Source organism: Miniopterus natalensis, chromosome 6 (genome assembly GCF_054644295.1).
Source record: "Miniopterus natalensis isolate mMinNat1 chromosome 6, mMinNat1.hap1, whole genome shotgun sequence".
Taxonomy (NCBI): Eukaryota; Metazoa; Chordata; class Mammalia; order Chiroptera; family Miniopteridae; genus Miniopterus; species Miniopterus natalensis.
This window is the reverse complement of record NC_142086.1, coordinates 28,493,351-28,637,529: the sequence shown is the minus strand read 5'-3', so window position 1 is coordinate 28,637,529 and position 144,179 is coordinate 28,493,351. Positions and strand designations below refer to the sequence as shown.

At 37.3% G+C, this 144,179-nt stretch overlaps 1 pseudogene; it reads right to left on the bottom strand.

Annotated features, from left to right (window-relative positions):
* Positions 1-57,515: 57,515 nt before the first annotated feature.
* On the bottom strand, positions 57,516-57,971 carry LOC107527102 (small ribosomal subunit protein eS24 pseudogene; annotated as a pseudogene).
* Positions 57,972-144,179: the final 86,208 nt, after the last annotated feature.

Sequence of the window (144,179 nt, the reverse complement as noted above, 5' to 3'; positions counted from 1 at the left end):
CAAACAGATATTGAATGACTATTCTGTGTCATCAATATACTAGGGCCTGAGTACAAAAATAAATAAATAAATAAAACATGTTGGCTGCCTTAAAATTGCTTACAATTAGAGACTGGAACACATGTTTATTACTCAACTAGGAACAAGTATCACAGGATAATAAGTGCTAGAATAGAGAGCTGGCATTACTTATGGCTTTTCTGCTAAATGTCAGGATTGGTCTCCTGGACTGAGGGTAGGAGGTGGAATCTGCAGGTGGGGATCAGGTAATTCTATCTATGAGGAAAACAAGGCTCTATAAGTCAGGAAAAGTCAGAGCCTGGCTTTCCTGAAACAGTGTATACAGGAGCCTATAGACAGCTCCTTTTTTTTTTTTTTAGACGGCTCTTTAATGTCTTAGCACGTATTTCCTTGCTCTAGATCCTGTCATAGCTTCAAAAAAGCAGATGAAGAATTGTGCACAGAGTTGGAATTCTCCTTTACTCTCAGCAAACAGTGGGCATCACACATTTTAGTTAATCTGAATATCAAAGAATTTCATGACAGAAAATACATAAGAAGTAAAATAATTCATCTGAGGTAGAGGGGAAACCATCCAAGGAAAGATAGACAGGTAAGCCATGTTTTTCCTGTTTGCTCATTTCTCTAGAAAGGGAAATCTTGACAATTTACTTTCTCATCTAAAGTGATCTTTTAATTAATATCCACATGTGATTCCTTTGTGTATTTCTTCATGATACCTGTTGACATCTATTGTTTATACTAAACCCAAGGATGCCACCAAAACAAATTTGTCATTTTGCATGCCACAGGACTATATAACAAAACAACATAACAAATATAAGAAAATCTTTCTATTCTAGTCTGCCAAATATTGAACTAGTTCACTGGAAAGAAATCTGTTAGGTTACGAGGGATGGTAGGAATCAATCCTGGCCTAGGAATCAGGAAACTCAGTGCCAACCCTGCCTTCCCTTTTCTTGCAGGATAAATCTGGCCAAGTCCCTTAACAGTTATCTACTTTGCTTTCCTCATCTCTAAAATGCTTAGGTTGTATGTTATGTGTTTTAAATGAAATGATGATGGCATAAATACAAATATTTCAGCTTGGAATCTACAGTCTTTGCCAAGCCTCATTCCTATATCATCCCTCTATGTACTCTCACCTTCAACAAAATCAAATAACATTTAATCTGGAATTTATCTTTTCTATTTTACAAAATACCCCTTCTATTTTTATTCAGAAACACTTAGGTTATCTCCTACCATCTAAAAAACAATGATTGAGGATATAAGGAAATTCTTCTTACTTGTTTCCTTAATAAGGGTGGTGCAAGCTGGTTGAACTGATTGCCTATTTCTGGCTTTAGCCAAAATTCAACTGTGTGTGAGATTTTTTCCCCCCTAGAAGTTTGGATTGATCAGAGGGAGGTGGTTCTGGTGGGATACCTTATTTTAGAGTTAGTAACCTATTTTGGGAGCTTGTATGCTAAAATTAGTGCTTCTGTCAGAAATAGATAAAACAAAATGTAAAGATCTGGAATGATTTCAGTTTATTACAAGTATCTGAGGGACTAATGGGCTATTTTTCATCAAAGTTCCTCAGAGGTATACTGCTCTGATCAGATAAGCTAATTATTCTATTTTCTATGTGCTCTTAAAGTAGTAATAATTTTTTTCAGAATATTGTTTTGTTATTATGCTAAATTTTTAATTAATATATGTTACTAACAAGAAAGGCAAATAATATTTATTGAGAATCACAATGATCTTCTAGGGATTTTAAATGTTATTAATCTTATTATCCTTGTTATAGATAAGTAATCAGAACTCAAAAAGGTTATATGAATTAACCAGATCAAACCATTAATATATATTTTTGATATATATATGATTCAAGGCTAGGTCCTTTTTAGTCTAAAATGCAACCTCTTTACATAATCCCTTGAAGCAAACATGAAGTTATAACTTCAAGATACTACTTGTCAGATTGAAATTTTAAACTTTTTCATTTTAAATGAAGAGATAATTTTAATCTCCTGGCTTTGGCACTTGCTTGGTGTTTGATAAATACAAAACAAGTGAGGAACTGGGTCATAGTGACACTAGGCAGGAGCTTTGTGCATACATTTCAGAAAGACACTGGAGAACTCTTTCGGAGCATGTGTGTGGTTGTGGCAGCTCCAGAGCTCACTGCTTATGACTCCTCTGTGGAAGAAGGAGGTGGTTTCCTACAGGAAGGTGGCTGCACAATAAAGCCACAGAGGTTTGCTAATATGTTTGCTAGACACAACTTCTAGTCATTGAGGAAGCCATTTTGTGGCTCCTTTAATAAGTGTTTCCCAGCATGTCACTGTTGCCTACTGTTATCTCTTCTACAGGAGTCGATGGCTCCTGGTCTGCAGCAAGGGCAATTATTCTCTACCTACCAACCCTGATCTCCACATCATTGACTCTAGTAATCAGCAGAGGAAATAAATAATACCTAGGAATTAATTTCTGCAAGACTTGGGTTATCATCAATCTTTTGATCCTGAAATGTTGTCAGTATGTAAGATTATTTGAGCATTCTCAGGAGTAATTGCAATACTGTTCGAAGAATTAACAGATGGAAGCTAAAGTACTCTCTTTGCATGGGAGTCATATGTTCTTTTTTATAAATAGTGTGTTATTTTCAGAAGGGGGTCAAGATGGCGAAGTAGAAAGATCCTGGGTTTACCTCCTCCAACAGAAACACAAAAACCAACTACATATAGAGCAACAATCTTTGAGAATGACTTGAAGACTAGCAGAGCAGATTCAATACAATGGAGGGTATGAAGAGAAAGCCACATTGACGCGGGTAAGAGTGGCAGTGGTGCACGAGGGTTATCACAACTGTGGAGCCCCCACATGAAGAGCAAGGGGCTGAGACCCACATTGGGTTCCCCGGCCTAGGGGACCTGCACCTGGAAGGAAAGCCCCCATAACATCTGGTACTGAAAACTAGTGAGGCTTACACCTTGGCGAGCTAAAGACTTGAGAGTATGCAACTGAGACTCCTCCCTTAAAGGGCCTCACAAACTCACTCACTCTGCCTCCCAGCATAGAGAAAGCACCTTGAAAAGTACCTGGGTCAAAGGGTATACTGACTAATTTTAGAGCATGGAAGCACTGGAAGACATCATTTTTTTTTCTTTGTTTGTTTTACTCTCCTTATACCCAGCTGACTAACTGGGGAGGGGTGAGGTTCTAAGTTTGACACTCTCCATTACCTGTTAACTGTTTGCCCCACCTGACATTCCCCTGATGACCCAGTCAGCCCAATCTCCCCACCCTGGCCAGCAAGAGCCCTCTAAAGTAGCACCCCACTCTGGGGGTTTATCTTATTTATTTCCTGGCAGGCTGACCAGAGCTTCACAAAATAGGGTCAAAAGGCCAGCCTCCTCACACATCAATGTACCCTCAATAGTAGAGGGCAGCCTTGCAGTCACCCACACTGACGGTCTATCCCACACAGCAGTGCACCAGCAATAGTTGAAGCTAAACCCTGAGACAGCTAGGCCAGGGGTCTGCCACATACAACAGTGTGCTCACAGCAGGAGTGGGCAGGTGTCACTGCTAGCCAGTCTGTAGGCCAGCCCAGCCCCACCAATGCACTTGTAGCAATAGAAGCCAGGCTAGGGGGAAGCTTCACACATCAATGTGCCCACAACAGTAATGACTCAACCACAACAGGACGGTGCCTACAGCCCACACAGGGTCACCTCTAGAGCACCTGGCACTTGTGGCCAGGGGGGTTGCATTACTGTACCCCACGAGACACCTTCTATATATATGGCCACTCTTTCAACATCATGAGAAGTAGCCGACCCATCTAATACATAGAAACAAGAAAAGGACTTAGGCAAACTGAGAGACAGAAAATACGTTCCAAATGAAAAAAACAAAATAAAAACCCTGAAAAAGAACTAAATGAAATGGAGATAAGCAGTTGACCAGATAAAGTGTTCAAAGTAATTGTCATAAGGTACTCAATGAACTCAAGAGAAGTATAGATAAACACAGTGAGAACTTCAACAAGGAGATAGAAAATATGGCCTGGGGGGGGGGTGCATGGTAGAGAGAGTCAATGGGTAAAAAAGGGGGACATCTGTAACACTTCCAACAATAAAGATTTTTTAAAAAAGAACCAATCATAACTAGAGAATGCAATAAATTAAATGAAAAATACACTAGAGAGAATTAACAGCAGATTAGATGACATAGAAGAATGTGTCAGCAATATGGAAGACAAGGTGGTGAAAATTGCCTAAATGGAATTTCAAAAAGAAAAAAGAATTAAAATGAGGAGAGTTTTAGTGGCCTCTGGGACAACATGAAGCATACTAATATTCACAGGATAGGGGTCGCAGCAGAGGAGAGAGATAAAGGGACAGAAAACCTGTTTGAAGAAATACTGGCTGAAAACTTTCCTAACTCAGGGAAGGAAACAGACATTAAAGTCCAGAATTCATAGAGAGTTCAAAACAACATGAACACAAAGATACCCACCAAGACATGTTGATTGAAATGTCAGAACTTAAAGACAGAGTCTTAAAAGTAACTACTTATGGACAAAGGAAACCTCACAACACCATGAGCTGATTTTTCAGCAGAAAGATTGTAGGCCAGAAGGGAGTGGTATGACATATTCAAAATAATGAAAGGAAAACCTACTACCAAGAATATTCTACCCAGAAGATTATCATTCAGAATTAAAGAAAAGAAGATAGAGTTTTCCAGATAAGCAAAGCTAAAATGTTCATTGCCACTAAACCAGCCTTACAAGAAATGTTGAAGGGAAATGTTAAAGCAGAAAAGGCCTGAAATATAAATAAGAGAATATATGAAAGAGAAAATCTCACTGGTACAGGCAAACATATAGTAAATGTAATGAATCAACCATTTATAAAGCTAGTATGAAGGTTAAAAGACAAAAGTAATAAAATTATTAATATCTACAATAATAAGGTAATGTATACACACACAAAATATGTAAAATATGACATCGAAAACATCAAAAATGAGGAGTGTAAAATGTAATGCTTTAAGAATGCATTTGAACTTAATAGTCAGCAACTTAACATTAACTGTTATATACAAAAGATGTTGCATATAAATCTCAGACTACCCAAAAACCAAGAACCTATAACAAATATACAAAAAATAGAAAGAAGCCCCAAAATAGCACCACTTCTACTGGAGAAACTATTGGAAGTCCTGGCCACAGCAGAGAAAGGAAAGAAGTAAAAATCATCCAAATTGAAAAGGAAGAAGTAAAACTGTCACTATAAGCAGATGACATAATACTACATATAAAAAAATTAGAAACTACACCAAAAAACTATTAGAACTGATAAATAAATTTAGTAAAGTTGTAGGAAACAAAATTAATATACAGAAATTGGTTGCATTTCTATACATTATTTAAAAAATGATCGAAGAAGAGAAATCCAGGAAATCCTTCCATTTAAATTGCATCAAAAAGAATAAAATTACATGGGAGTAAATTTAACAAAGGAGATGAAAGACTTGTCTCTGAAAACTTTAAAGCATTAAAGAAAGAAATGGACTAGGACATAAATAAATGGGAAGATATATTGTGCTCATGGATTGGAAGGATTAATAGTATTAAACTGCCCATTCTACCCAAAACAATTTACAGATTTAATGTAATCCCTATCAAAATACCAATAGCATTTTTCACATAACTAGAACAAATAATCCTAAAATTTGTATAGAACCACAAAAACCTCAAATAGCCAAAGCAATCTTGAGAAAGAAGAACAAAGCTGGAGGTATCATGATCCTTGATTCCAAAGTATACTGCATATCTACAGTAATCAAAACAGTAAGGTACTGGCACAATACCAGACACATGTATGAATGAAACAGAATAGAAAGCCCAGAAATTAACCCATATTTTACATGGCCAACTACTCTACGACAAAGGAGGAAAGAATATACAGTGGTACCTTGGTTTTCTAATGTAATCCATTCTGGAAAACCGTTCAAGTTCAGAAACGTTCAAAAACCGAGGGATCAGTAGCTGACAGCCAGGCCTCAGGATCTTGCCCTCAGCGGAAGCCATGTGGCATGTTCGACTTCCGAGGCGTGTTTGAAAACCGAAGCATTTACTTCTGGGTTTACGGCATTCGTAAACCAAAATGCTCATCAATGAAGACATTCGAAAACTGAGGTACCACTGTACAATTGGAAAGACAGTCTTTTCAATAAGTAGTGTTGACAACAGGGCGGCTGCGTGCAAAAATATTAAATTGGACTACTTTCTTACATCATATAAAAATAAATTAAAAATAAATTAAAAACTGAAATGTAAAATCGGAAATCATAAACTCCTAAAAGAAAACATAGGCAGTAAACTTTCTGATATTGCTCTTAGAAATATATTTTTAGATATGTCTCCCAGGCAAGGGAAACAAAAGCAAAAATAAACAAATGGAACTACATCAAGCTGAAGAGCAATAGCACAGTAAATGAAAACATCAGGGAAATGAAAAGGCAATTCACTGAATGGGAGAAGATATTTACAAATGATATATCTTATAAGGGATTAATAGCAAAAAGATATAAAGAACTTGTATGTCCACATTAAAAAAGCAAACAATTTGATTAAAAAATGGGTAAAGGTTTTAAATAGCTAATTCTCCAGAGAAGATATACAGATGGCAAATGGACACATGAAAATATACTCAGCATCACTAATCATCAGGGGAATGCAAATCAAAACCATAATGAAATACCACCCATACCTGCCAGATTGGCTATTTTAAAAAAGTCAGTGAATAACAAGTGTTAGTGAAAATGTGTAAAAAAGGGAAAACTTGTGTACTGTTGATGGGACTGTAAATTGGTGCAGCCACTATGGAAAACAGTGTGGAGACTCCTCAAAAAATTTAAAATAGAACTACCGTATGACTAAGCAATTCCACTTTTGGGTATCTATCGGAAGAAAACAAAAACACCCATTGGAAGAGATTTATGCATTGCTAATTTCACTGTGGCATTATTTATAGTAGCCAAAGTATGGAAGAAATCTAGGTGTCCAATGATTGATGAATAGGTAAAAAAGGTGGTATATATATATATATATATACAGACAATGAAATATTACTCAGCCATTAAAAGAATGAAATTTTGCCATTTGTGACAACATGAATGGACCTATGTTGAATCTAAAACACAAAGAAGACTTGCTGGTGTGGCTCAGTGGTTGAGCATCGACCTATGAACGAGGAGGTCACGGTTTGATTCCCAGTCAGGGCACAAGCCTGGGTTGCAGGCTCGATCCCCAGTAGGGGCCGTGCAGGAGGCAGCCGATGAATGACTCTCTCTCACCATTGATGTTTCTCTCTCTCTCTTTCCCTCTCCCTTCCTCTTTCTGAAATCAAGAAAAACATATTTTAAATAAATAAATAAATAAATATATAAATAAAACACAAAGCAAATAAATAAACAAACCCAAACCCAAACAGGTACAGATATAGAGAACAAACTGATGGTTGCTAGACCAGTGGGGGTGGGGGTGGGGGTGGGGGTTAGAGTGTAAAAGGTGAAGGGGAATGAGAGGGACACATTTCCAGTTATAAAATAAATAAGTCATGGGGATATAATAGACAGCAAGGGGAATATAGTCAATAATAAATTGTAATAAATTTGTACAGTGACAAGTGATCATTAGACTATTGTAGTGATCACTACAATATTAGGTATATAAATGGCATAACAATGTTGTACTTGAAAATAATATAATATTGTATATTAACTATATTTTAATAGAAATTGTTTGTTATTTTCTATTTATAAGATAATGTATGGGTATTAGAGAATATTATAATGGGGAGAAAAGGGAAGAGAAAACATCATTTACAATTCCATTGCAATAAATAAAACAATTACTGCTAATATTTTGGTGAATTTTCTTCTAGTGTTGGCATTTTTAGTTTTGGAAGATGAGATCATACTAAACATATCATTCATATCCCTTCTTTACCTCTTCACTTAGTATTCTGTGAATACTTTCTTAAGTTATTAACAATGCAAAAAATGTGTTCAAGGATTCTTAACTTACTGTTGTAATTATTCTCGATGTTTTTACAAAGCCTACTAAATATATATACATGAAGATTATATAATTTTTTTCCTATAAGTCAGCATAATTGTCCAAGTTCACATAGCTGGTTATTCACAGAACTTGGACTAAAAACAATTTTCTCTTATTCAGCTAAGAGCATAATCCAAATAAGTTTTTTCCACATTTTCGGATGAAGGGTAATATTAAAGGTATAATTTGGGTTTGGATTAAAACTAAACTTACTCGCTCTTAAAGAAGAGCTTCACATCCTGTGTATGCAGTCACTTTTTTCATGCTTCCCATAAGATCGTTCTGTTTCGAAGGAGTTAACAGAATGCAGGGAAAGAACAGTGTCAGCGGCGCACTCTAGTTGGATTTATTTTGCCGGCGAAAGAACAGACCACCTTTTTGTCTGAACCAGATGGAATATAAGCAGATAATTAGTGACAAATGATATAATATTATGGCATCTACTGTGGGTTTGTGGGACTGGATAATGTTGTGGTTTTAATTATAATATTTGATCTGTAGTTTGAATATGAACATTGAGATCCGCCCCCCGCCCACCAAACTTCTCTTGTCATATTTTATAGATGAAGAAATAGGAATGTGGAAGTGCAATCAATTGTCTGAGGTCACAGAGGGAGATGATTGCACAGCTGGAATGTAAGCCTCGTACTTGACTGAAACCTTGGCTTTGTCCACCGCCCAGCTAGGCGCATAAAGCTTTTCTCTTCCCCAGCAGTGACTTTGAGTAGCAGCTTTCAGAGATTCATTTGACATTGAATCTAAGCTTTGTGATCAGCGTTTATCTGGAGAAGAAGGGGAGGAATTACTTATCCTTTGGCATACATTAGCATGCAAATAAATCCTTTCTCTGCATTGTGGAAGGGCCTGAAATGATCACGTCTACAATATATCTTTTATAAATAGGCCTGAATACAAATGCTGCTTCGAAGAATTCACATTTAGAGGCCTTCTCCAAACATTTACAGTGCTTCTTTTTCTTAGGATTAGGACTTCTATCTACTGTCAGTTTTAACAAAAGGAGACTTACTAATTAGTTAATTTATTCATTATGTACACCCTTCCAGTCTCCCCCATGTTTTAATATGGCCTGCATTGATATATATGTGTATGATAAAGCTTTAGACTTAAGTAGAAAATTAAAATTACAAAAAGAGAGTATCTGCAACTATCTGACAGACCTGGAACAGTTACTGTCTGCTGCCAAAGTTTCTACTACAGATGCAAGAACAAAGTGTCCTTGCACTTTCTGTCTGACTATGGCAGCCAAGATTGTTGAATGGTGGAAAAGAAGGGGACAGGGCAAAACATGGAAAGAATTTATGCAACTCAGAAACAACCTCATATACAGTCACGAGCCTGTTTTACTTGAGTCTAAAATTTGAGTTTAAAAAACAAGCCAACAAACCAAAAAGATATCATTATAACTCTCACATTCTCTTCACATGGGTATAAGTTTTTTAGTTCTGTTTTTTTTGCAGTCCAAGCTAAATCAGGAAGTCATTCAAATCTTATTTGATGAATGGAAACATAAGATTATTTCTAGTGTAATACAAAAGAAATTCATTCCAAGTGATTTTACCTAAGGGTCCTTAGCATTGTTTAATGACTGTGGCTACTATTGTTCAAATGCTGGGAAAGATGTGATGCTACCAGATGTTTACTGGCTGAGAAATGATCAGCTGCTATTGATATTCTGTATACTTTAGGGAATGATATCTGAGAACTTTTGCCTAACACACTAAACAGTGAAGGGGACCAAGTGTGGAAGAAATCTAAATTTTAAAACTCTTTACCGGTGGTAAATTGGGAATTTTAAAAATTATTATTGATCTTATGTTTCTCTCCTTAGCTGTACATTTTTACTGATTTGCAAAAAGTTCTTTGTATATAAAGGATATTGAGCAAATATTTCTAAATTCACTGTTTGCTTCTTTATAATTTCTGAATTTGTACCACATATGACAGAATCTAAAGCAATGGTTCTTAATCAGGGGTGATTTTGTACCCCAAGGGACATGTGGCAATCTCTGGAGACATTTTTGGTTGTTACAGCTGGGGAAAAGGTATTAGTGGTTAGAGGACAGGATGCGGATAAACATTTTATAATGCACAGATTACGTTCACAAGAAAAAATTATCCAGCCTTAAATGCCATTAATGCTAAAGTTGAGAAACTCTGCTCTACACAGCCATCCTGGGGTATTGTTTTTACCCTTTGTATAAAAGAGAATGTGAAGATTTCCCTAGAATTTTCCATGATTGTGGTATCTGTTTATTTCCCGATCCTTTAAGACTTACTTGCTAAGTAGCCATAAATGAGATGAAGTCATCCATATTTACTTTTCTCTGATGAAATGAAATCACAGTTATGATTTTAAAGACTTTTGCAGAGAAAATTGGTCAAAGGGTAAGACCTCATATTAAATTCCCCAAGCTAGTAATCCTTTCCTAGAAGACTTACCTATTGAAACTATTGAAATATTGACCTCGAAAAACCAAATTCCTCATCTACAGGCAGCCCTCCCCATCAAGGGTCCCATTTTAACTGCGAAGCCTATCACTGGGCAGAGTTATCTTTTTTGCCCTTTGTTGGCTTTAGTGTCAGAGACCTGATTGCCGGTCCTAGTTCTTCCATGACCTAGGCCTTTTGTTTTCCATGCCTGCTTTCATTAATAAATTTAGCACCTTTATTGAGATATAATTGACATACAATAAACTGCAAGTCCTTAAAGTGTGTGATTTGGTAATTTCTGACATATGTATACCCTTACAAGTCTACACCACAATCAAGATAATGACCATATCCTTCACCAGGGAGTTTCCTTTGCCCCTTTATAGTCTCCCCCTCTTGTCCCTCCCCGCCTCCTCCCCTCATCCTCAGGCAGCCACTGAAACGCTTCCTGTCAGTACACATTAGTTTGCATTTTCGAAGAATTTTATATAACAGGAAGAGTCATACAGAATGCATTCTCTTTTGGGTCTGGTTTCTTTCACTCAGCTTAATTATTTTGAAATATATTCATGTTGTTGAGTGTATCAATAGCTTAGTCCTTTGTATGCAGAGTAGTATTCCATTGCATGGCTAAACCACAATTTATTTACCCATTCATCCCATCAGGTTATAAACCCAATAAACTCTAAAGAGGGAGGTGGGTGGAAAGACATTAAGGTATAATAATACCTTTAGACTTCTTTTTCTGAAATAAAGTTTTATGCTATCTCTTTATGCTTACTTCTGTAATTATTCAAAAATGGATTTATAATATGTAAAGTAAAAGGGTCCGTTGGACCCAGATGATAAATTGTAGTGACTATTTCTTTCTGGTGTACTGAGGGAAAATCAAGGAAAACTCTAAAATTCTAATCTCTACTTAAGAAAACTAATGTTGAATATAAGTGCTGTTTTGAAATTTGACTGCTCACTTTGAATAGGATTTTATCAAATAGAAACATATTGGACAAATATTAAAATCACCACCCCCAGCACCACAAAACCAGTAAAATGGAAGGAAAAATTACAATGCTAACCTCCTAACTCGGCTGCTTTTCGCTCATCTTTTAAAGCAATTGGTCTTCTCAGGTTGTCAGTTTGAGGGAATGAGATACATTCCACTTGGACAGTGGGAAGCAGTTGGTAAGATAAAAATCATTCAGGAAATATAAAGGACTTGGCCCGTTAATTTGGGCAACTGCCCAGCTTAAAATTACAGTAATGAACTGCCTTTTTTTACCTGGGAGGAATCTCTCTCATGTTTCAGATTTCAGCATCCTTTTGGATGGCTTCCATCTCTCCAATTAGTTGCAAGTGAAACACAGAAAATCCGCTTCTCACAGGCTGTATGATTTAGGAGATATTGATTAACGATTATCAGCCAGGAGACGGAAACAATCTTTTTTAAACTAGTTCACCCTTCTTTTAAGCTGACTTTAAGAGCTTCCAATCATGGTGCCCATGAGTGCCACATCAAGGAGAAAATGTCAAAAATCCTAAAGTATTAAGCAATTTCTGGTTATTAAGGAGTTCTTGAACAAAACAAAAAACAAAACCTGTAACATTGGAAGCTACTCTGTCTCTGAGTTGTTCAGTGGAAGTAAGCAGAACAGGGGAAGAATACTCAATAGACAACTTCCCCCACTGACCTCCCTCCCACTTCTGGGCTCATGTGAGTGCCCAGGCTCTTGTGGAAATTCACAATCACTGAAACAGTTAAAAAATTTAGCTGAAGAGTATGTCATAATTTTTTTTTTTAAACTAGGCAATTAATCTATTCGTAATTGATTTGATTAGGTCTAAGATATTCTCTCGAAAGCTGATTACAATGAAAATTTAAATTCTACCATGCCTTTATGGAAAATTTGTAAAAGCATCATTTTGTAAAAGGCTCATTTCTTATCTTTTATTACTGGAAAATGAAAAATATATTTTTCTAGTATTACCAAGAAACGCCAAAGGACCCACCCAATTCCCAGGCTACTCATTGTTCTTTCTCTTAATGGCTTTTACATCATGTCCAAGTCTGAGCGTTCGCACTCAACACATGCTTGATAAACTCTGCCAGGCTGAAGGGTGCTTGTCTGTTTTACATTCCTCAGCCCGTGAAGCATTTTTTTTCTGCTTCAAATGCCTGAAGGGGCAAAGGTCAAACCTCCTCAGCTGCAGATGAGGTCATCCTTGCTGATAGTCTGCAGCTGATCACAATAAAACCAGGGTCTCCCAAGTGACTGGTCCTCTCCATTTAGGAGCAGTGATGTCATCTCTGGTGAGACTGGATGAGACATGCAACTTGTTTTAAATTGGACTACATAAATTTTTCTTCTGACTTCACTGCAACTTTTTATTTATTTTAGCAGAAAGACTAGTTTGGTTACCATTCGAAAAAAAACCCCACAAAAAACTGAAATAAAAGGAGCCAGATGAAAAAGCCATTTTTCTATGTCAAAATGACTGAATATTGGCAATGTCATATGGCTCATCCTAACACTTCCAGATCACCTGTCTTCAAGTAGAGTAAGTCTTCTTTCATGAGTCCCAAAGTCAGGCAGACCTTAGTTTGAATTCCAGCTCTGTCATTTGCTAGCTTGGAGATCTTAAGAACTTTAAGATAACTTTCTGAACTTTACTATATGCAAATTTCTAAAATGTAGAAAATACCTCATGGGGTTATATTTAACATGTATAAAGTGCTTAGAAACTCACTTGCCTACAGAGGGCACTCAATCCGTGGTGTTAGTGTGAATAGCAGTAATACTGGTAGTGTGGCATTGGTCCCTTAACCAAAGACCTTAGGGTCAGATGTTTTAAAATTCGTAAATTTTCAGATTTTAGGAAGATACTATAGTGCTTATATTTAGGACTAGCTATATATGCAGGGACCTGTGCATAGTGAAAAATGCAAAACCTAGTTCAAAAATTATTAAAGATTTGACAGCAGAGCTTCAATCCAAGTGCAGTATCTTTCTAAGAGTGGGCCCTTGTGTGACTGCCCTGCTTACACAGTGTCTCAGCATATGCCCATGGCAAAGGGCAGGGACAGTGATGAAACACATGAACATTTCTCTAGGGAAATGTATGAATATTCACATAAAGTGGGATAAATTAAGATCATAGATACTCTTTTATCAGTTCAGGTCAGACCTACCACCAATTGAATTTACCAAACACTATGAAAAACTTTCTTTGGTTTTTAAAGCTTTTTGGATTTTGGAACTCCAGATAAGGGATTGAGGTGGTACTTGCCTTGTATTTTCCAGGCCAGACACACATTGGGCATTTATGTGATAGACCTAATGGCCAGTCACAGAACACTGAGGCCAAGGAGGACTGGGTTCAGATCTTGTTTTGACACATACTAGATGTGAGACGTTAAGCAAGACAAATTGGAGGCAATGGTACAGCGTGGCTCTCACTTTGGGGCAAGGAATCTAGGTTGTGGGAGAGGAGGGATGGGAAGGAAAACAAAACCTTTATTGATTGGTAGTTGGATGGGCAGCAAGCTTCTAAAATTGACAACAAGAAAACAACAACAAAAAAGACACTCTACAATTTGACTTCCTCTCCTACTTATTTGGAGTCCCGCTTCCACACGCTTTTCTCTGATGCCCTTTCATTACGGTGCTAACAACTCTCATGCTAACATATTTTCTTTACAAATGTACTCAAAATGCAGAATGTGCTCAGGGAGTTATTGTGCCTCCTGTGGGAGCACCCACCCTACCCCTGCCTTTGGCTAGAGTTTGAGTCTATGGAATAACAATAGGTACCATTTATTAAAATTTACCATTTTGGTGAACAAAGGGCAGCTGAATCCATGAATAATAGGGCCTTGGATTTGGATTTCTTATTAGTATCTGTGACTTATTTATCAGGGGCTATGTATACATGTAATATCCTTTAATGACCCAATAGAATTACCCCTGAGGTAAGCTGTTTTAATAAACAAAATTAAATATAATTGTACATTTATATTTCCTTCACAATGCAGAAAGATGATTATTTTAATATGTATAATGTGCATTGCTAATATATAATCTTCTTAGGATATAAAATAAGTGGGCAGAATTTTAAAAAGTTTAAAAGAATGGAATTTTAGTGGAAAAATTGAAAAATAGAAATGAACAAAAATAGAGGCACAGACATGCACCAGAAGGAAAAGAATCGTTTTTAATATCTTTATAGAATAAAGAGTAAAATGTTTGATGGAATTGTCCTAGTAGAACGCAAGGCTATACAATCATTTCAAGCATGCTGGATTGAGAAAATTAAGGGCAGGACCTATATTCCACTCATTTGCTTCCTAGAAAATGAGACTGCCTAAGAAAGAAAGCATGACTAACCCCAATTACTTTTCACAAGCAGTGTGTGCAATTGTGTTATTCAATAGAAGTTCCAAGTAGGAAAATATCTTATTATAGTTGGGGACACACCATGAAATTTCCAACTGAAACAGCTGAATTATTGGAGTGAATGGAAATATTCGGAAATGAGTATGTTTGCCTTCAAATATCTAAATGCTAGATGCAAAATGTTGGAACATAAGTAATTCATTTAATAAGCAGAAATGAACACAAATGATATGCTCATTGAGGTCAAGAAAGGAGAAGATGTATTTAGTAAGAACTGCAGATGACTACTTTTCCTGTGTGAGAGAAGTTCAGGTGAATCACAAATTCTAAACCAACAATATGAACCCCAGCAAGAAACCTTGGATATAGTATTAACAATTAAATATGGGCTTTAAAAAATACCTAATAGGCCTTAGAATAGAAGAGTTTTGTGTTGTTTTTTTACAAATGCCCATGATGAGGGTAGCAGGAGACTCTGACCCTACTATGTCCATTCCATTTCTCTCTTCACTCATATTCGAGGCTACTTTGCCATTTCCTGAGATTGCCTGCCCACCTCGGGCTGCACCTGTTCACCTATTCTGATATTTATGTCCAGTAATGTTAGAGGCTTTCAAAAGCCATCAGGAGCCAATATAGTAAAACCAACCAACCAATCGCGTCAGAAAGCCCATAAATGCAAATAATCTGTGTGGTAAAGTTCCTCCTTCAAACTCGACTACATCCCATTCCACGTGGCCCTGCCCTTGCCCAGGCACCACTGACGCCTCCTCTCCCAGCTTCCCGAGAGCATGGAGCCTTACGCCTGCCGAAGCGCTTTCCTATTTTGTGGGAATGTGGGATGCTGTGCCTTCCTCAAAATTCTGTGCTCATCTGTATGGGAGGAGACTCATGCTTCGCACTGTCCTGAGGTGTGGAATTCGAAACATTTTCATTTTTGTCACAGTTTCCCTCTTTCCAATTTCTAAAGAGGATCTTAATTTCACCCCTCAAAACCCTTCTCTCACTTTTGCTGGCCTCTTCTGCTGTACAAAGTAGATCATAGGAGTTGCCGCACTTCTATAGCACTGGCTCTGTGCCAGGCACTGTTCTCAGTATTTCATATTCATTTGCTCATTTATTTTCCCAACATCTCTCTAAAGAGGCATCATGATGATCACCTCCATCCTACCGGTGAGATAACTGAGTTTGAGACAAGTTAGGTTACTGTGCTCAAGCCTGTGTCATTGAGAAGTGGCAGAACCTTGATTTCAACCTCAGCAGTCTGCTTCCAAACCCGCGCTCGCCCTTTCCTATAGCGACAGTGCTCTCACCTGACCAAACTTCCCTCTGTTGGTTACGGTGTTTTCCTCTGTGCCTTTAATCTGGGTCATTCTATCCTCTCCTGTTTATTTATTTTTATTTTTTAAAATATATCTTTATTGATTTCAGAGAGAGGAAGGGAGAGGGAGAGAGAGAGAAACATCAATGATGAGAGAGACATCGATCGGCTGCCTCCTGCAGGCCTCTGACTGAGGATCGAGCCCACAACCTGGGCATGTGCCCTGACTGGGAATCGAACCCCGATCACCTGGATCCTAGGCGATGCTCAATCGCTGAGCCACGCCTGGCCAGGTTGTCCTCTCCTGTTTAGAAGCTCTTCAGTTAGTCTAACAAACTGGAAATTAATGCTAAAAGTATTTCAAAGCCCTTTTAACTTGTTCTCAATGAGACGTTTCTAGCCCTATCATCATAGAATTTACTCTCCCTGAGCCCCAGTCGCCTCCCTTGTGTGCAATATAGGGATTTTAATAACTGATCAGGGGGTTATTATGACATTGGATATTATAAAATCACAATGGAGCTCACTCACGTGGATAGCTGTGATGGGATTTCTTACTTGGCACGCTAGACTTCAGAATCTTAGTTTTAATGGTCACTTAGGGTCCATCCAGTCCAAGAATCTATTTAACAATACCTGGAGGGGTCCTTGCTTTCAGAACTTTAGGAATTAAAAAATTGTATTTGTATTTAGGAATAGAAAAATATTTTTTGAGGGTGTGGACGAAAAGGGGCCACATACTAAATCTGAAAAGCTCAGGGCAGGCCGGCGTGGAGGACTTGCAAACTCAGAAACCTAAAGTAGCCACAAAAGATGGTCTGAAATGAAAACTTTTTAAACATAAGCAGTTTATGGTTGGTAGCCATGTCCTGGGGCAGTATTTTTCCCTAACAAAGGTCAATTTTTCACCTTAACTAAACCAGTCGGTTGTCTTTAGCTTCTGAGATAACATACCTGATTAAACACACGCCTTTGTAAAACAAAGTAATTTCCCCCTTTTCCGGGCCCTCACACACCAGGGCAGAGACCAGGAGTTCTCTCATTGTCATTGATATCTTGGTAATGGGTGACTGACTGTTAACTATCCTGTACCATCTATGTAAAAGAAATACAGTGTGTGTCTATCATTTTACTTTGTATCCAATCCCAGAGGTTTCCATGCTTTGCTTTCTCCCACCTCCCTAATCTATCACCAATGGTTTTCATGTAACCCACTTATGTTTCCCCCTTTGATTGTAATCTATAAAGCAAGGTGCAAAACTGCCAGTCTCCAGAGTAGTATCTCAGTCCTTTGAGGTTTTGACTTCCTCGCAATTGTTGACAGTTTGGCTCAAATAAGCTCACAAAAATTCTTCACAGGTTTGAATGATTTCTTCTGTTAACCAGGGTCATCACACTCACATTCTGCATTTAATTACATACAGCTTCTTCATATGTGCCACTTATCCATGTATTGCCCCTCAGCTCCAAACTTACCTTCCAATATCTGCTGTGCTATAAACAAAGGATGGAATTCTTGGAAACATCTCTTCTTCACAGTGAGCACAGTGTTGATGTTCAGCTCCCTCAGTAGAGGGCGGTGGAAGGATCTGGCAGGGGGAAGGGGACCTCCTGTTAGTGTTTGCAGTGAATCAGAGTGGAGGGCGTGAGAACACAGGACTGTCCTCTGCCCCAGACAAGAACCCAGATAGATGTGTGACTGTCCACACCTCTGCAGTTCCAGCCCAGCTTGGTGATCATTTCCTGCTTCCTTCTTGACATAGACCCGTGCAGTCCAGGCCTCCTGCCCTCATAGCCACCTCCATTCCTCAGCACGGTCACATCCAGGCCACTAGCTGTGGCTCACCTGCGTTCCGGCTGTGCCAGGAAGGCTGTCTCTGTGTGCCAGTGCGCGCTGGCCACGACTGCAGCAAGCCAGTGCCCCAGAAGGTTGCTTCCTTACTTGCCCAGCAACTGCAGAACAGATCTGGTCCACACAAACCAGCAAACTTCTCTGTCTCCAGGGGGCTGCAATCTAATCTCTGATGAGATCAGAACCCCGCCTTCGGGACTTCCAAATTTGGCCTTCCTTAGGTATTCTCTCAGCCCTAGGGTTCCACATATGGTTTAAAAAACATTTTACAGCTACTCTTTGGTTATAGTTTAATAATTCTTTATATTAATCTTTCTTTGTTTAAAACACTGTGTGGTTTCTGCCTCTTGATTGGGCCTGAATTGCTACATGATATTTACGTGCAACAAAATGTAAAGAATATACAATGGGTTCTGTTTTTCTAACCAGAAAGCTCTTTGTGGTTTTTTTCTTTTTCTTTTCTCTCCCTCCTTCCTTGCTCCTTCCTTCCTTCCCTCCTTACCTGCCTCCCTCCCTCCTTTCCTTCCTTCCTTCCTTCCTTCCTTCCTTCCTTCCTTCCTTCCTTCCTTCCTTCCTTCCTTCCTTCCTTCCTTCCTTCCTTCCTCCCTCCCTCCCTCCCTCCCTCCCTCCCTCCCTCTCTCCCTTCCTTCGACCCCCCCCCACCCCGTCTCTCAGCTCTGAAGGGGGCTGGCTGGGCCACGTGGCACTGGCCTGTCTGCAGCCTGAGGCGCTGTCCTATGCTCTGCGAGACACTGGCCTCCGTTCCTCACTAGCAGGGGCCCCTGCGCCCCCGTGACTGGGGGGGGCTCACAGCTGGCTGGGCCAGGCGCTTTCTGGGCCCCAGTGTCTCACAGAAAATGGATCCTCCCCTCACTCAGCACCTCGGGCAATCCTTGCAACCCCACTGGGGAACAGCTTCCCTCCTGAAATTTGTTTCTTTATCTCTTGCAATGTCAGAAATGCTGGAAAAGGAAGCCATTAGCTCATGGTGATATTAGGTGGAAAACAGCTAGACATTTTAAAATCCAAAGTTCTTGGAGGAAAAATTAGGAATTCCTGTGCATTAGAGGCCTCCGTTGACTGTGAAGAGCTAACAGACTCCCACAGGGAGGAGCTAAGTAGGAACTATGGAGGTTTTGGAATAAATTTGGGATTGGGGGTTGGAGGAAGGAGTGAGCGGTGAGTCTGTAAGGAAATCCCTCCCATGCTGACAGCTCCCGAGGACTCCCCTCTCCACAGCTTCCCGCATCTCCCTCCTGCTCCCGCAGAACAATTATGCTCTGGGCACCGAGCAGCAGATTTCCTGCTGTTAAAATTCTATAAATGAGAAAAGCAAGGAAGAAACATTTGTCTCCTACACCACAGGAAAATTCCAGGGAAAGAGATGGGCATGCAAGAGTGTGCCTTTTCCTAGGGTAGTATCCCCTCTGCTGGTGAAAGCCTGTAACGGTTTCCCCACTAACGCAGCCTTAGAAAGAAATAATCAACCAGAGTGATTGCTTCTGCATTCTAGGGAAACAGCTGGTGTTTTCTTGCACATAATGTGTTGTTCTTAGAGCCTGACAAAACCTCCAAGGAAATCATGTGTTATCTCTTCTTTTATTTTCTGAATATTGAATTCTGAAATTTTCTTCCCCAAACAATGCTCTAGTGTCTGGGGAGAGACTGCATTTATTTACCAAATGAGCATTTCTTTTCCAGTGGGAATTTTATTTTCCACAGAGCCCAACTAATTATAATTTAGAGGAAGCTCTTGCAATGTTTATCCCTGGAGAATCTCTTCTTAGTCTCCCAGGAGAATTAACAGTGCAGTCCTTTGTATTCCAGAGTTGAGAAATGATAGATATTTTGTATCAAATTCTGTCGACTCAATAAGATCCTGGAGACCTAAACTTGAGGCTATCCTATTGATTTCTACCTTCTGAAGAAGATTAAGTCAGACAGTCCTGGAGGAAGTGGGCTGTTCTAATGACTCACCTGGGAAAGCCCAGAGGAGAAGACTTATTAGATTCAAATTGTATAACTGAGCCCTATTACATCTACACATTTTAACACTAGTGTGCTATTTGCACTGATATTTAACACACAAAGGATGTAGGAAATAAATGTAAATAGAGGGAGAAATATAAAATTGTCTTTTGAATTAGATACATCTCCACATTCATCTTGACATTTTGATGAAGGCAGTGGGGTACATAATTTTTAAAAAATGTATCGACAGGCAGTTTTCAGAGTATTACCTGAATATTGTTGCTGTCCCAGTGGGCTGGCATCATCTACGTGCATAAATGTTTAAATGCGTCCTTAGAGCACACTAATAATTATTCCAAATGCCACTCCCAAGTAACTGTGACAGTTTGGTATCCCCTTTCCACTCCCTGTTTTTTTTCTCTCCCCCTCCTCCTGTTTTGAATTGAACAATCACTTTCTCCTAAAACTATTTTGGAGAGTGTTAAAAGATAATTTTCAGAAAGAGGTTAAAATCATGACTCTCATAAGGATAAAAATGAACGGGTGTAAAACTTTTATTCTACTCATTAACCAACTAAAATATTGGGCAGATGTTAGAACTGGTTCAAAAGAGATTCTTGCCCTGGCCGGTGTCACTCAGTTGGTTGGGCATCACTCCATGCACCAAAAGGTCAAAGGTTCCATTCCCAGTAGGGGCACATGCCCGGGTTGTGGGCTCCATCCCCAGTAGGGGGCGGGCAGGAGGCAGCCAGTCAATGACTCTCATCATTGATGTTTCTATCTCTCTCTCCCTCTCCCTGCCTCTCTCTCTGAAAATCAATAAAAACATGTATTAAAAAAAGAGAATCTGAAAAAACACCCATTTATATATCAGGAATATTGAAATGAGTGCAAATGGAGGCAAAATTGGTTTTTCTCCAGGAGGGGAAGGGAAATCAGTTGAAACTCTACAGGGCAGAACACAACTTTCAAGTCAATAGACAAGAATTATTTTGCACTGTTACTTCTTAGCTCCAATTTACATAGCTCCAGGGCAAAAAAAGACTAGAATCAGATAATCCTAAAAGTGTTCTGGAGAGCCCAGATAACATATCATTTTCCAGAGAAGCACAATTTTTTTTTTCTATAAGAGAAAATAATTTTCTGTTTGAGACTCTTTTCTCCATCAGTTTTCTTAGAAAACAGGTAGATCTAAGGCTCACTCTGCCACCTGTTGGTTTCCATATCAGATTCTTCTTGATATTTATTTCTCTTGCTCAGGACACAGTGAATCTAGGTCAGAATTTGCGTAGTACACATGTGAGATCATTCATAGTTTGAGGTGTCCCTCAACTCAAAGTTGAAGTTTTATTTAACTATGTGAAATAACCAATTTTCTCTTCTTCCTTAGCATTCATTCTATTTACTTAGCAAATATATTCCAATCACCTATTAATCTATTGTCAAGTCTAAGAAAACAGAAGCAGATTAGACAAGGCCTGGGTCAAGTAACTTGAATACAACAGATGAATTTTTTTTTTTTTTAATATATCTTTATTGATTTTAGAGAGAGGAAAGGAGAGGGAGAGAGAGAGACAGAAACATCAATGATGAGAGAGTCATTGATCGAGCCCACAACCTGGGCATGTGCCCTGACCGGGAATCGAACCCTGATCGCCTGGATCCTAGCTTGACGCTCAACCGCTGAGCCACGCCCGGCTGGGCCAACAGATGAATTTTATTCCCGGAATTCAGAAATACAAGAAATACCAATATACTCTATTTTCTTTAAATCAAATTTATTCTGAATTTGAGACCAAAACACCTGCTTGGATAATTTAATCTCAGTCATTATACAGCTTCCTTAGGGTCATATGAATGTTCCAAGTGTTATAAAAAAGCAAAATATTTTGGGGTTTGTCTGTGCTCTTAGGTCTTGTAGGGGAAAAGTATGCAACATTTTGCAATTTACTAGGAATCCTGGTTAGCTCACCCATGTGGTTCTTTTACTTTTGGTTATCTTCAACTAGGTTATCTTACAATTCTGTAGAGAAAAAAGTTGACTTGTAGAACACTAATATTCATGCACATGTTTTCTGTGCATAATTAAGCAAATGATTCCTGTTCATGGCAATCAAATTAATTTTATCAGATAGAGAATATAAATCTCTGGAAGTAAAATTTCCATTTGAACTGGTTTTTATATATCTTACCAGTCTCCTCATTATTGGGTTAAATAAAATCCTTGATGTGTTCATTTTATATTTGTATGAGAATCATGATTTTTATCCCTTTTTAAAATGCATCCTGTCATATGAAGTGGTTCCTGCCTCATAGCAATGCTAGTCTTTGCCAGGTATCTGTAGTTTCAGGGCAGCTGTGTGTTTCTGCAGGTATTGAAACTCTCCACTGCAGGGGGTGCCACTCACATAGGCCAGGAGTAAAATTGTTCAGATAGTAAATATGTCATAGGCCACAGACTTCTGCCATAACTACTCCATTCAATGGTTGCAAATATATCTGCTGCCCTAGGCAATATATTAATGAGTAGACATGGCTGTGTCCCTCTAGATTTTATTTATTAAAATAAGCACCAGCCCATGGGCTGTAGTTTGCCAACTCCTGACATACACCATGGTAGCTTGTCAGTAATCCCCCCTGAAAACTGTAAGAGAATGAGAAGTAGGGCCTCCCCATGTACCTCCCTCTTTCTTCTGTTCTCCTCCTTGCTCCTCAGAAGACATTTGATTTATCTCATTACCCTCTAGTATAATTTTCTCAGAAGCTCAGTATTTTGAAAATAAAAGACAGGAGGGAAAATATTGGTCTCTCAATGTCTCTGAATCAAAGGACTGGAATACTGGCCACCTCAATGGAAAAGGAGAGAAAAAATACAAGGTCAAAAGGCAAATTGAGATCTCAGTGAGCAATCCTGTCACAGAGATGAAACCTATATTTTCTATAATAACCACTTCTTAAATTTTTCTTACTTTTGTGAAATACTTTACTGTTTTTAAAGGCACTTTTCAATAAATAGACAGAGAAAGCAAAGCATGAGGAGCTAAGTAAGTAGTGTTCTAGCCAATGTTTAACAACTGGTTAACGACTTAAGCTAGGTCAGAAAAGACCATTTGGCTTCTGTGTGGTGCTTCTGGTGTGTCTGCTCAGAAGGAAACCGGGTACAATATAGGAAATCTCACTACCCTGCGTCCACCTTGCTGGAGAGGACTCATGTAGATGTTTTGGTAGGTGGCCACTATCAAACGCCAGCTATGTGGGTGAGCTGTCTTGGACCTGAAAAGTCATTTTTCCAAAGATGGCCAACAGACATATGAAAAGACACTCAACATCACTAATCTCAGGCAAAGGCCAATCAAAACCATAATGGGATATCTCCTCACACCTGTCAGAATGACTATTATCAAAAAGACAACAAATAACAAATGTGGTGAGGGTGTGGAAAAAAGGAAATCCTCATGTACAGTGAGATTGCAAATTGGCACAACTACAATGATAAACAGTATGGAGGTTCCTCAAAAAATCTAAAACAATTATCATGCAACCCAACAATTTCCACTTCTGGGTATTCATTTCAAGGAAATGAAAACACTAATTTGAAAAACAAAATACTCCTATGTTCATTGTAATTTTCAATGGCCAAGATATGGAAGCAACCTAGGTGTCTATTAATAGATAAAATGGATTAATAAGAGAGAATGGAATCCTGCCACTTGTGACCATATGGATGGACTTAAAGGTTATTATCCCAAGTGAAATAAGTTAGACAGAAAAAGACCAGTACTGTATGATTTCACTTATATGTGGAATCTAACAAAACAAAACAAATGAATAAATAAAACGGAAATAGACTCATCTATAAAGAGAACAACCTGATGATAGCCAGAGTAGAAGGGGGTGGGGGAGATGGGTGGAAAAGTTGACTATGAGTAAGAGGTACAAACTTCCAGTTATAAAATAAATAAGGCACAGGGATATAATGTACAGCACAGAGAAAGTAGTCGATGATGTAATAACTTTGTATGGTGACAGATGGTGCTAAACTTATTGTGGTGATCACATCATAAGGTATATAAATGTCTAACCACTATGTGTACACCTCAAACTAATCTAATATTATATATCAACTATGCCATTTTAAATAATAAATTTAAAAAAGATATAAACAATGTGAAAACATTTTCTTTCTAAGTGATTGAGCAAAGAAGGTGTCTTTTGTTATTTAAAACAGTCCCCTTTCAACCACACCTCAGTTCACATCAAGGAAGTGACTTTTGGAAAGCCCCTAAGTTTGGGGGCTGGTTGCCAGGGGAACCAGTCAGGTAATCCATCAGAGGTTTGGAACTTTCAGCTCCACCCTCCAACCTCAAGGGAGGGGAGAGGAGCTAGAGTTTGGGATAATCCCCAAAGGCCAGTGGTTTCACCAATCATGCCTACCTAGTGAGGCCTCCACCAAAACGCCTAAAGTACAGGGTTCAGAGAAGCTCTGGATTGGTGCACACATGGAGGTGCTGGGAGGACGGTGTGCTCAGAGAGCAAAGGGAAGCTCTGCTCCTGTTCCCACATGCCTTCCCTATGCACTTCTTTCATTTGGCGGCTTCTGAGTTATACATTTTATAATAAACCAGTCATCTAATATGTTAAATGTCTTCCCGAGTTCTGTATGCCATTTAGCAAATTAATCAAATCCAAGGAGGGAGTTGTGTGAACCTCTGATTTCAGTCAGAAGCCTGGTAATAACCTATGTGTTGGTGTCTGAAGTAGGGGCAATTTTGTGGGAATGAGCCCTTAATCTGTTTGATCTGACACTATCTCCAGGCAGCATTAGAATTTAGTTAAGTTGTAGGACACCCAGTCGATGTCTGTTAGAGAAGTGAAGAACTGCTTGGCATGGGAAAACCCCCATACGTGGTCACAGAAGTGTTCAGTATGAGTAATAGAGAAGAAACGCGAGTGTTTTTCCCCTTTCAGGCACTGATCCCATTTATGAGGACCCTACCCTCATGACCTAAACACCTTTCAAAGACCCTCCCTCCTAATACATGGCTTTGGAGGGTAGGATTTCAATATACGAACCTTAGGGGGAGACATATACATTCAGTCCATAACAGGATGTGTAGAAAATATTGCACATGCTCACAAAAATATTTGTTCAAGAATATTCATAGCATTTTAATAAGGTTATTTCCAAACTGGAAGCAACCCAAATATCCATTAACAGGAACATGTCTAAATATCTATAATATTAAAGGAAATAATTTTCTTTAATATTAAAATGAACAATGTTGATGTAATATCCTCTCTTTATTAAATGTTATTTTTTTTAAAGAAAAGAGAGTACATGAATAAAAAATAGAACAATTTTGAATCAACAGGCTTTTAAAAAACATTAAAAGTCACTAACAATATATTTGTATTGAGCTGCTTTTCAAAGAGAAGAGATTGCCCCTGCAAGACACAAAGCTTGGCAGATGAGAAACTGACTTGCAAGAGAGACCTTTCAATTAATGAGTAACTCCCGAATGACACCCAGTGGACCAGGCTTCATTTGAAAACTTTTGATCATTTGAATGTAGATTTTGACCTATTGTTTTATTTGGGCTATGGGTGATCTAATCACATGTAACCATTATAAAATCACTAGTTTTCAGACATTTTATTTTTAGTATTAAAAAAACCCCTATTAATAAAAAAAGGTAACTTTCTTGTTTTGAACATATTTTCAAGGCTCTTTGTGTACCGGGGACTATTAATTATGATGCACTCAGTTATAAATTAGTATGTTGTCTAGCAAAGGAGTGTGGGCCAATGGAAGGCACATTCTTGCAATCTTAGCAGTTGGGGATGAGTGAATAGTGCACGGTGATAATTAAGTCAGAGCTCTCTTCCCAATAATTCTAAAATGGTCAGGATTTCCTGTTTGGGGGCTTTCAGTTCTAAAAGAAGCCTATATTGGACTATACTTATTATAAACACACTGTGCTGCATGAATAATAATGAAATGGCATATATTTTATTTAAAGGTCAATGTAACAAGGACACAGAGCATTCTTAGATTTACAAGACCTTAGATCTGGCCCTTAAAGTAGTGGGTGAGCGGGGTCTGTGCCATAAGACTCATCTTAGTCTTAAGTAATTGCTCCCATCACTCCATTTCTAAAATAAATGAGCAAAGATGCAATGTTTCAACATTTAGGTAATTTTGGAGCTTAACATGAAATGATGTATTTGTTTCTGATACAGCCTTTGTTCTATCAGAAAGAGCTATTTTTCGTAGGTTGAGATCAAAGTTTGCAGGTCTGCAGAGCATCCCAGAGACCCAAGATTTAATTTTCCCTTACTAGGGGTGTTAAAAGTGGGATTTAGTGTTCTTTGTTCAAATAAGGACAAAAGGCTGAGAAGCGGAGCTACCAGCAGCCCTTACAGAAGTCAGCAAGTATGCATGTGCTGCCCAAGGAACACAGGGAGGTTATAAACTGAATTCTCCTCTCGTCACGAGTGGCCAGTGCCCAGCAGCCTTGCAGCCCAGCAAGGAAAGAAACATTCTCTCTGTGACTGCAGCTGCCACTGTCATTTTGTACTGACCCCCAGGTGGCTGAGTTCCTGCACAGCTTCTGTGCTGTACCAGGCATGACCAGAGACCCTATGCTCTGCTCTCAGACTCCAGGTGCTACCTCGTATCTCCTTACTTCAGAGGCTTAGCAGAAGTCACAATTTAGAGGCCAGTTGCTAGATCGGTGCAGAGACTGAAAATGTTAGCCAGTAACCGAATCACAGGCCATTGGGTACCAGATGCTTATAATCCACTACTCAGCGGAGGCTTTATGCTTGACAGAGGCCTGGTAGTTTAAAAGATATGAGGTTTAGTCTCCAGATAAAATCTCCTACTAATATTCATGTTGCTATCTGCTTTTATCCAAATTCTGAGGAAGTATAAAAGTGTGGAGCCTATTTAAAATATAAAAATGATCAGCAAATAGATTGAATGAGATGATAGATCGGAGGTACTTAAGACAGGAAGGGGTGAGTGGTGCAAGGAGAAGAGTTATTCAATGCTATGTACTGGGTGTGGGGTGTCTGCTAACCCAGAAGGAGACAGCTGAGATTTTTGCTGCAGTTCTAAATATCCAAGTTGACATGATACATATGGTAGCACCTCTGGTTTACATCTGTAGCAGGAATGTCACAGAAGTGATGCAGTTTTCTCGCAAGCCCTGTTAGGTGGCATACAAGTTCAGCTCATTGCATTATTAATGAAGTTTACTTTGGTCATGTCATTAAAGTTGTATCTGCCATGCTTCTCCACTGGAACGTTATACTCGTCTCCTTTGTAATTTGAATGTATTCTGTGGGAAGATTTAAATCTATGTACTGTAAATATCTTCTTCCTCCTTATTTTCAATTTATTTATTTAGATTTAATTTTCCTACTTAGTTTAATGGGTAATAACTTGCTACTATCATTATGTATTTTGATACTCAAATTCTCCCAGAGTTGGTTAATAGGGGCCCTTTCATTTTTTATCCAAATGGCTATGGCATTTTATATATTCCTACCAGCTTCTTTGTCCTTTTGACATAGCCCATTGTTCGCTGATCACTTCCTGAGTTTCTACCACAAGATATTCTATGTTCACTTTGTGTTTTCTCTGCCTCACCCTGAAATTGGCCGCTTTGCCAAGGTGCCTTTTAATGAAGAATTATAGTTAAAGCACCACGATCCTGGTACTAGGTGTGCTTGTTGACTTTGTGGTGTTCACAGTTTTTTTCAGTAGTCACATATAAATAGATATATGTATATGTACCTTTACACATTTCCTTCTCTATATTTTAAAAATCTATGTTATTGAAGTATAATTTACATTCAATAAAACGCACTCATTTAAAATATACAGTTAAATGAGTTTTGACAAATGTACACAGCTTTGTAACTACCTCCCCAGTCAAGATATGGTACATTTACACCGTCCGGAAAATCTCCCCTGTGCTCTTTTGCATTCATTCCTCTTAACCCCACCGCAGGAAGACACTAATTCTATCACCATAGGCTTGTTTTATCTGTTCTGAAATTGTATAATAGAAGCACACAGCATGTGTTTCTTTTGTGTCTGGCTTTCTTCACTCAGCACGTCAATGAGACTCACTCACGTTGCTGTATCAGTAGTTTGTTTCTCCTTACTGCTGGATAGTATTTCATTGAATGAATAAACTATATGTTTAAGTCATCATCTTTTCATGAACATTTGGGTTGCGTTGTTTTTGCTATTGTAAATCAAATTTCTAGGAGTACACATATGAGTGTTTTTGTGGACATATGTTTTCATCCCTTTTTGAGTAAATTCCCCAAAATGGATGTGCTCGTAACATGAGAAGTGTATGGTTAACTTTATGAGAAAGTGCCAAACTCTTCTCCAAAACGGCTATGCCATTTTATACATCCCAACTAACAATGTGTGAGTTTCGGTTGCTGCATATCTCCACACTTGCTGATACCTGGAACTGTCAATCTTTTAAATTTTAGCTATTTTACTAAGTGTGTACTGGTATCTCATTATAGTTTTAATTTTCATCTTGTTGATGACTAATGCTGTTGAGAATTTTTATGTGTTTTTTGTCATTACCTTCTTTTTTCATGTTCAAAATTCTGGATATTTTTTGGAAGCTGTTTGCTTTTTCTTATTGAGTTATAGGAGTTCTTTTATATTCTGGATGCAAATCCTTTGTCAGAAGCATCTATTTTCTTCTAGTCTCAAGTGCTTTACCCTTCAGTTTTATTAATAATCCTTTCAAAGAGCAAAACTTAAAAAATGTTTTTGGAATTTAATTAATCATTTCTTTATTATACGTTTGGTGGTTTTGTGTCCTAAATAAGAACACAATTGAATAAGAACTTTGCCTAAGTGAGGGTCACAGGATTTTTCTCCTATGTATTTTTCTAGAAGTTTTATAGTTTAACTTTTTTTTTTTTTTTTTTAATATATCTTTATTGATTTCAGAGAGAGGAAGGTAGAAGGAGAGAGGGGAGAAACATCAATGATGAGAGAGTCATTAATAGGCTGCTCCTGCACGCCCCCCACTGGGGATCGAGCCCACAGCCCAGGCATGTGCCCTGACCAGGAATCGAACCCCGATCTCCTGGATCATAGGTTGATGCTCAACTGCCGAGCCATGCTGGCCGGGGTATTGTTTAACTTTTAGAGGTATCTTTACAATCCATTTTGAGTTTGCTTTCATGCCAACAAAGAGAACAATTATATTGTATCACACATTTGAACTTTCATGAAAGCTCTAATAAAAATATTGGATCAAGGAAGATGCCTTCCTCCTTAAGCCAAGGAAAGTAACTTTGGGACTAAGCCATGGCTGGGGTTCCTCAGTCGGCTGGGTGAAAATGCTTTCAGCAAATGCATGTAGAAATGAAATTCTTGGATGTTTCAAAATCGGTTTTATTAAAAAACACACACAGAGAAATAAAAACATACTTAGCCCCAAATCACACTGATTTAATTTTTTTAATTGCCTTTTCAGTGACTTTATAGTCCAGAAGAGAGAATGTTAACTGCACTGGCCCATCAGCACATAAAGTCAAGAGAATGATTTTCTCCACTGAGTAATTTTTAAAAAATTTTTATGGGGAGGCAAATCTATTTCCCCTCTTTCCTTCTGTTTGCCATTTTAATGGTGGCCATTAGCCAGGTTTTCTTTCATTCTCATAAATGCTTTTCTCAGGACTGTTTTTGTATATCATAAACCAGAGTTTTTCAACCTTGGCATTACTAACATTTGGGGCTGGATGACTGCATTAGTCTGCTAGGGCTGGCATGACAAAACACCACAGGCCGGGTGGCTTAAACAGCAGGAGTTTATTTTCTCGGAGTTCTGGAGTTTGGAAGTCTGAGGTCAGGTATGCGCAGGTGTGGCTTCCTCTAAGGCCTGTCCCCTTGGCTTGCGGATGGATGCATTCTTTCTGTGTCCTCACAGGGCCTTTCCTCTGCGCAAGCACAGCCCTGGTCTCCCTTTGTGTGTCCAGATTTCCTCTTTTCATAAGGACACTAGTCAACTCGAATTAGGACCTACGCCAAAAGCCTTATTTTAACTTAGCCACCTTGTGAAAGGCCCTCTCCCCAAATGCAGTCCTCTTCTGAGGTGCTGGGGTTTGGGCTTCAGGAGGTGGATTTTGGAGGGACACGACCCAATCCAGTCCAGGAACTTTCTGTTGCGTGGCTGGCTGTGCGCTGTCAGATGTTTAACAGCATCCCTCACCGTTCTCCACTTGACGCCGTTAACGCTCCGCAGTTGTGACAACCAAAACTGTCTCCAGACACTGCCAGATGCCTCTCGGGGGTGCAAATCACCCTTGGTTGAGAACTACTGTCTTAAAAAAACTTAAAGATATTTTTCAGTTTGTTTACTTCCTGTCCCAAAGGTGTTATCATGATTACATAAGATCACTCAATGACTGACATCATTTTGAATCCAGATAGTACTTGAACCTGAATTTAAAAACCATATCCTTTCTATTACATCATGTTCTTCCCACAACCTATACATTAAAAATGTTTAAGTAAATTTGGGAACTTAAATTACTGAGTACTTATTAAAAGCCATATCCTCAATACCCCTCCCCTTGCTCCACCATCTATCATAATTTTCAATTCTCATCAACCACACAGAATTTTATTCTAGTTTTTTCTTTCCATATTTGTATTGACCTCTTTTTTTGACAGTGAGAAGCCTCCATATGTAAAAATATATATACACTTTGAATAATTATTAATTCCAATGGGTTAAATCCGAAAAGAAAGAAACATCAGTTGAGCTATCAGCTCTTAAAGTGTATATACATTTTTTGGGGACACCCTATATACATGAATGTGTTTGTGTAAATACATATATACATGTAACCTCTCTATCTGTGTCTAATCTGTCATTGCCACTGTCACCTCTGATGCTCTATCCCAGATGTGCTGGGCTCTATACCTCTGGGCTGCTCCCTTGCATAGCCGCCTCTCACCGCCCTATGCCCTGTGCTGGGGGACCCCTGCGTAGGTGTCCCCCTCGCCCCGCTTGGTGATGACCTGGACTGGGCTGCCCTCCCGCCAGGATGACCCCCTCACTCTGCTTAAGCTCTGACACCTCAAGCTGGGCGCCCCCTCGCACAAACACCCTCTTCACGCTCAAGCTCTGACATTCTACCTTGAGCACCCTCCCCATCTGTACTTGGACTCTGGTCCCTATGCGGGCCCCACTCCCCACCTCGCCTGGATGCTCTCCTCACCTGCACGGGCTCTGTAGCTCCCGCTGGCCTGATGTCATGTGTGAACACCATTTCTGCCCTCTCAGACTGGGCCCCTTGGCTCCCCACCCTCTTACACAAACATCTACTTTGTTCAGCCCCATCTAATGGCTTTGGATTAATTTTTTTCTTCAGGAAGGGAAGACCATAGAGGCAAAAAGACTTTTAAAGAGGGCAAATGGAATGAAAAGAAGCTGATCAGGAGAGACCTTGTTCAAATCGAGAGTCATAATCTTTTCCCCACGCTAGCCTTTCCTCTTTTCTCTTATTTCTATATGTGGGGCATTCTCCTAACCATCCGTAAGCTCTTTTGTGAAAACAGAAAATTGTAGTCAGTGAGCATCTGCTAAACACTAGTTAGAAAAGATTTTTTTCCCAAGCCATGGGGGTTTCTTTATTATCTTAAGTACCTTGAAACCATTTTTTTTTTTTTTTTCTGGAACAGTAAAAGTATGGGATCATAATGAAAAAGAAAGACTGTCATAAGAAATTTCATAAGGATGCCAGTTCTTAAAATGTCACAAGAATGCCGTTCTCTAGTGTCTTTGGCCCCTGGGGCGGGAAGACTAGCTTCATGTTGGGCAGGAATTATATCCTGGCATTAAAAGTCCATTTAAACATTGGAAATCAAATGTACTGATTCCTCTTCAAATAACTGTCATTAATTCATTGTCTCATTAGACAAATCTTGGACTTTGGCTTCTCTTTTGGTAAAATGAGAATAGCATTTATATTGGCCAAGATAAGCAGAGATCAGTGCAATAAAGAATTTAAAGCCAAGGAATGCAGCACTTCTCAGGTGAAAACTTTTATGTAAGTACGAAGTATTGATTTATTTCTCAAATATTATTATCTTTATTAGAAACACTCCAGAGGGCAAAATACTTTCATTGCTTTGGAAATCCAATAGAAGTACCAGGAAACGTTGGCTTTAAAATGTAACTAACTGGGCCATTTCAAAGACTATCATTCATGTCACTGACATTTAAAATAAAATAATCATGCAAAAAAGTGAATATTTGGTTATTTGTGATGGGAAAGTACAGAGGCTGGCTTCTTGGTCATGGAGTTTAATATAGTCAATAGGAATTTCTGGATGCTTGGAGACAGATTGACCAAACTACTTCTGGAATACTTCTACTTGATAATTTTTTCCACAACTATTTTGTTCTCTCTTTCATCAAACAAAATATCAGGATATTTAAACTTTAAGTTTATGACCTGTGGCTTTAATTTTTAAAACATTAATTTTACTCCTAAGAAGTTGCTTGGCTGAGTTCTCTCTGTGTCATATTGGCTTAAATGACTTTAGCCGAATTACATTCAGATGAAGTTATCAATGTTTATAGTTGGCCTGGAAGGCCAGGTGATCAGGTGGGAAACATACCAGACAAGGAGTCCTGAGAACTGGGTTCATGCTCTAGGTCTGGGGAATCTTAGCTAAGTTATTTTCCTCTTTGGGCCTCAGTCTCATTGGTTAAATAGGAGATGGATATATTGCATCAACACACCTCAGGTAGCTTTGTGTGACACTAAATAAGGGTGAAAGCAATTTTGGAAATTCTACAGTGCTATACCCGAGAAGACTCTAATTTATATTTAATTGCCTCTATGGTGACCTACATTCATCAATTGAATGTAGATCACCATAGATCTACATTCAATCTACTCTACTCGTCAATTCTACTCTACTTTACTCATCTACTCTACTTTTCAATTACTCCTTTTCTGTCATCAGCGATACTGCTCTTTCTCTAATCATATAGGCTGCAGATTTCATAGACCCATTCTATTTTTCTGTTACTCTCTCTGCTTTCTCCAATTTTTCATCAAGACTCGTCATTTCATCCTTTGGTTTACATTTTGGTTTACTGTTTTGCTCTATCGTTGCTGCTATCAATTTATGGTGAAGGGTTTCTTCATGAGTGGTAAGTCAGGCGATAGTGTAGCAAGAACCATTTTTAGCTTCATTCTTACTTGGAAGTCTTACTTCACAAAAGAGCCCTTCACTGGCCACATTTTGACTAAATCTCCCCAATAGAAAGCAGATAATGGCTTTTACGCCTTTTACATGGAAGCCTGTTTTAATGCAGGCATTTTGGGGACACCTGAACTTGTGTAAAAGGAGAACATGATATCAGATGCTATGGCTACAGACTGTATGTGAAAAAGATACAGGGGAAAAGTTGGTACTTATGATTGAGGAAGAAGTTGTCCAAAGAATTGGTATGTCCCACTCATGAACAAGGTTAGAGACTCTAGAACTGGGTGCTAGTTGGAAATCTGGAGTGGGAAATAGTCAGCACCTAGGAAATCTGTTATCAGGGTACAGAGGCTCAGGCAGTGAGTGGGAGTCTAGACCCTGGGAGAGGGACTGTTAGGAACTGATCATGTCTCCAGCTGTGGATGAGGGATTGTGTGTATGAGAGTTTGCCAGCTATTAAGAAACAACCAGATTAGAGGTAGGGATCAAGCTGTTGGGTCAAAAAAGAAGCCAGGTTATCAGAATGAGGGAAATAATCTAGCACTTTCTTTAATTCAAAGTGAATGATGCTGAGTTCCCTGAGTTTGAGTTAAAGCTCATTAAATCCTTTTAACCTAAAGTCACATTGAGATGTTGCTGAGGCTAATGTATCTATGGAAAAGGGAGTTCTCCAGAAGCTGGGAATAGGTAAGGCTGGGTGACAGCTGCATTGTCAGGGAAAGAAAACTGGCTTTGAAATCAATATACCTACATTCTAGTCCAATCTTCTACAACCTTGTGACTGAGCAAATTACTGATTTTTCTGAGAGTCAGTTTTCTTATCTATAAAGTGGGGATAATATTGTTTTTGTGATAAGTTTATTGTAAGGCTTAAGTAGAATGATAGTTTTGGGACTATATATTTACTGATATTCTCATTGATTTTAATAATATTTCTACTCCTTTCATTGTGAGAAAAGCAAAGAGGCTTAGAGAAACTTTTAAACTCTGGGCAAAGCTGGCTTTGTTTCTTGGTTCAACTTACTCCCTTGGGAGTCAGTTTCTTAGACAAAATGTAGGTTATTTATTTATTTCTTTATTTAGCAAATGCTAACAAGTCATTTTTTTCATTCAACAAATATTTATTGAGCATCTATTATATGTAAGGTGATGTTCTAAGTGCTTGGCATATTTCATATGTGAATCAAACAAAAACCTCTGTTATAATGGAGTTTACATTTTGGTGGGAGGAGGTAGAGTATAAACACTGAGTACAATAGTATATTAGAATGTGTTATTAAGTGTGATGGAAAAGTAAAGCAGGAGAAATTGAGAGCAAGAATTTTAAAAGGAGTAGTTAGGGTAGGCCTCATTGAAAAGATGATGCTTGAGCGAGGACTTATGGAGATGAGTAAGCCCTGTGGGTACTGAAGGAAGGGTGCTCCCAGCGGAGGGAACAGCCAGCACAAAGGCCTTGAAGGGAGGCTTGCCTGCCATGTCCTAGGGCAGATATTGGAAAGCTATAGCCCACTGGCCAAATCTGACCCACCAACTGCTATTGTCAACAAGTTTCATTGTTGACAAAACACAGCGTGCTCATTGTTTGCATATAATGCATGGTTTCTTTTGTGCAAGGCAACAGCAACCAAGTTTAGTTGCAATAGAAACCTTATAACCTTCAAAGTTTTAACTATTTAATATTTGAAAAACTTGACAAAACGAGTTTGCCAAGTCCTCCTCTAAAGACTAGAGCTGGAGTGCAGTGAAAAAAGAATAAATTTCAATTTTTCTCTTTTTTGTAAGGGAAGGGATTTTAAAAAAATGTATTTATTCATTATGTTTCTTTATGAGTTTCTTTTCAGCTTACTTAGACTATATGTAGAGAAAACTAATTATTAATACATAGATGCATTTTTTTAAACAGAACAAATGAGGGACTCTACTGCCTTATTACCTTTTTTTCCCTAATAGTGGCAATCATGCTTTTAATTATTTTTAAATTTTGTTTATGAAAGAAAAACACTGAGCCTTTTTGCAAAGAACATTCAAAAACAAAGGGTGACCAGAAGTGCTATACCAGACAAAGTCCAACAGGTGGCTGTATTTCTCAAAGTTTCAAAACCAAGCAGCCTGTTGAATGCAAATTTTCATCTGAGTTTGCAGTTACTACACATTAGTTCTGTAATTCCAGGATCATTAATTTTATGACAAAGGGCTAAGCACTGGGAAAACAGGAGAAATTGTCACATAACCAGAGATTATTTAATTGACTTTATCCAGATTAGTGTTTCTATTGCTCATTCAACAGACTCATAACCAGTATTTGTCCATATCTTCAGTCTGGTTAAGCACTATGTGCTAACCTTCTTACATTAAATAGAAAATATGCAGAAGAGTTGAGAATCTGTAGCTAGATATGTTGAGTAGAGTCTGGATGCATCATAATGCTGCTTAGTGAAGTTTGGAAGTAATTTAGTCTCTTGGAATAATTTAATCAGTAAAAGACATTAATAGTAATTCCTATTTCATAGTATTTGAGAAGGTTTTTATACAGGATGTTGGTAAGAATCCTTAATTTTGATCAGGAGGTTTTATACTAAATATTACTATTCATTTATCTTCTCCAAACATTTTCCACATTCTATTTTATTCTATCAGAAATGTCTACAATCTTATCTTACCAGTTTTGAATGCTCTCTACATGATTGCACTGAGCTTGTTGTTTAAAAGATTTTGAATTCATTCCTATTCTCTTAGCACTGGCATATGGACATCTGGAGTCATGTCATTCCCCAACATTTCTCCCGGTATTTTCTCCTGAATGTTCCTGTACTAGTGTTTGTCTCCTACAATGCCATTGTCCAAAATGGAATCTAGTTTTACTTTAGATTCCTGACTTAAAATCTTTTGTTCAGGTTAGCATGTCCCCCCCTCCCCCCCTCCCGACATTGTCTTTTCAGTCCTTATAAGATAATGCTATCCCCAGGACAATATTTTGATATTATAAGCTAATGTGCAAAAAGGAAATTCAGCAATTTATATATTATATACAAGGCATTGTGCTAAAAGTTTTAGTATATAAAATTCTCACCCAGGAAGGTTATAACCAAATGTGAGATACAATAAGACAATTTCTATGCTACAGGTCAGAACAATCTTCTTTTCCCTACTTACTTCATTACCAGATATCCACTTCCATTTTGCTTCCTCTCTCACTCTCTACAGAAACAGTAAAGAGCCAATAGTGGGCATGAAAAATGTTTTGCAGGCTCTGTATCTACCTCAGATACACGTCTCTGCCTCCAGATTAGCCACGTCAAGTCACTGTAGAGTCCTCATGCTCTTCCATACCCCTGGGCCTGAAGGATTCATTCTGAAAGAGTTATCCATTCTATGGGGAAGAGATTTCTACATTTTTTTAGTCTTCAGAAAACTATAGTCCATTCTTACCATTTTGCCTAACACACAACTTGAAAAAGTACAAAGAGTAAAATAATTAAGAGCTTGTATTATTTAGAGAAGGTCAGTGGAAAAGATTACAATTTCTTCTCAGTATTAAAAGGCACTGGCTGAGTTGGAATAGAAGTTTCTATATTTATAGCAAATACAAAAAGCAAATGGGACCTCTATTATTTACTAAAGGTTTACTCATTAAAGCCTGGAAGAGTTATAGTCATGCAATAATTCAACAAACATTTACTTAATGCTTTTTATGTGTCAGGTGCTCTGGCAAATCATATAATGATAAACAGAGCAGATATAATCTCAGTCTTCATGGAGTGTATTCATTTTCTATAGCTGCTGTAACAAATTACCACAATCTTTGTGACTTAAAAACAACACATATTTATTGTTTTACAGTTCTATAGGTCAGAAGTCCAACTTGGATCTCATGGGCTAAAATCAAGATGTGAAAAGGCTGATTGTTTCTGGAATCTTAGGGCAGAATCTTTTTCCTTGGTCTTTTCAGTGTTCAAAGGCTGGGCTTGTGGCCCCTTTCTCTACCTTGAAAGCCATCAATGTCCTCACCCTTCCTATAACATAGCTGGAAAAGGTTCTCCACTATTAAGAACTCATATGATTATGTTGGGCCCACCTAAAATATCCAGGGTACTCTCCTCATCTTAAGCTCTGTACCCTTAATCACATTTGCAAAGTCCCTTTTGCTTTGTAAAGTAATATATTCACAGGTTCTGGGGATAAGGGCATGGACATCTTAGGCGCCATGATTCTTTCTGCCAGTTATGTGAAGTTTACAGTCTAGCACATAAATAGCAAACTCAAATGCCAACAGGGCAGGCAGGTGACTGAACTGAGTGAGATGGGAGGGTGAAGGCAGTGATGAACTGGAGCATTCACACTGATTATTAACACATGAGAATGCTGGCTCCATGTTGCCAGATCTTTCCATATTTCATGAAAAGGTAGAAATCTGAATTATGTGAAATACACCAACTTTTAAAGTGTGAGCCACAGTTTTAGGTTGGTTCCCCAGAAGCAGACCCTGAGTTGAAAATTGGTATATAAGCAGTTTATTTAGGAAGTCCTCCAGGGACACTGGGAAGGGAGTGAGAGAATCAGGACCAGGAAGGGGAAACATCCCAGCAAGGGTTCAATCGTAGGCAAAATCCTACAGCCTGATTCCGCAGTGGAATTCTGGAGCATAAGTCATATCTCATAGCGACCCTCATGCAGAGCAAGGGAGCTGGGGCTTTCATAATTGTGCACTGCTCAGCCATTGATTAAGAGAAATAGACACCGGAGGGGCATTTAAACTGCCTGGCATTACTTGGATGATCATGAATAACAGTGCCCATGTTATTTTCTTACTTGGCCTGATCTTTATATGTCCCTAGACATCAGAGTAACAACAGTTGTTAAAAGTATCTGTGTGGCTAGATGACAATCCTAATTCTAAATGCCCTTCTAAATCTAGAAAAGTATGTATAGGAGATCATAATAATGTCAGTAAAAAACTTGATAGTTTATAGCCAGTTGAGTTCATGTATTGCTGTAGAGAAGGCATCGGAAGTAGACCTGGCCAGTGTTGATGAGAAAAATTTGTTCCACTGTCTTTAGTTCTTTCTTGGAAACCACCATCCAGTGCCGGAGACTATGCTTGATACTTGATTTTACTACTCAAAACAATGTCATTAGCACCTTTGCTACAGTTTCATGAAGTAATCTGTTTTTCTCTGGAATGACAAGTTTTCTGTGTTTCCTGGGGGTCACAACAAAGATGCCCATTTTTATTTATATATATTCCAAAACACTAGAAGATGCCAGATGCATTAAAAAATTGTCAGATGTTAATTAAGACATCCAGGTAAATTGGTCACTTTTTCAGAACTCAAAATATTGAGGTGATATTTTAAAAGATGTTTAAGAATGTTCGTGACTCCTTTGTCACTCTTTTTTGTAGTAATTTTGATAGTAAATAAATTTGGTGAGCACACTTAGTTACAAGTAAACCTACTTGTAGGTCATTTTTGGATGTCCTGAAGAGATGGAAATGGTATTAGAAAGTAATAAATAAGGCAGCTGAAAATTTTGGAAGCCAATATTTTAATTATCATATTGTTTACAGAGCTGAATGAAACTGGAAAAAGAGATCAGTTGACTCTTTTTCATGCTCAAGAGAACATGTGGTGTTACTCTAGGGATAATCTCATGAGTCTTATTAAAGTAAGATTATGTGACTGTGCATTGAAGGCTTTGGCTCAGTTCTGATCGCCTACACTTAACCCGGTCATAGTTATAGCCTCACAATATTCTAGATGTTGCAACCACTATCAGTTGCCCAACTAAACAATAGATTCCATATGGACACATTTGCTTTTGGAGTTCACATCACGATTTTTCATTAAAAATTTTTCTTTTAATTGGTTTAAGGCACCAATACCATGTACTAAAAGCTACTAGTGCATTAATTGGAGGACCAGCTTATAGAAAAAGAGTCAGAAATATTTGTATGTTAAATTCCTAGCAGTTTTCCATGAGGCTAAGACCTCAGATTTGTTTTTACAGAGTGTTTTGTGAAAATTGCGTACATAATTTGCTAGTATCTCTTACCTTATGTCTCATCTTTACACTGTCACGTGTTAGGTCTCAAGTATTATCTACAAAACAACCATGGTAAAGACAAAGGTGGTTTAACTAAGCACACATGGAGTATAGGCCATTTATCCAAAAATGGTGTTGGGGTCGAAAGGACACGAGTTTGGAAGCGGGGAAGCTTGGTTTTGATTCTTACCAGTGTGTGACAATATGTGAGTGTCTTAGCCTCTGAATATCTATTTCCTCATCTCCAACATGAGGAGTGTAAATTTAGACAACTTTTGAAGTCTTTTCCAACTCTGACATTTTGCTCCATTTTCCGTTCATTCAAACAAGCTCGAGACAAGTCAGGATGACATCACTGTCTCCTCCCTTGCTCCACTGATTTATCCTACACTTTGGTTATTTTCCTTCTAATCTTGAAGTCCAAGCTTAGGAAATCCCAGCTGTTGGGAAGTGGCTGGACGCTGTAAGAGGAGGTACTGGACTTTCTCCTCACCACTCAAGCCATTTTTTCCCTCCATTAACACCATAGAATTCATCTCTGTGTTTCCATTCTTTTTCACTCCAGGGCAGTGAAGAAAATTGCTCCCAAGATACCGGCCAACTTTCTTTTCACTGGCCACTTTCAACTGGTGGTCCTGGTAGGATATGACAAGCTGGTCTCTGGAGGACATGGGCTACATGACTTCTTCTCCCTGCAGCATCCAGACTATAGTGGACAGACCCTGATGAAGGCTCTCCACTGGGATCAGGCATTAGGGCCACTCTTATGTTTGGAAGTAGGGATGTCTTATTTCTGAGTGAGCACTCTTTCTTTCCTGGACTTCCGGGCTTGTTTAAATAGTTCACAACTATTCACAGAAATTACATGTGCTATTTGTTTTTCCCCCTTATTTCTTTGGTGTTGTATTTTTGCTAGAACAATCTGTAAGCTCCTTTAGAGCCTGATATTTCTTCTTTCTATGAAAGAAATTCTGTAGTCTGTAGAGGAAGGGAGGAGGGAGGGAGAGGAAGGGAGGAGGGAGGGAGAAGAGGGGAGAGGAGAGGGGAGAAAATGAGCCACTTCAGTATCCTTCCTAGGTCTTCTTCTTACTTTGGAGATTTATATTATGAATGACATAGAGGGGAGGACATGAAAAAAGACACCTATTTTTCTCTCAAATCCTATAAAAACACATATTTTTGTCAAAAGAGCCATATGTAGTTAGAGGAAACTGAGTGTGTAACTCAGAGAATTTTGGAGTTCACAGCTTTGACTCTGTTTTTAGGCATGCTTCCCTTGGGGCCAGGTATCCAAAAGCTGTGTGAGACTCTTTCCCAAGAGGCCAACACAATTGCTCAGCACCTATTTCCTGTCCATTGACTCATTCCAAATACTTACTAGGCTCAGAAAACCCCAGTCAACTGAAATAAAAATCATTCTCAATTTTAAGGTTGTGTGATGGGGACACGTATCCCAAGGTGATGTAGAGAGATGTAGAAGAGATTTAGAGGGAGATGTCTTTTGTATCTCAGGTTTTCTCAAACCTTCCCACTATTGACTTTTGGTGCTGGATAATTCTTTTACTGGGGGGAGAAGCAGGAGTGCCCTGTGCATTGTAGGGTGTTTAGCAGTATCCTTAGCCTTTACCTGCTAGACACAATAACATTCCTCACCCCCAAAGTCAGGACAACAAACAACATCTTCAGAAATTACCTAATGTCCACTAGGAAACATAATCTTTCTTGGCTGAGACAACTGCCCTATATTAAAGAATTCTTTATTTTAACCTATTCTATCACATTTGACATAATGGTCTCTGCTATATGGAAGCAAGTTGTTTCATTCAAAACCAATTTGCAAATGCTGACAAAAGCCAATTTCACCAAATGTCATTTGCCAAAGGATCAAATGCCAAATGAATAATTCACCAAATTTATCATATTTACTCAATTAATAAAAAGTTGTTTTAAGGAATTTTCTTCCTGAACACCTCAAATTAATTTTTAAGAAAAAATATACTCCTAAGAAATTTATACTCGAATTCTTTGAATATATTTAAAAATATTATTCTTAAACATGTTTTTGGCAAATCAACAAAACAGGTCAACATAGCAAATTATTTTTCAGTGAATTGGTTTTCAGAGAAGTGATGTGAAGAAACTGACTTAGAGTTCTACCATATCTGTCTCCATGGTCGTCAGAGTGGCACCTGTCCTTGGAAACAACCCTAGTGACCATGAAGATAATTCAGTAGACGCATTAAGAAGGTGTATCTCTTGGGAAGAATGAAACAACAGGAATGTTGGTGTCATTTCTGTTTGTAGCAAAGAAAACCAAAGGTATCTCATTTTGGGTTCATGTTTTATAGATGGGTTCACAAAACAGGCATTTTTCAGTTCATATCATGATTCCTGTGCTTGGCCTTTAAGCTGAGGTAACATACATCACCTACCCAGATGGTACTCTCCTTTGTTTGACCTCCTTAATTGACATAGCCTTTATAATTTTCCCATATTAGTTATAAAGAGCAGCATGTGTTTACAGGTAGGCAATAGAAAAGATGCTATGGAACCCCTATTGTATGTATTCCAGTTAATGCAGGGAGGTTTTATTTGGGAAATTTATGGGAACAGGAGAAGTATAGTTGAAAAAGTGTAGGGGAGATAAAGAGAAATGTAAGATTCTTTTTGCCCTGAAATACCCCTATTAGATTTATTCCTTTGGGTTAAGTAGAAAGATTGAGAAGAGCAGAGGGGGAAAGCATGGTCTCTGAAAAGGTAGAGACATTACTTAGAAGGTGGAAGGATTCTGGGGATGCCACTAGATTTAAGTATTTCTTTAAAATTCAAGTAAGGCTGAATGCTATCAGTTTACCTAGCTGTCATCTTAACCCACTTTCAGAGGGGTTATAGAGCATATAAGATATTCCCACTTGAATGAGGACTGGTGGAGAAACCTAGTCCAAAAAATCTCTAGTTGGGTTGCTGGAAGTTAGAGATGTCAGCCAGCAGGCATGGGTGCTGGAGGCAGGAAGGGAGATAACATTTCAAGAGAAAGTATTATAAATAAGCTCAGATCAAATCCTTTCTTGTGATATTTATCTTTTATTTTTTAAACTAAGGTTAGCCTGGTTGGTTAAACGTAGAGAAGATGCTTTTTGATGTTTGAATGTTTATCGATTTTTTTTAACTCATTAGCATGTTACATGTTTAGAACTGCCATTGGAAATATGCTGTGGATTCCCTATCCCTATCAGACATGATTGATATGATACTTCTTTCTGATTAGCTTAGACAAAACTTCAGAATCCTTCTTGCCATAGTACTTTTAGCAGTCACTACCAAATAATTACAGTTGGCACGTTGAGTTAAAGCTCACTTGTTATCTCTGATGTTTGCAGGTCAAAATGTATACCTATTATTACTAAATTATCCTCTAAGAAATGTTCATATTACAGTACTCACAAAATTTTGGTCAGATCCAGGTCCTTATTTTGTTAGTACCACTTTTTGGAATATACTTTGGAGTACACTTGGCTGGAGATTAAACAGCCTGGAAGCTCTCATCTCATATAGTACATTGTATCATTCTTTCATAGTACTTTCAAAACATCACATCTTTTCTTTGAAGGCAGAGAACTTTAAGCACTCAATAAATACTTGTCCATTTGACTTCCTTCAAATTCTCACATCATCACCAATGATAAGTGATATTCTGAAAGTACATTTATGTACAACTCAATCCCCGTTTTATTTTATTTTATTTTTTGATTTTGAGAATTTATTAAAGCTGAGGACAGTGAAACAAAGTATTGCTTAGGGTAGAAGAAGCAATAGGGGAGAGTGTAGGTGGTGCTATTTTGGCTATCTGGAAACATTATAGGTGAGAAGTGAGCCATGGCAGAGCTGCTGATAGTTCACTGAAAAGCCAGAGAAAAGGGAGCCTTGGAGACAGGTCAGGGGGTTAGCGCAGAACAAGCTGCTGCTGCCTATTGCTCCCCTGGTTGCAAGTCTCTGTGGGGACCCTCAGTGTTTAGGAGGAAAAAAGTAAAGATGCATGCCTGAACGGGAAGAAAGGCGTGAGCGTGCTTCAGAGACAGCCCCCTCAATCCCCATTTTAATTAGAGCTTCTACTCTCTCATATTTTGCCCTTCAGGGGAGGTCAGGAAGCCCACCTCAGCGGACAGATGTAGAGTTGAATGCCACATGGCTGTTCCTACATGCCACATGGAGTTGTTCTACCTCGCTACATTGCCTCTTTATGTCTAGCTTTACAAAGGCCAAGTTTTTTCGGAACTTGGAAAAATAGCCTTTATCAGTTTCAATTACATTGATATCTCTCTTTGAAATAAAATTTGTAACTTTGGCCAAAATAGATATACTCATGCCTTGCTCATTCTTGCAGTCCATGTTTTCTCAACTGCCTTTGAAATTTTTTCTTAAACAAATCAACTGATTTGTAATCTTTTTGTAAGAAGGTTACAAAGATTAGAAAGATTCTGTAATCTTTTTGAAAGAAGGTTAAAGCTTTCTTTATTTTTTACACGTATTTGTTACATATACACATATTTGAAATATTTAAATATTTACAATTTCTGGGAGATACGTTACTTGTGTTCTTAGTAGGTTTAGCTACTGCCTCACCATCTGCCTATTTATGTATTTATTCAAGCAACAAGTATTGAACCTCTACAGAGAGCCAGGAACTATGATAGGAATAATAGGAAAGATGATACTGGGAGACTGCGGAATGCTGGCAGATGTAGAACCAACGTCAGTGCTCTTTTGTTAGAATAACAACAGGCTAGACTTCATCTCTTAACTTAGGAAACATCAAATTAGTTTTGTGTCTGTTATACAGAAAACAGTTAATGTTATATTAGGGTAGCTTTAGATTCCATTATCTAGGTCATGTTATTGGCCTATGTTAGTATTAGGCTCTTTGTTTACTAAAATCTTTTCTGTTCTCACAAACGTTGCTGTTAAGCCACATTACTTCCCGAACTTGTACAATTGCTTTTACTCTTATTCTCCGTACAGGTTACTTTACTCTCATAAAATTTCATGTCAATATTAGTCATAGTTTTAATCCCAGAGAATATGTTTTGAATTTATGTCCTGTTGATATAGATCTCCAAAATATTGGTTTCCTAAAGATTATATAAGCATGTGTTTGCTGTCATACGAATCACTGATAAACACATGGATTAGGCCAAGGCCAAACACAGGCCTTGAAGCACACTATCTCTTCAGTCAGGCACAAATCCCCCCACTCAGCCAAAACCCAGCTTACATTTCTTCAGCTTATCTATAAACTTATTTGGAGAGTTTGTCAAATGTTTTAAGACATTCTCCCTTATCTACAAATTTTGTTCCTCCAAATTGCAAATGAAATTACTCTGGAATACCTTCAGTTCAGACCTGGGGATAGGCCATTTTCAGTTCTTATGATGGGGCAAAATGTGGAAAAGCATCTCTCTAGGAAAGATAAATTAGTCAATGCTTCTGACACTGGATTGGAAATGGAAAGACAGGAAAAAGGAACACAGGAGAGGAAGCCTTAACACAATCAAAGCAAAAGGTGATGGAAGCCCCTGCGAAGATGTGCGAAGTCAACGTGGAAACGATGGGGAAATCCAACGCGTATTGGAAGGAAAGATTAATAGAGCTTCTTGACTTTGAGGGGCATTCAAGGATGACTCTGGGCAGCCCAAATGAGGAAGTTTGCAGGGGAATCTAATATTCTAACATGCAAAGGTTGTGTACAGAAACATCTGAGTGCTTTGATTCTGTCTTTTATAAGATTATATCTTATGTAGCATTTGGTATAGAACAGGGGACATTGATTATCAATGCCCATTTAATTAGAAATAACAAGTGTAAAGACAGAGTCTATTCCTTCTTTCATGTAACATAACTTCACACCACTCCTCTTAATTTCTGTCGGTCCCCCTAGCTGTAGCTCCTCAAGGTGTTTAAATCAAGTGAGTCCACAACTCAAAATGTATGGTGATTGAGAGCTGGGCGAGAGGTTAAGGTTAGAGATGGAGAGCATGTTGGAAATCTATGGGAAGGGGACCGCCGGTCAGGACACCATCCTTTCACGAGGGGAGCAAAGGAAGAAGGTGCTGAAACAGACGTCCGTTGATGGGGAGGTAGGAGAAACAGCAAAAGGCGAGAAAGCCAGCTTTCTGGTAGGAGGGACCCATCAAATACACAAATGCTACTCAAATGAGATGTCTGGACTTGCTTAGAATGATACTGGTGACTTGATAGATTACTTACCATAGATTGGAGAGAATAAAGAACAGATTCCAAAGAATGCTTGGTTAAAAAAAAAAAGGAGTGGATTACGAGGCTGGCTGGACTGCCAGGAGGCACAGCTGCGTGACAGCCGATACTTTCAGCTGAGCGACGTGAGCGAGTCTGAAGGCAGCGGGAGAGAGGATGACTCAGAGGGAGGCTGGAGACGAAGGGTTTTCGTGTCGTGTTAACGGCAGGAAAGGCCTTTGTGGAGACGAGAAGGGCTGGTATTCAAAGGACGAGATGAAATCTTATCCTTAGGACTGTGGGTGGCTTCTTCCCCTGAGGCTGGGGGAGAAGGGTGAGTACGAGAAGGGCAGCTGGTCCAGAGGAAGCCAGGGAGCTTGGGCCCTCACCCTCAGAGCTTCTCAGGAGCAGTTCTACCATCGGAAGGTCGGCTTCCCAGTGTCCACTTGCTCATCTCCTTGATACCTTGACTGAAGATTTGCGCCTTTATCGTTTGTGTCAAGGTTAATCCCCTTAACCGCCCCTTCTCCAGGCCTTCTGAAAGCCCCATTGTAGGTAGGCATGGTTGGGGAGCACAGGCAGGGTCCACCTTTACTTGGACTCATTTACTGTAGTGTCCTAAGTATGAGGTGATTTAAGGGTCATCGGTAGAGCTTCCTGACCATGAATAATTGTGCCACTTGTGACACAAGGCATTTCACCTTTAAGAGTTTGTTGTTTTTTTTTTTACCAAGTGTTTTTTTTGTTGTTTTTTTTAAAATTTTATTTAATATTATCTTTATTGATTTCAGAGAGAGGAAGGGAGAGGGAGAGAGAGAGAGAAAAACATCAATGATGAGAGAGTCATTGACTGGCTGCCTCCTGCGTGCCCCTGCGAGCCTGCAGCCCGGGCCTGTGCCCTGGCCGGGAATCGAACCGCGATCACCTGGATCCTAGGTCAATGCTCAACCGCTGAGCCACGCCTGGCCGGGCACCAAGTAGTTTTTTAAAAATACAAAAATTCCTTGGGGTTTTCGCCTTTTAAGATGGGCTACAAGTTATTTTTATTTTAATAAACATTTACTTAGGGGGTTGAATTTCTCTTAGAACCTTCTCTGCCTTTGCCTCTTTCTCCCTGAGTTCCTTTTCTTTCATTCTCCCTCCCTTTCTTCTCACCTTCCTTCCTTCTGTAACTAACCAGTCCTCAGGATGTCGCAAGTACCATGCGAGGCGGGAGGTCCGAGGATTCATATGCGCCCTCAAGCGCCTCACAGCCTGAAGAGGCGCGTGGGCAGCAGCCCCGAGCACAGCGCAGCAAGTGCAGGTGCCGAGCTCAGGGGTGTCCCTGCTGGGCAAGAAAGAAGGGTGATGTCACTTAGAACACACGGCAGTACTTAAAGAGAGGAGGCTCGGGAGAGAACCCCAGCAGCTCATCTTGGCAGTCAGAAGGTAGTATTGTGCGGTGGAAAAGCACTAAAGCCAGGGAACATGCCTGGGCCTGTGCCCAACACAGGAATGGGCAGGCAGGCCCGAAGCCACGACGCCTAATTCTTGAGCTTCCACGTTCTCGCTGCCTACCAGTGAGCAATTAGCACACCACGGTATGCGAATCCAACCCTGAGTTAGGAGAAAATGTTTTAGTAAATTACGTCTCTACTCTCAAACAATAGTGTTGTAAATTTGCCAAGCTGACTTTGGAAGCCAGAATAGCCCACATAAATCAATTTTAACTGCGAAGGTTTAGATCTAATCTCAGTTAATAATGAACTTCAAATGGGATGTTGTCTTTCCTCTAGCAGTTCCCCAAATAAATATAGATAATTTATATTTTGACTTATCCCCATGACTCTCACTGTTAGGACACTGGAATTATTGTCAATGGCAAAACACAAAAGGGAAAAGAGGAGATGGGGACTGGGAAAATTAATTTAAGTCCAACTTTTTCTTACCAAACACTTCCCTTCTGTACGATTTTATTATTATTTTTACAGAGCTATTAAATGGCATGTTTGGAGTAAATGTCATTAAAAATCCAGAGGCAAATTAGAAAAATAACATCTGACATTAATAAAAAAAAAATCTGCATAGAACTACACAAGCTGGTGGGAAGAGAATTCTTTGTACCCGCACCTCCTTCATATGCTCCCAACTCAACCCCCATCCCTAATCCTCTCTCTCCAAAAGGACATCTAGTGACAATGCATGTAACGAATGAAAGACAACTGTCTCATTGCCTTAGAATTTTATTAACTGCTCTAGTTATGAAGAAAGAACACTTTATTTTTCCAAAAATGTTCTGCTTAGGACATGATGCAAACCATCCCTCAAAATGGTGATTTGAGAAATTGCACATGGTATTTAGCAGTGCATTCTATTTAAATGTCAGCAATGTGCCAGCCAATACGCAGATTATAGAAGTTGAGTACTCTCACTTTAGAGGCTTTTTAAGTGGAAAATTTTGTTCCAAACCCACATTAACCTATGGTGAGAAATGATTTAAGTTGTTTTCAAGAGATTCTTTCAATGTTCAGATGGCCTGCCTAATGATAACAATTAGGTCACCACATTGTTGATGGCTCTTTGGAAATACTGATCTAATTATGTAGCACATCATCATGGGTTTAGAAATGTCTAAGATACTTCTTCTCTGTTATCACAGCTTGTCTACAAATTTATTTTAATAATGATTCTACTTAATTGTTTTAATTCTTTCTTCAGGTCAAGGATTATCATAACCTTTGGAATAGTGGGGAAGAGAGACAAATATCCATTTAATACTTTGTCTTTTCCAGAGACTTAAAAAAATAACATATCTTAATATATTTATCTTTTTTGATAACATAGTTTATTGAGCACCGACTATGTGACATATTCTTTGCTGAGAATATTCCATATAATGTCTCTAAACCTCTAAACAGCTTTTTAGAAGTAAAGTAGCTCAAATAATGGCAGAGATAGATTTTAAATTTAGATTCAGTGAATCCAAGGCCCATGCTTTAACTAGGTCAATTGGTATCTCCTATGCAAGAAATGACTTCACTTAGTTTTCTGTTCACATGTGCAACACTCTTCCACCAGTAATATTGCCAATTACATTATAGTAAATGCCATTTAAAATCCAGAAGGAAATTAGAAAAATAACATCTGAGTTTAATAAGAAAATTTCTGTTTAGAACTATACAAACTGGTGGAAAGAGAATTCTCTGTACTACAACCACATGATCCAACAGACATCTAGTAAGAATGCTCTTATCAATGAAAGACAACTGTTTCGTTGGCTCTGTGAGAGGGCATACACATAGTTTGAAAGATGCCCCCCCCCCCCCGAAAATCAGCAGCCCTTCATGTAGCTGAGAATCACTGCTGTCTAGACATCTTCATAGCATTATGATTCTCTAATTAATCACGGACCTATATAAAGAGGGTCACCTGAAAAACATTTATGTACCCTATAAAATTTCTACTGAAAACATGATACATTTTAATTTAGTGTTTTTAAAGAATCATTTGAATGTATTCTTCTTAGAGTTCAATTCCAGAAAAATTAATCTTTCCCAATAAAATAACAAAAAATTAAATATATTAACAACAAAATAACTCAGAAGAAAATAGCATGAACTGTGGTGATGTTCTTATCAAGATGGAACCCAATCATATTTATGTTTTACTTTGTGTTTTGGCTCTCTGAACACTCAGATTTATATTTTGTATTAAATTACAGCGCTTATCTTTACCTTAGATTGCTGGAAAGTGATTTATCTTTTGATTGCTCTCATTATTTGATACTTAATCTTCTGTTCATAATTTAATGTTCTGTTTTATATGTCTTTGATTTTAAGCTGTTTCAAATAACCTTTTATATAAAAAGACCATAAGGAATACAATTAAAAATAAGACAGTTTCTATTTGTCCCATTGAAGACTGCCCAAGTCTCTAAGTTTTTTTTCACATTACCTTTTTATTAGCCATTCATATCTAATCACTCACATAGTCTTTTGATTCTTTCTTAAAAGATTCTTTCCTTCCTTTTACTCTCCAGTTTCCACCTGCAGAATTCTAATCCAAACTTTCCTCATTATTGAGTTACTGAACGTTCCCCAACTGATTTTCCTCTCAGCAATCTCTTTTCTTGTCAGTTTTTCTTCTCTACATCCTGCCTGTAAATGGGCTTGGTCACCACTGTGCTTCAGTTGCTGTGTCCTTCTGATTTAATAATGAACATGATAGACGTTAAAGGCAGACACTCGATAAGTAATAATATAAATGTGATGAATACTGCAATAGAAATGTGCAGGGCCTACAATGATCTTTTGAAGGGTCTCTCAAACTTGGCACTTTTGACATTTTGTGCTGGATAATTCTTTTTTGTAGAGGCCGTATTGTATGCGTTATAGGATGTTTAGCAGCATCCCGGGCCTCTGCCCACTATGTGGCAGTCCCCAGCTGTGACAGGCAAAAATGTTTCCAGATCCACTGTTATAGTGCTGCATTCTAACCCCCTTTTCCTTTACCCTTCTGGAAACCTAATAAGCAAGTAGGACCTTTCACAGCTTGTCTTTCCAACTTTGTTACTCTTTTGCTCTGCATGAGCTTTGCTCTGTCTGCCTGGTCTTATTGCCCTCATAGCATGCCCTGTCCTCTTTGCCCTCTCCATGCCCAAATCTAGCTTTTCCTCTTCAAATCCTATTCCTACTTCATATCCTGCCTCTTCCACAGCACCTTTCCAGACCACTGTGCCCACAAATGTTTCCTGCTCTTCTTAATTGGCACTTAATTGGGGCTTTATTGTACTGGTACCTTACATATTGTTAACTTTTCATGGGTATGAACTTGTTGTTTCTAAAATTAAATCGCAAGTTTCTTGAAAGCACAGATCAGGCTCTGTGCCTCTTAGTACACTCCAAAAGGCCCAATACAGAACTTGACACACAAAAGTCAGTTCACTATTGGTTTGGTTAACACATTGGTTAAGATACATATCACCTTTCTGGGATAGATGCAGAAGCGTATTGGAGTTAGCATGATGCTGCAGGTAGATTCAAGGTGTGGATCTGCCTAGGCATTACTTTTTTCTCTTCTGCACAAAGGCTCTGGGAAGAATCTGACTCGCTATTTGGGTCATCTTACAGAGAACCCATTGTCCTTTGTCAGATGACTCTGGGATAGACACAGATTGGCAAATTCGTCTTCTGCTTTAGCAACAAGGGGGCAAGAGCAGCTCTGGGCATGGAAGAAGTGGTCAGGAATGCAGGCAAGGAACTGACCCCACCAGACATCCCAGGGGGGCCATAAGTACACTGAGGCGGGGAAAGAGCAGGGGGAGGGTTTGAAAAGGAGCTGAGAAATAGTTGACCGTATGCCTTAAGTGTGTGTTCTAAAGTTTAACTTGTGAACTTCTGCAAGGAATATTTCAGAGAGCATGAGCAAACTTTCAGTTATGAACAGACTTTTACCTCAATAGTCACAGTTCGAAGTCTACCCCTTTCCCAAATTTACATTTCTAGACCCTTAGCTGAAAACCATGGATGTGAGGAAAAGAGTTTGTTCTAAGCAAAGAAAGGAAGAATTGTGCCGTGTGACTGATTATCTGACCATGTCCAGGATTCACAAACAAGAATGGGGCTTTGACTTTGTTTTGTAAAATAAGGAGATCTTTGTCAACTATCCTCCCGATTAGTACTATAGACAATGGTAGATCCATCTTTGTTTGGTGACTCTTTGGCAATTGACAGATTTTCCATCCCCCTCTGGGTATGGAGTGGGCAGTAGAGCTCTAAACCAGGCACAAGAAACACCCTAACAAGGCTCTGATGAATGCCAGGATGGTGGGAGGGTTCCTGCCCCGTCTCTCCCTATTACCTGCCTATTATTCTAGCTCAGGTTCATTTTCACCTTTAAAAATAACATTGATGTGCGGTGAGTCTGACTCAGCAAACCTGAAGCTGAGAACTCGCTTGTTTTTAGACTTAGAGTTAGTTTCCCAGGACTCACTGCTTCACTTGGGTAACTTTAGATACAAATCTAAGCTTATGGCCAGTTTGGAAATTTCTTCCAGCTCTTACAGTGCATGTCTTTTATTTTCAGATGTTTTGACATCTTAGGGCTTGATGACTTTGAAGGGACTGCTTCTCACAAAGTTAGCTAATTCCTAGAGATACCAAATTTCCAGTGCACTTTTCCTATGCAAACCAACAAATCCAGAGTCCTTACCCCCTAACCATCTCCTTTACAGGGCTCTCATACTCTGGGACATTATCCATCTGTCCTAGACACCCCAGGACCAGGCACTGGACAAGTAGGGGGACAGCTTTATGCCCCATAGCCTGCTAGAATTATTCAAACTAGCCAACCCTAAACTTAACCTTGTTTTGTCTGTTTCTTTTCACAGAAACCACAAGTAAGGCTCTTGCTCACATTTTCCCTGGTCCCTTTCCCTCCTGACTGATGCTGCTACTTCCTTGTGTGGCCTCTTATGATAACATGTCCCCTCTTCTCAGGACCTGTGAGTAACAAATTACCTTTTCTGTGGCAATAGTGTCCTAATCTGTGTGCCTCACCACACTTGAAAATAATAAAACCTATATTTTAAAACATGCAGTTATGATATTGAACCCAATTTGGCATAATCTTACAAACATTGTGGCCATTGATATTATTGAACCCATTTTTGTGGACTATATTAATCTTTCCTGAACTACAAATATTAATATTACTAAATTTTCACTGCACGAGCCAGTCACAGAGAATCTAGATGAATGCTTTGCTATAATGTACATCAAGTTTATCTCACTATATAGACCACTTTAACACTGTGTTCTCTGTGACTAGATTATGAAGTCCTTGAGGGAGGAGGCAATGGCCATACTGTGTGTGTGTGGGGGGGGGGGGAGAGAGAGAGCATGATAAGGTCTTTGGCATTTCTGGCAGGGCAGTAAAGTAAAACTAGTACATGCTTTTGGCCAAATAGTACTCACCCTCCACCTGAACTTCTTCTCAGTTGAGCAGTCAGTTTTGGGAGAAATACAGGTAACGTGCTAAGAAAGGAGAAATATACTTATTTAGTCAATGAGAGAAACCAGTTCAGTCCTGTTGTCACTTAGATCACTTTTTTTAAAATTTTTATGTTAGCCATAGTGGTAAGAAACATAAGTCATTAAGATAGCTTCTTGTTGAATTTCTTCCCTGTGTTTTATATGTAGAACCCGCATGTTCTGAAATAGAAGTCATATTAACTTTTAATCCATGCTCCTATAATAGGACCTCAAAACAGCCCCAAATATACCCCAATTACTTCCAGGGGCCCCAAAGTTTCTCTCTCGCCAAACACATCTTGCTTTTCTTCTGTTGCCTCTCTCTAGCCCATGTCTGCTGCCTACAAAGCTCCTTAGAGAAGACTCATGGCTGGCTTGGTTGATAGTTTCCATGATCAGCACCCCCAAGGGGAGGCCAGCGGTGCTATTGCCTGCTATGGGATATGCCCAAGGCTGCAGGCCCTGACATGCCAGAGCTAGGTTCCCTTGAGAGGCAGGGAGGGTCACCACCACCCTACTTCCCTACTGTGTTTCCACAGGGCCCAGCATTTCACAGAATTTCCTGTGTATTAAGTTTTGGGCTTCATCACTCTAACCATGGAGGTTTTTGCGCAGTTCAAAGAACCAGAGGTGAAAGATTTACCACGTCACCTACTCATTCATCTCTCTCACCACAGCCCTAACCCATTCCTCTCTCTACCAACCACCCAATTTACTCCAAATGCTACACTCCCACAAAACAGCTTTTAAAATATTGGAGTCCACACATTTCTATTTCACCAGGGAGACTTTGTCTTTATATGAGACCCCTTGAGATGGTTTTTCTGCAGCAAAGGGAGACCTAATCCAAAGGTGAATTTAAGTTCCCATCGTTTGCAAACTCAGTGCCTTGAAAATGTAGTTTTTCTTTCTTCTACTTTATCCATCAAATTTTCAGAGATCTTAGGGCTAATTTAAAGCTCAAGGCCAAGAAATTCTTTCTCTTCAATTGTATTTGCAGTAAGGAAACTTCCACTAACCCAGCAGTTCTCAACCTTGGCTGCACATTAGAATCGCCTGGTACAGATTGTGGGTATGGGCCGGGTGAGTGTTAAAATATATTGGTGACTGGAGCCCATTCAAGACTAATTAAATTAATGTCTGTGGGAGCAGAGCTCAGGCATTGATAGTTTTTTTAAGCACCCAGATAATGACAGTATGCAACCAGGGTTAAGAATCCCGGTTATAAACACAACAGGGATTCTGACTAGGGCACATCTAGTCTTCCTCTTACATGAAACTTCAGGAATCAATATCTTTTTCATTATCTGACAAGTGAAGGGTAATTCTGTCTCGTTGTTGATAATTGGTGTTCCCTGTGGCGTGTGCTGACTCTTGAAAGGTTTGTACTTGTTAGGCCAAGGTTATTTTCTTGAGGTTATTTTCTCCCAGGCACTTCATTGCCATCAGGAGACGTGGTCTCCAGGTGGCCTTCTGTTCCAGACACCTTGGTTTTGCATAAGTGTGGTCAATAAAGGGATCAACACTTTTTTTCTTCTTCTGAATTCTCTTAAAAATAGTACTTTTCTTGAACTGGGCAAGTGTATATACACAAAAATAAATTGTATACACTTTTAGAGTAAGGTTTAAATAAGTTGAAGACAAAAACCAACAACAGATACATCTGATTCTGTGTTACTTGTCTCTGAACTCTTATTAAACATTGGTTAATGTGGTTATGTTTTCCTCATGCTTGCACACAGTTAGCTCACTGTGAGTATCTCACTCAAAGTGAGTTTATATACTAATCTCAGATGCTTTTCAAATTTTGACAGCTCCACAAGGAGTCAAAACTCCTGAAGTCCTTCATTCAGGCTTTAATTCTCTGACCAACCATTTAATACTTTCACAGAAAAGTCATCTGTTTGGCTTTTCAGTTTCTCAGCACGTTGTCCCTATGTGATTTCAGTCAGAGAAAACAGAAATCACATAGCTTTTGACCTTGGTAAAAGTAGTCACTTTCCCTGCTTATAAAAAACTGTCTTTATTTGAGTATCTATTCTATTTCTTGCTCTGTTTCATCTGTATGTGCACAGCATTTACGTGCCTTGGCGCTCTTATCAATCAGATCAAACCCAGAAGTATAGATACTATCTGTGCCATATTTTTCTGCTTAAAGCTTTAATTACAGAAATCTCAGTTTCAGGATAAGATATTTAAACAGAACATGTGTTCTAAGTCTTTAAAATATAAACAACATCATGGTTCTCCATAGCCCAACAGAAATAAACTTTTAAACATATTTTTAAAAGAATACTGAAATTATAATGAAAGTTTCTTAACATTCTAATATATAAAAAATATTTTCCAAGAATATCAACGTTTCCTTTTTTTCCATTCTTTGGACCTTACTTGAAATATAATGCTTTCATTGATATGATCTAGGAATTAATTAGATGTTTGTAAAAGTTACTTTAATTGACAAAGAAGATGTCAAGAATTTTCCATGTTATTGTATCATTAAGAATTGGTAAGTATCCATATTGGTAATGGAATATTGTCCATATTGTAATGAATGTAAATATGAAAGTTTTGAAACAAGGAATTAATGTTACCCATTATTTTTCTTATGTTACCGTTCAAAATTTGTATAGAGCCCTTCACATACTAAACAAAAATATGTTTTAACTTGTGAATTCATATTTTTACTCATTAGACTACAGTGATTGTTTATGTATTACGGTAGTGGAAATGAAGCAAAGATTCTGACTTACTACATGGTGCACATAACACCACTCATTTTTGCTTACGTTTTTTGCTATTCAGTTGTCGAGCTATTGATTTCCATGTAAAAAGATCAGCTGGGTCACATGGTCAATATAGTTGAGCTCAAAACTACTGTTGTGAATTTTTTTTGAGTAAATTGTCATAAGAATTTATATTTTCCAACAGTTTCAGGGTATAACTTGCCTTGAACTTGTACAAAGAAGGGTAGCCTCTTGTATTTCTACCAAGTCCCCACGAGTCATCTATACAACCTCATCCTCATGTCCTTTATATTTTTTAGTAAAACATCCACACATACTTCTAAGAATTGTTTTTGGGGCATACTACCTGTAAAGCTACATTCTCTATGGAAACAAAGATGAGTGAAACACAACCCCTCAACGTTGTACTGTTCTAGTGTTTAACGAGGAGACAAGTCCACCCTTAACTGCAACATAAGGGAAAATATGTCAAATAACAATAAGAAGAAGTAAAGCTCATAGTGGTTCAAAGGAAGAAAAAATACCTGCTTGGAAACTAAGGCAAATATAATAGAAGTGATACTTCATACACTCACGCATTCATTTATTAAACAAATATAAGCAATGCTTATAGCATAAAATTCAAGGAGCCAAAGAGTAGAGACAATAGACTTTCAACAAATGGGAGTAAGACACCCAAGGAAAACAAATGGTGCAAAAAAGTGCTCTTGAAAGAACATTAATCTAAATGATGAATAATTTTCTATAGGCTAGGAATTAGGGATAAGATTTTAAGGGTAAATTTGAAGTCTGATTTAGGAAAATGTTGAATTCCAGGCCAAGAGCTTAAACTTCATTCTGAGTTTGACAGAAACCCATTGTAGTTTATTGTATAGGAGAGACTATTGTTTTTGGAAAAAATTGATAATGCAAATTTTATGGACTACTTTGAAAGGTGGAATTAGGTTAGAATTAGGTCTATAGGGGTGCAGAGGCTGTTGCAGTAGTAAGAGAAAGATTGTGAGAAGATGAACACAGGCCTTTTGATAAGATAGGAGTGGAGGGAGAAGATATGAGAGACATGTAAATTTGCCTTCCGAAGGGTGAACATAAAAACCATTCCCTTTTCTTAGAGCCACATTTTTATGGATACACATACATTCAGATTACATATAATATAACTACATATACCCAACAGTGTTAGGAAAGGAAGTGTTCCATATAAGTTGCTAAACTAAGATGTTATCTGTAAAATGCTATATTTCTTAGGTAAAAATATTCTGTTTTTGATAAACATTCTCTAAAATGCATTAGATACTTCATGTCTTAGATTTTAAAACAATTTTTAATAGTTCAGGGCTATTCAACCAATTTTTGCTGAATGACTAATTTTTATTATTATTTTCTTAAATATTTATTGTTGAAAGTATTACAGACGTCCCCCTTTTCCCCCATTGACTCCCTCCACCCCCCTCCTGCCTCCTCCCCAGGCCTTCCCTGCACTATTGTTTGTGTATGGGTTATGCATATATGCATATATAAGTTCTTTGGTTAATCTCTTCCCTTCCCCACCCCTTCCCTTTGACATACGTCAAGATGACGCATGTTTCAATGTCTCTGGATCTATTTTGTTCATCAGTTTATTTTGTTCATTAGATTCCACATACAAGTGAGCTCATGCGATACTTGTCTTTCTCTGACTTATTTTGCTGAGCATAATACTGTCCAGGTCCCTCCATGCTGTCTCAAAGGGTAAGAGATCTTTCTTTTTTACAGCTGCATAGTATTCCATTGTGTAAATGTACTACAGTTTTTAAATCTGCTAAATAATTTTTAAGTTAATTTTATTGATGTATAATTTCTAACAATAAAACACACCTTTAACATATATAATTTGATAAGTTTTGGCAAATATATATTGTCAAGTAATTACCACCATGTCATGGTTTTGAATATTTTTCATCACCCCTAAAAAGTTCCTTATGTACATTGTGGTTCCTTTCCTTTCCTCACCCCCATTCCCTTAAAGTAATGGATCTGTTTCTATAATCTATGGTTTTTTTTAAAGTTCTTTTTAACTCTATTGAAAAATCTGTACAATCATCACAGATAAAGTCATTACAGAGATTTTCTTCTTTTTTTTTTTTTTTTTTTTGCCAGCACCAACGCTGTTCTTTGCAGTCCCCCTGCCTTCTTCATGCTGTTCTTGCATTCCCTTAGCTGTTTTCTTGAGGTCGTCTTCTTATAGAGGCCATGTCTTCCAAGTCTATGTTCAGGTTCATTTTTCTTGGCATAATCCAAGGAATCATAAATCATGCCAAAGCCAGTTGTCTTGTCACCATCAAAATGGGTTCTGAATCCAAACACAAAGATGACATCTGATGTGGTCTTGTACATTTTGGCTAGTTTTCCCCCGAATTTCTGTCTTAAGTACTGTTGCCTTCCCAGGGTGAAGAATGTTGGTGATCGTTTGTTTCCACTGAAGTAGCCGGTTGGTCGTCAGCTCTCTGGTTTGAATAGTTCCTCTGTCGTTCATGATGATGATTGATCCTCCAGCAGCCAGGGAGGAAAAAGCTGTTTTTGTTCCTTTTGCCCAGTAGTTTGGTTCTTTAAATTGTTGACTTGTGTTCCATTGTTTAGCTCTATGTTTAATTTATCTATTCATCAGTTGATGGACATTTGAGTATTTCTGATTTGTGGGTATTATGAATAGAATTGCTGTGAATATTCAAGTGCAAGGTTATGGATGAATATGTATTTTAATTTCTCTTGGGTAAATATCTGTGAGTGGGTTTTTAGGGTTGTACCTTAAGTGTATATTTAATTTTATAAGAGACTGCAGAACTATTTTCAAAGTTGTGTACAATTTTGCATTTTTACCAGCAATGTGCGAGAGTTCTAGCTGCTCCACATCCTCAACAGCACTTTGTATTCTTAGTCTATTTTATTTTTTTCCTTTTAGTAGGTATATATTGGTATCTCACTGTGGTTTCAATTTGCTTTTCCCTAATGACTGCAATATATTAAGCATCTTTTCCTGTGCTTACTGGCTACCTGCATATCTTCTTTCATGAAGTGCCTATTCAGATAGTTTTCCCACTATTTATTGGGTTATTTGTTGTAAGATATTTTTATGTATTTATTCTGGATACAATTTTTATCAGGTATGTATTTTTCAAATATTTTCTCCTAGGCTGCAACTTTTGTTTTAATTTTTTAACAGTGATTTTCAAGAATGTCTACTTTTAAAATAAATGCATGCACAAGGAAATATAAACACTTAGTATATTCGGATAATTAAAATAGGTTAATGTGATGGATAGTGGATGGTTGACAATATTAGATTGGGTAATTAAAGCAAGTCTCTGTGGAAATGACATTTAAACTTAGATTTGCATCAGGGGAAGGAGTATTCCAGGTAATAGCAGCAGAAGTCTCTAGGATGGGTGCAAGCATACATGTTTGAGATAAGGCAAACACATGACTGCGGCTCTAGCATGGCTGTCAAAGAGACAGTGGTAGAGGAGAATGTTGGAAAGATAGTTTGGGGTTTGATCTTATAAATCTTGTAGATCACAGTAAGGATTTTAATTTTATTTTAATTACAATGAAAAACCATTGAAGAGATTTAAGTAGGAACTTTAAGGATCTGATATATATTTTAAGAATGCATGGTGGTTTCTGGGAGACTAGATCATAGGAGACCAAGAGTAGAAGCCAGGAATGCAGCATGGGAGTTCTTCAGTCACACCCAGTCCGGGGGTTTTAAAACAGGCAAGCTGGGTGATGACGGTGAAATGGCCTCGGGTAGCGATTACTGAGATGGAGTGAGGTGGACAGAATCATCTTTGGTTTTAAAGATAGAGTCAATAGGATTTGTTGTTGGAACAGCCATGGGTGGTCAGAAAATCACAGGAATTAAAAAAATAATATATATATGAGCTTGAAGGCTAGGGAGTGAGGATGACATTTTCTGAGGTCATGATGAGTTGGGAGGGATTAAATAATATGCTGATTTGACATTCAGAAAAGATTTGGTTACACAAGTCAGGAGTCCCTTGGAGAGATTAGAGTTAGAAATACAGATTTCGGAGTTTGGGGCATACAGGTAGGATTAAAGCTATGAGACTAGATAAGGTAATCTAGACAGAATGTGTGGCTGGAGAATGCTATAAGTGTACATCCCTAAAGGGTCCAATGGTTAAAAGATTATCAGAAAAGGAGGAACCAGCAAATAATAAAGAGAAGAAAAGACATTGCTCTACTAATCAGTTATCACACTGGACTACAGTGTAGTGATGTTTCCAGAAGCTATTGTATATAAAAAGGAGTTTTGATCCTTTTGTGTCTCCGCCAACTGCTTTCAGACGGCTACACCTTTTCTGACTACTGGTCCTCATTCAAGATGTGAGTTCTTAATTTGCTGTTTCTATGATTAGTTGATTCTAAAATATATAAGAAAGAACAGATGCCCAAGATAGCTAAACCACTGCAGAAGTAGGATAAGTGAGAATGTTTATGCTACTAGGTATTAATATTTATTATACAGCTTTGGAATCAGGACAGTGTATTATGCAGGCCAGGGTGGATATACTGACCTGAATAGACCAGAGAACCCAGAAATAGATGCAGCACATCTGAGAAATTGATATAGGAGAGAGGCAACATGATATATTGTTGGAAAAATAATGAACTATTACATATGAAAAAAATGAAATTGGATTTTTAACCTCTCACAAAGTAAAAAGTCCAATTTAAGAGGCATTAAGAGAATTGAATTCAATAGGCAAAACTTTAAACTGAAAGAGGATGTACAAGAGAATATCTGCACTTTGGAATAGGGAAGGATTTCTCAAATACGACAGAAAACACTAACCATAAAAAAGAAAAGTTAGGGCACATTAAAATTAAGAACCTGCATGCTATAAGTAATAAAAGACAAAAAACTAAATAGAAGAAGCTAAAAGACATAAACAGGTATTTCACAAAAGAGCAAATACAAATGGTCTAAACACATTATAACAAGAGGTTAATTGTCATTAGTAATTAGGAAAATGTAAATTAAGATATCGGAGATATTAATTTATACTGCAATTGGCAAATTTGAGTTGACTGATAATACTAAAGTTTCATAAGAATGCAGATAAATTAGAGCCAGAATTATACTTTATATGTCTATTGATTAAATTTCAGACATCTGACTTTCAAACCCTCATATAGGAGAGTGGGGTCTTCCTGTAAAGTACAATTTAAAATAAAATACCTGAGTTCCAAGCAACTTAATTTACATGACAATATGAAAAATCTCTTGAGTAAATAGGATTGTGTAAATGTATGGGTATAACAAATAGCTAACTCTAAAAATGCCTTTGAATTTAATTTGGAAGTAAAAGATATAAAGTACATACTCTATTGAGCATGGAAGTGGAATTCTCTTGTGCAATCTCATCTCAGCTGGCTGTCTAAAGTGTAAATAATCTGTTTTCTTCCCTTGTCTATGCCTTGGTAATCATGAGATATATTCAGCTTTTGGGGGTAGAAAAGATCTGAACTTTCCAAACCTCTCTGGAGGAGCAGCCTGTCACATGAAAGAAAGGTATTCTCATTTGAGAGGAATTTAAATTTCACTCATAAAAGGGGTTCTTTCTAAACAGTCTTGTGGTGTGAGCTTTTTGCTTGTGGTACATGCTGCTCTTAAAAGAGGCTCAGCTTTATTATATGTAAAAAAACAATCTTCCAAGGAAAATAATAAATGCATTTCTAATTTTGTTCTCGTGGAATTATTCCATTGGAAAAAATTATGTGACGCCCTGGGACAGGTATCCAAAAACAGCTGCCAGTCCAGAGCAGCGGGGAGGGCACTCAGCCTGAATGTTTTATCTGTGGAATCTGAGCTTCCTTAATTTTATTCCTTCTAAATGTTGTTTGAGGCATCTATGTTTTCTCCAACCTTCCCCTGGAGAAATTTACTTTTAAAATTTGGTCAAGAATTATTTTCATGGGCCTGCTTTATAGAGTCAATTGATATAGAAAAATGTTTTTTACTTACTACTAGATATTTGCCCAATACTCTACTACAGTTGTTCTTAATATTTATGGGGCTCTATATTTCTTTGAGAATATGATAAAACTGTGATCTATATCCCAACAAAATTTTTTATAGATGCATGTAAGTTGAAGGCTGTTATAGTCCCCAGATTAAGCTTCTATTTTTTTCCCCAGCTTTATTGAGATATAATTAACATACAATCTTGTGGAAGCTTAGGTGTTCAGTGTGTTTGTTTGTACACTTATATATTGTAAAATGATTGCCACCATAGCATTAGCTAACACCACTACCAGGTCACATAATTACCATTTCTTTTTTATGGTGAGAACACTTAAGATCTACCTTTCAAAGCAACTTTATACAATACTGTACTATTAACTATAATCACCAGGTTGTATATTAGATCCTCAGAACATATTTATTTTATAGCTGAAAGTTTGTATTCCTTGACCAACAACTCCCATTTCCTCCACCTCCCATACCCTGATAAACATCCTTCTAGTTTATGTTTCCATGAGTTCATCTTTTTTTAGATTCCACATACAAGAATCTTTCTCTAACTTATTTTTCTTTTTCTAACTTATTTCACTTAGCGTAATACTCGCAAGTTCCATCCATGCTGCTGCAAATGACAGGATTTTGTTTTTTATCCTGGATGAATAATATTCCACTGTATGTATCTTCTTCTTTATCCTTAATGTGTTCACAAATACCTAGGTTGTTTCCATATCTTGGCTATTGTAAGTAATGCTGCAGTGAACATGGGTATGCAGAGATCTCTCCCAGGTCCTGTTTTCATTTTCTTTGGATATATACCCAGAAGAGGGATTGCTAGATCATATGGTAGTTCTACTTTTAATTTTTCGAGGAGTCTCCATACTGTTTTCCATAATGGTTGAACCAATTTACATCCTTAACAATAGTGCACAGGGTTCCTTTTCTTCCACGTTCTCACCAACATCTATCTATCTTTTTTATAATAACCATCCTAACAGGTATGAGGTGATCTCATTGTGGTTTTGATATGTATTTCTCTGATGAATAGTGCTATTGAGCATATTTTCATGTACTTGTTGCCCATTTGTATGTCTGCTTTGGAAAAATGTTTATTCAGTTCTTCAGCTCTTTTTAAAAATCACATTTTATTTTTCTATTGAGTTGTATGAAATTTATGTATTTTGAATATTAGTCCTAATCAGATATGTGATTTGCAAATATTTTCTCCCATTCTGTAGGTGGCCATTTCATTTTGCTTATTGCTTTATTCTCTGTGCAGAAGATTTTAGTTTGATGTAGTTTCACTTGTTTATTTTTTATCTTGTTGCCTTTGCTTTTGACATCAAATCTAAAAAAATCAATGCCCAGATTGATGGCAAGGAGTATATTCTTTATTGTTTCTTTTAGGAGTTTTATGGTTTAGATTTTAAGTTCATCTTTAATCTACATTGAGATGATTTTTGTGTATGGCCCAGTTTTATTCTTTTGCATGTGGCTGTCCAGTTTTCCCAATACTATTTATTCACAAGACTATCCTTTCTATATTGAGTATTATTGGCTTGCTTTTTAAAATATTAGTTAACTATATATGTGGGAGATTACTTCTGAGCTCTTTATTCTATTTCATTGGTTTATGTATCTATTTTTTTTTTTTGCCAGTACCATACTGTTTTGATTATTGTAGCTTGATAATATAGTTTGAAATCACAGAGTATGATGCCTCCAGCTTTGTTCTTTTTTTTCAAGATTGCTTTGGCTATTTGGGATTTTTTTTGGTTCCAAAAACTTTAGGGTTTTTTTTTTTTTTTATTTCTGTGAAACACACCATTGAAATTTTGATAGGGATTGTGTTGAATTTATAAATGGTTTTGGGTAGTATGGCATTTAAACAATATTAATTCTTTTACTCCATGAGTGTGGAATATCTTTTCATTTATTTGTGTCTTATTTCTTTCATCAATGTCTTATAGGTTTCAGTGTACAGATTTTTCATCTTCTTGGTTAAATTTATTATTAAGTATCTTATTGTTGTTTATGCTATTATAAATGGGATCGATTTTTTAATATTTCTCTTTCTCACAGTTTGTGTTAGTGTATGGAAAGGCAATTGATTGTTGAATAATGCTTTTTATTCTGTAACTTTACTGAATACATAGATTAGTTCTAACTTTTTTTTTTTGCTGGAGTTCTTAAAGTTTTCTATATATAATATCATGTCATCTGCAAATAGAGAAAATTTTACTCCATCCTTTCTGGTTTGCATGCCTTTTATTTGTTTTCTTGCCTACTTGCTCTGGCTAGGACTTTCAGTACTATGTTGAATAAAAGTAGCAAGGGTGGTCATTATTGCATTGTTCCTGATCTTAGAGGAAAAGCTTTCAGAATTTCACTGCCGAGTATGATGTTAGCTGTGGTCGGGTCATATATGGACTTTATTATGTTGAGGTTTGTTTCCTCTATACTCAGTTCGTTGAGAATTTTTATCATGAAAAGATCTTGGATTTTATCAAATGCTTTTCTCTGAATTTATTGAGATAATTACATATTTTTATTCTTCGTTTTTTTCATGTATTATATTGATTGACTTGCAAATGTTAAATCATTTTTGCATCTTGGAATAAATACCACTCAGCCATAGTGTATGATTCTCTTCAAGTACTGTTGAATTCAATTTGCTAATATTTTGTTGAGAATTTTTGCATCCATGTTCATCAGAAATATTGGCCTGTAATTTTCTTTTTTTGTACTCTCAAGTTTTGGTATCAGGGTAATGCAGGCCTGACAAAATGAGTTTGAAAGTGCTCTCTCCTATATTTTGGAAGAGTTTGGTATTCTTCTTCGAATGTTTTGTAGAATTCACTGGCGAAGCCATCTGGTCCTGGACTTTTGTTTCTTGGGAGGTTTTTGATTACTGATTTAATCCCCTTACTAGTAAATAATCTGTTCAGATTTTTTAGGTCTTCATGATTTAGTCTTGGTAGGTTGTGGGCTTCTAGAAATTTCTCCCTTTCTACTAGGTTGCCAAATTGTTGGTGTATAAATGTTTATGGTAGTCTCTTATGACACTTTGAATTTCTGTGGTACCAGTTGTAAAGTATTAATATCTCCTCTGTCATTACTAATTTTATTCATTTGAGTCTTCTCCCTCTCTTTTCTCTTGGTGAGTCTAGCCAAAGCTTTGCCTATTTTGTTTATTTTACAAAAAACTAGCTCTTAGTTTTATCAATCTTTTTTATTGTCTTTTTACTCTCAATTTCATTTATTTCTGTTCTGAGTTTGTTTCCTTCCTTTTGCTAACTTTGGGCTCAGTTTGTTCCTTTTATCCTAGTGACTTCAGGTACAAAGTTAGGTTGTTTATTTTAAACCTTTTTTTTTCTTGATATAGGCATTTATTGCTATAAACTTCCCTCTTAGAACTGCTTTTGCTGCATCCCATAAATTTTGGTATGTTGTATTTCTATTTTAATTTGCCTCAAGATAATTTCTTATTTCTCTTTTTTTTCTTCTTTGACCTATTGGATGTTCAGTAGCATGCTGTTAAATTATATTTGTGAATTTTCCAGTTTTCTTTTTGTAATTGACTTCTAGTTTTATGCCATTGCTATTGAAAAAGATGCTTAATGTGATCTCAGTCTTCTTAAATTTGAGATTTGTTTTGTGGCTAATGTATAAGCTACCCTGGGGAATGTTCCTTGTGTACTTGAGAAGTATGTGTATTTTGCTGCTATAGGATGGAATGTTCTATAAATATCTGTTAAGTTCATCTAGTCTAATGTGTTGTGTAAGGCCAATGTTTCCATTTTTTATTTTCTGTCTGGATAATCTATCTGTTGTTGAAAGTGATTATTCATAGGCATGAACTTACTATTTCCATTTTGTTAATTGGTTTCTCATTGTTTTTAATTTTTTTGTTCCTTTCTCTCTTCACTTGTGATTAAATTATTTCTGTAGTGGTGTGCTTTGATTCTTTTTTTTTTTTTTTTTTAAACTTTTGCGTATTTACTGTGAGTCTTACAAAAAAATCTTATATTTATTATAGGCTATTTTAAGCTCACAACAACTTAACTTTGAAAGCATAGAAAAGCTGTACATTTTTAGAGCCCTACCCCCATTTTATGTTTTTAATGTCACAATTTACATCTTTTTACATAGTTTATCCATCAACAAATTATGGTTATTAAGGTTATTTTTTAATACTTTTGTCTTTTAACCTATATGCTAGAGACATCAGTGATTCCCACCACCATTACATTAGAACATTCTGAATTTAGCTATATATATTTAGCTTTACCAGTATGATTTTATACTTTCATATATCTTTCCATTACTAATTAGCATCCTTTTCTTTCAGGTTGAAGAAATTCCTTTAACATTTCTTGTAAGGTTGCTTTAGTGGTGATGCATTACTTCAGTTTTTGCTTCTCTGGAAAACTCCTTCAATTCTGAAGGGCAGCTTTGCTGGGTATAGTTGATTGGCAGTATTTTGTTCTTTCAGTACTTTGAATATATCATGCTACTCCCTTCTTGCCTGCAAATTTCTGCTGAAAAATCTGCTTATAGTGTTATGGGGGTTTCCCTGTATGTAACAAGCTGTTTTTCTCTTGCTGTTTTTAAGATTTCCCCCTTGTATTTAACTTTTGAAAATTTAATTATATTTTGTTTCAGTATGGGTCGCTTTGCATTCATGATATTTGCAACTTTCCGGGCTTCCTGGATTTGGTTATTCATTTTCTTTTCCTCCAGGTTAAGGGCATTTTTTTGCTATCATTTCTGTAAATAAATTTTCTGCCCCTTTCTTCCTCTCTTCTCTTTCTGAAATTTCTGTGTGAATATTGGTCTGCATGATGGTGCCCCAAAAGTCCCCTAAGTTATCTTCACTCATTTCCCTTTTTGCTGCTCTAATTGGGTGTGTTCCTCTGTCCTGTCTTTGAATTCACTGATTCTTCTTCCTGATCTAGTCTGCTATTAAATCTCTCCATTGAATTTTTCAGTTCATTTATTGTATTCTTTATCTCTGTGATATCTGTTTGGTATTTTTTAATGTTTTATCTCTTCGTTGAAATTCTCAATTTGTTCGTGAATATTTTCATGACTTCAGTGAGTATCTTTATGACTGTTATTTTGAACTCTCTATATGGTAAATAACTTATCTCTGTTTCAGTAAGATGTTTCTGAAGTTTTATCTTATTCTTCTGTTTGGAACATATTCCTTTGTTTCTTTATTTTCCTAGCTACCTCTCCCAGTCTTGACAGAGACTAATATAGGGGATGAACCTCATCAGTCTGGTCTGTGCTCTAAATTGGCTTTCACAATCTTTGTGATTTCTCAAACTGCTTTATTTATGTTTTAGTGGTGCCCAGTAGTTGAGGGTGCACCTAGACCTGTCAGCCTCCCAAAGGGGTAGATTGCAGTTCAGCACCTACATGCAGCTTTTACCTAGTTGGAAGCTAGCCTCTCGTGCAGCATCTGGGAAGTAGGTAATTTGGCTCCTCCTAGGGAAAACTGCAAGGTAGGCAATTTTTTATGCTCTCTTTGCTAAACTTTCATTTTCACTTGGAGGGAAAAGTTGGAATGTGGGTTGTGTTTTTGCAGTGCCTTGATTATTTCTGTAGCAGTGCCTCTTTTTCCTCTTTCAGCATTTTCTATCTGTGCCACTTATCAATACAGCTCATCCCTGAGCAATGTGAAGGTTAGGGACACTGACCCCATTCACAGATAAAAATCCATATACTATAACTATTGACTTCCCCAAAACTTAACAACCAATAGCCTACTGTTGACCAGAAGCCTTACTGATAACATAAACAGTTAACGAATATTTTGTTTGTAATATGTATTATATACTGTATTATTATAGTAAAGTAAGCAAGAGAAAAGAAAATGTTATTAAGAAAATCATAAGGAGAAAATACATTTACAGAACTGTATATATTTATTGAAAAAAAATCCACTTATAAGTGGACCTGAGCAGTTCAAACCTGTGCTGTTAAAGGGTCAACAGTGTATTGTCATTCAGCTCCAAATCCATCCTTCTTTGCTTTGCTTTGTGCTTTTACAGTTGGGCCCTACAAAGGTTCTTCTTTGCCAGGGGATCAGTTAAACTTCATCAATAAGAGAGGACAGAGGGACACTTCAAGGTGTACAGAGGAGGGGGCTTCTCTTTTTGCTTCTGGTGTGCCTAATTTATAGCTCCCATGGTATGGTGACAGTGGGAGAACCAGTGGCATTCATTCTTCAGCAAATCATTCTGGCCCCTCAACAGATAGCTTTCTTAAGACCAACTCTAGTTTGCTGGCATTCAGCAAACTGTTGCTCTTTCTAGTGGGTCACAACTACACCCTCTTCAACAAGGTATGATTTATAGCTTCAGGGCTGGTCCTACTCCGGGTTCTTAATTGCATCCTTGGATGCTCTCCCTCAGCCCTAAAAGTTGTTTTGTACTTGTTCTTCCTGCATTCTTCTGAGTCCCCTTTACCTCTTTTAGTAACCAGCCTCTTTCTATTAATTAATAAGTCATTACATTAAATTTTCCCTTTCAAATTACTGGTGTGGTTTCTGTCTTCTGACTGGGCCTGATATTTAATTTTAAATTTAATATCTTTTATTTTAAAACAATATCCATTAGGCTACTAGTATCACAAACCCTGCCCCTTGCTCCCCCCGACACACTTTTGAAAACCAATATTGGAAGCAGATTGTAGTAGGCATAATCTAATTTTCCTCTACATGGAGGTACCTGGAAAGAGTCCCTTACAGTTAGGCATACGACCAGAAGTGATGCAAGCATTCAATGGCTAGTACTCAATTTTGCAATCTATTGTCCAAGCAACTATCTTTGTGTTCATTTGCCTGTTAAGTAATTGCTGCCACCTTAATTAGCAATATCTAAAACACAGGCCAGTGATTGCCAGGGAATGTCCTAAGAAATAAGAATTGTTAGGCAAGAAAAAGGTTGGAGTCCAATTAATTGATTAATGCTATGTTAATTTTTTTTCACCTGTAGAGCTTCTGAATGTGTTTAATAAGCTAATATATAATGTCAATCTCTAAGAAAGGGACATGTTTCAAACTTTTTTTGACCAAGGAGCCCATAATTTCTGTGGTAGATGAAGACTGTAGGTTGGAAGTTGAGCCCTATCAGTGGAATGCTTCCATGGGGAAATGACATCGCTTCTGCTCATATGCTTACCTTCTAAGGAATCCTTCCAGGTGCCTTAAAAGAGAGGGAAACTGCTATAATCATAGAGGAAAGTTGATATTTAAGTTGAAATAACTGAAATTCCCGGTAACTTGCATCTTAAGACATATTCCCATTTTTCTTTTTTCTTAACTCGTTCCCCTCCTTATTTCTTATGCAATAAAAAAAGGTCAGAGAGATTTAAAAATATATGAGGGGTTGCACTAGGAAGGAGGGAATATAGATGAAAAAGAATCATATCCATTTGTTACAGCTTCAATTAAGTGCATATAAATGTATCACCATATTCCAGGTAAGACTTTCAGGTTTGGTGCATCCCTCCTCAAATAAATGAGATGCATTTAATTTGTCTCAGTTTACATTAAGTTCCAGGAAAAAACAATTAAATGTATCTAAATATTTATGAAAAAAGACATGGTGGTGGGCTCTGCAGATTAAATGATTTAAGCTCTATTTTTATGTCCGTCAGGAAGATAGATATAAAAGCATGGGGTAAACTACAAAACTTAACCTAAAACATTCAGGAAATGTGTGATAATTTAAAATAAGCCTAATGGAACACTCTAGTTCTTCTACAAGTAACCCAGTGATAAAGATCATAGTTAAGATTGAGGCTTTTGCAGGTCTATTTGAAGTAAAACAATTGTAGAAATTATAGTGAAATTTTGGTGTGGATTGGTTTATAAAGCATTTTAATATCTTGGTTAAGAGGCAGTATACACCTGGAAACACAGTGAAAAAAGGAGGAACTTGATTGTGTTTGCTATGATTTATCTCTTTGGAAAAAGGAAAACAGCTAACTAAAGCAAGTAAAGCCAAATATTGACATCTGTTTTATCTTGCTGGTGGCTACACAGGAGTCCATTCTTATTTTTTCTATTTGTTTAAGATATTTTGTTATTAAAATTTTTAAGGGTGGGATTGTTGCCATCATCATTTAAATTCTTTTTTATTTTTAGAGATGCATACTGAAATATATTGGGATGAAATGACATATCTGGGATTCTTTAAGATACTTTAGCACTAATAAGAAAATAAAAAGTTTAAAAACTGTCAGATGGGTACTAGACTTATCAGGGTGATCAATTCATAAGTTATATAAATGTCTAATTACTATATTCTGCACTTGAAACTAATATAATGTACATTAACTGTAATTAAAAAATTAAAAATTAAAAAAAGAAATAGAACAAGTGTGGCTCAATTTTGATATACATTGAATCCAGATGAATATACATGCATAAATATTTTCAAATTTGGGGCAATACATTATCTGAAAACTGCTGGGCTAAGGATGCTTAGATGAACACAAAAAGGAATTAATGATAAGTTTAATTAAGGAGATTAATTAACACATATTCCTTTTACTAATTATGGGTTTCTAAAATTTTTAATTACTTTTTTTATATCAAATGTTCAAAAAGTTTGGCTGGCTCATTTTTGATGAGCACAGAATAACATTATAACAAGTTAGATTTCTGGGAAATTCCAGCTCCTTGCCTTGTAATCGCTATTGGTTCTTTGCATAATCCTTCAACATTGTTTAAGTCATCCCCTCAACTCTGTTTCATCCACCTGCTCACTCCAAATAAAAACTCTGACCAAGAAGGTCACCTTAAAGCCATGTTCTAGGGGAAAGTGAGTAAGAGCAGGAATTAATGAGTGTTAATTGAGGAACATTCTGAAGAGCTCATTGGAAATTGAAAGATTATGGGGATATTCTCAGCAGGACAGAGTCTTGGGACTAGTGAGGATTTACCACATCAACAACCATGATTAAAAAGTAGTTCTATTTACTTATCAGAGCTCATTGAAATAACCATTCTTTTTAGATTATATGCTGTTTCCTTGTTTCCTCATGCAAAACACACTTCACATAAGAAGTCACTGTAATGTGAAGTTAGTTTAGTTCTTGGAATTTTTGTTAAGAAAATATTTGCACATTAAATGAAAAGACAGTGTTATTTGGAAATTAGCACACACCTTTTATCCTGCCCCAAGAGCAGGCTAAATCCTTTATTGTGTTTCCCTAATTTTTCCTATGTCCTGTATATTTTGGACTTGAGCGCATCGCGTTGTATCCTGTGTTGGTGTTTCTGTTTTGGTTAACCAGACTAAACTCAGGATTCAGGTCTTTTTGCTCCCATCCCAATGCATGTTAAATCAATTATGGAGGCACAGGGTAGAAGGGAAAACAGTGCTACCCAAAAGGCCCTGCTAAAGCTGTTAGATTCAATTAGGTACAAATTCTGTCTTCAGAATTAGAGTTTTATATTCCAAGCCATTGCTCAGTGCTTTTTGTCCTTCCTTGTAGCCACACACACATTCTGCCACTGAGGCTATGTGTCCCCACCATGATGTCCAGCCCTGAAAAAACGCTGTGATTCACAGCCCTCCTTTGAGAAGTTGATTACATTCACCAGCTGGGTCTGGAAGAATTCTGAAGGCTCCTTTTGTGGGGGGAGGAAGTGAGAGAGGGCATTTTTTTGTTGGTTACTACAGTAGAGATTTGGGTTTTGGGTTTTATTTTCATACCAGGGCTGGGTTGCCGAGACGGAAATCGAATTAAAACTGGCACGTCTCTGTGGCTTCATTTGCCTTTCTTCCCGCCATGGGACAAGTTGGCACCAAAGCCTTGTTTTGAAACCCTGAAATCCAAACCTTAGACAGCCAGTGCCAGTAGTGTGAGCTGAAAATGCTTGGTTTGAATTTCCATTGGATTGTGGGGCCCCAGATTAAAAAGTTGAATGGGAATTTGTCTTAGCAGCCAGTAGATTATCTTCTTGTTAAGGGGTTCAGGCATTGTCTTACAGAATGTTATAAAGTTAAATTTGCACCAGCCCTTCCTCTATAGTGTGCAGCATCCTGTTTTTGGGGGAAAAGAATAGATATGTGAAGGCCAAAGGGAGACAGCATGGGTTGCTGTGTTGAAGAAGGCCTTGCGGGTGTTTTTTTGTAGAAGGAATAGAGGAAATCGGGGCAGCTGACTTTGTTCACCGTGAGACACTGGGAGAAAAATGGATGAGGAAGATTTTCAGAGACTTTTCTGGTTCTATATTGTGAGTGGAATTCTCTTTGGAAACACTTTGAGAAACTCAAGCAAAGTTTTAAATTACTTTTAAGTACACCACCTCCCACCCCATTTTTCTTAAAGGTCAGACTCCTTTAAAAACAGCGCACAAGCACTTACATTGATTAAAAAGTGGCACCAGTTTGGACTTGTTCTTCTGGTAAGTTGCACAGTTTGCCTAATATTTTAACTTTATATTCAGGAAGAGCTTTAAATCTCCCTTTTTATTAGTTTTTCTTCAATATTACTTTTTAAAATTGAAAATATTTCTAATTCAAGTCAGTGTTACAGGAGATTTAATGATCTCTTTATTAGTTTTTACTCAATATTAGATTTTGTAATTGGAAATATTTCCAACTTCTGGCAGTATAATATGTTATTGATTAATAAAGGGGTCAGAATATTTAATGCTCATTATAGTAACTGTGGTGTAGTGGGCTACTTACATGCAGAAATGAAAAACCCGTAAGAGGGAGTGTGAAGACACTTGCGACCATGCGAGTCCTTGTACTCATTTTCTCCCCCCCCACCTTGGCAATATATATTAGAGATATTTTTCAACTAGATTGTTCAAAATGCCTGGGTCAAGTTCAACTGGATGAAATGGGAAATGCAGTTGATATACTTTTAAAGATTCTTTTCCAAATAAACTGCCTCTGGGTTCAATGTTTGCAGCTTGGTTTGAGTGCAAATTTGAGAGGAGCAAAATGAATTTTGGTATTTTCTGTGGATTAAAGTCCTTTTTGTTTTGAGTTTTGTTTTTTTTGTGTGTGTTTTTTTTTTGGGGGGGGGCTTCTAGCCTACATAGAAGCACAGATGTTATAATTTAGAAGTGTAATAAAGGTCTATTTTTTTCCCCTCAAAAAATAAAATTTTCAGCTTTCTACTAGACAATAAAATCAGGTTGAAAAGCTTTTCATGAATGGTGGTCTCGACATAAAATGTGAAGCTTCAGTTTAGTATCCCTCAGCTTATAAACCTTTTATCATTATTTCTTTATTATGAGGAATAGTTGAAGGCATATAGGCAAAAAAGGCAATTGATATGAGTGTGAGCCTTGGAACAATGACACCTCACATGATTTATCAAGGAGTGGTGCTAGCAAAACCTCTTAAATTATAGAAGATGAAAGACATACCGTATCATGTCAGACTGGAGAAACATGAGTGTTTATAATCCCACATCTACACCTAATTTTATTAAACTTTCTGGCTATTCAAGTCAGACTCAGTGTACACTCTGGTTCTACTTCCATGCAAAGCACAGAATTGTTGGTTTACTCTAGTCTGGCTGTTTAGTTAGTAGCTTTTGGAAGAAAAGAGCTTAACCGGGCGTTGGAGTATATTATTGTTTTATTTGGGAAAAAGTGAAAGATATCACTTTAAGTATGATTAAAATATGTTTTTAATCAATACATTATAAAATGTATGATGTTTAAAAATGAAATGGAGGCAGAGCATTTCTGTTTACTCAGGCATCCATGGAGTCTTGCTTTCCACTCCAGTCCTCCCAGAGGAAGTGGGAAAGGAGTGGGAGTCGCATTAATCATGTTTAGAGTGAGTCTCTGGCTAGGCCCAAGTTAATTTCTGCACTTGATAGATAATATAGCTACACTAGCCCACTTTTAGGTGAATTCAGACTTTAATGAATTTCAGAATCAAATGATTTCTGAGAAGTATTAAGGCTGAAAATAAAGACCATCCTAATGAAGTGAAGGAAATAAAGCCAATGAAGTCTAACTTCCAGGAATAAAAGGGACATCCGAGTTCAAGGCAGGCCTTGTCCCCTACTCCAGATAACATACAACTCAACTCTTACCCAGAGGGAAGTGTCTGCCTGACTCTAAAAGATCCTCTTTGAAGAGGAAAGAATTCTATTCTGTTCTCCAATGAATAAAAATTATAAGAGTTTTCCCTTTCAAAACCTGAATCTCTTCTAATTTAGCTCACTTCACAGATAGTAGGTGATCATGAATCCTGGTATAATTCTGAGACAGAACACAAATAAGAACATAGGATCTCTTGACATTATTATAAGTGTATCAACAAAATTGAATTGAGAGAAACATTTTTCAGTTTTTGAATTTCTTCTTCCTCCTGAGTTATATGTTATTTTGCTTAAAATGGTGTCAGAAATAAAGAACTGACCCACTGATTAGTCTCTGCCACCAACCTTCTCAGGGAATCAAATGTACCCTTAGGTTAAAAAAAAAGTGCTTGAGAATCCCAAAATTGTATCAGAATGTGAGAGATTATTTCAGCAGCTCTGACCCTGGTGAGCTGTATCATTGTAGGCCAGTCATTATACCTCAGTGGGTCCTGATGGCTTCATAAGAAAATGCAGAGGTTGGATGAAATGCTTAAGACTGCTCTGGCTCTAATATTCTATGATTTCAAGATGTTTACTCCTTAGTCAATTCAAGTTTGTTCTAAAAAAGAAAAAACAGATGATCATCCCAAAGGTAGATTCCTGAAATTATGTCTTGAAGCCTGGGTTTGAGAATAATTATTTTATAGGTATTTTAAAAAAACAATTCCTGTTCTTTTATAACTGGGTTATTTAAGGTAGAACTTAGGAGTCTTGTATACCTTCTTCTTTCAAAAGAAGGCCAGGCTTTTCTGGTGAAGAAGTCCTAATTATATACTAAACATAGTCAGAAGGATCTGGCAGAATATATTGCCCGGAGTGTCCAGAATTTTCACATTCTATGCTGGTTTGGGAGATTGGTTTTGTAAAGTATTTTCCAACATCTCATTGCTCCTAATTGAACCCTGAAGGCTTTTCCTGGCAAATGATTACAGCTTTCACTAAGTCTGAGAAGGCCCCTGAATGTGGGCAGAGGCGGTCTGCTGGTAGAGTCCTTCATTTCTCTCTCAAGGCTCTGCTTAGGCAAACAGAGACCATCTCCCGCTGCTTGATTGATGCCCAGGCAGGGCTTTCCAAGATACAGATTGCTGGTGCGCAGGGTTTAAAGCAAACCTCACAGCGCTGCCAGGGAATGTGGTTTTGAGACCGGAGGTTATATATTCACATCTCTCTATTCCTATTGGAGTCACTTTTTCTGCTCTTTAGAAGGTGAAAGGAGTTGACTGACAAAATTGAGCCAATTAATGATTGATGGTATTTTCTCTCTTTTGAAATTCGTTAGTGTGTCTTAAGATCTGCAAGTCAATGGTTTGAAAGTTCTTCAAAGGTCTGAGTGGTGACAAGTTTAGCTGCTTCTGTCTTTGTGATTGTCTCTCGTGAGGCCAGAAGTGGCTTCTTGAAAATGAAAACAAGTCTTTGGGAAGATGAATACATGAAGAATTTTAAGAGCATGTTTCTTTCCTTTCTTACTGAGCTTCTCTTTAAGATGATTGCATTTATGCCCTAAAGGAAGAAGTGGGAAGTTAGGCACTCCCTACAGTCGTAAAGGACACCTCTCAGGTGACTATTTTGGGCTACCCTTTCACAATGAAAACCACAGCTGCGGACCACTGAGGTACCTGTAAACATTGTCCTGGGCTGACTTGAGTGTCTAGGCTTTGAGACTCTTTGCACTATGCTTCTTTCCTCCTGGGCATGCTCCTCACTCAGATCCTATCAACCTCCCTGCCCCTGGGAACACTGATGGCACCTGTGTGATAAGCTACTGAGTCACAGCACAGGGGCAAGGAACTGGTGTCTTCATTCCTAGCTCAGTAATGAAGCTTATGGGCCTATCGGGAATATTATTCTGGTGTTGATTTATCTAGCCAGAAAAACTCATTTTTGAACGTTTAAATTATATTTTTGTTGTTAAATGTATGTTTTCAAATTTAAAGTCACTGATTTTATCTTTAGTTTTAATAATATTCCTGATTACAATGAACAAGCTCCAAAGTGAGAATTTGGGCTAATATTGGGAATTCTTGACTTTCTCTAGTGTATCTCTCTGCTTTCTTTTATGTCATATTTGTTCTTCCTCCCTGAAGCATTCTTTTGACATAAGTAACTATTGATTATTGGGTAAAAAAATTGCTCCTCGACTTTTTCCTGATTTTTACGGTAACAGAGAAAGAAGATAAAAATAAAGTGGAAAAATTCTCATTTTATTTATTTTTAAATTTATCTTTATTGTTGAGAGTATTACAGATGTCCGCCTTTCCCCCTCATTGTTCCCTGCTACCTGGTACCTGCCCCCGCCCCCTCAGGCCTTCTCCACACTATTGTCTGTGTCCATGGGATATGCATATATGCATATAAGTTCTTTGATTAATCTCTCCCCACCCACTGAAAAATTCTAATTTTATTATTTTCTTTCTCTTCCTTCCTTCCTTCCTTCCTTCCTTCCTTCCTTCCTTCCTTCCTTCCTTCCTTCCTTCCTTCCTTCCTTCCTTCCTTCCTTCCTTCTTTCCTTTTTTAAATAGTACACACGTCCCTTTTTCTCCCCTGTAGCCACATGGCTTGCCTTTGAATCTAAGCTCTGGTGCTTGTCAGATGTATAACCTGGAGCATGTTACTTAACCTATCTGTGCCTGGGTTTCCTCATCTGTACTACTGGCCTAATATTATAACATCTCTCATAGAGTTGTTTAAGGTTTAAATAAAATATTATAGGGAAATCATAATGATCACATAATATATGTTTGTTGTTATTATTTACTGCATCAGTAAGAAACTAATTGGGTTACAGACTATAATTTTAAAGTGCAAGTACACCCTAAAATTTAAACTGATTAGTTTTTTACTTAGGGTTCAGATGAATTATTTTAAACAATGTATTTAAAAATTTTAAACACTTTTATGCGCCAGCTATGGTGCTATGGTCTCATTTCATATGCTTTCTCATAGTATCTCATCTAATCCTCAAAACAACCTTACTATATGGATTAATTATCCTCAGTGTATATACAAAGAAAATGAGTCTTACAGAGATTACATGCCTTGTCCAATATCATTCACATAGCTAGGGAGCACCAAAATGGGATTTCTAACCCTTTTGGGTTACACCTCTTCTTAACAACTAGCCTATGTCATTTATATAGGAAGAAAAGTAATTTTTTACTGGGGCATGGGAAGTAAAGTAGAATTAAAAGTCATAAATCTTGGGAAATAAAATTCTGAACACCTTGAATTTCTAAGAGATGCAAGGGAGGTGCTTAGAACACCAAGAACAAAATGCTAGTGGTGCAGTTGTGACTAGGGTTATAGTGTCACCTACACTCTGTGTGGCACCGAAGTCATCTTTCCCCAATAAGTCTCTATATGGGGTGGGGTGGTGATCATATTTAATGTTGTTTGACAGTTTATAAGGACAACCAATATTAAATGACAAGAAATAATAATAACTGGAAATTTAGAAACATTTATGGTAGACTTAGGCATTATGCAAAAGTATATTTTCAATTTTTCTAATATTCCTCAAATAAGGTTTTAATATTTAAGCAAGACTAGTATTTATTCCTCAGTTAAACTGAGCAGATTTTGCTTTTAAGCAGGTCTTATTTCATATACGCTTGGTCTGGGATTCTTCTGTTTTACCTCCAAGAAATTGACAACCTAGGTATATTCTACAGAAACTGGGGACAATACTTCCTAATATTGCTTTGGCCTCTTTCTCATAGATAAGAGCTTGCAAAATTTGTACACTGTATTTACCTTTTGTGCCTTTCTCCCACGGTCTTCTCCTTGACTTCTGCACATGGCCCCCACCCCCTGGCTAAGGGACATAGGTAAAGACAGGATGGAGCTGTGCCTGAACTTGGTGGTCTCTAGATCAAAACCTTGCTCAGCCCATATTGTTTTACTGCTGTAGCAAATGAGCTGAGAGAAAATCCTAAAGATGATTCGAGGAGTTTCCATGGCTATGAAGCCTGCATACACAATTTCAAGATAATAATTCATATAAAACCGATATATTTATGTTCTTTTCTTTCTTCTCCCCTAAAGAATCGGAGTAGGTCATTGATTCCTTAAAACCCTAGACTCTCTCCCTTCTATATATTTGTGAAGAATGAGGACTGTTTTTTATTGGCAGTGTGTTAAAAAGGATTCAGAAGTAACACAAACTCTTTAGCAAGCACAAAAAGCCTTTTCATACATGGCCTCCGTCCAACAAACTGCCTGAGTTTTTGCTCCTTCTGATCACACCTTATGTTCTAAGCACTCACCGAAACATCCACACACACCCTTGCCCCTGTCGGTTTCCTTGGCCAGCACCGCTCCTCCCAACCTCATTTGTCTTGTTAACTTCTACTCATTTTTTTTTTAAAAAAGCTCAGCTTATTGCCACCTATCTTTCGTTTTTCTTTCAGGTGTAATTACTCATTCCTTTTCACTCCCACTGTACCATTTTCTTCATGCATTCATTCGTTCAATTATCATTTGTCTATACATTCATCCATCTATTCATGTATCCACATATTTATTGTATCTACTATATATTTTAGTAGCTGATGATACAGCGAGAATAGTGCAAAGCCATTACCTTTATGAATTTTTATTCATTCTAGTATGAAATACATAATAAACAAATAAACAAAAGTTGAAATAGTATGATTTGGGTAGCGATAGTCCTGTGGTTAAAAATAAAGCAGTTGAAGAGGATAGATGGCAACAGACATCTGGGAAGGTGACTATATTAAATCAAAATGTTGGGGAAAGTCTTTCTTAGAAGGTGGGAACTGAGTAGAGGTCTGACAAATATGAGAATCATGCTGGTAAATTTCTAATGGATTGGGTGTGGGCTGTGAGAGACAGAAGAATCAGGAATGAAGTCTAGGTTTGAGATGTGGGCATCTGGCACCATTTACTGGGGTGAGAACAAATGGGCATAAGACAGGGAGAGCATAATATGTTTATCATACACCTATTTTATTTACATATTTATATCTCTCGTTAGTTTGTGAGTTCTTTGAACACAGGTGCCATGTTTTCATTGTCTTTGGAATAAATAAAATAGGCAGATATTTAATACAAGTAGGCAAATATTTCAAAACAGGGAGGACTACTGGGTGGAGTGCAGGCTTATAAAAAGGCAAGTGGGTGGCAAAAATGTTAGGGATTACTTTACTACATTATTTCTACAGTGACATCTAGCTCTGTAATTATGTGCAACCAAGTCTTTTTTTAAATTTATCTTTATTGTTGAAAGTATTAGATGTCCCCTTTCTTAAGATGGGCAATTACCCAGTAGGTGAAAATCAAACACTTACTACCAATCAGTATTCAGAATAATATTCCCCACATACAAAAAAATTTACCTTATTCTGTAGGAGCTTTCAACTGAAAATAACATCTTCAAAATGATACAAAGAAAAACAATAAAATAGCAAAAAAGAAAGCTGAAATATAGTTAATAATAGAGAATCCCTGGAGCAAAATTTTAAGTTCAACGCCATCTTTTTCATTAAGTCTTTTTGATTAGTCATAGGATCTCTCTCCCAGCCATCACCACACTCACTGATCACTTAACACATGCCCAGGGGGCAGCACAGGGCTGTAGGAAGAACAGAGGGAACAGGAGCTCTACTTCTGCCACCAGTTTTATTGGAAACCAATTAAAGCTCCCTGAACCTCCTTTTTAATGACTGTGAAATGGTGCCAACCATACAGGGTCTGACTGTCGTCGCAGGGTTATGATGGCCCTTATTCATGTGGCATCATGGACTTCAAAAGTTTTTCATAAGCTGTAAAGCCTCAATCATGAAGTGACCCCTTTTATTTATGAAATATTTGCCTTTTTCAGGCACTACAAGGGTAGCAAGGATCAATAAGGCACAATCAATATTCCCCAAGAGCTTAACCCCTAGTAGGAGAGGTATGATCGTACCCAAGGAAGAGAGGGATGCACAAGAAGCAGGAGGCATTGCTATTAGTGTTCTGCACAGTAATGACTGGTGTACTCATTCATTTCCCAAAGAGGCAATAAATTCTGAAATGGCAGAGACCATGTCTTGTATAATATTTTTATATTCCCACTATTGGCAGAAGTTAGAAGCTCAATAAAGATTAGTTATAAAAATGAGCCCAAATAGTGTAGCTGGGCTGAGGCACTGTATCACTTCATATATAAACACACTATAAATCTCCTTGTCCATATATATTTGTATACACACACACACACACACACACACACACACACACACACATATGGTTTCCTTGCTCTGCCCCGTGTCTTCCTGCTTTTGGACTTTGGGATGGCCACTTTATGAAACTAAATTAGTTTTCTTGGGCTATTCCCCGGTGTCAGGATTACTCTCCCATAAATATGCCCAAAGACATTTCTGAAAGATATGCATACCTCAGTTTTCCTCCATAAATGTTTTGGTCAAAGTTAGTTCAACTTCTTGAAGCTTGTAGATAAGATGGTTTGGGTTATAGCTCTTATTCACTGATCTTACTACATCATACAATAGCTTATCATATGTATATTTTAGTAATTGCTTGTACTAAAATTTCCCAGCGTCCTAGAGGAGTCATCAAGAGGCATTTTCCCCGGTTACATTCTGAAACCTTCAGCTTAATCTGGTTAATGCAGGAGGTTGTTTCAGGTGCAGGAAACAGCTGCAAAATGACACACTTTGCCCAGAAACACAGTGTCTGTGGTCTTAAACCAAACTTGTTATCTGAATACACACTTTTGTGCAACAATCTTTCCTAATCACATCCCCAAAACATAGTGTCAATTTTTAAGTATGACTCAGCATGAGTATGTAACTTGCTTGACTTCACAGAACACGTAGCTCAGGCTTATGACAGATGATAAAATATAGAAAGTGACTATTTGATCAATTGCTGGTATGCCATGGTCTTTTCATGTCCCTTTAAGGGCATGGTACTCAGTGGATACATCATCCAGTAAGTGCAATTATCTGAATGCTTTCAGTTCATGTGAATTTTGTTGTTGAGTCATGTTGATTTGGACATGAGAAGCATCACAACGTATTGGGGAATTTTCTCTTGCAGAAGTCAGGAGGCTAACTTTTCTGATTTTATCTTTGCCACTAATTAACTCCATACCTTGGAAAAACCATTTTACCTTTTGAAATCCACTATTCTTACCAGTCAAAGAAAAGAATTGGACTGATTTCATAATGATCCTTTCCAGCAGAAACATTCTTTAGTGCCAATCAGTTTTAGTATTAATGTTAATTATTTAGTCTAGGAAGAGCAGAGCGTTTTGAGAAAGTTTTGAATGGCATAAGGCAGAGTTTTAATTAAAAAGAGAGCATCTGTATGCCTCAGAAGCAAAGTATAAGACTAGAAATTGCACTAAATTAAATAATTAGGTGTACAAGAAGAAAACAACAGGTTAAAGTGCCTAATATTCAAATAAAGTCATGAATCCTGATGGAGGCAGACCTCTTCAGGTCTTATTAATAGATGTCTAAACTGGCTCTATGACTCCAAACATCAATGTCCCTGGCCCATCAGTCTATACGAGCAGGCTAAAGAAATTTAAGAATGATGGTCTAAGATAAGAGAGCTAGAATTTTTCCTTCCCCTCCATGGACGAGGTGGAATAGTGCTTCCTGTGGTCCCCAAGTCAAAGGATCCAAAAGAAACACTTCTGGAGACTGGAAGAGTCAGCTGTAATGGGAGTCTGGCGTCTCATTATCTGGTGAGATGTATGCCCAGAGGACTTGCTGAATGTCCTCTGTGTCAAACTGAGTAGAGGACAGGGAAATGGAGACATCAGACTGGAGAGATGGGGGAAGGACTGAGGGAAGTGACAGTTGTGTAGCAAGAGAGTGCCTCACTCCATTTGTCATGGCAAGATGAATGCAATATCTGTGGTTCAAAGGTATTCCGGGCAAGGGAAACGCAGAAGCAAGATCACCATGGGAAGGAGCTGATAGAGATTGAAAAATATCCAGCTGGAACAAACCTCCTATTCAGAAACTGTACAGTTAGAAAGCTCCACAAGCATCCTGAAAAGAGCCCATTTACAAAATCGTCATGGGGAAGTAAGTACTGTACAGGGAATACAGTCAATAATATTGTGGTAACTATGTAACTATGTATAGCTGGGTACTGGAAATATCACGGGGAACATTATGTAAAGTATGTAAGTGTCTAACCACTAAGCTGTATTCCTGAAATCAATACAAAATAAAATTAAAAAGAAAAAAAGTTATCTGGCTAAATTTGAAAAACAAACAAACCCATTTATGTGCCCACTAGAGAGCCATCAAATCAAGATCATCGCACAGGGAAGACCACTGTAGCAAGAGACAGGTAAGAAACCTTTGCTTCTGCGCTTGCACTTCTCCCGTCCCAGCATGCCCCAAGGGAGAGGCTCAGGAAGGGCCAAGGAGGTGTTCTAGGAGCACCCCACGCCCCCTCCTCGTTCTGTATTCTCCAGGCCCGAGTTAGACCTGAGCTGGGGGAAGGAAGGTAGAAGGGTCACATTGGAAATGGCTTAAGTGGACTGGACTTTCTGACAACTGAAGGTCACTGGGAAACTGAAAGTGTCTATGGAGACTTAGATTTCACAGAGACACCCGAAACGGAGACTCCTCCTGGCATAGCGAACGCAGCACTAGCGAAACAGTAAACCATTTCTCTTCTGTGTCCCACTAAATCAGGATGTACAACATTCTGGCAGACAAATAGCAGGTTATTCTAATTCCTTGGTCCAGGATCTCAAGTATGGGGAACTGGCCTTGACGCAGATAATGCTGGAGCTGTACTATCAAGTGGGTATGTGGCTACTTCTACCTTGGCTTCCAGAATTTGCGAAAATTCATGAAATACAGCTTCATCAAAAAAGTAAAGATGTTGGGCTATTGTTCCAAATTATCTACAAAAACTATCTGTGTACATTTTTCTTGGGAGATAGTTCTTTATGAATATTTTCATATTTTTGCATAGTTCAGGCTTTATGACTGAATAGCAAACATGCTAAAAAATATAGATTGTATACTGTTCCAGAAAGATTTAGAGATGTATCTCCCCAGAGCCATTTGCTTACATTCCAGGGTAGAATGCTTCCCCTCCATTCCCCAGAGGAGTTTTGGTTACATTTCAGAGTGAAGGTCTGTCTCTCTCTCTGGATAGGAGGAAAAGAGGGGCAGATGTGCCAGCTTTTCTATATAAACTCTTGAGTCATAATTTCAGGGTTCTTCTCTGATGCAAATCCCACAGCCTGCCCAGATCAAAAATGATCCTCATCGTGGAATCTTGTGGGGAACCAGAGTCAAAATTCTCTGTGAAAATAATCTGTCTGTTCTCTAATCCAGGAGTTTCATATTTTCTATCAGTGTATATGACATATACATTCTCTCTCTGTCTCTCTCTCTGTCTCTCTCTAGAATAGATATAGATAGATATACTACCACAGACATAGTAATTGTCAATTTCACAAAAAATCAGTAAGATAAAGTTGCTGACCATCATAATGCTTAGCAATTTTATCCTACTGATATTTATAAAAATTGATATTTGTAACCAGATAGGCAGTCACTTTTAAGCCCAGGAACTAGTATAAAGCATTTATATTTTACTTCTACCATGGAATTAATTTTTAGAAATTATTTTAAAGATACTGATAATTTAATTTGCTTGCAGATAAAAGTACTTGATTTTGTATTTCTTAGAAACAATACTAATCCTCTTAGAAAAACATACTCTAATGATCTATTATTCAGACATAAATTTCCTGAGCATTGGGTGGATGCTGTAGATTCCAGAGTTAAGGCCTAAACTAGGGGCATCTTGATTTTTGACCCAGATGGGTATATCTCTAAGGGCCAGTGGGACAAACCATACTTTAATGAAGATCTGGTGAGGTTTCTGACAGCAACATTGGCTGGATTAGGTGGGAAGCTGGAAGTCAAGGGCCATACACCACACTTTCCTGCAAATTATAGTATGGGGAGAGAGAGCTGGGATATGAAAGGATAGGAATTAGTGAGGAAGAATGATTTTGAGTGTAGAACATCACAGTACCACTTCATCTGTCCATCTGCCTTGCCCCAGGAAACTTAACTCAGGTCCTTAGCAAGAAAGACAAAGAAATGAACTAGCTGACCTAATCAGATAAAAGATTTCATCCCTTGATGAGGGAGACCATGATGAGGGGACCATGATAACACAAACGACCTCATTTTGTGATCAAGTTAAAGTTAGTTCAAGAAACAGTTCCTATTGTTCACAAGCTACTGTGCTAGAAACTGGGGCTTAAAAGATGAATGAAGTGGAGTTTAAGTCTCTGTGTGAGGAGGATTTCAAGGTAAAGTAGAAATTACAGGAACAAAGACTCAGAAAAGAGAAACAGTATGGTGTCCAAGGAGAACCACAAGCAGTGCAGTAATAGTTGAGCAGTAGTTTTCAACCTTGGCTGCACAGCAGAGTCATCTCATGAACTTTAAAAAATTGCCCTTGCCCAGGCCCCACCTCAGGCCAGTAAAAATCTTCATCTCTGGGGTGGGGTGGGCAGGCACGTGTCAATTTTCAAGCTTATCAGGGGACTCACTCTCCAGAACTGGAGAGCTGGAGGGTGGATCACTGCATTCCAGTATTCACCTGAAGTAGTTTTCCAGGTTTGACTACCAAGAAAGCTGTCACTATCTTGGAATTCCTAATTAACCACAAAGAGCTAGAGTGCTTACTATTAAATTGCAGTGGACAATCACCACTTTTAGCCTGACCTGAACAGGTTTAGATTGGGAAGCCTGTCCCTTGGTATCCTGGCTGGTTCACTGTCATTTCATTAACCTTCAGCAATAATGCAGTTAGGCAATAAGTGCAATTCACATTTTACCCAATTAAATTTTTGGATCCCATTATGGCATTCTGACCAAGTTCTACAGTTTTTACATCACCATCTGGAAGGGGAAAGGAAGTAGCATCCATCGGTGCCTGTTTTGCATCATGTTGGCTCTAAGGCCCTTCTGCCTATCACACTGACTGGCATTTTACCACTAGAGACCTTATTTGATTTGATAAGCATCTTCCTTTGGAATGTAGCTACCTGGGGGTTAAAGAGCTTTGCCCAAGGTAACCCCAAGTGCTAGTAGCTGAGCACGTTCTGACCACATGGCTTCATTCAGGTTAACAGGTACCATTTATTGAACGATAACTATGTGTGAGCCCTTATGTTCTCCACTTCACATCTGTCACTCTTATTTACTCTAGGAAGCCACCTGAGCTCTCTATTATCCCCCTTTTACAGATGAAGAAACACTGAGAGATTTTGTAACTGGCCAAGCAGGCAAGCAGAAACTCACACCAATTTTGTTTGACTTCACAGCCTGTATGCTTAACCATATGCCAAATTTAATTACATCAAAGGAGGAAGCATATTGTTATCATTTAGAGCTTGGGCTCTGGAATATGTGTTAATATCCTGACTCAGCCCCTTACTAGATGTGTAGTATTGCACAAGTTACTTAAACTTTCTATGTAGCAGTATATTTCTTTACCTGTGAAATGGGAATATTAATAATACTTACATTCTATGTTGGGGCGAATAATAAATGATAATATCCTATTACTCTCCAAGGCATTCTCTGGCATCACTTTCCATAATAACCTGGGGCCCTGCCCACAGGTATTTATTTGGGAAAATATATGCTAAATTCATTTATGATGAGTTAGTCAACATTAATTCACTCTGTTATTAAAGCAGGATAATTTTGAATACTGTGATGCTTTAGTATGTAGTTTAAAGCAATAGAAATGTACATTTCAACAGAAATCTCAAGTGAGAGCCAATATATAATCTAGACCAAAGCAAGAATCCAATTAGAATGCCTCTCAGTTCGGTGGCTGGTTAGGGGTAGCAAGGCCAGGGGGTGGGCTATGTGGGAATATCAGTGGTGGGGCTGAAGATGGTGAGCTCAGCCTGGAGATGCTGGCCTTGAGGTGACTGCAGGACATTAGGCCGAGAGGCAGCAGGCAGGCAGAGAGAGTGGCTCTAGCTCAGGACAGACTGCAGAGCTGGAGACACAGATACGGAGGGTAGGGTTGCTGATTACCTTATGAGTTATAAATCAATCCGTGCTGGTGGTTGCAGAACCCAGACATTTGGAATGAATGAATATAGTGGAGAACGAACCAGGGACAGAATGGGGAAACACCTTCATTAAGGACTGAGCAGAAGAAGAGAAACCTGTGGAAGAATCTAAGGAGGAAGGGAGGAGAGGGAGGACAATGATGGAGAGGAGAGCCCCAGAAGTTGTTCTGGGGAGACAAATCATGCTCTCCCTGCCGCTATGTTAGAGAACATGCCACACAACTATCTGCCTCTGCTCCCTCAAATGACCTTAAACTACTGGTCACAGCTGACTGGAGACCTGGATGTGACAGAAGACTCGAGCTGGGTCAGGCAGATTTCCTCTCCTTGATGGGTGACTGATGGAATGCTTGTCATTCTACTGAGCTTTTGAACGGGAGGCCGTCTGAATGCAGGGTCAGGGTAGCCAGGCAGTGCTGAAGGAGAGGAAACAGATCTGGAGAGAAGTGAAGGGCTATTCAGTGGGCTTAGGGTGCTTGAGGAAGAAACACAGGTGGCCGGTTGTCGCTTTCTGGTTCTAGCCACTCAGAGGTCCAGAGTGTTTTGGGTTCCAGCAGCCAGTGATCCCAGGCTGAGGTAGAAATCAAGAAAAAAACAAGCATTTTTAAGGAGATGGTGGTTGATAGTTTTTAGTGCTGTAGTGAGGTTAAGTATATAATCTGAAATATATCCACCTATTTGGTGTAGAAATAATGGAGGCCTTGCTAAGGGTGTATCCGGAGCATTGATAGTGACAAGGATTTATGTAATAGTTGGAAGAATAAGACTAACGGACAAGATACGACCACAGACATGGAAGTATGACAGACCGACAGATCTCAGAGGGGAGGCAGGAAGGAGGGTAGGGGGTGGGGAGGAGAGATTAACCCAAATTTATAAGCATATATGAACAGCCCATGGACACAGACAATGGACAGGCAGGGGCCTGGGGAGGGGTGGGAGATGGGTGGAAGGAGGCAAGGGGGGAAATGGAGGACATCTGTAATACTCTCAAAAATAAAAAAAATTCAATTCATAAAAAAAAAAAAAAAAAGAGAGGCAACCTGAATTTTTAGGAAAGAAGAATGAGAGCTAGGAAGTTGCAGATTTTTTTTTCATTAAAATTAAGGGAAATTTGCTGAATTAAGGGAAATTTGGGGTGCCATGTACCTTGTAAGGTACAAAATAATTCACTACGATGCAGGAAAAAATATTAGAACTTATATTTATATTTTAAATTATGTAGTTTTATAATGTGCATATTAAAAAATGATACAGGTGTATAACTTCCAAGTAAATTTATATACATTGTGGGTATGTGGTCAATAATTTATGGGGGTATGTGATAAAGAACACTTGAGGCTACAGCACTAAAGTATCAAAGAAGCAGATGTTCACCTCCTAAGAGTCAATATTGTAGTAGACATCATAGTAGACATCATAGAGGCAGTTACATGAAGGTAATTGCTTTGGCAAAGAAAATATAAAATAGTGGAAAAAGGTGTACTAATCCTAAAGAAATTTTACATTTTTATCCATTCTGCTTTGTGTTTTCTTGAAACCTTGACTTCTTTCTTAATGAGGTGAGCTTTTATGAGGCTGGGAACAGAGCAGAACTTAAATATTTTTTATTTCATTATTTTTCCAGACCAAAGACTCTTGGTCATCAGGGACCAATCATAGCATACCCAAAATCATCAGGTATGAAGTAAAACATTTCTGTTAAGCAAGTGCCAAAACAATCTACTTAGTGGTTTTGGGGTGTTCTAATGGTCCATTACTAATCAGTGATGATAAAAGGTTTTCTGATTATTAAAGCTAAGGCAATCACTCCTCCCCCCCCCCCCCCCACACACACACATTTGAGGTAGAGAAACAACACAGGAGACAGAAAAAAATCTTGTTTCAAACATTGAGAAACCCGTGGTCTTGTTACAGCTTTATAATAATTATAATGAATAAATCAGTCAATTGAATAGCAATTGATTCATGTTCATATGTTGAACATCTTTAGCCCCTAGAAGACAGAGTTTAAAGCTCATGTAAAAGGAAAGTTTTCTCTTTTGTTCCCCAATTGGGGTGAGAGTATGAGTATTTAATAAAAAAAGTTAAGATATTGTTGGCATAATGTTGTATATGGGAAGTGTAACTTACTAGCAAGGGAAAGTCTGTCTTATAGATACCCCTTGGTCAGGGTGAAGCCAGAATCCTGGGAAAGAGGTGGGATGGGAAGAATCGACAAAATGTATTTATGGTGTTGATTTAGGTTTCAATTAGTTTTGCCCTATTTTGGCATATCTGTAGGCCTAAGTATGATAACTTCCAAATGCTATCTTTCTGAGGCAAAACCTAGAAAAGGTACTGAATGACAACTAGAAGCATGAGATTAAAATAATTTATGGCAAGCCCATAGTTCATACTTTATATATTTGTAGGTTTATAGTTTACCACACATTCATCTTTTAACAATTTTAATTATGCATAAGACAGTGTTTTATATGTTAATTTTATGTGTTAGCTTGATTAGACATGGTGCCCAGTTGTTTGGTTAAACACCACTTTAGATTTTTTAAGGCATATATTAGATGTGATTAACATTTAAATCAGTAAGTAGACTTTGAGTAAAGTAGATTACTCTCCATTGTGTGAGCGGGCCTCATCCACTCAGTTGAAGGGCTAAAGAGAAAAGACTGAGGTCCCCAGAAGAGGAAAGAATTCTGCTTCCATACTGCCTTTGGAATCAGGATTCCACCAACTTCTGATAGAATTTTCAGCTTGCCCACTTGCCCTGCAGATTTCAGACTTGCCAACATTCACAAGTTCTCTCTCTCTCTCTCTCTATATATATATATACACATATATATATATACACACACACACATACATATATGTAAATTACATATTTTATAATCTTATATAGTAATATAAATATAATTCTTTATATGTATATATTTCTAGAGAGAGAAATACATAGAAAAATATAAATCATTATTTTAAGAATAAACAACACCTTGTAAACACATATAAAAAATTTTACCAAGTAAATAGCGGGTAAAATGAAATATGGGTAGAAATGCCCGTGTCCAGGAGCTGTGCCATTCGCCGAGCACACGGGTGAGAGCAGCGGAGCGCCCTGTCACCCCCTTGACTGCGGGCCGGGAGGCGCACTGCCAGGTCAAAAGTGCAGTCCTGACGGTGCTAGCCTTACTTCACCCAAAACATCCTTGTGGAAGTGCAGTCCAAGCATTTTAATAGCTGTGGTTCATCCACTGTTGAAAACTGAACCAAGATTTTGAAGATTATTAGAAGTTTTCCAGATGCTGAGTCTATACACGCATTCTATCTGAAAACCAGTCTGCTTAGACACAAAGGCTTACCCGGTAATAATGAATGTTTTGTTTTGGCGCTTTGCCAATGTAAGCAACTACAAAAGGTCCCGGTCATTTCCCTCCTTGATGTGCTGATATTTAATAAGTTAGAAATGTCTTTCAGCAAACAGATTTTATGCCTCATCTTTTAACTCAAAGACATCTATACAGTTTGGAATTACGGAATACCAAAAGGTTGGGTAAGTTCAAGTGCCTCATTTAAATCCTTGGCTCTTGAGATATTCCCTAAATTATAAAATCATCTCCATGGCAGAGGTTGCCTTTTGGGACTGTCCTTCCCCTTGTCTTGAAAAGCTGAACTAGCCTTAATTTCTCACCTGATGCTCACAGAGGATCCTGATGTGTCACTGTATAAAAATGCCTACCACACACACACACACACACACACACACACACACACACACACACACACACACACACACTTTCCAATGCTGTTGTAGTTGTAGAAACACAGCAGGGAAAACAAGACCTGCTTGGTTATAGACTTCAACCCTTCCTAATTATGGGATAAACAAACTACAGCTTAAGAAAAAAGTCATCCAGGTACAGTGGGATAAACCATGGAAATCCTCAGACCAACTGCAGGCAGTACTTTCTCCATTTAACCTTTACTACACAGATATGGGGAGAAGCCTGGGATTTGAGTGCATGGGGATATTAGAATAAAACGTGTAACTCTGATGCATATTTAATCATAGCCCTGTCTCATGCAGTGTATTTGGAATGAATTGCTTCTCTCTCTAAAAGCTACAACCATTCTACCACTTTCAGCTGTCTTAGGTTTCTCGTAACTCCTCTTCATATTAATATCAGAAAAAAAGTCTTACTTTTTGTAAAGCCAAGATAGAAAGATGGCTTATACTTCATTTTGTCAGGACCAACCTGGGCCAAAGAACCTAGGAGGGTAAGTTTAAGTTGTCAAGAGAAAGAGACACAGATCAGAAATATCTCAGACTAAATAAACATTTACACGCTGTCTATCTGGACTTGATTTTGACCAGTCTCTTTTTAAATCTCTGATGATGTCTGACAGACAGCAGAATAAGTGGTCCTCAGAGCTGCCAGCCTCTCATCCAGGGATGTAGGTGGCCACAGGCATCTGACCATCATTGTCAAGACTCAGAGAGTCTGAATAAACATCAACATTTTTGTAAGGAAGCTGAGGAGTTCCAGATGCACCGACCCAATGAGAGAAATGCTCTGGAAAGGAAATCGTGGCAGACACTCCCACACCTCTTGGACAGACATTCACATTTCCTACTTGGGGGCACCCGTTTACCCCCAAATGTGAGGGCTGAACAAATATCCCTTTCACAATCCAGTCCAGTGAAGGCATATTTTGATTCCAGATATTTAGCAAGCTGACCAAAGGAGTCTGTCTACCTGTGAAAATTCCTGGCTGTTAGCTCCCAACCTGAAACAAGAATGACAAAGAAGATTTTTTTCCTTCAAGAAAGAGAATCCTGCTGAGACTGAAACTCTCCATTCTAGACAAGGTCTGGCTTCTAGAATTTTAAGCAAGACTGTAGACAGTTAAAAAAAATCATGTGGTAAAAATCAAACACATGGACAAAAGCCATGAATGTTTTTGAGTATTATTACACAAGGTGTTTAAAAGAAAAGAGATTATATTTTTATAGGAAATATTGAGAGGTCAGAATATTTTTCAAATATAATATTTTTTTCCCTAGATTTACTATTACTCCTGTATTCAAACTCATTGAACAAGAAACTGTCTTACTCAAGTGTGCTGAAGGGATATTCAACTAAAAAAGCTGTTAATATTGGAAGTGGAAATGATTCTTCTTGGAAGACTCGGCTCTATTGCTGTCCTACGAGTTGTCAGGTGGACTTCAGAGCCCTTTTCCCACATGTTCTGTCCTCACTATAGCTGGACGCTTCTTTGCATAAAGGGAGGATTCCACACTGTTTTATTCTGTTCCAACACATGTAAGGGTCCACTCGTCATTCCAAAAACTATTATGAAAATATACATTTTCAGATTTTTAGCATGAAATATTCAAATGGTTACATTTGAATTCAAATTCAGTCAAATCAAGTAGTATTAGCAAATTAATTAGGTTGTAAACCATCTATATGGGAAATATTTCTCCTAGGGGTATCATTTATTCATTTAATATTTACAGAGTAGCCTAGTATGTTCACGTGTATTTTAAATCTTTAATCCCTACTTATGGCATGAAAAGTTTTGTTTATCTAAGAACTGTCAGGCACCTGAAAGTAGAGAGAAAAATCTAAAAATGAAGGAGACATCAGCCTAATCTTGAAAAGCAGACCACTCAGTGTCCCAACCAAAATGAAATTTATCCCTGATTGGCATATGGAAGAGAAGATGCTAAGAAAGGAATTAATTATTACTGAGAATTTATCTGTTTCATTTAAAGAGGATTTGACTTTACAAATGATAGAACTGCCAACTTGATTATGTTCTAGCCTAAACAGTCATGCAGGATTCAGTTTCCCTTTCTCCTTTTGATGTCTGAACTTTGCGTGGCTATCAATTAATCACTTACTATCTAAGTGAAAAGCAGACTTGTGGCAGAAGAGCAATTAGAATAAAAGAGGCTTAAAAAAGAAACCACCTTAGGAATGCTCCTTATGACTCAAAATTTATGCAATGAGTAATTGAGACTAGAGGCACCGGAAAAGCAAATTAGGAGCAGTCTGAGAGCTCAGTAGACTTTCGCTGTTGGTTTGGTTTGCTTCCCTCTACACCGAGAGGAATATGACCTGTTAACTTCAGTGGAATTCTTGCTAGCTTGGCACCGAAGGATGGAGCCAGCCATTCTATTGAAAGTGAGGCCCTTGTACACTTGGATTGAATGAATTCAGGACTGCCAGCCATTGTCAGTTAGTAGCTGAATTGCAGAGATCTTGGCACGAAGCATTTAAAAATATGCTCTGGCCAGTCCCAAAAGGATTATTTTGCTTTTAGAGCAATTTGAAAATACACCGAGTCATAGATCAAGGCCAAATGTGTGTTTGGCACAGGTTTATCTATTATATTCATTTGTATATTTTCATGGTACCTATCAGTACGTCTAAGTTTTTATACCAAAATGGAATATACTTGAATGGAAGTGATTGGAAGAGAATTCATTTCATCTGTAAGCTGGGGTTATGATAAGGCAAAGGGTCAGGGGCTGGCCAAGCTTGTGGAAGGACTGTGCATTGTTTATCATCTATACCTCAAACCTGAGAGCTATCCATTTCTAAACTGATCAGTAGCAAGACAGAGATGCTTGCTTCACTACAAGTTGAACAAAAATATAGACAGAGTCTTACAGTATTGTTTCAAGCCATGGGCAAGGTACAACCACTCTGCATCTCCTCCTTATTTGAAAATTGAAGGGCTTTTGACTGCTTCTAAGATATATTCTGCTCCTTAGTTCTTATAAGGGATGACTAAAACAAAACAAAACAAAAAAACAAATGTTGGAATCATGATTAATAATGATACAACTTCCCAGATTTTGTTCCTTTCCAAATGGCATGTCTGCAAAGGTTTTCTCATCAATGCTACAAGCTCTCTTTGTTTAAGTTCAGCACTCACATAACCAGGTCAGGAACAAAAAAGAATGGCACAAACTAGATGGGTTCTAGAGCTGTGATGATTTAGTGGCTTAGGAGTCATTGTGTTAGATAAAAGTTATTGCTATACTTAGTTTCATAAGCATTCTGGCATGGTTAACTTCAGGGACCGTGTTTTGAATAAGCAAGCTTTGACACCAAGCAAGGTCTAGGACCAAGATTCTGACTCAGTCTAAGTACTTACTCTCTTCTCAGCCTTTTTATTTTTTATTTTAAATATGTCTTTATTGATTTCAGAGAGAGGAAAGGAGAGGGAGAGAGAGAGATAGAAACATCAATGACGAGTCACTGATCGGCTGCCTTCTGCATGCCCCCTACTGGGGATCAAGCCCAAAACCTGGGCATGTGCCCTGACTGGGAATCAAACCTCGATCTTTTAGATCATAGCTCAATGCTCAACCGCTGAGCCACACCAGCCGGGCCCCTCTTCTCAGTCTTGATGACAAAAGGCCCCTGATCTAAGTCAGCTTCATAACTACACAGACCATTTACTCTTTCTTGCCCTTACTTCCCCCTTTAATAAGACAAGGTGCTGTCCAAAGTCACTTACTCTTCTGATATTCTATCAGTTAAAGAATATTTGGGCTGCAGGATAAAACAAAAACAGTCAACTCCTCCTCCCTAGATGTATATATTTTGCAAAGTTCATCACATGTATTAGTCTTTATTATGATATACAACAAGCTGACATTTTTCAATTGTATGAAATTAATCAACCTCACATCTTGGGGTCTCTCCTGTTCTTTTAAGCCTGCTCCCTGGAGGGAGACATTCTTTTGTGCATCATTCCATTCCCGGCTTTATCGGGCCGCTCTTAAAGCCAGAAAAAGGTCTGTTTTTAAACACTCTTTGAATTCCTCTGATTACATCAAATAATTTTTTTAAAAGAAAAAACATAAAGTTCTTTATAGCAAGTTGCAACGCTAGTCAGCACTGGGATAATGCCAGATTAAGCTAAATCTGTCTTAGTTTCTAGGGCCGCTGTAAGAAAGTACAGTGACATAAACAACAGAAATTTATTGTCTCCCAACCCTGGAGGCTTGAAATCTGAGCCCAGGTGTCAACAGGGTTGGTTCCTTCTGAATCTGTCCCATGCCTCTCACCTAGCTGCTGGTGGTCTGTGGAAATCTGATATTTCTTGGCATGTGTATGTATCACCTCGATCTCTACCTTCATCTACATGGCACTCTCTATGTGGGCTTATCTAAATCCAAATTCTCCCATTTTGTAAGGACACCAGTCATATTGGATTAGGGACCATACTACTCCAATATGACCTCATTTAAAGTAATTTTGACTGCAATAATCCTATTCTCAGATAAGGCCACATTCTACGGTACTGGGTGTTAAGACTTCAATATATGAATTTGGGGTGGATACAATTCAACCCACTACATATGGCTTTCAATATTCTTAGTGTGGGGAAATCCCATTAATGGTATTGGTTTTTCACTTTGTACCAGGGCTCAGTTACACTAATAATAAACTTCTATGGAAGGCTCTTGGCTAAATTATGAAGATGATTTTGCCTTCTGTTATTCTGCTGCTACTTTCTGGGTTCTTTTGTCCTTGGTGGGCCCTCCGACCTTAGTCCCTTCATGTTCTTGCCCTTTAGAATGGACATGTAATTCATAATATTAAATTTCTGCCACAGCCTTTGTTGCTTTAGGAATGTTTCTCAAATCTTTTTGTTTCGTTTCTTGGCTGGCAGCTCTATCTGACATGCTTGCAGAATAACAAGATATTAAATCTAAAAATCATCTGTTTTTTACTTTACACTCTATCTAAACTGAATTCTTCACCTTCATCATCACCAATGTAACCATTTTAGCAAGTTCCTCATTTCTGTGATGAGTTCTTTCTTCCTGGTTCAAGGGAAAGAACCAGAGGCCTCTTTGTCTTCTGTCCCTTCATCACCAACGTCTAACTTGCAAGTAGTTACTATACCCTATTTGTTTTCTTGACTTGTCTCTCATTTCCACCTTACCTAGAGGAAGTTGCAGGCATCTGTTTTAAGCACTTTATTTGGAGAAAATATTCCTAGATTTGCCTATTGACAGAAACATCTATAACCTATTCTTTGTGATGGAGTAAATTGAGAGATGGGGACCGAAGTGTTATTGAACACTGGACACTTTGCTGCGTACTCAACTTAGATTATCCTATTAGAATCTTACAATAATTGTGAGGTATTCTTGTCTGAATTTGTAAACAAAATAGAGATGAGCCAACATATTTGTTTGTGATCATGAACTAATAGCCAAGAAGAAAGGGTCTTTGGAGTTCTTTCCATTTCAAGAAGGATTGATGAACTTTAATATTTTGAATGATAAAACAATGATGATGATTTCATATTTATTGACCACTTGCTCCATACTAGTTTTAGGTGTACAACATAATGATTTGATATTTGTATATACAGTGAAATGATCACCACAGTAAGTCTATTTAAAATCAATCACCACATATAGCTATACTTTTTTTCGTGTCATGAGAACCTTTAAGGTCTACTCTCAGCAACTTTCCAATATACAATACAGTATTATTAGCTATAGTCACCATGCTGGACATCCCATCCCCAGAACCTATTTATTTTATAACTGGAAGTTTGTATCTTTTGACCATCTTCGCCCGTTTTGCCCACCCTCCACCCTGTTCTCTGTACCTATGAGTTTGGTTGTTTATTTATTTTTTTAGATTCCACATATAAGTGAGATCATATGGTATTTGTCTTTCTCTGCCTTACTTATTTCACTTAGCGTAAGGCCCTCAAGGTCCACAAGCCCTATTTTATGAGATGAGGAAATTGGAGCTTAGGGAGGTTAAATAACTTGACCTAAGTTTCATACCTAGGAGTTAGTAAAACCTATACGGTATTGGAATCCTGCCAGCTTGAATTAAGACCCTTCACTTTTAACCACAACACTGTATTTGAAAGGGAAAATATCACACATTACTTTTTACTCAGTCAGCTTTTGCAAAACAATCCCTAGCTGTCTTTATTAAAATTGTCCTGTACAAACACCATGCTTCTCCGCCCTCCCATGAAGTCTTACAGAGTGTTGGGCACAGAGCTTATGCTAATATATACTTTCCCTTATAAATAGTCATATGAATGTATCCCTTAAACTTATAATAAATACAAGTGAAAAGATCATCGCTAAACTGAGCTGGAAAAAATATTGGAGAGTTAGAGACCTATGTTTGAGCCCTAGGTAACACCTGTGATACTAAATTACTTTGTAAATTGAAAAGCTTAATTGTAATGGCTTGGGTTCAAAATGGTTTTAAAATGCATACCTCACATTTTTTAGTCCCAATCATGTTTTAATTATGCTGGAAAATATTTCAACTTTTGGTTAACAGCAAAGAATACATGGAATGTCAATTTTAGCATAGTGGTTTTGTTCCATGGTATTTAGGAATGCAAGTTCTATGTACCCAGGTTTTGGGCCACCTACATATTTTGGCAGGAAGGGATGTTTATGTGTGTGTTTAGTATCAGTGGTCAGATCTAATCTAATCTGTATATTCCTTGAGAAATACATATGTGCTCAGTGCTCAGACATATTAACTATGAAATTATTTGGCAACAAATGTTATCTTCATTGACGTGTGTTTTGTTCTCTCAGCCCCAAAAAGAGACCAGGCTCAAAATTGGCAGCAGGTGGACAATACATTAGTTATATATGGAGATCCAAACAAGCAGGCTACCTTTACATATGGTATGATATCTATAGCTCAGTTTTATCCATTGGTTAGTATTTTTCAGACACTGTGTAAGTATCTACCTGTATTATTTCCTTTAATCCTTATAATAATTCTATGAGGCAGGCGATATTAACTACTCCATCCTACAGACAAGGGGTCTGAGGTAGAGAGGCCATGTAACCTGCTCAAAGGCAAACAGCAAAGCCAGCGCTTGAATTCCTATAGTCTGATATGAAAGCTTACAATTCACTAAAATAGAAATTTGAAGAAATTCCGACTCAGCGACTTTTTTAAAATAGGAAGAATTATTTAAATTGCCATATTTAATAAGAGGTAAATGAGTCCTGAAAAGCCAGTTTGTAACAACAAAGTGTCAGTGAGTTATTCATTTAATCCTGAGCTGTTATCAACCTCCACTTAATTTTCAGATTTCATCCTGGCCTCCATAATTACCTTATTTAATAAAAGGTGAAAGATTCAAATGATCTGAAGAGAAACCACAATGTTCCCAGCTCCAGTGTTTCCACAGCTTCTCCAGCTAAACATTTTTACATATCTTTTTCTGCAACTGAAGTTCTTTTTAAATTTATTTTTCAATTACAGTTTACATTCAATATTATTCTGTGTTAGTTTCAGATGTACAGCAGAGTTAGACAATCATGTACTTTACAGAATGGTCCCCCCAATATTTTAAGTACCCACCTGGCCCCATAAATAGTTATTACAATATTATTAACTATATTCCCTATGCTGTAATTTACATCTCTGTGACTATTCTGTAACTACCAATTTGTACTTTTTTAATACCTTCATCTTTTTCACCCAGTCCCCCATCCCCCATCCTCTCTGACAGCTGTCAGTCTGTTCCATGCCTCTATTTTGTTTATTAGTATATTTTGTTCATTAGATTCAACATATAAGTGAGATCATATGGTATTTGCCATTCTCTGACTGGCTTATTTCACTTAGCATAATAATCTCCAGTTCCATCCATACTGTTACAGAAAGTAAGCTTTCTTTGTTTTTTACAGACAAGTAGTATTCCACGGTGTAAATGTACCACAGCCTTTTTTATCTAATCATCTACTGATGGGCACTTGGGCTGTTTCCAGATCTTGGCTATTGTAAATAACGCTGCAATGAACATAGGGGTGCATATATTCTTTCTGATTAGTGTTTTGGGTTTCTTAGGATACATTCCAAGAAGTGGGATCACTGGGTCAAAAGATAGTTGCATTTTTAATGTCTTGAGGAAACTCTATGCTGTTTTCCAAGTGGCTGCCCCAGTCTGCATTCCCACCACCTTTCTCCACACTCTCGCCAGCACTTGTTTGTTGACTTGTTGATGGAGCCATTCTGACAGGTGTGAGGTGATACCTCATTGTGATTTTAATTTGTATTTCTCTGCTGATTAGTGAAACTGAGCATTTTTTCATATGTCTATGTCCATCTGTATGTTCTCTTTGGAGAAGTGTCTATTCAGGTCCTCTGCCCAGTTTTTATTGGGTTGTGTCTGTTCTTGGTGTTGAGTTGTGTAAGTTCTTTATATATTGTGGAAATTAACCCCTTATCAGATGTGCCATTGGCAAATATGTTCTCCCATACAGTGGGCTCCCTTTTCATTTTGTTGATGGTTTCTTTTGCTGTGCAGACGCTTTTTAGTTTGATGTAGTCCCATTTGTTTATTTTTTCCTTCGTTTCTCTCGACTGAGGAGATATATCAACAAAAATATTGTTACTAGAGATGTCTGAGATTTTACTGCTGATGTTTTTTTCTAGGATTTTTATGGTTTTGTGACTTACATTTAAGTCTTTATCCATTTTGAGTTTATGCTTGTGTATGGTATAAATTGGTGGTCTAGTTTCATTTTTTTTTGGATGTACGTGTCCAATTTTCTCAACACCATTTATTGAAGAGATTGTCTTTTCTCCATTGTATGCTCTTGCTTCCTTTTGCAAATATTAATTGACCATAAAGGCATGGGTTTATTTCTGGGCTCTCTGTTCTGTTCTATTGATCTATATGCCTGTTCATATGTCTGTATCAGGCTTCCAAAACTGAATCAGGAAGATCAGAAAACCTGAATAGACCAATTACGACTAATGAAATTGAAGCAGTAATTAAAAAATCTCCCAGCAAACAAAAGTCCTAAACCAGATGGCTTCACAGGTTAATTTTATCAAACATTCAAGGAACTAACACCTATCCTTCTCAAACTATTGCAAAAATTTCAAGAGGAAATAAGACTTCCAAGGTCATTTTACGAGGCCAGCATTATCCTAATTCCAAAATCAGATAAAGACACTACAAAGAAAGAAAATTATAGGCCAAAATCCCTGATGAACATAGATGCTAAAATCCTCAACAAAGTATTAGCATATTGGATCTAGCAATACATCAAAAAGATCATACATCACGATCAAGTGGGATTTATTCCAGGGATGCAAGGTTGGTACAATATCCTCAAGTCAATAAATGTGATAAATAACATAAATAAATTGAAGGATAAAAATCACACAGTTATATCAATAGATACAAAAAGCATTTGATAAAATCCAGCATCCATTTATGATAAAAACTCTCAGCAAAGTAGGAACAGAGGGCTCACACCTCAACATAGTAAAGGCCATATATGACAAACCTACAGCCAAGATAACACTCAATGTGCAAAAGCTAAAAGTGTTTCCCTTAAGACCAGGAAACAAGACAGGGGTGTCCACTCTCACCACTCCTATTCAACATAGTACTGGAAAGTCCTAGTCATAGTGATCAGACAAGAAATAAAAGGCACCCAAATTGGAAAGGAGGAAGTAAAACTGTCATTATTAGCAGATGACATGATATTGTACATAGAAAACCCTGAAGATTCCACCAAAAAACTAATATATAATATATGAATTTGGAAATATAGCAGGATACAAAATTAATATTCAGAAATTGGTGGCATTTTTATACACCAGGAATGAAATATCAGAAAAAGAAACTAAGGAAACCATCCCATTTATTATTGCAACACACACAAAAATAAGGCATCTAGGAAAAATGTAACCAAGGAGATAAAAGACCTATACTTGGAGAATTATAGGACACAGAAAAAAGAAATTGAGGAAGGTACAAATAAGCATATACTGTGCTCATGGATTGGAAGAATTAACATCATTATCATGTCCATACTATCTAAAGCAATCTATAGATTCAATGCATTTCCTATTATAATGCCAACAGCATATTTCACAGAGCTAGAACAAATATTCCACAAATTTAAATGGGACCAAAAAAGACCCCCAATAGCCTCAGCAATCTTGAGAAAGGAGAGCAAAGTTGGAGGTGTCACAGTACAGTGGGACCTTGGTTTTCAAATGTCTCCGTCGAGGAACACTTTGGTTGATGAACGCCGTAAATCCAGAAGTAAATGCTTCGGTTTTCGAACACGCCTCGGAAGTGGAACATGCCACACGGCTTCCGCCTGTGGATCCCTCGGTTTTCAGACATTTCAGAACTCAAATGGTCTTCCGGAATGGATTGCATTTGAAAACCGAAGTACCACTGGACCTAATATCAAACTATACTACAAGGCAATTGATTTTTATTAATTCTTATTAGCTACCTTTTAACAGAAGTTCTATGTCTCTGTATATAACCAGTGATTCTCTGATGTTTAAGAGAGCATCAGAATCACCTGGGGAGCTTATGAAAACATTGCTGGACCAAACCCCAGACTTTCTAATTCAGTGGGTCTGGGGAGGAGCCAGAAAACTTGAATTTCTAACAAGCTGCTATGAGATGCTGAAGCGCTATGCCAAGGGGCCACCCTTTGAGTACCACTGCCAGTGCTGTTACATTTAAACTCCTGTTCTTATCATTTAAGTTTGTGTACTTATGGTGAGATGGTTTATATTTTTTCCCAAGCTTACTTATACCAGTTTTATTTGGCTTCCATTCCCCTGTTCTCAAGGAGATAATTGGAGTGAAAGTGAGGCCCAGGTCATGCCTTCTCTCCAAGCACTGTGCCCTTTGATGATGGCTGTCTAATGCCTGCAGTTTTATAAGTATTTGCCAAGCTTTTATACTTGTTTTCTCTCTAGCTGATTATTTTATATCTATGTATTCTTTTTTCCAGTGTATTTATCTCAAAATTTTATTATGAAAACTTTCAAATGTGTAAGAACTGAAATAATTTTACATTGAACACTGTATGTCCACCCCCAGTTATCCAGACTATACGCATTTTACTACACTTGATGTAAACATATTTGTCCATCAATCCACCCTCTATCCATTTATCAGTACATCTTATTTTTAATGCTTTTGTGTACTTTTATCCTTCGAGTCTCATTTTTTCTCTCTTTAATCATCTTAATCACATTTATTTTAGAGTCTCTGACAGATTGTTCTATTTTCTAATGCTATTGGGATCTAACATCTGTTTGTTATGTGTGCTGTCTCATTCATGATGGATTGTTTCCTTTTATTTTATAACAGCATTGTAAACTCATTTTAATTCCTATGGGAATTGTTTGCCACTTAGGTGAAAAGCATGTCCTATCAGGGAATATTTGTGTATTTTTATTCCATGACTCTCAGAAGTATTACTGCTACAAGAGTAATTTTTATGATAATTTCTTTTCCAAACCAGACAATGTTTGGTACAGCCCAAGAAAGAGAAAAAAAATAATTTTAGCCAATCAAAATCTAGGCTAAAGTAAACTTCCTTATATTTTTCTCTGTCAGTGGGCTCTTCTTTACTTTTTTTTTTTAATTCTTATTTTTCTTTCTTTATTTTAAATTTTTGTTCAAAATATTACAGATGTCCCTTTTTCTCCCCAGTGACTATTCCACCCTGTCCCACCCCTCTCCTCAGTCCCTCTCCACACCACTGTCTGTGTCCTTGGGTTGTGCATGTCTGCATATAAATTCTTTGGTTGCTCTCTCCCCCTCCACCCACCCGCCCTCCTCCATCCCTCTGACATTCGTCAGTCTGATCCATGCTTCCATGTCATTGAATCTATTCTGCTCATCAGTTTATTAAGTTCTTTAGATTCCACGTATAAGTGAGATCATGTGATGTTTGTCTTTCTCTGTCTGCTTATTTCGCTTAGCATAATATTTTCCAGATCCTTTCATATGTCCCAAATGGTACGAGATTCTTCTTCTTTACAGCTGCATAGTATTCCATGGTCTGAATGTCCCACAGCTTTTTTATCCACTCATCTACTGATGGGCACTTGGGCTGTTTCCAGATCTCAGCTATTGTAAATTGCGCTGCTGTGAACATCGGGGTGCATATATTCTTTCTGATTAGTATTTTAGGATTCTTAGGATATAGTCCTAAAAGTGGGATCACTGGGTCAAAAGGCAGCTCCATTTTTAATTTTTTGAGGAACCTCCATACTGTTTTCCACAGTGGCTGCCCCAGTCTGCATTCCCCCAGCGGTGCACTAGGGAGCCCTTTTCTCCACACCCTCGCCAGCACATGTCATTCGTTGACTTGTTGATGGAGCCATTCTGACAGGTGTGAAGTGATACCTCACTGTGGTTTTAATTTGCATCTCCCTGATGATTAGCGACGTCGAACATTTTCTCGTGTCTCTTGGCCATCCGTATGTCCTCTTTGGAGAAGTGTCTATTCAGGTCCTTTGCCCATTTCTTAATTGGGTTGTTTGTCTTCCTCTTGCAGAGTAGTATGAGTTCTTTGTACACTTTGGAAATTAGCCCCTTGTCAGATATATCTTGTTTTACTCCAAAGAAGGAAAAGTTGGAAATTAGAGATGTCATATTAAGAATGATGGTATTGCCTTAGCCAGTTTTGCTCAATGGTTAGAGCATCAGCCTGCAGACTGAAGGGTCCTGGGTTCGATTCTGGCCACAGGTACGTGTCTCGGTTGCAGGCTCGATCCTGGCCCGGGTCAGGGTGCGTGTTGAAGGCCAACCAATCAGTGTGTCTCTCTCACATGGATGTTTCTCTCTCTACCCCTTCCACTCCCTCTGAAAAGCAATGAAAAGTATATCCTCTGGTGAGGATTTAAAAAAAAAAATCATAAAAATAATTTAAAAATAAAGATGCTTTTTATATAGCATCTTCTACTATGGAATACTCCAATGCAAATATATTTACATGTGTTAATTTAAAATATTATCTTTAAACAATATATCATTTAAAATATTCTTCATGTTAAATGACCTTTTGATTAATTACTGGTTCAGATCGCATAAGATAAAATAATTTTTACTTTATTTGATTTTAATTTTATTACTATCTCATTTTCTTACTGTCTGAAGTGTTAAAGAAATGTTTATACGTGTATATTTATTTGAAAATTTGCCCAAGAAAATAGATAGGAAGTAATAAATCTAACTGTTCAAAATAAAATATTTTAAAAATTCAGCGGATTAAAAAAATAAGGAATGTCAGGTAGTGTAATACATTCACATTGCCTTGAGAAGTCTGATTAGAAGACCTCCCCATCCTTGGGATAAAGTCATTGCTTGTCACCGTGGTTTGTATCACATAACTTTTGGGAAGTTGATTAGAGCTGAGGGAGTGCAACATGACCCAGAGACATAGGCAACGGACCCATAAAGGTGGTCAGAGCCCCAGAAAGCCTGTCCTCCTGATGACTAGCACACTAAAGCTGGTCCTCTTAGAGGAAAGTCAACAGAACAGCTCAGAAAAATGAAAGAAAAAAGCCCAAGAAGGTAACAATATGCAGCTCCAATCAGTAAAAGATATGAGACCGAATAAAGGAATGTAGACACAAGTGGATTTACGTGGAATAAAAAAACTGGAGAAAGAAGCAGGGCTGTAGGATGGGGTCCTGGGAACAAGGGACGTGCATTGACAGAGGCTTCTCAGAGACCTGTCTGGTTTCTCCAGCTTTTGTTGATCCCTAACTGTAATAATGCCTGTTCCAGTTCTGCTTGAGGCCTTGGAGGACCATGTTCTGTCCTTCCTTCCTTACCCTGTATCTCAATTCTAAATAACACCCAAAACTTGAACATATGTGTTCCTTGCATGGTAAACAAGCCTAATATAAGTGGAAAGGGAATTAATTAACAATTCTACAATCTGCAACAGCTAAGATTCTTAAAGGCAGGGACCATGTATCTACCACATTTTGGCATGTCAATAAGGTAAAAGAATAAAAACAGCTTTAGTGAGTTCGTCTGCATAGATTTGCTTACTTAGAACCTTATGTAGCAGGGGCTTTCCAATATGTCAGTACAGCTCATCTCATAACTTTGCCTGGGGTATTGCGTGAATCGAAAGCTGTAAAACATTGAGCCTGAATTAGAAAACCTTGACCATAATCAGAATGCACCATGACTAGGAGGTGGTGACTTCGGGAAAAATCATCCCAAATCTCTCAGCCTCAGTTCTTTCATCTGTGGGGCTCGTGTCTTTTGACTTAGGTTGTTGTAAAAATCAAATTAGAGAACATATGTGAAAGTACTTTGTAAATTTGATATGCCTATCAGGTATACCTGATAAAACTCTAGAATCTCAGAGGTGGACAGGACTTTGCAGCACCTCAGATACAGTCTTTACCCAATTCAGAATAATTTTTATAACGCTTTTAATCTTCTGTAACTTTTACTTATCCTCTGACTTCCATTACCTGTTTCATTTAAATATGGAGAATGTCTTAGCATATCTTGTTCAAATGAACCCCCTGATATTCCTAAAACAACATTTGAAACAAAGGCTCAGTTTATTTTCTTCTCTAGTTAACCAGTGCATGCAGAGGAAAGCAGGAGTCACTCTCAAACTCCATAAACACAAACGTATTGACAGGAAGCACAGGAGTCATTTGTGTGACACCAGACACGCATCAAATGGGGCTGGGGCGGGGGGAGCGGCCTGTCCCTCCCTCCCCCTGCGCCTCTCCCTGGGCGCCAGGGCCCCGCTCCCTGCCCTGTGGCAGCAACGCACCCTAAGCCTGACCTTTCACCCCCTCTCAGCCTTCAAGGGGTGTGTGTCCTCTGGGCTGTGCCCAAAATAACCAGGCTCCGTGAAGAACCTGCCTGTTAAGAGCAGGACTCATGTCTCACCTTGAATAACACTCGCACTTTAGAAGCTGCCTGAGCAGCGGCGAGCACCATGAACTGGAGATATATTCGCTAACCGACGATTCCAGTCGGCATCTCCTAGGGTCCTTACGTAGGACCTCTCCCTGAGGCTCAGGGGTAGGCCAAGAAGCAGGTTAGCTCTCCATGCAAAAATCCTAGCTCTGTGTGTGTGTGTGTGTGTGTGTGTGTGTGTGTGTCTGTCTGTCTGTCTGTCTTGGAAAATAAAAGCAGCTAGATACTGGCTAGCCATCTCATATATAACCTGTGAACAGAATTGCCTTCTAAAGTGATTAAATCTGCCCTGTTTGGGGCAGACAGTTGGCCAATGTGCGTCAGTGAATGACTTTTCTAATCATTGACAGGCCTTTTATTGACATAGCCAGCAGTAACCAGGCTGGAGAAATATTGTTTATTCATGATCCAAATGCATGCTGATATCTCGTTAGACCCAGATGTTCATATTCATAGATACAATCTTGACACCAGAGCCCAAATCAACATTGTGCTGGGAGATTAAATTCCTCAAATTCAGCCCTTATTATTTTTATTCTCTTGGGAAAATGTACATCTTCCTCCTCCCTCACCTCCAACACCCTCTAGATTACAAAGTGAACATTTGAAAAACAGTTAAATAGAATGGAAATGTATTTGGAGCAGTGGGATTTTAAGCCTTAGTAAGAGCCAGAAGACCTAAAAGTTCTTAGTTATATGAAGCCCTCTCTGCAGCTGAGCTATGGTGATAATAACAGAAAATAGAAGAATTCAACTAGAAAAGATACAGAGAACAACCTAGGAAATAGCAAAAAGAATGATAAATGGGATAAATGTTAGATCAGATAAATAAGTGTTCTAGGATTAAGGATTTTTTGTGCAAGAGAAAATGAGTCTCAGGGTTGATTTGCTAACTGATTGTTAATAATTGGCAGAGTCTGCCAATTGAAGTTCTTAAATTGTTACAATGAGCCTTTCTCTTCAGCCTCAATAATTTTAGGCAAAGGAAGGTCAATTCAAATGGAACTATACCTATGCTCTGCTTCAAAAATAAGAAAAGCTTTTTTTATTTATTTTTATTCATTTATGTGTATATTTTTAAACCGAAAACATTTTTTAAATGAGAAAGCATGAAGACTGGGCCATCTAGTTACTTTATCCAGTTCCTTTAAGTATTTGTAAAATATTTTAGCATTTTTTGGGGGGGAGGTATGAGAGCAAAAAGTTTTGCACCATTAGTAAAATAAAACATTTCAAAAATATAGCATATATTAATGTCATCCTTTAAAATTTTCTTATGTTTAAAATTTATATAATAGTAGAGTAGCATATATATATTATATAACAATTTTTGCTGTTAGGAGTGATTTTTAAAAACAAAGCAAAACTAAAGCTTTTTAAAAGGAAACTTCTATAGATGCTTCCTTCTTGGTTTTGTTAAATCTGATAATTTGTATTGTAGTATAAGTTCAGTCGTCATCAATCTTGCTGACTATAAATCTCAAGTTAAATGAAAAGCTATTTTAAACAAGATTCTAGTGCTTTGCCTTACTTTGAAAACCAAGTATGTACCAGTAAGTGGACTAATACTAATGATTTGAAAGTTTGGTTAGATCTAAAGATGTTCTTGATTCTAAGGGTGATTGATTACACACTGAAAAACCGAGTTTGGAAGGATATCTATTCCTAAAACATGTCCAAACATCAATGTAATGTACAAAATAATGTTTTATGTTCCTTTTTTACTTGGCTTATTTCCATGATTTTACCTTCCTAGTGAAAGAACATTGATTGAACCATTTGAACAGACACTGAGATAGTTAGCAGCTACAATCTTGGAGGCAAAATAATTACATTTATACAAGAGGAATTATAATTATACAGTGCATTGAACACCAAGAATGTATAGTTTCTTGTAGACTGTTTTTGCCCAGAATAAATTAAACCTTTCAGATTGTAGTTCTTTTATTTTGGATTACTTGCTATATTAAATGTTAAGAGTGAGTAGTTTGGGTTTGTTTTTTTTTTTTTTTTTTTTTTTTGCCACTAAATGAGGGCATTTTAAAGCTGTATTAAGAACCAGGAATCTTTGTAATGTTTCATCATAAAATTACATTTAGGATCATGTTCAAAATTAGGCAGACTGCATGATACCATTGAATGCTAGCTGCTCATTTTTGCTCTAGATTTGACCTACAAAATGCTAAGGTTTTCTCTTTAAATTATGTTTCTGTTGACTTTAAACAAATAGATTTTTCTCCAGAAAAATGGGTTTATTCAGTAACAACAAAGAATTGCAATTTGGGATGTAGTCTAAGGGTGAACCATGTGCAAGTCCTGAGAAACAAAGGAGAGGAAACTCTTCAGTAGAGCAGAAGAATCAGATTTGAACAGGATTCTTTCTGTTGAGCTCAGCAATTCACAGTAGGGTGTGTGAGCTCCCCCTGCTGGCCTCCCATTTTCATTTTAAATGAGGTTTGTTGTATATTAATTTTTACGTTCCCAGCCAAAATCACACATACAATTGACTTAAAAACCTTGAAGGGGTTCAGAACAGGCTTCCCCAAGAGGTGACACTTTTGAATGTAAATTATTTTGAGCTAAAGGCAATTGAGACCCTGAGGGCTCAAGAGAAACTTTTACCTCTCCTTTAAAGAATTAAATTGGGGGCCTTGCTCATAATAAGTTACTACGAGGAATAAATTTTTATGACCTACCTGTATGGCAGGCAGACCTCTAATTACTGACACCCGCTCCTTTTATCGGCCTGTGACTTACGCCCCTCTCCTCTGAAGCCCCAGGACTCTATCCTATTCCTTGGCTCAAGATGGCATATATATCTTACTTTATCTTTCTGTCTTTGAGCCTCTCCTGGATGTGAGGCTACCATATGTGCAAAATTAATTTTTTTCTCCTGTTAACTGTCTCATGTCGGATTGATTATTAGACCAGCCAAGAGAACCTTTGCATGGTAGAGTAAAATTCTCCTCCCTGACAGCCTTTGGAATTATTTTTCTCCTTACAAAAATAATATATTTCTTTTTGGATTTAAAAAATTATATATAAGCAATGCAAAGAAAAAAACCTACTCAAAACATGACTACTTTGGATGTGCACAGTTAATATTTTTGTTTCCCTCCTTTTTTCAGAAAAGAGTAAATCTCTGTGTGTTTATATATTATATACTTTTTGTCCCAAATCAATTTTTCATAAACATTTTAATGCTACTAAACAAATATTGATTTCAAAATAGGCTTTGAAGATAAATGATTATGATAAGAATACTTTCAGAACAAACCTGTTTTGAATTTTGAATGAAAAGTAAATATTAAAAGGCAAGAAATTCAAACTCTCCAACAGAAGCCTCCTTCAGAATTGTTAAGGCTATGTGATCATTTAGAGACTTCTTCTCAATGTTGGTGAATTAGTTGTGGGAGACGTACACACAGGGGTTAGAGGCAGTTTGATCTGGTAGAAATTGTGCTAATCTGAAAATCAAGAGGCCTGGGGTCCAGTCAGTGCTCTGCCACACTGATTCAGTCACACCAGGCGTAGGAACTAACCTGGATGTCTTCCTTTATAATATGAACCTGTCTAAGAGTGCCAGACGATAATTCTGGATATCATGGGTAAAATAAGTGCTGTTTAATGTGGATGATTCTGCATAATTTAGTTAAGAAATCCAGTCTAATTATTGTCATTTTGTAAGGAAAGCTGTGATGGAATAAAGATTTAAGGATTTTACACCTATTTTAAAAAGCTGTTTGATCAATCTGTTCCTTGAAACTTAAAAAAAGATTTTCAGAATTATACAAACTGGATCAAATGCCAATGTCCATAATACTAATTCTTTAAAGAAGTCATTGTAGATAAATTATTTTAAGAAAAGATTTCATAATAAAATCACCAGTAATAGTAATTTTATACCTATTTCTTTACGTGTAGCTAATCTTTTTTTCTCTGAATGGTTGTTTAAAAACTAGATTCTCATCTGCCTCAATGATAAACCTAGTTGACAAAAGGTTCCATTGCTATATTAAAAGTTCTCACAGATGTAAAATTTAAAAATGGCTTTGTTAGGTGAAGGAAATGAGAAGCTATCAAGGGAAGAAGAGTTTCCTTGAGGATAATTAACACCTCTTAAAGTTCTGACAATATAAAATTGTGAGAAGAACCCTTGCGATGCCCAATCCGTGTAACTTCTCTAGCAGCGGCACAGGGAGGAGAAACTCACCTCTTTCAGAGAAGGAGGTTTATTCAATAATTTAACTTCATTGCTTACACAAAATTATTTCAAACAAAATTAAGTCCCTCCTAATTTAGTTTAAACCCATATTACAGTGTTCTGTGCCATCAGCGTATGCGAACAGCTGGCCACCACCACTCACTGAACGAAGTCCCTCCGCTTATTTAGAGGCTGGCATGGAATGACTTTCGGTCTTTTTTCTCCATCAGGTTGTATAGTTCCAGCTGTATTAACCTCTCAGTGTCAGTCTTCATTTCCAGTCCTTTAATCATCTTCTGGATCATCTCTAAAGCTGTTCCATGGTCTTTCGTGAGTCGGTTTTACTTTACTAAGCCCTCCAACTCTCCAACTGCTAACTAACGTGTCAGGATTTGTGTTTGGTTGTCATAGCATTTTATGCCTGTTGAGCTGCATTTCTTTGAAAACTCTGGCACGAGGACAAAGTGAAGATGGAGATTTCAGAGGCACAGCTTTGCTTTTTGTTCTTCTGTTTTCCTTTTTTTGTGTTATACTATTATGATAGCTTTGCCAGTGAGCCAGATTCTTTATCTAAGAGAATAATCTAATTTAACTCCAAACAGGGATAAACCTTATTTACATTGGACTCTGGGGACTCCTGATAGCCAGGTTTTTCACTTGGCTGGGAGTTTTTTCCTTTAAGGGCCTTGGCTTTATTAATTTCTATATGGGTAAAAAAACTAAAAATACATCTTTTTTTTACATATTCTATACTGAATATATTTTGGCATTTTTATTTGCTAACATAATTCAATTCAATATATATTTAATGAGCACCTACAAAAACAAGCAATATGCTAGGAGGTATGATGGAGACAAATTAAATCAGACATTCAGTTAAAATCTGATTATGAGCTTACAATATAGTAGGAGAGAGAAGAAAATTACTATAACACACATTAGTAGAAGGTAAATACCATAAAATAATTGGATATACATGTTAAGGAAATTTCAAAGGAAACAATTTCATTTAAAAAGTCTCTTTAAGCTAAGCTACTCTATTAAGGTTATAGAAATATTTTTCTTCAAAGCAATAAATGAATTGAAAATCTGAAACAGGATATTAAGAGAACAGTTAGAAATTTTATTTTGCAAAAAATGCTCTTAAATAGTGGTAAATTGGTATAGATGATCTTTGACTAGATTAAGTTGTGATTTGAAATGCAGATTAGGAGTTTACAAAGCATTGCAGATAGGGGGACATCGCTGTCATTTGTTAAGAGTGTAAATGGGATGACAGGGCTGAATTTCGATAAGAAAGAATTAGTAACCATGAATAAAATTGATTCAAAGTAGAAAAGCAGTTAAAAATTTAAAGGAATATTCAAGGAGAAAAATTAATTGAATCTGACAACTAAGAGGTAGTGAGAAGAAAAGGAATCAGAGATGATTCTGAGGGTTAAAGTGTGTAGGTGACAGAAAGATACTCGTGCATTTATAAGAACAGAAAACCTAAAGATGAGAGACATCCATTGGGATGGCCATGTCAAAGCTAGATTTGAAAATGAAAGATGTGGCAAGATAATTGATGCAGAAAATATAGGTTAGGTTTTTCTTAATGAAGGATGATAAATGTGATAAAATTAGAGATAGAGGGTCAGCTTGAGAAGATATAATTGAAAAAAGATTTTAAACTATGGGAGATTTAGTTTGCAGGAAACATAATTCTGAGATATGTGAGGGAGCAATAAAATGGAGCCCATGCCCAAGAAAATAAAAAACAACAGAAAATAAGCACCAAATGACAGAAATAATGGAAGTAGCACTCAAAGACTTCAAAATAGCTATTAGAAAAATGTTCAAGGTTTTTTGGGGGGAAGTGAACAAATGGAAAATTTCAGCAAAGACTGGAATCTTTAAAGAACCTAAAGATTCCTGAATAAGTATAATATATGAAATAAAAATACATTAACTGTGATTAATATCAAAATTGAAACTGAATAAGAAAGGATCAATGAACTTGAAGACAGGTTAATAGAAATTATTCAAAACAAGGACAAGAGGAAAGGAAATTACTGAGCATCAGTGACCTATAGGACAATATCAAGTAATCTATAATATGTGTATTCAAAAATACAGGAGGAAGAGAAAGGAGCACAGAGTATTTGAAAAATTAAAATTTACAATTAACCTAAACTCTCAAATCCAAGATGCTCAGAAAATCCCAAGAAAGATAAATTAATACAAAATCAAACTGAAGCACATCATTATTAAACTGTGAAAACCCAAAACATTTAAAAAATCTACTAAAAGCAATAAAAATGACATATGATACCAGGGCAATCACAATGAAATGACTCACTTCTGTATAGAAACAATGTAATCCAGAACACAACGGAATGATATTTTTTTAAAGTGCTAAAAGAAAAAAAAAAAAAAATCAATCTAAAGTCCTACATTAAGCAAAAAAAATCCTTGAAAAATAAAAGTGAAATAAAGCCTTTTTTTTTAGATAAACAAAAATTGAGAAAATTTGCTATTAGTACAACTGTCTACAAGGAATATTAAAGGAAGTTCTTCAGGCTGAAGAGAAATGACACTGGTTGAAATTTGAATCTATCAAAAGTGATTGACTTAAGCAAAATCAATAATTATGTATTATGATATCTATAATATATGTATAGTAAAACATATAAAAACCAAAAGGTCTAAAAATCAATGATCTAACTAAACAGAACATCAATAGAAGGAAGGAAATAATAAAGAGTAGAATTATTTATTTAGAAAACAAAGAGAAAATCCATAAAGCTAGGTTGGTTCTTAAAAAGATTATTAAAATTTATATACTTAACAACACTGATCAAGGAAAAAGAAAAAAACACAGAGTGCAATTGTGAATAATAGAACAGGCAATATGACCATAAATCCTATGAGAAAGATTTTATGCACTATTATGAACATTAAGCTCAAAAACCTATTGATGTAGATAGTATAGACACATTTCCCCAAAACACAACTTCTAAACTGAAATTGATTTTTAAAATATTATAAAATACACCCCCATCTTAATATTAATCTATTCAAACTCTTTCAGAAAATAAGAGAACACTTCCCAATGAACTTTATGAGGCCAGCATAATCCCAACATGAAAACATGACAAAGCTACCACAAAACATGCCACAGACTAATGTCCATCACAAATATAGACACAAATTCCTTAGTCAACTAGCAACAAATATATAAAAAGGGTAATTTATTATGACTAACAGAATTATCCTAGGATTGCACATTTGGTTTAATATTCAAAAACCAGTCAAGGCCCTGGCCAGATAGTCAGTTGGTTAGGACATCATCTTGATACTCCAAGGTTGCAGGTTTGATCCCTGGTCAGGCCACATATAAGAATCAACCAATGAATGCATAAGTAAGCAGGATAAATCAATGTTTCTCTCCTTATCTCTCCCTTCCTTTCTCTTTCTAAAATCAATCAATAAACTTTTTTTTATTAAAAAAAAAGTCAGTATAATTCATCATATTAATCTTGAATAGGAAGAGCAAAGCTAGAGGACTCACGCTCTCGACTTTAAGGCTTCCACAAAGCTACAGTAATTAACATAATGTAAAACTGGCATAAGGACAAACAGATTAAGGAAACACCATAGAGAGTCCAGAAATAAATGCACTCATTTTGGTCAAATGATTTGTTACAAATTTGCCAATGGAATTCAACGTAAAAAAGAAAGTATTTTCAACAAATAGTCTGGCTAAATCATATATCAGTATTGTAAAAAAAAAATGGACCATGACCCTACCTGCTTCTTATACATAAAAATAAGAGAGGATGGTTTGCAGACTTAATGTTGGTGCTAAAACTCTGAGGTTTCCAGGAGAAGTAAAAGAAATCTTTGTAACCTTGTGACCTTGGGGGTAGGTAGTGGGCTGAATGGTGGCCCCCTCCCCAAAGATGCTTTTGCAGCCTAATCCTTGGAATCTGTGAGTATGACCTTGTATGGCAAACGTGATTAAGTTAAAAATATTAAGAGAAGGATCTTATTCTGGATAGTACAGGAAACAGTAAATGCAATTGCATCTATCCTAATAAAAAATAGAGAAAGTTTTGAACAGAAAAGGAGGAGGCATTGTGATCATAGAGGCAGAGAATGGAGTGATGTGACCACAGACCAAGGAACTGGTTTGATACCAGCAGAAGCTGGAAGGGGCAAGAAATAGAGGTGCCCTTGAGTCTTCAGAAGGAGAATGTAGTTCCTGCCAATATGTATTTTTTTCATACTGACAAAGTACTCTAGGAAAACTTTTAGAAACTTCATTCTACATCAATCAAGATAGCATATAAGAAATATATCATTATTTGTCATTGTATTCCATTATTTAAATTTGCCATAATGTATTTTTAAAATTTTAAAAATTTTGCTTTATTTTTAATTTTTAAATTATAGTTGACATACAATATTATGTTAGTTTCAGGTGTACAACATAGTGATTAAAGATTTATATAACTTACGAAATGATCATCCCTATAAGTCTAGCACCCATCTGATACCACACATGGTTATTACAATACATATTTTGACTATATTTCCCATGCTGTACTTTATATCCCACCCTGACAATATCTTGATTTCTAATTTCTGCCTTCTAGAACTGGGAGAGAACACATTTCTGTTGTTTTAAGTCACCAAGTTTATGGAAGTTAGTTATAGTAGCCACAGGAAACTGATATAGGGTAGGCAAAGATTTCTTAGAATTCAAAAAGCAGCAGTAGTAACAGAAAGAAAGGAGAAACTGGATATCAAAATCACAAACATTTGCTCTTCAAAAAACACCATTAAAGAAATGAAACCAAAGAGTGGGAGAAAATATCCTCAACACCTGTATCCAACGAAAGACTTGACTCCAGATTATATAAAGAACTCCTACAAATCAATAATAAAAAGACAACCCCAACTAAAATATGTGCTAAAGACTTGGACAGCTAACTCACAGAAAAAGTTTTACAAATGGCTGAAAAAAATGTATCAGGTTCAGGAAATGAAAGTTAAAACCACAACACTACGTACCTTCTAGAATTGTAAAATAAAAAGACTAGCAACACTTTGAAAGGCCGTGGAAAAACTTCAGATCTTGCTGGTGATATGTAAAACAATACACCATTTTAAGAAATCAGTGCAGTGTCTTATAAAGTTAAACATTCACATATTTTATGGTATAGCAATCCTACTTTAGATGTTTACCCCAAAGAAATGAAAACATACATCAACAAAATGACTTAAGACTAGCAAAAACGTGGAAGCAATTCAATATCAGTCAATAGGAATGAAGATTTAAAAATTTACCATATTCATTGCCCACAACAAAACACAGATGGATATCTAAGACATTATGCTCAGTGAAGGAGGAAGGCACAAAAAAAATACATACGTGTTTCCATTTATATAAAGAATAGGCACTGAATAGGCAAAATTATTGAAAAATAGGCAAAATTAATTCCAGGGAGTAGAAATCAGAACAGTGTTATTGCCTCTACAAGGAAGTGGGAAGAATTAATTGGAAAAAAGAAACAGGAAACTTTCTAGGGTATTGTTGGCAATATTCTGTATCTTATTAATCCTCACCAGAGTATATTTTTTCCATTGAATTTTTTTTTTTTTTTAGAGAGAGTGGAAGAGAGTGAGGGAAAGGTGAGGGGAGAGAGAAAAACATCCATGTTAGAGAGAGACGTCGATTGGTTGCCTCTTGCCTGTGCCCAGAGACTGGGCCCGGGGATCAAACCTGCACCCGCAACCAGGGTGCGTGCCCTTGGCCCGGAATCGAACCCGCCGCCCTCTGTCTGCAGGCTGACACTCTAACCACGGAGCACACCAGCCGGGGCAGGCAGTGTTCCATATCTTGACTGGGGAGTTGTTTACACATTTGCTAAAACTCATCAAATTGTATATTTAGAATGTGTACAGTTAATATGTAATAATACATCATTTTAAAAATCCACTAATTAACAAAAATTTTTATATAGACAGTCTCTTAATGAATTGCTGAAACTGTTCTTTCAGCAAGAAAAAATGTTAATTCAGAGTAAAGAGTAAGCTGCAAGAAGGAATGGCAAGCAAAAATACTTAATATTAACTTAAAAATACATTTAGGAATGTGAAGTGAAAATCCCACATAGGGTTTTTGGAGTTACTTAAAGAGCAGTTGTGGTCTTGTGTAGGAGGAGAATTAAAATGTTAACTGTTTTTTGTTTTTTTTTACTTTTTCAGAAAAATATGAAACTATGTTTTAAAATTTTAAGGTTAGGATTAGGGTTAGAGTTAGCATAGACATAAAAGCTACAACTTTTAAATTAGCAGAAGAAAAATTAAAACAAAACTTTATAAATAAATCAGAAAAAAAAGAAAAACATGGTTTAGAAGGAAACAGGATAAATTAACATAAACAAATGCAGATATCAGTATTCTCAACAAAAGTTCATTGATTCAGTGCACGCATTAAAATACAGAGACTATGAGACTAGATAAAACTGTGATATTCAACTGTGTTATTTACAAGAGACACATGGCAATTATAAAGGAGCATAAAGATTTAGAAGTAGAGGATTTATCATAATATCATTAACTATATTACTCTTTACCTTTTTCACCTATTCTCCCAACTCCTCTCCTCTGGTAACTGTCCTTTGATCTCCGCTTCTACGAGTCTGTTTCTGTTTGACGATTGCTAGAATTAGTGGGGTGATCACATGTAAGATATACAAATGTTGAATCACTATGTTGTACACCTGAAACTAACTAACATAATATTGTATATCAACTATACTAAAATAAAAAATTTTTAAAGTAGAGTGTTTAAAGTGATATTAGAAAAAAGTCATATCATTTCAACAGATGCAGTAAAATTAGGAACTTAATTCCTAATTTAAAAAATATCCTAATAAACTAGTAGTTAAAGAGAACTTCTTTAAATTCATAAATGATATCTACCAAAAACCCAGATAAAGCATCACAGTTAATTATAAAATCTTTATAAGAAAGACCTTCAGAAAACTCCTCTAAACTTACTACCAGTCAACACAGTATTAGATATCATAGCCAATGAACAAGACAAAAAAAGTAAGTTTTAAGAATTGTGAACAATAAAGTAAAATTGTCATCATTTTCAGATGATAATTTTAGAGAATCTAAAAATGAGGAAGACTTTCACAAGACTGCTAAAACAATATCAATATATAAAAATCACTTATTCATATGCATTAGTTTTAAAATACTAGAAAATGTGGTAATAACATAATCCTACATTAGTAATAAAATCTAAAGCTACTATGAATAAATCTAACAAAGGATTTACAAAATATTATGAAGAAAATTATTAAAGTACATAAAAGGAAAGCTGAATAAAAAGAGGAGAAATATTGTTCATGTACTAGCAGATTTAATATAATAAAGATGTAATTTCACCCAAATAAATGTATACATTAAAGTAGTTTTCAACACAATTGCAACAATTAATGAACTAATAACATGTTTTTTAAAATTCCTCTAAATAAAAAATTTAAAAAATATAAAAACAGAACTGCAAGGATAGCTGCCAAATTAATGGCAGTGGTTGCTTCTAAGCAGAGAAAAAAGGAAGGAGGCTGGCAAAGGAAACAAATTTAAATCTTATCAGGCAAGTTTTATTTTTTATTATAAATGTATCCGAAGGAAAAAGTGTGAACATTGTGAAAATTCTGGCTCAAGAATTCATGAATGTTTGTCTTAGTGATGTTTTTACTTTTTTCCTAATGTTTAAACTTTTCAAATAAAAAAGAAATACTATTGGCTTTTTATTTGACAGGGTCTCCTCTGAAGGTTGATAGACAACAGCAAGATGAATTTTTATTTGAATTAATTTCACCTAAATTACTTAAGGTTTCCAAATAGCTGAGTTACCAATAGGTACAAGTCTATTCTATTATAAAAATAAGAGGAAAAAATTATCCTCGAAAAAGCAAAATTATGGCAATTGATTACCAACACTAACTTTTTACTATAAAGACAGACACTATTGACTTTTACTGAAATACAAGGGCTCCATTTATTCAGTTATATAATTTTCCTCCACAATGCCAAAGCTGACTAAAATCCTAGAAATTGTTTTAGTTGTTTAGAGATTGATTTCAATTAGTAGAAGCTAAATATAATAAAACATGTATACCATGTTAGTCACTAAGTTAGTATTCTAAGCAATTATTTCAGCTGATATGTTTTGAATATTGTTTTCTAGATGTCCAGCTGCTTCGGTATCTATTTATTTGTGTTGGTTCAGCATCAGAGTGTGTAAGACAGAATGACTGGTATGGTTACACATTCAAATTACATTCCAAAACTTTACTATATATTTATATTACTAAGGATCATTTTGTTCCAATTGTTATCAAAATATCAGCTCATTTTTATTAGAACCAGAATTATTTATAAGTGAGTGAATTTTATGAGGGTAGCAAAATGTATTTTTAATCTGAATTAATGCACATGTATTTAGTCAGTACTGAGAATGTAAAACAAACAAAACAGAACAAAAAAACCCAAAGACTTTCTTAAAGGAGACTCTCTTTGGGCAGAGAAGGGAGGATTCCTGAAGAACCCATTGCCCACCCTTGGGGTTGAGTTTATCAAGGCTTGAGACAGTCAGCCTTGTTCTTGGGCTCCTGGTTTTCATTCATCTCAGTATGATCTCTACTTTATTCAGGAGAACCTAGAGAATTTTCTTGTAGAAGAACACATTACATAGAACATGTATCATCTTTGCAAAGTTGTATTTACCCTTTTATTTTACTAGCTCAATGATTTATGTTAGGTAATAATTATTTGACCTTGCTTTCTTGAAAGCCACTAATTTCCATTAAGGATATTACTGAAATTCACTAGGGAAAAAATTATATTCCTAAAATAAAAGTGTTTCCCTACATATATTTTCAAAGATCATTTCTTCACCTGGTCATTTTACTATAAGGAACGCTATTCCAGGGAAAGCTTGATTTATAGCTGGTTAATCCATCCTCACTAACGGATGTTCACGAAGACAACACATAATAGGCAGTGTTTTGTTTAATTCACTAATTGGCGAGAATCTAGGTAATAAAAAGAGGAACAGCTGGGTGCGTGACAGTGCATCCCTCCGTACACTTCAGAAGAATTTATCTTATGTCACGAGGCATGGGAAATATATTTGTATGTCCTGGAGAAACTGGTTCTAATCAAAATTAAAGGGGAATTGAAATCTCTAATCTAAACACATGGTTGGAACTATCTCATATCTAGTTGTTGGGACTTAAGAAAAGGCCTAGGCAACTGGATGCATGATTAAAGATTAAAGGAATTAGGACTTTGGTTTGGAGAAAGCACGATTGGGAAGTGACTGGCCATAAGTCTTTAAGCATGACATTGTTAATTGGAGGACACTGACCAGCTGTTCTCCAGCCCCAGTTTATCCTTCATGTAAGAAAATTATTTAAAATAGCAACAGAAGAAATACAGGCTAGGTCAAATGAAGAACAAACTCTAATAAGATACTGAGGGCTAGAAGAAGAGACTGTATACAAAGCTCTAATAAATATATAGTACTTGAGCTCATGCTCAGCCATGTGAATCCCATAACATACCAACTGAACAGATATTCTCGGTAACATATTCATGGCATTCATTTAGACTAAAGAGAAATAACTATCGACATGATTACATAAATTACAAGGTCATTTTTTTATATATCACTATAAAGCAAAAAATAAAAATAAAATGTTGCCAGAATGTTTATTTTTCTTTTAAGTCACTGAAGTCTTCCCCAAATTAAGCTAAAGATGGAATCTTTGCCACACTTCCTGTAATTCTTTGATCTTATGGTCCTAATAGAATGGTATGCAACAGAGTGGAGGAAAACTACATCTCCTGACGTTTCCACATTTTTACATTTTCCTAGTGACAGTTACAAGCTGAAATAGCCATGAGTTAGTGAAGTCTGCGTGGTTCAGATAGTCCTTTGCCGCACTGGTAGAAGAGACTGGGCTAGCTTGATCCAGAGACAAGGCAAACCAGAAGACGATAGCATATCAACAAAATTCTAGCATAATGACAGAAAAAGCGGACCCAAATAGAGAATATAACTTTTCTCTATTTGTATCTATCTTTCCAATTTTTCAGTATGGAGGATGACAGTAGCGGAAATACTCTGTCCTTATGTCTATATGAGTTTTATAAAGCTGACAACTAATTTAATAACCTTTATTGAGTTATAATTTACACATAATAAAAGGTATCCATTTAAGGGTACATTGGAACGAGCACTGACAAGCATATGCACCTATGTAGCTACCACCACAAAGAAGATACAGAAAACCCGGCATGCCAACAAGTTCTCTTGTGTCTCTTTCCAGAAAATATTCCCCACCCTCCAGCCTCTGCAACAACGTATCTGCTATCACCATAGATTAATCTTTTCTCACAAAATAATGTACTCTTATGGTATTACATTTTTACTTTTTGGTCTGCCTTTCTTTTTCAGCCTAACTTTTTGAGATTCATTCATGTTGTTATGTGTATATCAATAGCTCATTCATTTATGTGTCACTGCTCTTGTGGATAGATATCTTAGTTGTGTTCATTTGGGGGTTTAATGAATAAAAGTGCTGTAAGTTTTTTTGTGAGTCTGTATGCACAAGTGTTTTCAATTTGGGAGTCAATACCTTACAGTCGAATTGCTGAGTTGTTTAGTAAAGGTATGTTTACTAGTAAGAAACTGGAAAACTATTTTGCAAAGTGTGCCATTATATACTCCCATCAACAATGGAGGAAAGTTCTAATTGCTACATATCCTTGATCACACTTGCTATTGTCAGTCTTTTTTTTAACCATATAATAGATGTATTGGGAAATGCTATTGTGCTTTTAATTTGTATTTTCTTCATGACTAATGATCTTGACAGTCTTATATTGGAAGAAGATGCCATCTAGGACTTTCATACCTAGAGAGAAGTTAGTACCTGGTTTCAAAGCTTCAAAGGACAGGCTGACTCTTATTAGAAGCTAATGTAGCTGCTGACTTTCAGTTGAAGCCAATGCTCTTTTACCATTCTGAAAATCCTAGGGAATTTAAGGATTATGCTAAATCTACTCTGTGTTCTATAAATGGAACAATAAAGCTTGGATGAGAGCACTGATGTTTACAGCATGCCTTACTGAGTATTCTAAGCCCACTATGGAGACTTACTGCTCAGAAAAAAAGATTCCTTTTAAAATATTACTACTCTTTTACAGTCCACCTGGTCACCCAAGAACTCTAATGGAGATGTACAGTGAAATTAATGTTGTTTTTATTAAATAACACATCATCAATTCTGAAGTCCATGAATCAAGGAGTAATTCACACCATCAATTCTGAAGCCCATGAATCAAGGAGTAATTTTTTTTTTGTTGCTTACACTATTACAAATGTCCCCATTCCCCTCAGCCCCTGGAACTTTGCCCACCTCCACCCAGCTCCTGCCATCCCCCCTTCCCTCTGGCCAATCCCACCCTGTTGTCTGTGTCTATGGGTTATGCAAATATGCTCTTTGGCTAATCCCTTCACCTTCTTTCATTCAGTCATCCTTTCCCCATCCCCTCTGAGAGTTGTCAGTCTGTTCCACATATAAATCAAGGAGTAATTTTGGTTTTCAAGCCTTATTATTTAAGAAATACCTTTTGTAAGGATATAGTTGCCATAGATATTAATTCTTCTGATGGATCTGGGCAAAGCAAATTGAAAACCTCTGGAAAGAATTCACCATTCTAGAGTCTATTAAGAACATTCATGATTCATGGTAAGAGGTCAAAATATCAACATTAACAGGAGTTTGGAAGAAGTTGGCTCCAACCCTCATGGATGACTTTGAGAGGTTCAAGAGTTCAGTGGAGGAAGTGGTGGAAATAGCAAGAGAACTAGAATCAGAAGTGGAGCCCGAAGATGTGCCTGAATTGCTGGAATCTCATGATAAAACTTAAATGGGTGAGGAGTTGCTTCTTATGAATGAGCAAAGAAAGTGGTTTCTTGAGATGAAATCTACTCTGGATGAAGATGCTGTGAAGATTGTTGAAATTACAACAAAGAATTTATAATAGTACATAAAATTAGTTGGTAAAGCAATGGCAGGGTTTGAGAGGACTGACTCCAGTTTTGAAAGTGGTTCTACTGTGGGTAAAATTCTATTAGACAATATAGCATGCTATGGAGAAGCCATTTGTGAAAAGAACAGTCTATGAAGCAATTACCACAGCCACCCAAACCTTCAGCAACCCCCACCAATATCAAGGCAAGACCTTCCACCAGAAAAATAGATTGTAACTCACAAAAGTCTCAGATGATGGTTAGCATTAATTAGCAATAAAGTATTTTTTAATAAAGATATGTACATTGTTTTTTTTAGACCTAGCGCTATTGCACACTTAATAGACTACAGTATAGTGTAAACATAACTTTTCTATGCAAGGGAAACCACAAAATTCATGTGATATGCTTTTTTGTGATATTCACTTTATTTTGGTGATCTAGAACCTCACTTACAATATCTCTGAAATATGCCTATATAATATCATTTATATGTGGAACATAAAAAAACCCAAACTCATAAAAACAGAGAGTAGAAAGGTGACTAACTTGGGCTAGGAGGTGGGAAAATTGGGGAGATGCTGTTTAAGGATACAAATTTGCAACTAGTAGATAAATAATTTTGAAGATCTAATGCACATCATAGTGTTTATAATAAACAATACTGTATTATAAGCTTCAAAAGTAGCTAAGTAGCTAGATCTTAATTGTTTTCATCACAGGAAAAATGATAATTATGTGACATGATAGAGGTGTTAGGTAACTCTATGTTGGTAATCATACTACAATTTATAAATGTATCAAACTAACATAATGTACTCCTTAAGGTAGCAAAATGTTATGCCACTTATATCTTAATAAAATAAATAAGTAAATAATTTTTTAAAAATACAAGTCTACTTTTGTCACTTAAAAGAAAAGCAATGTTTAAAAAATAAAGTCCTTAACTTGGTTTATAAATCTCTCTACATTCTAGTGCTAATGCTTGGCTGTATCCATGGTCACTCATTCACATTTTGACCTCTATTTCCAGCAGTATTGAACTAATCTCAATTTCTTGATATAATATGTTCTATCTCATCTGGTATTTTGGTAGATGCCACTCCCTTTGTCTAGATATCATGTTCTCCTTTGCTTGGCTGTTTTCCACCTTTCACTCATTTCTCAGGTTTCAGCTTAAATTTCACTTCCTCCAGAGAGTATGCAAGAGACTTTAATGTAGATAATCAGGAAACAATTAAGAGAATTTATAAAATACAGTGAGAAGTGTTAACAAAATCCCTAATTTAGGAAGCTGTTGTGTATGCACTCATTGGCTATAATTTTTAGTACAATGTCTTTAGCAGGTGGCTGACACATTTGACCCCAAAACTGAGAACCCTTGACTAATATTCACTAAAATTAGGTATCATCCAGTTACAAACACTTATATTTATATCCCTGTATCTTAATGTGGTAGTGTAGAAGAAGCATATGGGTATTTATTTAGGCATTTTCCTCTTGCCCAATTGCCATATTTTTTGGTGTCTTCAAATATATTTTTCATAACAGGCATAGCTAGTGAGGCCTTTATAATGTCAGTTCAATTAACATTAAAAAAAATGAAATCAACTGTGCCTGTTCTATTGTTCCCACTTGGAAATGGGTACTTTGGTCTGGGTATCTTGGCAGAAATGCCATGCTTATTTTTAAATTGACTCATCTCTAGTTCCACTTGAAAAATTGCCCATGTCATTGACATTGCCAAAGACATTTCATTAAAGTCTGCATTTCATCAGATTTCTAAGGGAGGTGGGGAAGAATTCTGATTTTTGTTAGGTGGTCTCAGTAATTTGAGGCTTAAAAGAATTTCAGAAAAAAAATTTTTTCTTTTAGACCAATATCCTTATTATATTGCTTTCAGTATAAAAAATTCATTCCAGTAAGCTCCATCAGCTGTTTTGGCATTCACCATACCAAGCTTTTTACCCAGAACTTCTTTATGTGGACTGATTCTGTGTATCTCTTTTATCTTGTATAGGATTGATTCTATAATATTCAATTTTGTAGCTAATTCATGATATAGAGGGAAAATAGTTGCTTTACATTTTATATAGTACTTAAGACCATAGCACATAGTAGGTACTCAGTAAATAATTAAGAACAAAGAAGTCTATGGACAACAGTGAGGTGACTGATAGGGATACTTCCTCCAATACTTGAGGAAAAGATGTAAGGATATAAAATACTGCCATCTTAGAGTGTGTTTATTACTTTCTTTCAAAGAGTCATTTCTTAACTTAATCTCTACAGGTTCCTGATTGTGAATAACTTAATGCTAATAAAGAAATTTATATGATAGCAAATAAAAGGATCAAAATATTGTGTTGTGATAGTAACTGTGAAAAATATTACCCTTTAAAATGGATTGTAACCAATTGAGTAATATTCTAGCTGCTCTTACTGCACCCAAATAGTACCTTGAATTTTTGGCAGTGAAGTGAGGAGCTAAATTTTTTATAGGAAAGAGCACAGTGAATGGTTGATAGTGTAGAAAATAAGTATATATCTTTCAGGAGGATTTGCAAGGGAGGAAGTGTAACAAAAGGATCGAGTCAGGAGACTCTCCATGAACATGGGAAAAGGTCAGGTCGCCTACAAAAGTCATGTCACTAGGGGAACGAGGCTGGAGATGGGGGTGTGAAGCAACTGTGTGCAGTCCCATGGGCTTCTACTGCTTCATCCCACTGAAGGGCTGGGGAAAATACGGGAGGTCATTTCAAACCTATCCTATTTCTGGTGATTTTGTAATGAACTGAAGGTCAGAGTATTGAATGTTCCTTTTCTTCCTTATTTGGAAACCAGCAAGGAGAGAATGTATTGCTCTCCCCACAATACACAGTTATGCATTCTGGTAACTGCTGAACTGTTGAGAGTCTCCAAGAGCAAAAATGTCATGCCAGTGAATTTAGGAGATTAGAGTGTTTCATAAGTAATAGGAATCACATGGGAGGTTGGCTGTCACAAATGCGGACACCAACTTCATAGTTGATGTATCATTTTTTTGTGTGCAAATAAATGTCTCAACTGCTTTCCAAAAGAATGAAAGTGAAAAGGCATGTAAAGAGTAGAATTACATAGAATCCAGGTGAAGATGATGGGATTGCTATGTTATGTATGAATTTGTTTACTCAGGATTTCCCTGGTATTATGGGCCTGTATGAAAGGAATAATGCAGACTAAGTTTGCAGGCATGTTTCTAAACCAACCTTCATTGAAACATGGGCATTGTTAATTCTTGGGCTAAATATCAGAAACAGCGGGGTAACTAAAGGTGAAGGTCAGAGATCAAATCTATGTCAATTCTTCTCAAGTATCTATTGTTCTACAATCCTCTGGATAATTACATTAACTTTTAAAAACATGAAATTACAAACAGCAGACAGATTTTGTTTGTAAAAATCTTCATGCTAATTAACTGGCTAGAACAAACATTTGTATTATTACTCACGCCCTTTACCCCCACTCCACAACCCCAGCAATTCTAAGATTGCTTTCATGCTACACCCAAGTTACTAAGGAAAAACAGAGAACAAGTCTCAGAAAAAGACTGTTTTTGCCAAAAATATCTTGCTCTCAGTCCTTAAATTTCTACCAAAGTGGTGACCAGTGCCCAGTGACTTTAAACATTCCCATCATATTGGAATCTGATGGCGAGGCTTAGGAAACATTTCAGATGGTTTGGCACATTTTTTTTTTTTTTTTTTCATTTTAAGTTGGGGAGTTTAGGTAAAACTACTGTTATAGTGAGGTAGTGGAAATTTGGGGAGGAACTATGCATTTTTCGAGGCCTGCTGATTTTTGAGAATGTTATAATTTCCAGGCTCAATGAAGTTTTCCAGCAGAATCTATGACACTTTATAAAACATTGTTTATAATTATATTAAACATACCAAGATCTATCTTTAAAAGCCAATAATTATCCCAACAAAAATAGAGAATTTAAAAATGTGCGCATGCACACGCGCGCGCGCACACACACACACCCCTTCAAAACTGAAAAACAAAAACAAAGAATCTCTATATAGGAGACTTACAGACATACTTAAGTACTCTAGGGACTGGGGACTATTAACTTTGTTTAAAATTTTACTGTATTATTTAAAAATGGCTTTGTGTTTGACTTTGAGTGTCCTGATGGCTAGAGCAATGAGGAAAATATGCTAAGAAGTTATTTTTAGAAGAAAGAATAATAATTCTTTAGGGGAGTTAGTGTCTTCATGTCCTGGTTCCTTTAGAGCCCTGGCTTTCAAAATTTAGTAATGACCAACATAACCAAGAAACACTAGACAAGATAGTTTAATAACCATGTTGACTCTTTTTTATGATGCCATCATAAGAAAGAGTCAACCTTAACACTAGCCTTCAGGAGGCAGGTGTAGGGGATTTGGAAGTGCTGTGCCTGGAAGTTTCAAAGGAAACCAAGAAGAAAGCAGTCACCTAAATTTCCTATATATATTTTTTTCTTCCTGGAAACTTCATTAGAAAAATAGAACAGGAAAATATTTTTTTTCTCTATGTTGAAATATTATCCAGTTTGTAATTGTAAATTGAAAACTATGCAGTTACAGTTTTGCCACTGGATGATGCTCTTGCATTTTCAGTAAAGCTTGAACTATAGTTTCCTGTCACCATAAGTCTGGCCAGAAAGTGACAAATGATGGGATTAGAACGGCAAGTTTTGAAACTAGGCTTATTATAGGAAGAAGTATTGGGAGAACTAGATGGCAAAAACATGAAGTGGAGAAGACGGAACTATCTCTATTTTATTCTGGTGTGTAAATGCTGTGATTCAGATGATATTTTGATCTAATAACCATGTGGGGTTTTGTTGCTGTTACTCCCAATAATGCTTTTATTTATGGCCCTGTGGCTCTTAACATGCAAACCAGATCATGAGGTATCCATTGCCTCAAAGAAATGTTGTTACAGCACAGTCAGATAATTTAAAATTTATGCTCTCAGCTTTTACTTGCAAAGCCACGGTCCATAAAAAGAGGGCAAAAGACTTCAGTGTCACATGATCATGATCAGTCAGAGGACCCATTTCCTCCTCACCGTAGGGAACTATACTGGGTTCCCTACACCCTTCACAGTGGATGAAGGAGGGCTGTTGGGGAAACATAATATTAAATAGCTGAGTGCCTCTGAGAAAGAGCTACTTCTTCTACTCTTGAGCTAAGCCCCCTCGAGGAGTACCATAGAAATAGTATGTACATTAGAAATTCACCAATTTATTTCATTTTCCCTTCATAAATACAAATGGGCAGCTAAGTAGGCCTAACTACATAGAACGCATCAACAACAGTGTAACTTAAAAATATATATATTTTCAATTGGAACCCTCTGATACAGAGGGCCGACATACTTTCAACATTTAAATTGTGATACTGGACGGATGTTTTTTACAGATGCTCTTTGTTAGTTAAGAACATTTTATTCTGGACATAGCTTGGTAAAAGTGTTTTTTTAAAGTCATGGATGGATATTGAATTTTATTTTATTTTTCTGAGGCTGCTGATTTTCTTCTCTTAGAATGCAAATGTAGTAAATTATATCTTCACCATTTCTCTTCTTTGTTGGATCATCCAAGAGCTAAGTAGGGCCCCATCCTGACGTTTCTGAGTAAAGTAGACCAGGATTTAGTGTCAAAAAGTAGACCTTTGGTTATTAATTGCTCACAGAAAATACTTTTGTAGATGGCAAGTTTTGAAAAATCGGGGTATGAATTTATTAGGTATTCTTTTCTAGACTTAATTTTTTTCTACTATGTATTTGGTAAAAATATTCTGTTTTGGCAGAAAAAGCTCTTAATAATAAGTGTTCCATAGTACACATCCCATGCAATAAAATAATTAATTGACTCTTTTTATAGAAAATACCAAAACAATTAATATGGAGAAATTACATTTTCTTTTTTTAACTTGTTTGAAACATTGTGGTGAAATACACATACATCAATTTGCATTCCCCTAACAGTGCATGAAGCTTCCCTTTTCTCCACATCCTCGCCAGCACTTGTTTGTTGATTTGTTGATGGAGCCATTCTGGCAGGAGTGAGGTGATCACTCATTGTAGTTTTAATTTGCATCTCTCTGATGATTAGAGATGTTGTGTATCTTTTTGTGTCCATTGGCCATCTGTATGTTCTCTTTGGAGAAGTGTTTATTCAGGTCCTCTGGCTACTTTTTAATTGGATTCTTTGTAGGGTTTTTTTTGGTGTTGGGCTGTCTAAGTTCTTTATAAATTTTGGAGAGTAACCCCTTATCAGATGTATCGCAGACTTATTGATACAGAGAACAGACAGATAGATGTCAAAGAGGGAGAGCGGTTGGGAGGCTGGGTGAAAAAGGTGAAGGAATTAAGAAGTACTAATTGGTAGTTATAAAATAGTCATGGGATGTAAAGTAAAGCATAGGAAATATAATCAATAGCATTGTAATAACTATGTATGGTGCCAGGTGGGTACATGAAATAGTGGGGGTAAACTTCGTAAAGTATATGATTGTCTAACTGCTATTTTGTATACCTGGCGCTAATAGAAAATAATGTTGAATGTAAACTGTAATTGAAAAATAAAATAAAAGAAAGACAAACACACACATGCACACATTCAAACAAGCAGTGATTGAATTTAAGTATAGAAACAGATTGGCTTCCTAAATTAACCTTTCAGTTGATGTATTTCACAGTTACTAATTGTTTTTGTCTTAAGTAGGAAGATGTACCCATGGAGAAGCATGAGTTATTCTTTCCCTCAGGGCTTCTGTGAACAAAACATAACATCCCAGAGCTGGAGCCAGGCAGCACTATAGCCTGCATTCAGTACAGCAGAAACAAAGCCTTATTTATAAGTTTCCTCACAGAATCAAAAAATAAAGAAACCAGCTTTTCTGTTTTTCCCTTGGAATTGAGCCCTGTTGACCTTAAAGAGTTTACCTCTTCCCCCTTTTAACACTCCAGCAGGTAAGAATTGCTAGTGACTAGCCAGCTGGAAAGGTAGGGCAGCCTCCCCTGAAACTCACTGTCCTCTTCTGGCTCCTGGAAGTGGCCCGTTCCCCGCCCTCTCTTGGCTACGCTGGAAACGGCTGCTTCTCCGCCCGGTGGTCAATATTATCTGAACATTAGGACGGCTGTCACAAGTGGTTGCAGGTGTCAAATTCCAATCAATGTCAAAGAAGATGTTGATTTCACTTACTTTGCATCCTATGTCTCTCCCAAGAGAGTGAGGGTTGGTTGAAAGAAGAGGTTGTATGAGAAAAGCTGGCTTAGTCTTTGTACATGCTGGCAAGGCATAAAGAAAGGCAAAGTGGGCAAGAGACAGAAATATAATTATTACCATGCTGGAGTGCCTAGCATATGCCAGGCATTTATAAACATCATTTCATTTATTCTTTTACCACTCTAGGGAGCAAGCACTGTTATCTCCAGTTTACATTATGAGAAGCTGATGCTCGGAGAAATTAAGTAAATTTTGTTTTAGTTAGTGGTTGAGCTAGGATATGAACTCGGGTCTATCCAACTCTGAAGTCCACACTGCTCCTTGTCTTAGTCAGTCCAGACAACACATTTTTATTCACGCTTCCTTTTGGTTGAATACTCTGCCAAGATACATATTTAAAAGTACGAGCAAGTTTTAACGATTAAATATAATGGTAAATGAACTAGAATAATCAGTCATATGTGCTTTGAGTAATACTACATCCACGACTATGTTGACAAGATCCCCTCCCTCTTTGGGGTGTGATGAGAAGACAATATCTTGCCAAGTGTTTCAAATTCAATAGGTTGTGGAGTTTAATAAACATTCCCGTTAGGCAAACAAGCAGCATAAAAATTTTTTTATGGATCACTAAAAACAGTATTCTGGTATAAAAGAGCTTTCAGATTTCATAAGTTTGATTGGTTGTCACTGATTTATGATCATGAACAAATTACCAACCAATAATAAGTGTACGAGTTCCAGCAATTTTATTAACTACAAATGATACCACCTGCATTAAAAATGTTGGAAAAATAACAGAGCTTTCAATAGGTACTTGGACAACTGGTTGTTACATTTCCAAATTTATGTTCTTACAAAAAATATTCTGCTTTTATTTCTGCAAGCAATTCTTTCTCTACAAATAGCTGCAAATACAAGCCTTCTGGAAATCAGATAACTACAACTTTTATAAAAATGAGATACCTAGATGAAATATAATTTTATGGACTTTCCTTGGTTCTGAGGAAGACATGAGAAGGGAGAAGGAACTGGTTCTATCCAGAGGGATTCCTCCATAATGGTGTATGGATAAAGATAAGTGAAGTGTTCCTACCTTATTTGGGAAGTAAAAATTGTGAGTTAGACTGACATTCAATTTGGAATAACTATATAATAACCAATTAAAAATTAAAACTATAATTTTATCTAATATAGTTTCCCCACTTTATTTCATGTATTCATTCTTTTATTGATGTATTATCTGTTGATATATTACTGTGTCAATAAATATTACTGACAACTGACAATTTCCCAAGATAAGGGCAAGGGAAATTTTTGCTTTTTTGTTAAAGGGACAGAAAAATGTACAATATAGAGAACACATAAAAAGAACAAAGTAGTATCCTGTAAGAGGACAATCTAAGTCTCTGACAATTCTGATTATAAAAATCTACCCTCTCCATTTATTTGTGGATTTATCGATTGCTACATAGTAAATACTTAGAAAGCATTCAAACAATTCAAATATATGTAAAGCAAAAAGTGAAAGTCTCCCCTGATTTTTTTGCACCATTCTGACAATTTTTATTAAATGTTTATCCATTCATATTTTTTCTATGCTTATAAATGCACATATATTCATAAAGATTTTATAAAAATGACATCTTATTATATTTTTTTCCTGCTCAAGTTCTATTACAACATCATGATCCTCTTTCTCTATCAATGCCTTTAAAGCCTGTTTTAACAGATGAAGAGTATTCTGTAATATAAATATATCACAATTAATTTTAAAATTGCCCTATCTACAAATAGCTGTAGTGTTTTCATTTCCCCTTTATTTGGAGCAACTTCCTGTTCCTATCAATATAGTAATTATCATGGGCTTATAATTTCCTTCTCCCAAATCAACACTGAAGGACATCTAGAGAGAAATATAGACTCAATTTGTTTAAAAATATGAAACTATCTGGGGAATTTGAGGGCTATTTTGAATGATGTGGGGAGATGGCTGTAGTATGGGGTACAATGCATCTGTGGTAAGTATGAGAGTCTGTGTTACTAAGAAATTGTCATCAATCTTATCTTTTCCCTGCTGTTGCCTGGGGAAAATCATTGTTCACCCTGTTTATGCAAAAATTTGAGGCAATGGTCTAGACTGGTGCAGTATCCAAAGAGCAGCCCAGAAGCTTGATAAGGTGAATGGTTGGGTAAACTGGTAATCTGATTAAACTGGGCACTGACTAGCCTTTTGCATGGACTCCTCCATTTCCCCCCTTTAAATCCACAGGAGACACATTTTCACCCAATGACACTTTCTACTCCTTGTGTGATTCCTCCTCGGCAGTTTAACAATGAAGCCCTGACCTAAAGAGTTACTTGGTGAAATGACAGCAAACGTAGGTAATTAGTTGTGGGATGTTACACCTTGAGAAGAGCCTTAAGACTCCTTTTCTCTTCCCTTCAGTTCACAAAATGGACATACTCTGAGGTATGACTTTCTGCTCCTCCCGACACATGAACAGGCAGGGAGCCGATATTCTCACTGGGAATATGCACTATTAGGGCAAAATAATAGGATTGCTGAAGAGGACAACTACTGCAACGGTAAATGCCCAACTCAAAAAACATAAACCAAACAAAGGGAGTATGAGAATAGATGGACCACAAATTAAAGATGAGAATAATATCTATTCTAAAAGGAATAAGGGAGTTGGATTAAAGATGGCAGCGGAGGCTACACTGACACTCTCCCAGCACCAAACTGGAATTACAACTAAAATATAGAAAAACTACCCTGAATAATCAACTGCAACTGAAGACGAGCTGGAGAGCACCCTCATAACCAAGGAGGAGAAGTGGAGACCACATAGAGACTGGTAGGAAGTGCAGAGGCGAGAGGGCTGCTGGGCTCCCACAGGCAGCAGCTGAAGGTCCAGGGAGATATCTCAGCTGCGGGGGGTTCCCACTGAGGACTCTGGGGCCTAAACCCCAGGCTGGGCTTCCCAGCCAAGAGCACCAGAACTGAGAAAGGTGCCCACATAACATCTGGCTGTGAAAAGCTGCCGGGTTTCTGTCTGCCAGGGAGAGAGCTGGAACTACAGGCACCCTCTTAAATAGTCAATGCACAAAGTTTCATGTGCAGCCACTCACCTTGGGCTCCAACAGAGGGAGGAAAGAATGGACTGGAGCTGCATGAGAAGAACCTAGGGTTGTGGGTCCTGAAGATTGAGATCAGAAGGCACCCATCTGCATTCCTGTGCTGAGTCATTCCCCCATACTGCAGAGGCAGACATTTACCTTCCAAGCAGCTTTTGCCTGCGGGGATGGCAATTGCCCCACCCTGCTGGAAAACCTCTCGCCCTACCCCTTGGAGTTTCTACAGCCTGAGGCTCATTAAGAGACTAATAACAATCAACTGCCAACCCTGTGGAGTTTCTATAGCCTGAGGCTCATTAAGAGAATCAGATTAATCAGCCTGCAGGCAGAGGCAGAACTCAGAGTGCTTTGAGTCTTTGCCGGATCTGCTTCTGGACTTGGGCCCTGGAAAAGCAGGCTTTGGTGTGCATCTTGGTCCTGTCCAACCGCACCCAGTCCCAGCAGAGGAGACCTCAAGCTGAGGGTTGTTGATAGCTCCAAACAGGGTACTCAGGGCTAGTCACAAACTGCATCTGACTTTGGTCTGCACCAGAGACCCTCCAAAAGACTGAGAGTTCCAGTAGGCCTACCTAATACACAGAAACAAACCCAAATAGGCAGCCAAAATAGGGAGACAAAAAAAACAAGCCCCAAATGAAAGAACAAGAGAAGTCTCCAGAAAAAGAGCTAAATGAAATGGAGATAAGCAATCTATCAGTTATAGAGTTCAGAATACTCATTGTAAGGATGCTCAACAGTATGAAGAAAGATATGGAAACTATGAAGGGAATTAAGAATGGCATAGCAGAAATAAAGAATACATTGGAAGGAATAAACAGCAGATTAGAGGAAGATGATTATTGGATCAGTGAATTGGAAGACAAAGTAGAAAAAATCACTCAATCAGAGATCCAAAAAGAAAAAACAATGAACAAAACAGGAGGATAGTTTAAGGGAGCTGTGGGACAACATGAAATGTAACAATATTATAGGAGTACCAAAACAAGTAGAAAGTAAGCAAGAGTTAAAGAACCTGTTTGAAGAAATAATGGTAGAAAACTTCTCTAACCTGGTCAAAGAAAAAAATCACATAAGTTCAGGAGGCACAGAAAGTGCCAAGCGAGAAGAATCCAAAGAGGCCCACGCCCAGACACATCATAATTAAAATGCCAAGAATTCAAGACAAAGAGAGAATCTTAAAGGCAGCAAGAGAAAAGCAAGCTGTACTACAAAGGAGCTCCCTAAGGCTGTCAGCTGACTTCTCATCAGAAACTCTACAGGCCAGAAGGGAATGGCATGGAGTATCAGTTCTTTGCCTGATCTGCTTCTGGACTTGGGCCCTGGAAAAGCAGGCTTTGGTGTGCATCTTGGTCCTGTCCAACCGCACCCAGTCCGGACATAGTCTGACATAGCAGAAACCAAGACTACACTATCTAGCAAGACTAGCATTCAAAATAGATGGTGAAATAAAGAGCTTCCCAGACAAAAAAAAAAAAAAAAAAAAGGCTGAAGGAATTTAATACCACCAAACCAGGACTACAGGAAATGTTAAAGGGACTGCTGTAATTAAAAGTAGAAATAGAAAAAGAAACATAGGCATAAAGAATTAAAATGGCAATAGATAAGTATCTATCAATAATCACCTTAAATGTAAGTGAATTAAATGCTCCAATAAAAAGACATAGAGTGGTTGAATGAATAAGAAAACATGATCCAAATATATGCTGTCTACAAGAGACCCACCTCAAAACAAAAGACTCACACAGGATGAGAGTGAAGGGATGGAAAAAAATTTTCCATGCAAATGGAAAAGAAGAAAAAAGCTGGGGTAGCAATACTCATATCGGACAAAACAGACTTCAAAATGAAGACCATATCAAGAAACAAGAAAGGTCACTACATAATACTAAAGAGATCGATCCCACAAGAGGATATAACCCTGATAAACATATATGCACCCAATATAGGAGCACCTAAATTTATAAAATACTTCTAGAGGACTTTAAGGGAGAGATTGACAGCAAGACAACCATACTAGGGGACTTTAACACCCCATTGATTTCACTGGATAGGTCTTCCAGACAAAAAAATCAACAAGGAAACAGTAACCCTAAATGACACACTAGATCAGATGGATTTAATTGACATTTTCAGAACATTCCACCCCAAGGCTGCAGAATATACATTCTTCTCAAGTGCACATCAGTAGACGAGTGAATAAAAAAGCTGTGGTACATTTACACTATGTAATGCTATGCAGCTGTAAAAAAGAATGATCACTTATCCTTTGGGACAGCATGGAGGGAATTGGAGAGTGTTATGTTTAGTGAAATAAGCCAGTCCGAGAAAGACAAGTACCACATGATCTCACTCATATGTGGAATGTAATAAACAAAATAAACTGATGGACAAAATAGACCCAGAGACAGAAGCATGGCACAGACCGAGGGATCTCAGAGGGAAGGTGGGGGTGGGGGAGTGGGTGGGAAGAGATTAATCAAAGAACTTATGTTTATAATCATAATCCATGGACACAGACATTGTTATGGGGAAGGCCTGGGGGTGCGTGGATGAGGGGTAGAGGTGATCAAAGGGGGTAAAAAAGGGGACATCTGTAATACTTTCAACAATAAAGGTAAATTTTTTAAAAAAGAAAAAGGTAAAGGAGATATTAAAATATTAAAAAACATAAAAATGGAAATACTAGATATGAAAGTATAATAGTTAAATAAAACACAAAAATTGAGATAAATAATGGAATAATATGTAACTAAAGAATATGTGAGTTGGAAGATCAGTCTGAGGAACCCTGACAAAAAGCAGGGAATAGTGAAGAAATGATAAATTAAAAAGAAAAGTTAAGAGATATGGTAGATAGAAGTAGAAGTAAATGAATACTAGTTTATGTCAATGTAAAAAAACAAGAAAGAAGGTTATAAAAGCAAGACATATAGAAAAGGTGGAGCAAATTTAAATAAAGATATTAGTGCTAATTCCAATAATATCAGCAAACACAACACATATCAATCAAACTCACCTAAAAAAAATTGTCGGATTGAATAAAGAAACATCCATGTGGTATTTACGAAAGCACAAGGACACACAAAGCCTGAAAGCAAAAGTGATTTTTAAAAAGATACGTCAGGAAAACTAATTACAGGAAAGCTGGGGTAGCTGTATTATTATTACACATATAGACACATATTAAGGCAAAAGGCAGCCAGTTCATTAAAGAGATATCATATGGTTATGAGGTGTATATATCTGCTATGGTGAATTTACACTTGTGAATTCATGAAGTAAATGCTACACATCTGCTAGCAGTTCAGTTAGACTCATTTGTAGTAGAAAATGGATGGGCTGACTCATTCATAATCATGCTTGCTGGTCTGCATTTGCTGGGAGATAGAGCAATTACTTTTATTTTTATGTGTGTGAGTGACAGGGCTGTGATTCCTTTCTGTATTTAGTCAGTAATGCCAGGGCACATAGGAGTATGATCAGAGAGCACTGTTCTGACATATAGGTCTTTTTCTTTATCAACATCACACTTAATGACTGAGTTTAAAGTGGCCTCATGAATGTCACAGGATTATATACCTAGAAACAATGGTTGACAGAAAGCCGTTAGGAATCCCAATTTTCATTACCAGTGATGGTCAACTGATCATTAGGGAGCTTGTAGTTCTTCTTGAATGAGGGGGAATAGTAGCCATTTCTTCCTCAAAGTCCACAGCCATATAGTACAACTTCTCTTCAAGGTCATGTCCAGTTCCATTCTCAGCCATGGTAGTAAATCTACAACTACTTCCTGCTTGAGGTAGTCTGTCAAGTCATAGCCAGCCAAGCTGAAACATAGGATAGTATGTGGCAGGGCATAGCCCTCATAGAGGGTCACCGTGTCAGTGACACTACCACCAGAGTCCATAATATATGGTGGTATGACCAAAGGCATCTAGGGACAGTACAGCCAATAAAGCAATGCACATAGAGGTTCCATAGAACCTGTGGCATCTCCACTTTGTTGTCCATGTCGTTTAGGGGAGCCTTAGGAAGGCTGGTTGTAGATGCCAGATTTTCTCTACATCATCTAGTTGATGACTATGTCCTCAATGGAGTCTTCAGGGTAAGGGTTCACCTCTTGCTTTCAGTCTTCTCACCCATGATGCGGCTCTTCAGTCCCATGGGAAACATGGTTCCTGCACTGTGTTTGGTTGACCAAGAGCTTATAAACGTTCTTATGAAGATCCTGATAGTAAGAAATTCAGCTTCATTATCACTGCTGAGAAGGATATTGTGTATGACTTCAATAAGCCAAGATATGGGGCAGAAGGGGTGTCATATTCAGAAAAATTGTGTCTTCCAGTGCCACAGTCATTGTTATTGCTGAGTGCGAAGAATTCTTTTTCTGTTTTCATCTGTCTAAGGTAGTTATGGCATTTGATGAGGAGAACCTGGACAGAGAGCATGGGAATCTCAGATTTAATTTTATCCATTGCAATCTGAAATACTTCAAGCAAACACTGGATTGCTGCAAAGAAAGAATATTATTACTAGAAACACTGTGTCATGTACTTTAGAGCTAACAAGCATATGTGTATTTGCTGTGTCTTCTTCCAGTTATAATGCTCTGGACACAAGTCCTGGACACATGGTAAATGTTTAAAATGTGTTTGTTAATGTACTGATAAATATCTTCATCATAGTGAATAATCATTTACTCATTGGTATGCTATTTACATGTCATTAAACAGTTTCTTTCCAAACTGATTATTATTAAAATACATTGATTAAAAAATTTAAAAATATCACAGGAAAAATTTTAAACCTCTCATGCTTCCATTCATGCTTTAGAGCTCAATGGGTTTTAAATAATTAATTACAAAAGGATTTAGTTCTGACAAGTATCCTGGTATTAATCAGTTAATACAAACATTAGCATATGTGGATTTTAGAAATCTGCCAAATAGTAAAGCTGTTGAAACAAATTAGATGTTTTCTGTTGTTTTACTTTTTTCTGCTTTAAATAACAAATATGCATGATTAACACAGTTGAAGACTAGCCTTTAACTGTAAGCTATAAACAAGATGTAATTGCTGAAAAAGTGATTATATACATAAGCGTGCCTTTATTTTATGAGGCTGTAATCCAGTCATGCAAATAAGCTCTGGTCCAGGTACCCACTGTCTAAAGAAACCAGATCGCCAGATCTAAAAGAAATTTAATACATGCATGTCCTCTTGTACTCTCTTTCTTTTTGTTTAAATTGGTTTGGTATGTTTAAAGGAGCACTCCCAGTGCATTTGTTAAGGGCAAAAGCTTATATTTTCTTAGTCTAGTGAAAGGCTAGCACAAGAAAGAAGTGAGGGGGGAGTGGGTAAAAGAGAAATCAGGAAATATGCTCAGGCTTTGTATAACTGAATCTTCACATTTACAGCTACGACTGCCTAAGCCACCATCCTCTCCTTCCTGCCCTACCATGGTCTTCTGACTGCTTCCCCACATGTAAACATCTCACCTTTACATAGCAGCCAAGGTGATATTTTAAAAAGATGAATTGATCATATTTCTCACCCATTTAAATACCTCCTATCGCTTCCTCATATTCAGAGAATAAAACCCCAATGCCATACTGTGAGCTACAAGATCTGATACAGTCTTGTCCCCGCCCAGTGATTCTCCCTCATTGAGGGCTACACCCTACCATGCTCCAGGTGTGTCTCCTGGCCTGGCACAGGACAAGCCAAGGCTTTCTGCCTTAAGGTTTTACAGTTGTTGCTCCCTCTTCTTGAACAATTTTATTGCTGGATCTTTGCATGACTGGCTTCTTCTAGGCTTTAAGGTTTCAGTTTAAATGTCATTTCCTCAGAACTCTCTTGATCACATAAAAGAATACCCCTTTTGTCCCTTCATCCAACTTTGTGTTTTTCGCAGCAATAATCACTTTCCAAAATTATTTCATTCATGTACTTAGTTTTTCCAACCCCCTACTCCACTAAAGCTTAAGCTGTATAAGTGCCGAGGCCTGGAACAATGCCAAGCACATAATAGGTGCTCAATAATATTGATTGAAGGCATAAATTGTGAATAATTCTGAACACTAAAAGGCTGGCACAGTGTTAAAGTTTAGATCCCTGAATGAGATTTCTCAGAGCAACATTTTATTTTCATCTGGACTAGTGGTTTTAAAGTATTTAGAGGACGTAAATTCCTTCTGACTTGTTTGATTAGGCCTATAATGTTACCTTCAAAGAGCAGTATTGGAATACAACCCATAGTCCATCAATCAGGTACTAAATCCCATGCATTTGCCTGGATTACATTTTCAGGGAATCCATTGTGGTACTTTGTGGAAAATTGACTAGAAATCACTTAAATTTACCTTTGCACATATCTAATATGGTTCATTGATTTAAAGTCTAATTTTGCTATAACACTGTAATTGTTCATTTCTGAAAGCTGAAGAAAACAAAAGTACAATTTATCCAACACTATTATGTTCTAAGCGTTACACTAGGTAGTAATAGGTATGCAAAGATAAAAAAGGCATATAATCCCAGTATGTAAAACCACACTGATGCGTATGACACTTAAATAAATTTTTTATGACTAAGATATATCATGGAAAGAAGTGCAAAGAGCTATTAATTTAATTAAGGGGACTTAGGAAGGCCTCATGGAGAAAAGTAGAATTTGATTAAGTCCTTAAAGAATGACACGACCTTGACAGAAGGGAGTCTAGGGCCTTGAATCTGGCAAAGGACAGAGCCTGGCTGAATGTTTTATTAAAAGATAGTTGAAAAATAGAGGCCAGCAGAGGAGATTAAGAAGAATCCAAAGAAACATCAAAGAAACAGATGAACGCAATATCACAAGGGCCAAGAAAAGAAAACCTAAAGGAGATATAGATTCGATCACTGTAGTTCCATCAGGAGAGGGTGAAAAGCAAGAAGGATGCGTTTGCCAATAAATCAGAAACATTTCATTAGAGTAGCGAAGGGTCTTTCACACCAGGTAAGCTCCGAGGACTAATGTGAAGGCCTTGAATTAGGAGGACAGAACACAAGCTTGGATTCCGACATTTTGGTAAGGGAAGGAAAGCAATGGAAGGATAACTTGAGAGAAAAGTAAAGTAGAGGGATTGTTTTGGCTTTTCTTCTTTTTTGGAATATAGATTTCAGCATGTTTATAGGTATAGGGGAAGTAGCTGAAGGAAGAATTTGGAAATGAGGGATGACTAATGGTACAAGTGGACAGGAGAGAAAGACAAAAATGATATAAAGGCACTGACAAAGGGAGTAGCCTTGCAAAGATATATAGGTAGAGAGTTAGGTAGACAGATATAGAGACCACATATATATATACATATACACACACACACTCACACACATGTATCTTTCTGAGACAGGAGACTGAAAGAGTAGAGAGGCAAAGTGTAAGTCAGGATAGGTGAGGACATTTTAAAAAACATTTTCTATTGAAGTAGAATTTACATAACATAAAATTTATTGTTTCAACCATTTTAAAGTATACAGTTCAGTGACTTTTAGCACATTCACAGTGTTGTAAAAGCATCCCCCTGTATAATTCCAGGACATTTTCATCACTCCCAAAAGGAACCCCATTAAGCAGTCACTCTCCAACCCCCCCTTCCTTCCCCCTTGGAAGGAATTAATCTGCTTTCTGTCTTTATGGATTTACTTATTCCCAACATTTCATATAAATGAAATCATGGAATGTGTGGCCTTTTGTATTTGACTTTTTTCAATGGGCATAATGTATTGAAGGTTCATCCATGTTGTAGCATGTATCAGCACTTCACTCCTTCTTGTGGCTGAATAATATTCCATTGCATGGCTATGCCAATTGTGCTTATCCATTGCCAGATGATCAACATTGCCAGTTGTTTCCACTTTTTGGCTACTATGAAAAATTCTATGAAAATTCATGTACAAGTTTTTGTTTGAATACTTGTTTTGAATACTTAGATTCCACCCAAGTGGAATTTCTGGGTTACATGGCAATTCTATGTTTAATTTTTTAAGGAACTGCAGGTCTCCACAATAGCTGGATCAGTTTACATTCCTACCAGCAATGTATGAGGATTCCAATTTCTCTTCATTCTCATCAACACTTGTATTTTCCCATATTATCATAATAATAATAATTATTATTATTACCTTCCTGTGAAGTTGTCTCTCATTGTAATTTTGATTTGTATTTCTCCAATGACTAATGATATCAAGCATCTTTTCATGTCCTGATCAGTCATTTATATGTCTTCTTTGGGAAAATATCTACTCATGTCCCTTTGCCCATTTTTAACTGGATTGTCTTTTTATTGTTGAGTTGTAAGAATTTTTTATATATTATGAATACTAGGCCCTTATCAAATATATGATTTGCAAATATTTTCTCCCATTCTATGAATTGTCTTTTTACTTTATTGTGTTCTTTTATACATAAGCTTTTAATTTTGGTGAAGTTAAATTTACATTTTTTTTTCTTTTGCCATTTGTGTTTTTGGTGTCACAGTTAAGAATTCATTGCCAAATCCAAGGTCATTAAGATTTACTCCACTGTCCTGGAAGGAGTCACCAGACAGGTCAAAACAAACCCATAATTCTTTGAGAATAAGTTCTGTTCTCCTTCCTCTAATACCAGGAACCTATACCAGGAATGTGGCTTATTGTCTTCAAAGCTACCTCTGAGCTGGGGCATGGGAAATGGAGATAGCGTAAGTTAAAATTCCACTAAGCTCTTTTACAGAGACTCATTTGATTTTTTCTTGATTAAGAATTTGCTTAGTTGCTATGAACCCTTGGTCAGTTTCCAGGGTTCTGATAAAGTTGATTCTGACATTTCTTGACAGCTCATTCACTGCTTTTGTAGAGGGACAAGTTTTTGGGGGTATCTACTCCACCATTTTCCCTGATGTCATTCAGAGACTAGGTTTTAGTGAAGATAACAAACAACCCCCAAATTTTAGTGGGACTGAACCACAAAGTGTTAGACAGACATGAGCAGTGGCCAGGTATAGAAACCCAAGTAGAGGGACTCACCAGCGCAGAAAGCCCTGGATGCCTAGCAAGGGGCAAAACTGGGATAACAAGAACCTTGCCCCCACGGTAGCCTATCTTCCCCCAGAATATCGCTAGTCATGCAGTTTAGACCCCCTGAGCACTTCCTCACTAAAGATAACATTTAGGCCTGAGGTGTATTTCAGCTCCAGTCCCAGAAAAGCAGCAAAACCAGACAAGTGTTGCCATGGCTGCCTTAAGACCAGCCACATTGACTATTGAACCCCTGCCCTGGCATCAACCAATTAGTGGAGACCATGATCCTGACAGGGCACATCTGGAAAGTTGATGAATATTCTATTGAGACACTTCCCTGAGACCTCCCCTAAGAATTCCACCTGCAAGAAAGAGATAGATAGTTCAGTTCAAAGGGCCCACTGAGAGCTTCACTCCCCCCCCCCCCAGGGGAGCATGCCAGCACCATCACTCTCCCTCTCCTTCCCTCTAAGGGGACCCTACGAGACTTGCAACCAAGGGAGCAATGGGCAGTGGCAGCTCATCCTGGGCTTACCCCCTGAACCTGTCTCCAAGGTCCCCTTCTCTCTGACTTCTCAGTGAGCCACAGCAGTCTAGCCTTTCCTTAAATTTTTCTTTATCCACTATCTAAGATGGCTATTTAGCCCGCCCACGCACCACCAACACTAACCTGTCACAAAGGCTTATTTCTTGCTCATGATTCATGTTTATGTGCATAGGCTGGGGCTCTGCTTTGCATCTATTTCTACTTCAAGACTCAGCATGACAGAATAGCCATAATGTGAGCCGTGCCAAAAGCTATGGCTGAAGGAAAGGAAATGTGTCACATCACCCACTGACTCCTAAAGCTGCCATCCTGAAGAGACCCATTCACATTTCATTGACCAAAGCAATTGACATGGACATGCTTTACTTCAAAGGTGACAAAATGCACTCTTGCCAGGTAGAAGTAAAAGAAGTAGAAGAAGAGGGGAACTGAATATTTGGAACAGTATTAATTGTGCAATGAGATTTGAGGAGATTCTTATTAAGCTTATAGTTAAGAGTATTTATATTAAATAGTCTTAAGCCTCACAGTAAAGTAAGTGGTGAGGTAATTAGCTGTGAGTACAGGAGGTGAGGACTATGTGGGGGCCCCTAGAGTATGTAAAAGCTTTGGAACAGTTGTTATATGTAGGTAATTCAGTGCAGTGGTAATATAAAAATAAAAGTTGTTGACCAGTGTTGAAGGCCCAGCTGAAGTTAGCTATGTATTCACAATGCATCTAATTACTGTGGGATATTCTCCAGAAATGCTTCATAGCTCAATACAAACAAAATATATTTAGCATTATAGGATGACTAAAGATACAACATAGCACTAAAATAGAAGTAAAGACCATGCTTGAATTTGGATAATTGTGCTAATTTGAGATGCATTTTCTTTTCTTTGCACTGGCTCATATAACATTTTGGACAGTTCAAACTCATTTATTCTTCTTAGAATGAATCCAACTGTAATGAGTTGAATCCTATGAGGGAAGAATTGCCTGTGGCTTAGCTGGATGATCTGCCCATGAAATGCTATTGGTCTCCAACAAGAATCTTTAAAATATTCTTTAATTTAAAAAATACATTTGTGACAACTTCTGTTGTTTCACTTTCAGAAGTTTGAAAGAAGGTTGGGAAACAAAAAGGAATGATAAAAGAAGAGATTAACCAAAGGACTTACATGCATATATACATAACCCATGGATAGACAATATTGAGGTGAAGGCCTAGGGAGGAGGCAGGAGCAGAGTGGAGGAGGTCAATGGGAGAAAAAGGGGACATCTGTGATACTTTCAACAATAAAGATAAAATTTTAAGAAAGGATTGTGGATTGGAGAGAAAAACATAAGAGAGATGAAAGTGTTGGAGATTGGTACTCTCTACTTGCACTGAGAGTGAAAGAAGACAACTAGATTATATTGAACAGAGCTAACTACTCCTTTAGAACTGTTGAATCTGGACCTAGGAGGGACTGCCCTAGTGATTGACAACTTTGGGAGAATTCTGGGAGGTTGATTGCTAAACGCTAGAGGAGCATACTGGCCAGTTAATGATAAAACCAAAACCAAAACCTAATTCAGAGAGCTGCTGAACACCCTGCCTTCAGTGCTACCCTTGATATGACCTACATAAAAACATTAAGTAGAAGGAAAGTACATAGTGTCATAGTCCTCCTATAACACCATCAGCTTTGTCTACTCATTTGCATACCTCAGCCTTATTACCTCCTGGGTAAAGCTATGAATAAGACAAAAGCAACTGAAAGAGTAACTGCCTTCATAAATGGCTTTTAAGAGGACTGCTTAGGAAGTTTCTAGTACCTCTAATAGAGATGCTTAAAAAATAGTTGAAAGTTTTAGATTCCATAGTTAGGCTGAGTTAATTAATTCAGTGGACCTTTATGTTGGGGAGAAGAGCCACATTAGTCACACATAAAGAGTACATAGCTGAATGGTTACCATCCTTATGAACTTTATAATAAAGCAAAGGGTAAAGGAGCAGTTGTAGACCTCTAAAGCTAGAAAGAATATAATAAGAGCCACAAATAGGGCAGAAACAATGCCAAGGGACTTTCAGATAGAGCAATGCTCATCTTAGTTGGGTGGATGGGCAGGATTTCACCGTATTGAAAAGAGGTATCATTCCAGGTAGAAAAAATGACATGAACACAGATGAAGGAGGATAGGGTATATTCTGGAAAAAGAATGTACCAGTTTAGCCAGAGAAGAGAGTGCTACCAAACTATAGGAGATAAGCTTGAGAATGTTCATGGGAGTTAGGTTATGAAGAGCCCAGAACGCTAGAATGTAAACGAATGTGTTTTATTTGGTTGACAATGGTGAGAAAGGGAATGAAAGCAGCATCCATATGTGACTTGTCAGGCGATTAGGTACAGGGAAAGGGAAGAAATAAGTTTGACTTTGATGGTTTGAAGTGACTAGAAGCCTTTAATGGTGCCTTTAATAAAAATAGAGGATTCAAAAGCATGAAGGACTAGTTGATAAGAGATACTGTCTTCTAACCCCAGATACACTGGGCAAGTCATCCAAATTCTCTGGGTCTCTTTAAACTTCTCTTATAAATTAAAAGCATTGGGATTATTAAATAATTGGTAATGATCCATATGGCAATATGAGTTGATTTTGAGGAGGAAGAAGTATGAATTCATTGTGCAGCATCTTGAGTTTGAGATACTTGTGGAGCATTCACTGAATATGCCTCACATGCAAATAAAACTCAGAATTTGGAATTAGAAACTATGGAAGTGCAGACTACTTAAAATGTATTCAAGACCACTCAAACCCCATTTTAATTTGTATGAAATGTTGTGGAAAACTATCCTTTTGGCAGAAATTGTGAATATCTGGGTTGAATCCAAAAGAGTATTTCTTTTGGAAAAAATTGATGCAAATGTGTTAAACTATGTTTGAGTTAGGAGCAGGTGAAAAAGTATCTTTTACTATTGTTAAAGGATCTAAAATTCCTTTTGGTGCATTGCTTATAATGAGAGTTTAAAAGTTGAAACTTTGTAAGTGTCAAGTTATCACTGAGGAATTTATTACTTATTAATAAAGTCATTGTTACCATTGAAAACAATCTACCATTGAAAACAATCTTGTGTAGAAAGCAAGATCATTTTCACAAAACTGGCTCAAGTGGAACAATAGATGCTCAATCTTTGAACTTTCCTGAGGTGAATGGATCAGCAGACAGGGAGGAGTAATGGAAGGGACATGACTAGGGAAACATGATAAAATTGAAAAAATATAATCTTCCTTTTCACTCCCCTCTATGTTTATTAAAGAGGAAATTAAAGGCAACAACTTAAATTTGCTCAGTGTTTAGGTTCCAGACATAAATACAGAGAGGCCAAAAACTGTGAAAAAGGAAGT